Source organism: Oncorhynchus clarkii, chromosome 16 (assembly GCF_045791955.1).
Source record: "Oncorhynchus clarkii lewisi isolate Uvic-CL-2024 chromosome 16, UVic_Ocla_1.0, whole genome shotgun sequence".
In the NCBI taxonomy this organism is placed as follows: domain Eukaryota; kingdom Metazoa; phylum Chordata; class Actinopteri; order Salmoniformes; family Salmonidae; genus Oncorhynchus; species Oncorhynchus clarkii.
Window position 1 is genome coordinate 46,399,208 of NC_092162.1, and position 144,179 is coordinate 46,543,386.

Below are 144,179 nucleotides of genomic sequence, written 5' to 3' on the forward strand. Positions count from 1 at the left end.
GTTTTTAATACTATATCTCTTGACACATTGATGAAAATAGTCATGATCTCTAAACCTTCAAGCTGCATACTGGACCCTATTCCAACTAAACTACTGAAAGAGCTGCTTCCTGTGCTTGGCCCTCCTATGTTGAACAAAATAAACGGCTCCCTATCCACCGGATGTGTACCAAACTCACTAAAAGTGGCAGTAATAAAGCCTCTCTTGAAAAAGCCGAACCTTGACCCAGAAAATATAAAAAACTATCGGCCTATATCAAAACTCCCATTCCTCTCAAAAAAAAATTGAAAAGCTGTTGCACAGCAACTCACTGCCTTCCTGAAGACAAACAATGTATACAAAACGCTTCAGTCTGGTTTTAGACCCCATCATAGCACTGAGACTGCACTTGTGAAGGTGGTAAATGACCTTTTAATGGCGTCAGACCGAGGCTCTGCATCTTGCCTCGTGCTCCTAGACCTTAGTGCTGCTTTTGATACCATTGATCACCACATTCTTTTGGAGAGATTGGAAACCCAAATTGTTCTACACGGACAAGTTCTGGCCTGGTTTAGATCTTATCTGTCGGAAAGATATCAGTCTGTCTCTGTAGATGGTTTGTCCTCTGACAAATCAACTGTAAATTTTGGTGTTCCTCAAGGCTCCGTTTTAGGACCACTATTGTTTTCACTATATATTTTACCTCTTGGTGATGTCATTCGGAAACGTAATGTTAACGTTCACTGCTATCGGATGACACACAGCTGTGCATTTCGATGAAACATGGTGAAGCCCCAAAATTGCCCTCCCTGGAAGCCTGTGTTTCAGATAAAAGAAAGTGGATGGCGGCAAATGTTTTATTCTTAAACTCGGATAAAACAGAGATGCTAGTTCTATGTCCCAAGAAACAAAGAGATCTACTGTTAAATCTGACAACGAATCTTGATGGTTGTACAGTCGTCTCAAATAAAACTGTGAAGGACCTTGGCGTTACTCTGGACCCTGATCTCTCTTTTGACGAACATATCAAGACTGTTTCAAGGACAGCTTTTTTCCATCTACGTAACATTGCAAAAATCGAACTTTCTGTCCAAAAATGATGCAGAAAAATGTATCCATGCTTTTTTCACTTCTAGGTTAGACTACTCTAATGCTCTACTTTCCGGTTATCCGGATAAAGCACTAAATAAACTTCAGTTAGTGCTAAACACGGCTGCTAGAATCTTGACTAGAACCAAAAAATGTGATCATATTACTCCAGTGCTAGCCTCTCTACACTGGCTTTCTGTTAAGGCTAGGGCTGATTTCAAGGTTTTACTGCTAACCTACAGAATATTACATGGGCTTGCTCCTACCTATCTTTCCGATTTGGTCCTGCCATACATACCTACACGTACGCTACGGTCACAAGACGCAGGCCTCCTTACTGTCCCTAGAATTTCTAAGCAAACAGCTGGAGGCAGGGCTTTCTCCGGTAAAGATACATTTTTATGGAATGGTCTGCCTATCCATGTGAGAGACGCAGACTCTGTCTCGAATTCTAAGTCTTCATTGAAGACTCATCTCTTCAGTAGGTCCTATGATTGAGTGTAGTCTGGCCCAGGAGAGATACTCTGAATGATCCGCTATAAAAAGCCAACTGACGGCCTCCCGGGTGGCGCAGTGGTCTAGGGCACTGCATCACAGTGCTAGCTGTGCCACCAGAGACTCTGGGTTCGAGCCCAGGCTCTATCGCAGCCGGCCGCGACCAGGAGGTCCATGGGGAGACGCACAATTGGCCTAGTGTCGTCCAGATTAGGGAGGGTTTGGCCGGTAGGGATATCCTTGTCTTATCGCGCACTAGCGACTCCTGTGGCGGGCCGGGCGCAGTGCACGCTCACCAGGTCGCCAGGTGCACGGTGTTTCCTCCGACACACTGGCTTCTGGGTTGGATGCGCGCTGTGTTAAGAAGCAGTGCGGCTTGATTGGGTTGTGTTTCGGAGGACGATGGCTTTCGACCTTCGTCTCTCCCGAGCCCGTACGGGAGTTGTAGCGATGAGACAAGATAGTTACTACTAACAATTGGAAACCACGAAATTGGAGAGAAAAGGGGGTAAAATAAAAAAAATACAAAATAAAAAGCCAACTGACATTTACTCCTGAGGTGCTGACCTGTTTCACCCCCTACAACCACTGTGATTATTATAATTTGACCCTGCTGGTCACCTATGAACATTTGAACATCTTGGCCATGTTCTGTTATAATCTCCAACCGCACAGCCAGAAGAGGACTGGCCACCCCTCGTAGCCTGGTTCCTCTCTAGGTTTCTTTCTAGGGAGTTTTTCCTAGCCACCGTGCTTCTTCACCTGCATTCCTTGCTGTTTGGGGTTTTAGGCTTGGTTTCTGTACAGCACTGTGACATCAGCTGATGTAAGAAGGGCTTTATAAATACATTTGATTGATTGAATTCACCAATCAAGTACAAGGGAGGAGCGAAAACCTGAAGACACCCTGTGGAATGAGTTTGACGCGTGACCTATACTAACTACTTGGAAGTACTTTACAGTTGGGTTAACGGTGTAACAACAAACAAAGGTTTCAAACATTTCAAATGAAAGGAAGAGATTACAATCTCTGGGAATCGAGTCACAATAAGCAGCATCAATAACCATTACGTAAAAACATTACAACTACTTTATTTTTTGTATTATTCCATTGTAATTGGAGTGGATATTTTATCATTTAAATCTAAACTAGCCTTGGTACCATGAAACTGAGGTAAACAGTATACAGTATATCAGGTACTCAGGCTACAATGTGTACATTAACAGAAAACACCTATGCCGGGCTCGTGTTATACAAATTCCAGTCACAGCACTTGCATCTCTCGTTGAAGATAAGGTTAGCGGCGCACTTCTGGAGGTAGGTGTGTCCACTGGCGCACTGGTAGAAGGCATTAAGGTCTTCCTTGTTACAGTACAGGCCGTCAGCTTTCCCCCCACAGAAGCCACTGCCGGGCAGAGGAGTGGAGGTGGTGGCGGGCACACTGCTGGTGGTAGTTCCTGGCAGGGGTGGCGGACGTGTTGTGGAAGGTAGGGGTGGCGGACGTGTTGTGGAAGGAAGGGGTGGCAAATCTATAAAACACAGTGTGTTATTGTCAAGCGTGGAATGATACAATGTCATTGTTATACCAACCAAACCTCTTATGAGACATACACCTCAGTGCTCTAGTAATGGCTGCGTACCTGAGGCCAGAAGATAACGCAGATGGCTGATCAGGGGATAGTTGCCCTGCCCACAGAATTGTCCAGCAAAGTCATCCAGATCCAGAGCCCAGATCATGGCCCCTCCAAACTTGTTGTCTTTTAGATAGCGTGCCTATAAAATGACCAAATATTTTATTTCCCGAAACCATATAGCCTTCTACCAATCACCATGTAATCAATAACAAAGATATTAGGGTTGAAATGAGCAATAGACATTCTACTGCTAGAATTTACAGCAATCAACTGAAAGGAGATTCCTTTTGGCAGTGTATTAAGTAATACGATACCGTACCTTTATTTCAAAGCTTTCTCGGTTGTCATATCCCACCCACTCATTTCCTTTGGTGGCAAAGGGAACCATCTGATCCTCAATCAACTCAACAGTTGCTCCATTCAGGAAAGTACAGATCTGGTGGAAAAGAAAAATAAACATGAGTATTCTTTACATAAAGAATACCTTTGTTTTGAATTGGCCCTGAGTACAGTATACTGAAAGTGTGCATTGATGTATTGTGTTAATCTATTTTTTACATCCTACAAGTGTTTCACAATCTCCTGGTTCCAAAACATATCATGTTAATTAACTCCACATTGGTAGAGTTGGGAGATCGCTCCACTAGAGAAAACTGTATTTGTAGTTTTGAACTTTGACCTCTCTCCCTGACCTCATAATAGGACCAGAAGCCGGCCTCGCGGGTATAGGGTCCAGCAGAGGCTGGTCCACTCGTTCTGGCTCCGACACCATTGTCTGCAGAGACAGTGCGGAATGTGCGCCCATAGGTGGCGAAACCCATCATCAGCTTCTCAACAGGGGTGCCCTGGTCCCTCCAGTACTTCATGGCAAAGTCCTTTGGAAAAGGAGTAAACATTCAACAACTATTTGACAAATAGTTAACGGTTTCTAAAATGGTTTCTAAATTATTTATGGTTTCAAAATAGTTTAAAAAATATTGTAAAGTTCAATATTTTTTACTCACAACGTTGAAATACTTGTGCTCTCCTTCCTCTGCATCTGAAGCACCGCGGTAAAGGGGACTGTTGTGGCGTGTGAATGGGTCCCAGGCTCCACCCATGTCATAGGACATCACATTGATTAAGTCCAAGTATCTGTTACACCGTCACACAAGGCCAAAGGTCACGAAATGTAACATGGAAAACACCAACTGGTAAATGATGAACCTTCACAATAATTATTACAATACCAATCACCTATGGTGAATGAAGGCCCTCTGTTTTAACCTTTGAACTCACTTTGCAACCTCTGCAATTTCATAACCGTTATCAATGTTTCCCTTCCCAGCAGCCACTGCAGCTGTGACCAGCAGCCTTGGTCTTCTGGTGTCAGCGGCTTCCTTCTCAAATGCCTTGAGCAACTCCTGGACCCCAGAACCAAATGAGAGTGTATTTTGTTAATGGTCTGAAATAATATTATGACGACATTGTGCTGGATCAGTTAAAGTTGAACATAATTATTATGGTGCCCCATTAAAACTGTTACTCAGGATCCAAATATAATGCTTTCCAGATGTTTGATTATTACTACTGTGGCTGTGAATGTCAAACTGACCCTGCACAGCAGTGTAAACCTTTTCTTGTCCTCTGGGGGGCTCCCTCGTGCTCCAGGGTACTCCCAGTCCAGGTCCAGGCCATCAAAGCCGTACATTCTCAGGAAACTGATGGATGACTGGATGAACTTCTGGCGATTGGCAGGTGTTGACACCATGATGGTGAACCTGAAAAGTTATTCAGTGTCAGTAATCGTAATACTTGTAATTGTTATTATTCATTGGAAAAGCATAATGACCAATAGATACTTAAGAACATGTTTATTTCTTTCAGTAAAATACATTGAAACATGTACAACTTAATCATGGCTATATGACAACAATACTCACTGGCTGGACCCAAAGTTCCATCCACCAACTGCCAACAGGGTCTTCAGTGCAGGATTTCTTTCCAAGACAAGAAAGATTCATCAACACATCCAATTTCAATGCATTTAAAGAGAAATGTGAATATGTAATAATGATTGTATATGCACAAAGTGCTGATGGAGAACATAAGACATCATATAGCTCAGCAGCTAAACCTCACTGCTTCTTCAGCCCATTGAAGGACTGGTAGAGAACATCATCGTTCCACTCGTAGGTGACTAGCTCGTTGTTGTGGTTGATCATTGAGAAGGCATAGATCAGATGAGTGCAGAGGTTGGGGTCCACATTGGCCGGCAGATATTTCCCAGTGCCTGGTCTGTACTGGGACCAGTTGGTGAAGTAGCACACCAGTTTGGTTGATGACACTGTTGAGGATTTAAAATACTAGTATCAGGCTCCCATCAGAACAAAGTGATAGACAGAGACGTTGACAGTGACTTTGTCTAGGATTGTATCAATGTTGTATGCTATGTACTGAGCACTGTTATTCAATAGTAAGTTATTTATTTTCTCCCTATGAATGTTACTTAACGATATCCTATTTGTGGTAGCTACAGTACAATTAAGTTTGGATAGACATCAAGAGTAATGCTGTAAGAACTACAAAACTTACCCATTTGAAGACACATCAAAACGGACAGTCCTGAAACAGAAATGAAACATTTGTTCATTAGACTAATCAAACAAGCTTATTTGCTTGCAGTTAACAAAGTACCCTACGTGACCAAAAGTATGTGGACACATGCTTGTCGAACATCTCATTCCAAAATCATGGGCATTAATATGAAGTTATTCCCCACTTTTCTGCTATAACAGCCTACACTCTTCTGGGAAGGCTTTCCACTAAATGTTGGGACATTGCTGCGTGGACTTGCTTCCATTCAGCCAAAAGAGCATTAGTGAGGTCGGGCAATAATGTTGTGCGATTAGGCCTGGCTCGCAGTCGGCTTTACAATTCATCCCAAAGGTGTTTGATGGGGTTGAGATCAGGCTTCTGTGCAAGCCAGTCAAGGTCTTCCACACCGATCTCAACAAACCATTTCTGTATGGACCTCGCTTTGTAACAAGTACTTATTGGTGTCAGGGAAAATGTATGGAGTAGAAAGTACATTATTTTCTTCAGGAATGTTGTGGAGTAAAAGTAATATCAAAATATCAAAATCAAAAATATAAATAGTTAAGTACAGATAACCCATAAAACGACTTAAATAGTGCTTTAAAGTATTTTTACTTAAGTACATTACACCACTGAAAAAGTATACAAATATTCCATTGCCAGAATTTGACTTACCAACGAGAAGTGTTAGTTGGGCCATGATGAGTTTCTAGTTACACGGCCTCTCCTTACAAAACCGAAGATGCACCTGGAAAAAATAAGCATTTTCATTTAATAGAACAAACCATGGTGGTTAGAATGTTGTGTGTGGCTAAGGTTGTCCGAGTGCGTCTGCACTGTCCAGCTTCAAGTTGAATGTGTTGCAATTATTGTACCTAAAAGTTTGTAACTGATGGTCGGGTGATAGTAAAACTATAATGCAATAATAATGTTAATAAAAACATATAGCCCAAGTCCTACCTGGTCCTCAGTGAGACACTGGATTGGTGTCTGAAAGACAATACAGCTCACCTTTTATACCGTTCTGATACGCCTGGGCCAAAGGCTACATACCTGTATCAGGAAGTGGCAACCTGGGGGAGATTGTTTGCTCTTGATTGGTATTAATCAGTGTCATCGTTTATGCTAGTTTCATTTAAGGATATAACCTGTCTGAATTGTACAAGAGATAGACCTATCTTTATGGTCAGATAAACAACCATGGATGATTGATATTGAGGGTGAAATAAACCATCTCTATCCTCTGCATTAGCAATGTGGAATTGGAACATTCAGTCGGCAAATACATTTCAATCTTCTTTAACTAGTTAAGAGGTTTTAGTTTGAATATAAATATTCCACGAACTGGACCTATTGTAGTAGTCATCTTTCATTCACACATAATAGCTTCTGTAGGCCTTTCTCTTGGATATCTTTGATGTGAAGTTCACGCCATAAACAAAGAAAACAAAAAAGTACAGAAAAGGCTCAAAATCTTAAAACAAACATTATGCAAGCTCCAGGCCATAGCACGAGAGACACGACAAGATAAACTGTCATAAAAATGCTAGTATTGATTGGTTTTAAGATAAGATTACCTTTGCTTCTTTTGTTGAAATTGGGAAGGTTGGTCCTTGGTTTTACTATTTGAGGTCACATAACACAGAACAATACAGCCAATGCATCAGTCAGGGAGGGGGAGAATACTGTAGGTTCTGAGTAGTTTCTTAATGGGAGCAAGAGCTCACGCTGCCCGGTGATTCAGGGCTGTAACAGAAGCCTTATCTCAGCCATAAAGAATAGAGTTTTCACTGGGTTTTCATTCCCTTTAATATCCCGGCACTTGTACATTTCTCTAATCTTTATGTAACAATTTGTTTATTTAGTTCATAGAGGTCTGATTATGTTGTCATGGCATCATAAGTGTTGCTACATGAATAAAGTGCTTGTAGTCTATTTAATATAGCCCAATCACTCCGGAGATTAGAAAAGGCCAGCAACATTGCTTACGTTTACATTTTATTTATTCAAGTCTATACTGAAAAACGCAACATGTAAAGTGTTGGTCCCATGTTTTATGTGCTGAAATAAAAGATCCCAGAATGTTTCCATATGTACAAAAAAAAGCTTACTTCTCTAAAATGTTGTGGGGGCCTGGCTCCCCAGTGGGTGGGCCTGGTACCCCTGCCCAGTCATGTGAAATCCATAGATTAGGGCCTAATTTATTTATTTCAATTGACTGATTTCCTTATTTGAACACATTACTCAGTAAAACCGTTTAAATTGTTGCAAGATGATTTATATTTTTGTTCAGTATAGTAGCAAATGTGCCATACATGTTTCCATACATGAAGGAGACTGACCATCCAGGTTGATCATGTGTGAATGATTGTGAGTGATCTTGAATGTCAGTCAGCTTCCTGTCTCTACAGGTCAGCAAACAGTCACACACAATAGACTCCATACACAGAAGACTCCACAGACGGTAAGATTAGAGAAATGTACAAGTGCCGGGATATTAAAGAGAATGAAAACCCAGTGAAAACTCTATTCTTTATGGCTGAGATAAGGCTTCTGTTACAGCCCTGAATCACCAGGCAGCTTGAGCTCTTGCTCCCATTAAGAAACTACTCAGAACCTACAGTATTCTCCCCCTTCCTGGATTAAAACACTGTTCTAATGTGCTCTGTTATCAGGCTGTCAGGATTTAAACATTTCACATTAACTACACCTAGGAGCTTAATTAGAAAGGACATAAGATTTTTTTTTATTGTTGTACCATAATGATATCACACTGTCATAATCATAATAATATTCCGACCATGAAAGTTACTGTAATGACAGGTAATGCTTAAAGTCAGCAGCACATGTCCATCATAGTTAGATGTGTAAAGTACAGTATCATAATTTTCTCAATTAAATGGTGCACACAGCATACTGTAATGAACTTCCCAGTCAGGGATTATTGAGTTGCAATGTTGCCAGTAACATGAGCATGTCTGGAGACTAGAGTCAATCCATTAGAGGACCATAAGTACAAAGTACATCTCTATCGGTTAATATTGTAAAAAATCACAAGGTACATTAATGATTAGCAAAAGAGACAGAAATGACTGGATGCCATACGAATGCACATTGTAGTTCTAGTAAGCAAAACATAATTCTTATTTTGCTTGTCATGCTAGTGTACAAAGTGCAAACATTAGCCTTCTTCATAGAATTTAAAACCCATACTCTATAAACCATAGGCCAACATATAACAATTATACAATAAAGGTGCACAAGGGGAAATAAGGTAGGTACAGTATGGTCCCAGAGACATCGATTAGGGGGGTGTTTAGGTCTGTGTTTTAGACATTTTAAAGGCTAAAGATGAAATCTGCCAATCTCTGAAGAATGTTGAAGCAGCCCACAGTCCTGAAAGGTATGTATACAATGCCAATTACATCAGCTAAGATTCACAGGTCAATGTTGAGACAAAGCAACAGACAAACTAGTCAAGGGTACAGTGCCCTGAAGATGGTACTATGATTTACTGCCATCAGGTAGAGATAAAGAGCTCAAATCTACTTAGCAATCCTACCAGGCCTAAACCAGTGATTTAGCAAAGAATCATTCATTAAGGTTTTTCTACCCTTGTCATCATATAAATAGTTCCTCTACCAGGTGTCACTGCTTTTATCAACATGATAAACGTATCAGTGTGTTCCTCGATCCAGTCAATATCTCTCCCTTAGTAGAAATATTACACACCCACATCAACATGTATGCACGTACGCACACACTTCCACACCCACTTGAAAATTATATACTTTTCACCACGTCATAAATACCATAGGCTGTAACCTTAATTTTCTTGTTAAAATGCTGTACCAACCCAGTGTCAATGCAGAGCATGAGAATAGAGGAACACTATCAGGCTCCAACCACAGCATCTTGTGTGCCTGGAATTAAGAAAAGGTGGTGGATTTGCTTGGGAACACCTGTGTCCCCCAGTTAGTGGGCATTCCGGACTCAGTCAGTCTCGTGTACAACTGTTTATAGAGGCGCTAGTTGAGTATTGCACCCATTCAGTGGCAATTTTAGTATGTAAATCTTGGTGGGGCAAACTCCCCCATTTTTTTTTAGATGCATGCCAGCAAAGCCACAACACAACATTAAACAATACATTAATTGGACTATAACGGTGCCCACAAACTGTTAGGGCCTACATAAAGCTGTCCCAACAGCAGAGTCCCAACAGCAGTCCCAACAACTTACCACTGTTAAACCTGGCTATCAGGGGAGCCTTGTTTGGCAGCGAAACAGTTTATTCAGGCTCCTTTACTGCCTTTTAAAAAAGATAGCTGACATGGCTGACTTGCTTAAACAAATGTGGTTTCTTTTTTTAATTATTTTTTTATTTATTTTTTTTTAGCCCTTTTTCTCCCCAATTTCGTAGTATCCAATTGTTGTAGTAGCTACTATCTTGTCTCATCGCTACAACTCCCGTACAGGCTCGGGAGAGACGAAGGTTGAAAGTCATGCGTCCTCCGATACACAACCAACCAAGCCGCTGCTTCTTTAACACAGCGCACATCCAACCCGGAAGCCAGCCGCACCAATGCGCCCGAGGAAACACCGTGCACCTGGCCACCTTGGCTAGCGTACACTGCGCCCAGCCCGCCACAGGAGTCGCTGGTGCGCGATGAGACAAGGACACCCCTACCGACCAAGCCCTCCCTAACCCGGGCGACGCTAGGCCAATTGTGCGTCGCCCCACGGACCTCCCGGTCGCGGCCGGTTACGACAGAGCCTGGGCGCGAACCCAGGACTCTGATCAAATGTGGTTTCTATTGACAATTGAGATGTACAAAATATAGCATAAAGGGACGACGAGCGTATAAGAGGTAATCCGTAATTAAGACATTAATGAGCGAGCTAGACGGACATAATCAATTTAACTATTTGTTCAGCACTTTTGAAATGTACAGCGACATAATTCAGAACATGGACTGTCCTTACATTATTCTCCCTGTACACCAAGTCAGAACCATGGGATAAATGAAGGGGGCATATAAGCAGACAATGGAAGCTCTTACACTTCTCTAAAACAGGCTACATGTGCACCAACAAGTCAGAACAGTAGGCTAAATTATTAGGGGAAATGCGACTAAATTATTAGGGTGAGGCACACGGGCTACTAACACCTTACTACACAACATACACTCAGTATTGCTTTCGTAGCTACAGTATACAGTGCATTTGGGAAGTTTTCAGACCCCTTGACTTTTTCCACATTTTGTTACATTACAGCCTTATTATAAAGTGGATTAAATAAAATAAAATCCTCATTAATCTATACACAATACCCCATAATGACAAAGTGAAAACAGTTTTTTGAAATTGTAGCAAATTTATAAAAATAAGAAAATGACAGAAATACCTTATTTACCCAAGTATACAGACCCTTTGCTGTGAGACTCGAAATTGAGCTCAGGTGCATCCTGTTTCCATTGATCATCCTTGAGATGTTTCTACAACTTGATTTATTTCCACCTGTGGTAAATTAAATTGATTCGACATGATTTGGAAGGGCACACACCTGTCTACATAAGAGCAAAAACCAAGCATTGAGGTTGAAAGAATTTTCCATAGAGCTCCAAGACAGGATTGTATCAGGCACAGATCTGGGGGAAGGGTATGCAAAACATTTCTGCCTCATTGAAGGTCCCCAAGAACACAGATGCCTCCATCAAGTTTGGAATCACCAAGACTTTTCCTAGAGCTTGCTGCCTGGCCAAACGAAGCAATCGGGGGAGAAGGGCCTTGGTCAGTTAAGTGATCAAGAACCTGATGGTCAATCTGACAGAGCTCCAGAGTTTCTCTGTGGAGATGGGAGACCTTCCAGAAGGACAACCATTTCTGCAGCACTCCACCAATCAGGTCTTTATGGTATAGTGGCCAGACGGAAGCCACTCCTCAGTAAAAGGCACATGACAGCTCGCTTGGAGTTTGCCAAAAGGCACCGAAAGACTCTCAGACCATGAGAAACAAGATTCTCTGGTCTGATGAAACCAAGATTGAACTCTATGGCCTAAATGCCAAACATCATGTTGAGGAAAACTGGCACCATCCCTATGCTGAAGCATGGTGGTGGCAGCATCATGCTGTGGAGTTGTTTTTCAGTGGCAGGGACTGGGAGACTAGTCAGGATCAAGGGAAAGATTAATGGAGCAAAGTATAAAGAGATCCTTGATGTAAACCTGCTCCATAGTGCTTAGTACCTCAGACTGGGCCGAAGGTTCACCTTCCAACAGGACAATGACCCTAAGCACACAGCCAAGACAACTCAGGAGTGGCTTCGGGACAAGTCTCTGAATGTCCTTGAGTGGCCCAGCCAGAGCCTGGACTTGAACCTGATCGAACATCTCTGGAGAGACCTTCAAATAGCTGTGCAGCGACGCTTGGGAGAAACCCCTCAAATACAGGTACGCCAAGCTTGTAGCGTCATACCCAAGAACACTCGAGGCTGTAATCACTGCCAAGGTGCTTCAACAAAGTACTGAGTAAAGGGTTGAATACTTATGTAAATGTGATATATATATATATATATATATATATATATATATATATTTCTTTTAAATATACATTTGCAATAGTTTTTCAACTGTTTCTTGCTTTTTATTTATGGTGTATTATGTGTAGATTGATGAGGGAAAAATATATTTAATACATTTTAGAATGAGACTGGAATGTAACAAAATGTGGAAAAAGTCAAGGGGTCTGAATACTTTCTGAATGCATTGTACATATCTTTCTGGCATATTACATAATGTATGCAGCAACATACAATACATTTCTGGACTAACCTTGTGTTGTGGTCACTTGAACAGGAAGGTGGTGTGGTCCTTTGTGGGCAAATTTTGTCATCAAAATCTGGCATTCTCTGAATTTATGGTCGAATGATGGTCGAATGATGACAAGGTCGAATGATGATGTTACTGATCTTTAGGTTGGAGCTCTAGAAAGAGGCCGAGTTCCGGACTTCGAAATCCGAGTTGCATGATCGTTGAAAATGCATTTTCCCAGTCAGAGTTTCCAGTTGTCTTGAACTCACTAAAGTCTGAAATTTCCCAGTTCTGAGTTTCCAGTTGTTTTTAAAGCGGCAGAAGTCATGCTGGATTGACTGCATGACCAATGCTGAATGTTTATCCTTTTAAGCTTGAAAAAGAGACCCTTAAACCCAGACTTAGACCACACATCCACTCCACTGAATAGCAGGTTAGTGATGGATTTGCAATGCTTGCAGTTAGCCACTGATTTCTTCCAAACCATTGTTTAATTTGTGATTTCCAACTTGTGTAATGTTTATGTCCAATGGCCGATGAGCACTGATATCTTTTATCTATAATTTTGCTTCATATGACAAGGATTGAAAATTATTTGCCAGTAGATTGTAGACTTGATTGATGATGACTACTAGCTAAGATTTTGAATGTATGATTTTGACATGAGTCCAATCAAGGCTACTGTAGATATAACATGAATTGATGTCATTTTAACTGTGGCCAATGACCTTGAGTCTTCTTGGATGGCCACTTCTAATGTAACTCTATGGCAGCACCCAGGGGGCTTGAATTTTCGAGCTCTCCCTGTAGATTTTGCTGTGATTGGCTCAGAATACTGAGCCAATCATGGCGCAACTAGAGAACATTATCAACCCTAAGCTTCGTATTTTCTGCTGGATGCCCCACCACCACAGAAAGCACTGAGCTAGGCTGAAACACCTGCTTTTTGGAGCTGCCTTACTCAAGATAGCAAAAAAGAGACCATGTTTGTATGCAGCTTTATTAACTACATTTTTTTTTATTTGACTTGGTTTGCAAACTAATGTGACACGTATTAATGCCAAAATAACATGCAAAACAGGCTCTGCCCCACCTGCCCTGAATGACAGGTCACCACAGCACACATTGTAAGTCCTGTTTTCTTATGCAAATGAGTAGATGTTGCTCATGGGGGAGAGGGCCTCCTGGCTCCTACTCTCCCTAAATTCTGGGTCTCTGTCATCCCTCTCCTTGTGTCCAGTGTACTGGCCAATGAAGGAGCCGTCCTCGTTGAACTCAATCTCCCGTCCATCACCGTACTCCACCAGACTGTCGTCACTCTCTGTTCATTTCATCATGGTGTCGACTGTCGTCTGACCCCTCTTGACTTTAGTCTCCTCCTCCCTGGAAGAAAAGTGAAAATATTAGAGGCTGTGTTATGGCTCCCAGCTTTCACCATACAGTTCTAGACATTAAAAACAGATTGTCTGGTTGTAATACTTACCGTTGGGCAGAGTAGGGAATGGTGGTGACACAGCTTATCCTGAAATGTTCAAAAATATTGTTTATAATTTGTGTTGAGAGCTACATTTTTGAAGAACAATTATGAATGAATGATTTTAGGATATTTTAATCAAGTCACTTAAACCATTAACTTGTTTCAACAGCGATAGCATGTTGAAATGCAGACTACCTAAACATTTATTTTAGTTCCAATTTATTGGTTATAAATACAAAATACAGTCAATATATAAGTAAAATAATACAGTAGAAATGGTGTACATGGTGTAGACTTGTGTTAGTGTTCATATTATCATACCTTTCCAGAGACCTTGAGTAGTCCAAAGGAAAAATGTGGAAACATTAGTCAGAATAAAGAGATAAATTCTAAGGATGGGGGAGTTATCAGGAAAAATACATTGTTCTGAAATAATGACAACACTGGATGGTACAACATTGTTAGGAAATTTAATGATTTGTTTCACTGTTGAGTATTATTACCACACCATATTACAGTATGGATGGGTCTTTCTATAAACTAGGGTACCAGTGTGCAATTCCCGCAGAGTACAACTGTTTGGAGCTGTTACAGAGACATTCATCACTTTTATTTTCATGTGGATAAATGAAGATAGATGCATTCTATATAATTCATGATTTGAATCAAAGCCTATGTTTAAACCCTTTTTTTGTGTTTGGAGTCCTCACAGATTTGGCAAAAATCGTGTGACATAACAATACCTTTCTTTCCTTACATTTATGATACGGTTTGTATCATATACTACGCATTTAACAATTGAATTACACATGAACCTTGACCCTGTGAAATTCCTGGACATTGTTTATTTTTTTGTATGGAGATCTCAGAAGTGTACTGTAACCTATTCATATATGTTATGGTGTGAAAACAGTTTATCGGCACATATTCAAAATAATGTATGTGATTGCAAAATCCAATGTTTCATACAGAAAGGGGTCAATAACATACGCACTATACACAAACATGGATTTAGTACTGTAGATATGTGGTAGTGGTGGAGTAGGGGCCTGAGGGCACACAGTGTGTTGTGAAATCTGTGACTGTATTGTATAAACTGCCTTAATTCTGCTGGACCCCAGGAATAGTTGCCAAGGCAGCAGCTAATGGGGATCCATAATAAATACAAATACAAACTTTAATGTGACGAACAAACATTTATACTGTCATTAAGGTTCTTCAATAAGTACTCATCTTAGTTTGATGTCCGTTTGATGTCTAGATGTTTAGTTACATGGGGACATTATCACGCAACATCAGCTGATTTATGAATTTTCTGAATGACTGTCAAATGATAAGAGCTTGTGTGAAACTGCACGTGACTTAACAACAGCCAAAGTGCGGGAATTGTAGGATTGACAGAACATTTGATGTCTATGTTAGCCTACTTCGTGGACCACATTAAATCAAGATTCCTGAGGTAAGAATACGGTCCATGTATGTTTTGATAGTTTATTTTCCTAGGTTATACAGACGAAACTGATACAATTGCATGTAAAAACAACAAAAAAAACGTGATATTTTGATGTTCAAATGTGTGTGGTTTAAATATGAAATGCTGGGTCAAATGCAGAGCCAACACTTCATGTCCGAAGAGGTCACCCTTCTAACTCCATTCTATTCATTTATTTATTAATAGCTGCCCATATCGTGCCACAGTGCCAAGATAAAGATTTCTTGATTTCTGCATAAGATTTAGTGTGTATTGACTTATGAACTACTGCTACTGTAAATGGTTAGCTGACTGATATATCCTAGCTACCTAGCTAACCATTGGTAATCTTAAATGATGCAAAACAACCAAAACAGTACCTATTGCTAGACTAGAGATATGCCCTAGCTATAGTTAGTCAATGGTTGCACATCTAAGTTGCTGAAATGAAGCAAGCGTGTGAATAGTAGGCATGTAAATATATTCTTTCACTGTTTACAGCAGGTCTCTAGCTACCCGGACCTGTCTGATCAGCCTGATAGGGTGCCGTGGGTGTGTCCAGCCTGTGTGTATAGCAATGGAATTAAAAATCCAACCAATGCCCCAAGTGTCGTGCTGTAGATCCACCACTCACCCAAAGGGTTGTGGTGTCCTGTCCAGAAACTACTCCTAGCCTCTAGCCCTAGACACTTGTGGAGATCTGAGAGGATTGGACAGGTGTACCCAATACCGTCAAAATTCTTCCAAGCTTAGCAGAGGGTAAGGTGGCGCTCTCACCATGTCTCCATCCATCCCTCTCAGATCTCCACATGTGTCTAGACTCTGGGCAGTAGGGGCTAGGGGTTATTTCTGGACAGGCCATGGGTATTATGGTAGCTCAGTCAGTCTGGCACTATCAAAAAAATGTAATAACTGTCAAATGCTTGCTTCCTCTATCCTTGGGAGAATCTCAATTACATTTCCTTGATTTGTTGCATCCTCTCTCCTCATCTTCTTCTCAAAACCCATTGGACAAGAACGTCAGAGTTCCCTCCTCTCTCACCTTCTTATCTAATGGGTTTTAAGGAGGCGGGGAGAGAGGACATGAGGAATGAAGGAAATGCAATCGAGATTCTCCCCGTTTCCTCCAATGTACTTTCAAGGAGAGGCAAGGAGTGGAGGAAACAAGGGCAGAGGAAGCAAGAACGTGATGTCTAGTTTTCACTCACACCCACTGTCTTGTACAGCTAACCTTGTGGAGGGACACAATATTCCCTAACCCCTAACCTAACCCTATCCCAAAAACCTAACCCTAGCTCCTAACCCTTTACGTAATTCTAACCCTGACACTAATTCTAACCTTAACCTTAAACCCCATAGAAATAGCATTTGACCTCTTGGGGACTAACGAGGTCAAATTTTTGTTTGTTTAAACACACACAGCTTCAAATTTTTAATGATTTCACCAATAATTTTTATGATTATTGGTTATTATTATTATTATTGTCAATGATTTTTCTGACAAAACACATATTACATTATTGTTAAAAAAATATAGAGATGCTGTTTATCTTTTTAATTTTCTGGAATGTTTAGCATGGCTTTAAATGATAGAGAAGTTGACTAAAGCACAAACAGACCTGACTAAAGCACATACAGACCTGGCTACTAGGCATGACAAAGAAACATGCAGTGTCCATGTTTCATGTGACATTTGGAATGACATGTAGATGTTTTATTGTTGCTAGGAGTTATGGTCTCATTGTGTCCATCTAGACTCTTATTCCTGTAATTATACATGTGAAGGTGCAAGAAAATCATGTTTAAATGTATATCAAACTATTTCGAAATGTTGACCCTGATGTCACACATTGGCCCATTTATTTATAGAAAGACCCAAATATATTTTCATATGACTGTAGATTGCTGTTCATGTGGAAGGTTTTAGATACCATAGTTGGCTTGAAGGGAAACTGACACGATCAGCACTACCTCACAAAATGATTATACATGATGTACGTGATTGACTTTGACCTACACAAATATTGATACTTATCTCAACTCAAGGTTCTCAGTTGATTTTCAGCCAGTTCTTTTATATTGCCTACCGATAGTCAAATGATCCCTCCTGATCGTTATCATCCACTGGCTCCAATGTCACTTCTTTCTTGTCCCGTACTGAAAATAAAAAGCTCTGTCTTGTTACTCTGACCAAATATAATATAAGCACTGCGTACTTAGGGTAAATATATCCTATCCATTAGCTAAATTTAGCACAATCGTGGGATTAGAAGCTTTAGGCTAGTGAATGAACTATAGTATTAGGTCTGTTGGATCTGTCACTCCATCTAAGAATGTTAGTCCTCTAATGGAGAAGTCTTGTTGACTACAGTATTGCTACAGTACCTGGGTATTTCCCCCCTCGGCTCCTCTTGATAAAGCAGACGACCAGCAGGATGAGCACGAAGAGGGCCGCAGCACACATCACACCAATGACCCAGCCCTGAGTGGAGAGGTCCACCTGCTCCCTTGCATTAGCTGTATGTAAACACACACACACACACACACACGTTTAATTGTCATGATAAAATCTGTAGGTGTGTGGATGTTTAATGGCTTGTAATTGTGTGTTGTGGTTGACCTGTGGTGTTTTACCTTCAGTTGTATAATGGGGTGATTCCTCTGTGTACCACTCTCCTACCCCAATTCTAGTCTGTGCTGCTATGGTGAATCTATAGCGGGTGTAGCGATCATATCGGCGCACAGCAAAACTGGTGGTGTTTGCGGGAAATTCCTCAACATGCAGTTCCTCCTCCCGGGTTGTGTTCACTGTTGAGGGAGAGCACACCAGGGAGCCAAGAGAACTTGATTTAGAGACCCGTTTTACCTACTGTACCCACTTTGTTCACCTGACTGACGATGAGTAAAGTCTTCCTACCTGTCTGATATTTCAGTATGTATCCGGTGATGATGCCATTGGGCTCTGCAGGAGTGTCCCAGTCCACCCAGATAGTGTCCAAATGTCTCTGCTGGATTCTGAAGAATCTTGGAACAGAGGGTGCTAGAGACAAATAAAATTAATTTCATTTTATTTGTCACATGCTTTCTAAACAGGTGTAGACTAACAGTGAAATGCTTACTTAAAGGCCCTTCATAACAATGCAGAGAGAAAAAAAGATAAATAATAAAAAACATTACACAAGGAAGAAATACACAATGAGTAACAATAAGTCAATTTGCAGGGGTACAGAGTCAATTTGCAGGGGTACAGGGTAATTGAGGAAGATACTGTGTGTTCATACAGTGTATTCAGAAAGTATTCAGACACCTTGACTTTCTCCACATTTTGTTATGTTACAGCTTTATTCTAAAATTGATTAAATTGTTTTTTTTCCCCCCCGTCATCAATCTACACACAATACCCTATAATGACAGAGCAAAAACAGGTTTTTAGAATTTAGGGAAATTTAAAAATGTATAAAAATATATAAAATAATTTACTCAAGTATTCAGATCCTTTTACTCAGTACTTTGTTGAAGCACCTTTGGCAGTGTTTACAGCCTCGTCTTCTTGGGTATGACGCTACAAGCTTGGCACACCTGTATTTGGGGAGTTTCTCCCATTCTTCTCTGCAGATTCTCTCAAGCTCTGTCTGGATTGGATGGGGAGCGTCGCTGCACAGCCATTTTCAGGTCTCTCCAGAGATGTTCGATCGGGTTCAAGTCCGGGCTCTGGCTGGGCCACTCAAGGACATTCAGAGACTGGTCCTGAAGCCACTCATGCATTGTCTTGACTGTGTGCTTAGGATCATTGTCCTGTTGGAAGGTAACCTTTGCCCCAGTCTGAGGTCCTGAGCACTCTGGAGCAGGTTTTCATCATGGATCTCTCTGTACTTTGCTCCGTTCATCTTTCCCTCGATCCTGACTTGTCTCACAGTCCCTGCTGCTGAAAAACATCCCCACAGCATGATGCTGCTACCACCGTGCTTCACCGTAGGGATGGTGCAAGTTTCCTCCAGATGTGATGCTTGGCATTCAGGCCAAATAGTTCAATCTTGGTTTCATCAGACCAGAGAATCTTGTTTCTCATGGTCTGAGAGTCCTTTGGGCTGTCATTTGCCTTTTACTGAGGATTGGCTTCCGTCTGGCCACTCCACCATAAAGGCCTGATTGGTGGAGTGCTGCAGAGATGGTTGTCCTTCTGGAAGGTCCACCCATTTCCACAGAGGAACTCTGGAGCACTGTTTGAGTGGCCATTGGATTCTTGGTCACCTCCCTAACCAAGACCCTTCTCCCCCGATTGATCTGTTTGGCCGGGCGGCCATCCCTAGGAAGAATCTTGGTGGTCCAAACTTCTTCCATTTCAGAATGATGGCCACTGTCTTCTTGGGAACCTCCAATGCTGCATACAGTTTTTGGTACCCTTCCTCATATCTGTGCCTCGGAGCTTTACAATTCCTTCGACCTCAACGATTGTAAAGGATTAATTGCATGAAGAAATATATACATTAAAAAAATAAGTTATTTGTTTAGATAAGAGTTAAGGATATTTTTTGTATAATTCTACAAAGTCCTAGAAAAAATGTAGGACTATATTCTATTTTTGTTTCCCTTATGATAAAAACATTAATAAAGTACTCCATTTGATCAACTTTATTTGTAGATTTGTTTAGTAATATAGTTATAGTAATTAATAAAGTACAGTTACAGATTCTTTTGACAAAGTTGAAACGAAAAAGCTAAAATTAATGTAACCAGGTCACAGGGGAAATGATTTACCGTATTCTTAAACAAAAGCAAGAAATAAAAACAGTAATTTGTTGATTGTATCGGACACAGTATTGTGCCCTTACACCTGTGCCTTTACGCATTAATCAATCTCTTCTCTTTATGCTTCGGGTCCACAGTCAGCACACAGCTTTCGGGGCTTTGTGTGAGCAAGCACCACAAACGAAAAGTTCTCATGGGCCTTGTTTCATGTGCACCTGCCACAGGTGTTGTATAATCTTTCTGAAGCGGTTGCATGGCATGGTCTCTCGGAAAAAGTCCCCTCCCTACCTATCAGACCAAAAATGACTGCCGCCGTATGCAATAAAGTGTGCAATACATGCTTTGAGTTCATCCATAGACATGTCCCACACCACATACTGTTTATTTTTCTGTGTGCATGCGCAACAGTACAATCTCTGATGTGCTGCAACATCTGCATGTCACAAACTCATCACTCTTTTCTACTCAAACCGTGCCATCCCTCCCTTACTCCCTCCTGTCTCAGGGTGGCAGTTGGGATCACGGTCTCAGTTGGCTCTGTTCTGGTTTTTCTGCAGGGAGGCTCAGGCATCAAAGGCAGAGGCTCGAAGTCAACATTAGAATCAGATGAAGACTTCATTAGCAACGTCGCTTTCAAGCTGAATATCTGATCCCGCATCTGACTCCAACTCACTTTCAGTAAATTCTGCAGCATTTGCAATGCTGTCAGTGCATGCGTCCATTCTTTTGGTTTGGCTTGCCATTGTGAACTTCAAACATTGTATGTTGTACTTAGTGTCTGATTTGACTATCTGAGTGGAAATTAATGACATTTTCCAGTCTTTCATAATAAAATAATTAGACCACCCACAACACCCACAATTCTTCAATATCATTACACTATTGTTCTAAATTCAATCATCCTATTCACCCTTGTCATTCAGATCAATCAAATTCAATCACCCTCCTCATCATTCAGTTCATTGGTCCCATGCAGCATTATCAGTTTGTATCAGGTTTCTATTGGTCCTTCATCCATTGACAACATAATATTTAAATAAACAAGTAGCATGTTTTCATTTCCCTTAGAATAAATGAGGTTAGTAATAGAGCTACAGTAAATAAAACATTCCGTTAACAGCTTCTTTTAACAAAGTAAAATGTAAAAGAGAATGGTATCAAACCGCAAGACACGTGGCCAAATGATGTGCTGCTGATAAACAGGCATAACAAACTCATAATTACACTATTGCCTTTCTAAATTAAATCACCCTTTTCACCCTCATCATCCTTATTTAGATTAAATTGTAAAGTACGGTGCACAATTATCGTCCATTCACCCATTTGTCATTAATTCAGAGAGGCGAGAGAGACGCATTAGCACCTGGCTGGGTACCAATGTCCTACAGCACATTGTCACAAATCAGGTAAAAAGGCTCTATACTTTTCGGTTTGTGATTTCAGAACGCTGACAAATGAGTAGTGTAAAATACAAATATTTAGGAAAAGTCAGGGAAGGAGTAGGACAAAGCTTTTTTTTTTGCAGATTTTTTAAATTGACAAAATCAAACATCAGTGGCCGTTGCCCTATGATGGTTCCAGTGTTAATCAGTCTCATGGCTTGGGGGTGGAAGCTGTTTAGGGTTCTGTTGGTTCCAAACTTGGTACATCTGTACCTTTTGTCTTGCGGTAGCACAGAACAGTCTATGACTTGAGTGGCTGAAGTCTGACAATTTTAGGGCCTTCCTCTGACACCGCCTGGTATAGAGGTCCTGGGTAGTAGGGAGCTCGGCCCAAGTGATGTACTGGGCCGTACACACACTGCCCTCTGTAGCGCCTTGCGGTCGGATGCAGCCAGTCAAGATGCTCTCAATGGTGCAGCTGTAGAACTTTGAGGATCTGAGGGCCCATGCCAAATCTTTTCAGCCTCCTGAGGGGCAAGAGGCATTGTCGTTCTCTCTTCACGAATGTGTTGGTGTCTGTGGATCATGATCATTCCTTAGTGATGTGGACACAGAAACATGAAGATTTCAATCTGCTCCACTACAGCCCTGTCGATGTGTATGGGGGCGTGCTCGGGCCCTCCGTTTCCTGTAGTCCACTATCAGCTCCTTTGTCTTGCTGACATTGAGGGAGAGGTTGTTGTCCTTGCACTACACTGCCAGGTCTCTGACCTCCTCTCTGTAGGCCGTCTCATCGTCGTCCATGATCAGGCCTACTCGTTGTGTTGTCTGAAAATGTAATGATGCTGTTGGAGTCATGTGTGGCAACGCAGTCATGGGTGAACAGGGAGTACAGGAGGGGACTAAGCACTCACCCATTAAGGGCCCTCTTATTGAGGGTCACCGTGGTGAATGTGTTGTTGCCTACCCTCACCACCTAGGGGTGGCCCGTCAGGAAGTCTAGGATCCAGTTGCAGAGGGAGGTGTTTAATTGCAGGGTCCTTAGCTTAGTGATGAGCTTGGAGGGCACAATTGTGTTGGATGCTGAGCTGTAGTCAATGACCAGCATTCTCACAAATGTGTTCCTTTTGTCCATGTGGGAAAGGGCAGTGTGGAGTGCAAAAGAGATTGTGTCGTCTGTGGATCTGTTGGGGCGGTATGCGAATTGGAGTGGGTCCAGAGTGTCTGGGATGACGGTGTTGATGTAAGCCATGACCAGCCTTTCAAAGCATTTCATGGCTACAGGTTACCTTGGTGTTCTTGGGCACAGAGACTATGGTGGTCTGCTTGAAACATGTAGGTATTACAGACTGGGTCAGGAAGAGGTCGAACATTTCAGTGAAGACACTTGCCAGGTGTCAACCCATGCTCAGAGTACCTGTCCTGGCAATCCGTCTGGCCCTGCAGCCTTGTGAATGTTAACCTGTTTCAATGACCCTCACATCGGCTACTGAGAGCATGATCACACAGTCGTCCGGAACAGCTGGTGCTCTCATGCATGGTTCAGTGTTGCTAGTCTCAAAGCGAGCATAGAAGGTATTTAGCTCATCTGGTAGGCTTGTGTCACTGGACAGCTCACGACTGCGTTTCCCTTTGTAATCCATGATAGTTTGCAAGCCTTGCCACATCCGACGAGCATCAGAGCCGGTGTTGTAGGTTTCAATCTTGGTCCTGTATAGATGGTTTGCCTGTTTGATAGTTTGTCGGAAGGCATAGTAGGATTTCTTATAAGCGTCCTTCGATTGTCCGGGTTTTGGGCTTGGTCCGAGATAATCAATATGTATTTCGCCTCCGACTCATTGAAGTCCAAATTAAGGTTAGTGATAGCTGTAAGTGTCAGTCAAAATGATACTCAAAATAACACAATTGGTCAGGAGCCCGTAAAACAACCACTATTTCCTCCGGCGCCATTCTATCACTGCAGTATGGAAGGGAACAGGCGAGTGACATAGATCAAAGGTCAAGTCTGAGAATAAACAAAGGAAAATACATGTTTAGGAAAAGAGCTGACAGAAAAACTGGCACATCTAATACAGCATCACAATGTTTTTCCTTACTTCCCTCTGGAGTGGAGAACTCTATGGTGTTACTGGGGTGTCCCTCGTATCGGTTGTTGGCCACCACTATGTACATCTTGTAGTTGCTGTAAGGGATGAGTCCCGGCAGGACACCAGAGAGACGCGGCCCGCTGGCTGGAAAGGCTTTTGACTTCATGGCCCTGCTCACACTCAGCCACCGCAGCTGGCTACTGTCTCGCCAGAAGTACACCTGGGATAGGGGGACACAGCACATGCGTTAATTTGTATGTTTGTTCCCTCGTTCAGTTCCTCAGTCCCTCATTTGTTCATTCATTCAGCCGATGTGTGAAGAGCTTTCCATCCACTGCTTTCCTAATGTATACCAAATGTAGCCTGGATCTCATAAGTTTGTTACACTTGGAATTGAAAACCAGAAACTAAACAAGTCACTTATTCCCAGTAGTCTGACCTTGTACTCCTTCAGTTCACCCATGATGCTGCTGCGAGCCACAGGGTCCCAGTGAACGGTGACCTTGGTGGCCTCTATCCTGGACACACGCAGTTTGACGGGGGCAGCAGTGGGACCTGGAAGACACCAAGAGGAAGTTGCAATTCACTATGGTGTGGCTGACTGCCAGGTGTCAAGTAGGGATGGTCTATATTTACCCGTAAATGGGTCTCTGTGTATCTGCAGGAAGGGATTGTGTGGTGATACTCACGGTCTTCTCCAGAGTAGCCTATGATGACAGGGGATTCTGGGCCCAGCCCAAAGTCATTGACAGCTTGGACCTTTATCTCGTATGGTGTGAAGGTGTCTGCGTCGTAAATGTAGTATTTACACCACCAAGTGGTAGCGTTCTTCCACTCCTCCCTGGAATCCCTCCGTTTCCACCACACCAAGTACTTTAGGTGGGGCCCATTCCACTCTCTGTTGTTCAGTGCCTTTTCCCCATACCAGACAAGGAAGTTTAATTGTACAGAATAAAAGTTATTCTTCATTGAATAAATGTTAACTTCAATTTTTCTCATATATATATATATATATATATATATATATATATATATATATATATATATATATATATATATATATATATATATATATATATATACACACACACACACACACACACACACACAACCGTTCAAAAGTTTGGGGTCACTTAGAAATGTCCTTGTTTTTGAATGAAAAGCACTTTTTTTGTCCGTTAAAATAGCATAACATGTATCAGAAATACAGTGTAGACATTGTTAATGTTGTAAATGACTATTGTAGCTGGAAACGGCTGATTTTTTCATGGAATATCTACATAGACGTGCAGAGACCCATTATCAGCTACCATCACTCCTGTGTTCCAATGACACGTTGTATTAGCTAATCCAAGTTTATCATTTTAAAAGGCTAATTGATCATTAGAAAACCCTTTTGCAATCATGTTAGCACAGCTGAAAACTGTTGTGCTGATTGAAGAAGCAATTAAACTGGCCTTTAGACTAGTTGAGTATCTGGAGCATCAGCATATGTGGGTTCGATTACGGGCTCAAAATGGCCAGAAACAAAGGACTTTCTTCTGAAACTTGTCAGTCTATTCTTGTTCTGAGAAATGAAGGCTATTCCATGCGAGAAATGCCATTGAAACACTGGAGTGACGGCTGCTAATAATGAGCCTCTGTACGCCTATGTAGATGTTCAATTAAAAATCAGCCGTTTCCAGCTACAATAGTAGTTAACATTAACAATGTCCACACGGTATTTCTGATACATTTTATGCTATTTTAACGGACAAAAAAAGTGCTTTTCTTTCAAAAACAAGGACATTTAAGTGACCTCAAACTTTTGCACGGTACTGTATATTTGAACGTATCACCTCCCAGCTGATCTCCATGTTGTTTCTCCATGTGCTCACTCCTTTGATATTTTTAGGGATGGTGTCTGGGGCTGAGAAGCATAGCAAGTATACAAATGATTTTGAAAGCTCTTTGTCCAATGGTTTGAATATGAAAGATAATTGTTGTCAGCTGTATTCCTGTTCAATACAATTAATGAAGACAATAGATATCCCTTATTCATAGCACATCATCACACGCATCAAGCATGAAATTCTCACGCGCTCCACCAGTCTGGAAGTTGGCGGACGAGCGACTGGGTTTACTCATTCCAATATCATTGATAGCAATGACCCTAAACTCATAGATAATGAATGGTGACAGTTGCAGAATGACAGAGTTGAGGTTTCCAGGGTATGTGGAAAGGTTTCTCCAGTTGTAAGGTAACCAGTCGTCATCATCATACTGCACCAGGTATTCTGGAGGTAAAGCCCAGAGAAAAAAAACACTGATTACTTCAGTTGATTTTGGTTAACTCTGACCATTTCAAAGAAAGTCTGGTGCACACGTGGCATGCCATCAGGACTGTTTACTCTGGGTGTTCTGCTCCTGAGGTGGAGAGTGTAAGGCTGAGTTGTTACCTTTGATAGGGCTGTGATTGCTATCTCCAGGGGTCCAGGAAAGCCTGACACTGCGCTCAAAGGAGTCCGACAACTTCAAGTTTGTAGGAGGGTCTGGACGATCTGGGAGGAAGGGAAGGAAACTGGTGTGGCAAATACCAAATATATACAGCATCCACATGCTGTCTATCTACTCCTGTCACACAATACAATGTAATTAACATTCCATAACATGTAATATCCATAATATTGATATATTCTTAATTCCAGTCCTTTACTTAGATTTGTGTGTATATGTTGTGAAATTGTTAGATATTACTCGTTAGATATTGCTGCACTGTCGGAACTAGAAGCACAAGCATTTCGCTACACCCGCAATAACATCTGCTAAACACGTGTATGTGACCGATAAAATTGGATTTGATTTGATTTTGAGGGGAAGGAAACCTCTCAGGCGAACGGTGACTTTAAAACAGTTGCAGAGTTTAATGGCTGTGATAGGAGGAAACTGAGGATGGATCAACAACATTGTACTTACTCCACAATACTAACCTAATTGACAGAGTGAAAAGAAGGAAGCCTTTACAGAATAAAAATCTTGTTTGCAGCAAGTCACAAATGAATACCGCAAAGTGTAAGGTTTGAGTCAAATCCAATACAACAAATTACTGAGTATCACTTTCCATATTTTCAAGCATAATGGCAGCTGCATAAGGTTATTGGAATGCTTTTAATCAATAAAGACTGGGGAGTTTTTCAGGATAAAAAAAACTTTTACAGAATGGAGCTAGGCATAGTCAAAATCCTAGAGGCAAACCTAGTTCAGCCTGCTTTCCACCAGACACTGGGAGATTAATTCACCTTTCAGCAGGACAATAACCTAAAACACAAGGCCAAATCTACACTGGAGTTGCTTACCAAGATGACATTGAATGTTCCTGAGTGACAGTTACAGTTTTGACTTAAATTGTCTTGAAAATCTATGGCAAGATGGCTGTCTTGCAATGATCAACAAACTTCTTGACAGAGCTTGAAGAATTTTGCTCAATCCAGGTGTGCAAAGCTCTTAGAGACTTACCCAGACAGACTCACAGCTTTAATCGCTGCCAAAGGTGATTCTAACAAACTCAGAGGTGTGAATACTTACAGTATGTAAATGACATATTTCTCCATTTCATTTTCAATACATTTGCAAACATTTCTAAAAACATGTTTTCACTTTGCCATTATGGGGCATTGTGTGTATATGGGTGAGATTTGAATTTAATACATTTTGAAATCAGGCTGTAAAACTAAATGTGGAATAAGTCAAGGGATGTGAATACTTTCTGAAAGCACTGTGTGTATGTTTACTGAGCGTCACGTTAGAGCCCTACCCATCACCACCAGGCGGGCAGAGATAGTGGTCTTGTCTATCTCAGTCTTGATGATGCAGGTGTAGTTGCCTTCGTCTCGTCTGTTGACGTTTGTAATGACCAGCGTTGAATCCTCCAGTGACAGCCTGTAGATAATTAACAGGACATGCTGATGACATTAGGAAGTCATCTTGACAAATTCAGTTGAACAATTCGCCATTTAGCTTTTAGTTATACTCATATATAGACTACAACTCTGTTAGTTTGAAGTTAGCTATAACCATAACTAGGACATTAGGGTGGCAACAGAAACCCTATGGTTTCAATGGTTACAAGGACGAGTAGTCATAGTCAGGCCCACCTCCAGCCTATGATGAGGAACTGTTTGTTCTTCATCCAGGTTGTGGTGACGGTGACTGTGGGGTCATGTTCGGCCTTACACTCCAACCGGACATCAGTCCCTCGGAGGACTCTCATATTGTCTGGCCATTTGAGGATTTTGGTGGACTCTGGAGAAACAGAGGATACGGATCATGAGAACACCTACAATGTACAGTGTATATTGAACCACATGAAGAAGCGTTACAGTTAAGCTATTATTGGGTATTCACCTTTGACCTCTAATTTGACCCGGTTTTCGTCTTTTCCGGCGGCGTTGCTGACAATACACAGGTATGTCCCCTGGTCGTCCATACAGGTGCCTCTGATCTGCAGGGTCCCGTTGCTGTGTACTTTAAAGCGATTTCCCTCTAGATTTCCAAGTCCATACTTAGACCTGTGCAAAAAGAGGTAGGCAGTTAGACACATGCATGCACACACACACCTGAGAGAAGAGCATCATAAACATGTTCTCACCAGCGCAGATCGGGCACGGGCGAGCCAAAATAGCGGCAGTCTAGCCAGGCGCAGCTGCCCTCAATGACTTTCACCAGGGCAGTCCTGGGCCTGAGGATACGTGGTGTTGCATCTACAGAAACAGAACATATGACTATACCAATGCTTACATGATGATCTGCTGTAATTTCTGTTCACGTTTACAAGTATTTCAATAAACAGAGGATTATGGTTATTTTCTGCAAATGAATATGGTATCTTACCGAGTACACTGATGTAGGCATTGGCAAACAGGTAGCCATACTGGTTGGAAGCATTGCATTGGTAAACACCCGTGTTCGCCACAGTGACTGAATGGAAGGTAACTGTATCACCTGACACCTGCCTGTTTGGAACCATAGTGGCATCTGGAAAAAGCATATAGTACAGTAAGTAAGTCAAATACTGTGTCCTTGCAGTTATGGAACAGTTTGTTACTTTACTATAAAGTATTCAGTTAAGTGACAAAAACAGTGGATTTTATACATAAAACGGGTAATTGAGCAATTTGAGTGTCATCTCCTGCAGTCATTTGCAAAAGTGCACTTGGATTCTTAGGTTAGGTGGCTGTGCTTACCTTCGATTGAATCTCCGTTGATAAACCAGCGGATACTGGGCCGAGGGATGCCGTCAGAGCGGCACACTAAACGTGCATTCTCCTCTGGGGCCAGAACCAGGTTACTGGGTTTCTCCAACCAGAATGGAGCCGCTGTTAAATACACGGTTCAGGTCAGCATTTTAGAAGAAAAAAAAACAAATCTAAGCTGCATCAGTGAATATTTGCTATATGAGTGGTTCATAGAAAGTGTTACCGAATGAGCTATTTCCTCCCATTGTAAATCAAACAGTAGCTATGTTTCCATTAACTTGTCCAGTGATTTTTTTGTCAATATTTAGGAAGTTTGCATAGAAAATAGGTGTCAATTGCCTGCTTGGGTGCGTTTCCATTTAACTAACCTAACGTAGCAGGCACACAAGAAATGCCCGAAACTACATCCCTTACATACTTATTTATTCTTCTTGACAAGAATAATAAATAACTGTCTGCAGAGGTTCTCCTCTGCACTATTCAACCAATCCAGGAAAAGAGGAGGAGTTAAGATGGAGTGTCGCCATGTTAACGTCCAAAAGAAGAAGTCGTGTCACATGAACTCCTTCCCTTTCCCCTGAAAAGCGAAACATCTGGTTGTTGGGGACTCGGCAGAGACATCAAAATGATTCGGCAACCATTTTCTTGTCTCGAAAAACACAGTTTCCATCATCAGTTTGACAAAAGAAAAATCCATCCCTATTGAACTGAACTGTTATAGTGTAACGAATCTCCTCTTCGTCTGAGGAAGAATAGTCAAGATCGGACCAACACACAGCGTGGTAAGTGTCCATGTTAATATTTTAATATAACAGAACACGAAACAAAAATAACAACGAGAATGTAAGAAACTAAACAGTCCTGTTAGGTGAAAAAAACAGAAAACAACTACCCACAAACACAGGTGGGAACAGGCTACCTAAGTATGGTTCTCAATCAGAGACAACGATTGACAGCTGCCTCTGATTGGGAACCATACCAAGCCAAACACATAGAAGTACAACACCTAGAACAAAACATAGAATGCCACCCCAACTCACGCCCTGACCAAACAAAATAGAGACATAAAAAAGAAACTTAGGTCAGGACGTGACATATAGATCTTTATAAATTGTCTCCTATATCTGCCGTTTCCATAACACGTTGCAAATATTTTTTTTGCTACATTGCTTTGGCTGAATAAAACTGGGCCAATGGAAACCTGTCTAGTGAAATGCAAAGATTATGTGAAAGATCAATGGGAGAGTTAATATCGTAAAAATATCCCTGTATCTGTGTGTTGGTGTGATGGAGAATACAGTGCCCTCCACTAATATTGGTACCCTTGCTATATGAGTAAAACTGGCTGTGAATTGTTTTTCTTCATTGTTCATGCTCTTGGTCTTTCATTCAAAATATTCACAAAAATCGAACCTTTAATTGAAGTAAAAATTAATGAATGAAAAAATTAATTCTTGTCAAACAAATATTTTTTCTCAAATATAAGTGTACCATAATTATTGGCACCCCTTCATTCAATACTTTGTGCAACCTCCCTTTGCCAAGATAACAGCTCTGAGTCTTCTCCTATAATGCGTATTGAGGTTAGAGAACACATGGCAAGGGATCTGAGACCATTCCTCCATACAGAATCTCTCCAGATCCTTCAGATTCCGAGGTCCACGCTTGTGGACTCTCCTCTTCAGCTCAACCCACAGGTTTTCTATAGGGTTTAGGTCAGGGGACTGTGATGGCCATGGCAAAACCTTGATTCTGTGGTCAGTGAACCATTTTTGTGTTGATTTTGAGGTGTGCTTTGTCCTTCTGGAAGATCCAACCACAGCCCAGTTTCAGCTTCCTAGCAGAGACAGTAAGGTTTTGATTTAATATCTGCTGGTACTTGTTAGGATACATTGTATCATGGACTCCATCAAGTTGCCCAGGGCCTTTAGAGGAAAAACAGCCCCACAACATCAAAGATCACAGTGGGGATGAGGTACCTTTCTGCATTGCTATCTTTCTGTCTACGCCAAACCCACCTCTGGTGTTTGTTTCCAAAAGCTATATTTTGGTCAAATCTGACCATAGAACCCGGTCCCATTCAAAGTTCCACTAACGTTTGGCAAACTGTAGGCTCTTGAGTTTGTTGTTTGACGACAGCAAAGTCTTTTTTATGGCAACCCTCCCGAACAACTTGTAGGTGGTGTCTGATCGTTGGAGACTTTCTGACCAAGACCCAACTAACGTCTCCAATTCTCCAGCTGTGGTGCTTGGAGATTTTTTGGCCACTCAAACCATCCTCCTCACTGTGCGTGGGGTTAATATAGGCACACATCCTCTTCCAGGCCAATTGTTAACATCTCCAGTTGCTTCAAACTTCTTAATTATTGCCCTAATAGTAGAAATGGGCATTTTTAACCATTGAGCTATTTTCTTATAGCCATTTCCTGATTTGTGCAGGTCAACAACCTTTTGTCGCACATCATTCATGTATTTTCGGGTCTTTCCCATAGTGATGGATGACTATGGGAACTTGGCCTGTGTGTCACCTCCAGTGGTGACTCGTCATTCAGGGCAGGTGGGGCAGAGCCCCACAATTTTAGCAATAAATGATATCATCAATATCAAATCAAATCAAATTTGATTGGTCACATACACATGGTTAGCAGATGTTAATGTGAGTAAAGCGAAATGCTTGTGTTTCTAGTTCCGACAGTACAGTAATATCTAACAGGTAATCTAACAAATCCCCAACAAATACCTAATACACAAAAATCTAAAGGGATGGAATAAGAATATGTACATATACTATATATGGATGAGTGATGGCCAAACGTCATAAGCAAGATGCAATAGATGGTATAAGATGCAGTATATACATATGAGATGAGTAATGTAAGATATGAGGCAGCAGCCTCTCTGTGTTAGTGATTGCTGTTTAGCAGTCTGATGGCCTTGAGATAGAAGCTGTTATTCAGTCTCTCGGTCCCTGCTTTGATGCACCTGTACTGACCTCACCTTCTGGATAGTAGTGGGGTGAACAGGCAATTGCTCAGGTGGTTGTTGTCCTCGATGATCTTTTTGGCTTCCAAAATGCAGGTGTTTCAACCTAGCTCAGTGCTTTCTGTGGGGGTGGGGCAGCCAGCGGAAAATACGGAGAGTAGGAGTTGGTAATGTTCTCTAGTTGCACGATGATTAGCTCAGTGTTCTGTCACCCGTGGGGACAGTACGTCACCGCCAAGTCTTAGGGTAGACCTCGAAAATTCAAGCCCCTTTGGTGCTGCCATAGAGTTACATTAGAAGTGACCATCCAACAAGGCTCAAGGTCATTGGCCACAGATAAAATTACATCAAATCATGTCATATCTACAGTAGCTTTCATTGGACTGATCATGTCAACATCATACCTTCAAAATTTTGGCTAGCAGTCATCATCATGAATCAAGTCGACAATCTACTGGCAAATACTTTTTAATCCTTGTCATATGAAGATAAATAATGAAGAGAAATTATAGATAAAAGGTATCGGCCATTGGACATAAACATTACACAACAAGTTGGAAATCGCAAATTCAACAATGAGTGGTTTGGAAGGAATCAGTGACAGTGGCTAACTGCAAGCATTGCAAAGCAATCACTAGCCTGCTATTCAGTGGAGTGGTTGTGTGGTCCCAAATCTCTTTTCCAAGTTTAAAATTATAAACATTCAACATTGGCCATGGTGTCAATTAAGCATGATTTGTGCCACACTCAAAACAACTGTTAACTCTGAACTGCAAAAACTTGACTTCAGTGAGTTCAAGACAAAAAACGAGCTCCGACTGCGAAATACGTTTTGAACGGTCATCCAACTCGGAATTGTAAATCGGAAACTCGGGCCTCTTTCTAGAGCTACGACCTGAAGATCAATGACGTCATCATGATTCGACCTTGTTTTTTTCCGAGTTCCCAGTTGTCTTGAAAGCACCATAAATTCAGAGGATGCCAGACTTTGATGACTAAATTTGCCCACGAAGGACCGCCGTGCCACTTCCTGGTCAAGTGAGCACAGCACAACAAGTTCAAAAATGTATTTTATGCTGCTGCATAAATTATGTAATATGCCAGGGAGATATGTATACTGTAGCTAAGAAAATAATACTAATTGTATGTTGTGTAGTAAGCTGTTAGTAGCCAATGTGCCTCACCCTAATAATTTGGTCTATTTACCGCTCTTAATTTTGCCTACTGTTCTGACTTGGTGGTGCACATGTAGCCTATAACCTATTTTAGAGATGTTTTTATTTTTTATTTATTTATTTCACCTTTATTTAACCAGGTAGGCTAGCTGAGTTCTCATTTGCAATTGTGACCTGGCCAAGATAAAGCAAAGCAGTTCAACACATACAATAGCACATATTTACACATGGAATAAACAAACATAGAATCAATAATACAGTAGAAAAATCTATATACAGCATGTGCAAATGAGGTAGGATAAGAGAGGTAAGGCAATAAATGGGCCATGGTGGCAGAGTAATTACAATATAGCAATTAAACACTGGAATGGTAGAATGTGCAGAAGATGAATGTGCAAGTAGAGATACTGGGGTGCAAAGGAGCAAGATAAATAAATAAATACAGTATTGGGATGAGGTAGATTGGATGGGCTATTTACAGATGAGCTATGTACAGGTGCAGTGATATGTGAGCTGCTCTGACAGCTGGTAATGTAATAATTACATTTTGTAAGAGCTTTCATTGTCTACTTATATGTCCCCTTAATTTATCCTACGGTTCTGACTTGGTGAACAGGGAGAATACTATAAGAACAGTCCATGTTCTGAATTCTGTTGCTGTACATTTCAAAAGTGCTAAACAAATAGTTATATTGACTATGTCTGTCCTAGCTCGCTCATGAATGTCTTAATCGAAATTACGGATTGCCTCTTATCCGCTTGTCGTCCCCTTATGCCATAGTTTGTAAATCTCAATGGTCATTAGAAACCACATTTGTTTAAACAAGTCAGCCATATCAGCTATGTTTTTTTTAAAGGCAGTAAATGAAGCTGAATGAACTGTTTTGCTGCCTGACAAAGCTCTGCAGATAGCCAGCTGTAGCAGTGGTAAGATGTTGGGGCAGCTTTATGTAGGCCCTAACAGTTTGTGGGCACTGTTTGTCACCATTATAGTGCTATTAATGTATTGTTTAGTGTTGTGGCTTTGCTGGAGTACATCCTACTTTATTATTTATTTTGCCCCAACTAGATTTACATGCTAAAATTACCACTGGTCACCACATATTTATACCCCAGTGAAACAGGAAGTCATGGCTTACCACTTAAGTATTCCTAATCACTCAGATGAACATAAAAACATAAAATATGAATGGGAATATACTTTTGTCCAATTTTACTCATAAGAATTTCTAGGGGTGCCAATAATTCTGGAACACATGATTCGGAGAAAAATATGTATTTCATATTTATTTAAAAAAAAATGTTTTACTTCAATTAAAATTTAGATTTTTGTGAACATTATCCAAGAGGATAAACAACAAAGACATTTTTTTCACAGCCCATTTTTCTCATACCAAGAGTGCCAATAGTGGAGGGCACTGTAGGTATGAAGATGTTGTCTGACCTTTGATCTGGACAGCGATGGTGTGTTCCAGGTATCCAATCTTGTTAGTAGCTGTGCAGGTGTATTCACCAGCGTCCTCAAATGAGGCCTTGGGGATCTGCAACAACTTGTTGTAGTTCTTCACCTTAATGTTGGTTGTGTCCAGTTCATCTCCATCTTTGGTCCATGTGATGACAGGGGTTGGACTATGGTCAAATATGGTAAAAAGAAATAGGTCAATTCAGGGTGATTTTTGAGGGTTCTTATAAAAGTTAACAGCCTGAGCAAAAAAACATACATAGTGGCGAGGTTACAAATTTCATGAAGCGATTTATTACTCTGGCTTGTGAAAGCAGACACACTAAATATTGTCCAAATTATTTCAGACTTTTTATTATTCTTTGGAATGCTACTCCTCTTGAACCATTTTAGCTAGAAACACCATTCACTTTAAAATGTGTAGACACGTCTGGAATAGTTTGCTTCCATACAACTTTTTGATATATTTTATCATTTTTAAACTATAAAACTTGTCTTTTTTTTTGTCCTCCATACACTTTCATGGGATTTCCTCAACATTCTAAAGGGCTCATTGTGATCATGACTTCCAACATTCTATTCTATTCACTGTAAACAAGGTAACTTTCTGACACAAAATCAGCTACTTTGACCACTTTCCGAACCGTTTAGTCAAAAAGTTAGAGAGTAGGAAATCTTTGTCTACTTCTCTGCTATTTAAATCTGAAATCAGAACACTTTTTCCACTACCACAAAAATACTTTTAAAGAGCCAAAGCAAGAAACACAATTTTACTTCATGTAAAATGACCATCTAGTTTCATTTGAAACCTGACACTACATTCACATACAGTACACGGGGTAATAGTAATACAATGACTAACCCCAATGGTAACATTTGATAAACACTCGATGAACATTCATGTTTGTGATTGAGAGGATCACTCACACTCCAGCAGCGATGCACTCGAGGAGCAGCTCCTCCCCCTGCAGGACAGTCTGGGAGCTGGACCTTCCTGCCGGAGACAAGAAGGTGGGGGCGGCCTCAGACACCATGCGCGCTGAGGAGGGAACACATGATTTAATTATCCAGGAGTGAAGACTTTTCCCACTGTCAAACATCATGACAGCAGGGACTACGGCTGTGGATTGACTACTGGGACCACACTGGGAGCAAATGCAATGTTTTTGATATTTTCACTCCACAACAACACTGTCTGATCTCTATTTCAAGACATGTCAATGTTATAGAAGAATGCTCTAGAATGTTATATCGTGTTAAGATGAGGAGATTGTTCATTTCTGATTGTATATATATAAATACAAAAATGAACAACAAAAAGCAGAGCAGTTAGATCAGAGGAGAACGGTAAATCATTTTAGGTGATAGTCTGAAATAAACAATGTGGAATCTGTAAGTATGCGGCACAATACAACTTAAATCGTACAGCAGTGAGCCAAGCTGTGAGCCAAGCTTACCTACCTTTAATGAGGTAGGTAAGTTAGTACATGGTAGTAAATAAAATGGTGGGACTCTTGTGTCACGTACTGTTGATGCATGTTATGCAATAACCAATACTAACTTGTAAGGACTCTGACGGTAATAGGCATCTTCTGCTGGATCATGTTTTTGTAGGGGAAGCGTGCATTGCAGCAGTAGTCGGTGGCAGAGTCATTGACATAGACATGAGAGAAGTAGAGATCTCCATTCACCCCCATAGACACTCTACGGTCCTGTTTGATAGGCAGCATGACTGGGGGGTGGGGCTGGTGAGGCCAGTTGAAAGGTCTACCAGATGAACCTGAAATTGAATATTAAGTTATGTATGCATTTCCTGGTAAGGTCATCTTGAGTTAATATGTTTGGGATAAGTATCAGAATGCAAAAATAAGTTTAAAGAAAGAAGCTCATCAGTTCAGAAAGAGAGACAGGTGGTTGTCATTAGTTATAAAATATAACATTTAATTCCTGGGGTGGCAGGTAGCCTAGTGGTTAGAGTGTAGAGGCTGCAGGTAGCCTAGTGGTTAGAGTGTAGAGGCTGCAGGTAGCCTAGTGGTTGTTGGGCCAATAACCGAAAGGTTGCAAGATTGAATCCCTGAGCTGACATGGTAAAAATGTGCCTCTGAACAAGGCAGTTAACCCACTGTTCCTAGGCTGTCATTGTAAATAAGAATGTTATTAACTAACTTGCCTAGTTAAACAAACAAAAATCCTAGACACAATGTACTACTGATTTGAGAAAAGGAGGTAAGGCCTACTCACACTTGCTCATCCAGTAGATCTCAGGTTTGGGAGGCCCTGGAGGAGGGCTGCAGTCCAGGACCAGAGGGAGACCAACACTTACTGTTACTGGCTCCAACACCTCTCTGGGCCACAGAGTGGCCTCTGACATGGACACATAGGGGTAATTTTTAAATATTGGGTTAAGAGGATGATGTAACATACATTTAACACAGGAAGCAGAATCTTGCTGGGACATGGACTTATCTTAACGTTAGAACTATTTTTGAGGTCTAAAAACGGCTGACAGAATTGGACTTTGGAGTGATTTGTCCCTTTAGGCTTTGCTTGTTTCTACCACAAACGTTTAAGCATTATCACGATTTGAGGCACTGGCTTTTCTAATGTACTCTGTGACAATGGATTCAAAAGCCTGAATGGAGGGCAGCTTACTAGAGATGTGTAGGTTGATCTTGTTTGAGTATGCAGCGCCATACTCGTTGGTGGCAACACACTGGTACTCCCCCTCATAGGCCCCTGGGTCAGTCCAGGCATAGATGTCCAGCGTCCCCGAACGTCTCCTCATTGAGGCCTGAGGGTCCTTTGCCACGTTGAAGTACTTCCCATTACGCCTCCATGAGAAACTTAGGGATAAAGGCAAGTCTTTAGCATCAGGTAAATACAAGTGGTCTACTACAGCTGCTCACAAATTGTACATGGTTTTGACCTATAAAGAAAGTGTTTTGGATGGGTCAGTTCTTACATTGGGTGGGGGGTGCCTTTGGCTTCACACTCCACGACCATGTTGTTTCTAGGATCCACGACATGTTCCTTCAGCGACTGTTTTATAATGGTGGGGGGCTGTCTGACTGTAGGTCAAAATTAAATACCTGATTAGGAATGTACATTAATTGAGATACTGTATTTAAGCAATAAGACATGAGGGGGTTTGGTACAGTGCAATCGGAAAGTATTCAGACCCCCTTGACTTTTTTGATTTTGTTACATTACAGCCTTATTTTAAAATGGATTCAATTCAATTTGTTTCTTATCAATCTACACACAATACCCAATAATGACAAAGCAAAAACAGGTTTTTAGAAATATTTGCAAATTCATAAAAAAAAGTGGAAATTTCACATTTACAATAGTATTCAGACCCTTTACTCAGTACTTTGTTGAATCACCTTTGGCAATGATTACAGCCTTAAGTCTTCTTGGGTATGATGCTACAAGCTTGGCACACCTGTTTTTGTGGAGTTTCTCCCATTATTCTCTGCAGATTTTATCAAACTCTGTCAGGTTGGATGGGGAGTGTCGCTGCACAGCTATTTTCATGTCTCTCCAGAGATGTGGGGACATTCAGAGACTTGTCCCGAAGCCATTCATGCGTTGTCTTGGCTGTCTGCTTAAAGTCGTTGTCCTGTTAGAAGGTGAACCTTCGCACCAGTCTGAGTTCCTGAGCGCTCTGGAGCAGATTTTCATCAAGGATCTCTCTGTACTTTGCTCTGTTCATCTTTCCCTCGATCCTGACTATTCTCCCTGTCCCTGCTGCTGAAAAACATTCCCTCAGCATGATGTTGCCACCACCATGCTTCACCGTAGGGATGGCGCCAGGTTTCCTCCAGACACGACCCTTGGCAATCAGGCCAAAGAGGTCAATCTTGGTTTTATCCGACCAGAGAATCTTGTTTCTCATGGTCTGAGAGTCCTTTAGGTGCCTTTGGCAAATTCCAAGCGGGCTGTCATGTGCATTTTAATGAGGAGTGGCTTCCGTCTGTCCACTCTATCATAAAGGCCTGATTGGTGGAGTGCTGCAGAGATGGTTGCCCATCTGGAAGGTACTCCCATCTCCATAAAGGAACTCTGGAATTCTGTCAGAGTGACCATCGGGTTCTTGATCACCTCCCTGACCAAGGCCCTTCTTTCCTGATTGCTCAGTTTGGCCAGGCGGCCACCTCTAAGAAGGGTCTTGGTGGTTCCAAATTTCTTTCATTTAAGAATTATGGAGGCCACTGTTTTCCTTGGGGACCTCCAATGCTGCATAAATGTTTGGGACCCTTCCCCAGATCTGTGCCTTGACACAATCCTGTCTTCGAGCTCTAAGGACAATCCCTTCGACCTCATGGCTTTGTTTTTGCTCTGACATGCACTGTCAACTGTAGGACCTAATATAGACAGGTGTGTGCCTTTCCAAATCATGTCCAATCAATTGAATTTACCACAGGTGGACTCCAATCAAGTTGTAGGAACATTCTGTTTGTGCTTTTCTAATAACCAATTTCTGTGTTCATGCAAGTGACTGATTGAGCGTACCTGGGAGGAAACCTCACTATCAGTGAGCAATTTGGCAGAATGCCCAGAACCTTGTTTTGAGAATGAAAAGGATCTCTCAGTTTCAAGGTCTCAGCTTGGAGAGAAGAAGCCTCATGAGGTATTAGTCTGTCACATGCATGAACCACATGTTAATGATTAATTATTTATGAATGATGAATAAGCTAAATCATGCAAATATAACTTGTCTGTGTAAACAGTATACAGTATAAGAGAACTAACGGGACTACCCCGGTGGACCTCACTTCAGACCGGTACTTAATGCATCTAAGTTTGACTCTGACCTCTCCAGCATGCTGTTAATAAACAATGATTCATTTAAGATTGACTTTGAGTGTCCCTGTGTAGAATTTCCACGACAATCTCAACGATGGTCAATGGAAACAGGATGCATCTGAGCTCAATTTCAAGTCTGAATATTTATGCAAATAAGGTGCTTCTGTTTTTTTAAATTGTTTTTACATTTGCAAAAAAAATCTAAACCTATTTTCGCTTTGTCATTTTGGTATTGTGTGTAGATTGATGAGGAATTTGTTTTATGTAATACATTTTACAATATGGTTGTAACGTAATAAAATGTGGAAAAAGTCAAGGGGTCTGAATACTTTCTGAATGCATTGTATATGGACAACAGACCACTTCTAAGGGCTGTGCCTGGACACAGCCCTTAGCTGTGGTATTTTGGCCACATACCACAAACCCCTGAGGTGCCTTATTACTATTATAAACTAGATACCAACATAATTAAAACAGTAAAAATATAGTTTTTGTCATACCCGTGGTATACGGTCTGATATACAGTACCACGGCTTTCAGCCAATCATCATTCGGGCTCAAATCACCAAGTTTCTAATTGACATTAGCCATATACCACACCCCCTCGTGCCTTATTGCTTAAATATACAGCACTGTACACTGTTACAGTATATCACCATCTAGCAGGGCTACAATAGGTTGTGTTGACTTACTTTCCAGTGGGACATCGATGGCAGTCAGCCGTTGCCATAACAGCAGTAATAGAGTTGATCTGACCAGCGCCCTCATCTCTACAGTGAATGGCCTCCAGAGATCCTGTTGAACTGCTAGATGCCCTTATCTATAAACTGTTTTATAAGTGACCGATTAAGCAATTTAAGTTTCATCAATTCAAATGAAATTAAATATTGTGACATTTATAGGACCAATTGTTTTCTAAGACAATATTTTCCAGCACAAAACAACCAAATAAAATGAAATAATATTTAGTTTCCAAACAGCAATATTTCATTTCTGTCCCACTCAACAGTCAGCACTGGCACATTCTCTGACAGAGTCTCTTTGTCGCACAATAGATCCACCTACTAACACATGGCCAGGACTCAACTCCAGTCTCAAGCCATTCTGAAAGACCAGCCTCCACAGGACTACATTATAAAGCTCTTGTTAGTTGCTGTATAGATTTATTTGAATCCCAAAGAAATACACACGTTGTTATCATGTAATGTCACTACTATTTTACTGTTCATTTCTAAATATACACAACATAAAGCGCGGCAAAACAGATCATTGATCAGATTCATTGATCAACTCATCAACAACCATTATCAGAACTTTTCCTCCTCTCGTTAGCTCATTACATCTGTGTTACCTTTCATAAGTACAATCCTTCAAGTGATATCGCATCAGGGTTCCCTCTTCCCAATCGTCTACAAGACTTTCCAATGCATTGAGTTTCTCCACAATTCCAGTGTCCAGTTAGTGCAGGAAACGGATAAAATCCTTGGCGCACAATCAGTCAATTCTATTTTCTTGGTCAATCGAACAGCAGGATTCTGGAGAGACAGAGCATAGTGGACAGACTTCTGTCTGTGCCATGGCCATTGTGCCCACCCATCTCATGAATGAGCTCCCTACACCTCCCTCACCAACCACATCTCTGTCCCTGCCTCTCTCTCTCTCTCTCTGCTTCTCTCTCTCTGCCTCTCTCTCTGCTTCTCTCTCTCTCTCTCTCTCATGTATTAGCATAGACATGGCATCAGTCAAAACATGGCATGGTATCAAGAACAAAAATAAAACTAGCTGAAACAAGTCACTTACTTCTTGTCATTGTTGCTAGCTATCTGGCCATCTAGAATCACAGCACACACATTTCTGCCCCACTGAAGCGCGTGCAGTTTCCGTGACGTTGCCAGCTAACCCGTCTATGGTCTGTGGTCACAACCGTGTATACTGACTCAATATGATGATGCCTATGTGGAGGAAATTATGAGGGAAGCCAGACATCATATTTTGTATTCAACTCAAAGCTGTGTAAACAACAATGCTTTATCTCCATTGCAGTTCCACACGCTTCTTATGGGCTTATTAGTATTTACACCAAAATACTCTGTAACTCACCAGCCAGCCCATAGTATGCACATAGTTTGCATGCTTATAGTTTTTGATGACGTCAGTGATGTGGGCCTTACTGTTGGCTGCTGAAAACTATCTTACATGAATTTTACATGCAAGAAAAATCTCTGGCATATGACCTTATCACAAAGGCTGTTACAGGGGATTAACAATATTGATTTACAGCCAAATCAGAGGCGTATTTGTAACAAGCTGTGTCTGTTTTGTCTGATTGTGAACTGTGTTGAATGTGATTTTATGGTATCTAAACATGCAGACAAACAAACTTCCTTTTGTGCGATAAACACTTGTTTGCACTCCGGCCATCTTCCCACTATTTTCTCCTTCCAAAATGTAGCTAATCAGCATTTTCTATTCCCATTCTGGACCACTCTGATACATTACACCCAAGCGAGATAAAAAAAATTCAGACTGACATCTTCAAAAAGGGGAAAAGTCAAAGCCATTCAGCCGAGGACCCTTCAGGCAAACTAAATGCTTTCTTTTCTAGAAACAGCACAGGATCCTTGAAGAGGCCTCTGTCTTTGTGGGAAACAAAAGCCATCTCAAGCCTCTCCACATAGTTCTGATCTGTGTAGGTGCCAAGGAATCCAGACACAGCACTAAAGCATGAATATACAGCATACTGCACTCTATGCTAGAATGGACCATGACAAATGGCAAGGGTGACATGAAAACCAATCAATTATATCTGCATGTCTGTGCAAAAGACGCTAAAGGGTTTTAAATTATCTTTTGCTAAGGGGGCTTGGAGTCACAGGTCACAATCAGCTCTGACGATGACCTTGACATAAACCATTGAGGTTTTCGCAGTGACAGAGATATAACAATGTCACAGGGATGAGAACAGAACTTGAGTATGGCTCAGCCTCGTCTTTCCCACCACATCATTGTGATTGAACAGAAGTTGAGGCCCCTCAAAAAGGAAACAAAAGCGAAAAATGTTTAGCTACTTGGCTTTTGGCGTGGATTTCTTCTTCCCATGTATTTGACTTGAGCAGGGTTTCAGTCTGACCAGTGCCATGCACCAGATTGCACGGTGTGAAGGGCTCGAGAGACGCACAGCTCCGTGAGGACAACAAGGTCTCTGTGTCCCGTGGGTCCCCTTTGGCATGTGTGGCCAGGGCTTAGCTAGGAGCAGATGGCATGTGGGAGGATATCTCCATCTCTACCCAAGCTGCCAGTTCAGGAATGGAGACAGAGGCAACCCATCACTCAATACACAGCGTCATCAGCAGGAAGTAGAGGTTGGGAGGAGAGAAATTCCACTTAAGAGGGACCGCTCTATTCTTCTCATCATTCTCATTTGGACTCTGTAACAGTGCGTAGAAATCAAGAACTTATGTTATATTACAAATCACTGTATCTCTTCATTGCCATATTAAATACATAATCAATTACTGCTTTTAACTCCCAGTATCAATGACTCTCAGCACTGCACATTTACATAACTGGAGGTTTAGATCTGCCGAGTATTGGACCATTCCATGTGCCATGCAAATCGGTTTAAGTATAAATTATAAAGAGCATGTAAGGTTTCCATTTGAAGTACAAATCTTCAAATCAAAAGAAAATATCTCTGCAAATGAGGAGTACAGCTCCCTTGAGAAAAAGACCATTGGCAACATTCTGACAGCACGCCAACAGCTTAGACCTACACAGAGAATCGTGGGAACTATGCTAAATATTCACTCCGTTTGTCTGATACAAACGTGCTGATTCAGTGGAAGATGGACCCACCCTCTTCTCCAAAGTGGATGTGGTCTTTTAAAGCTTGACCCTGCCTATGGCTATAAGAGGTCTCAGTCAGATACAAACAGTTGTCATGGTGTGTTCGTCAGAGAATACGATCTTTACATAATGTCCATGTAGGACTTACGTGCACATGCCAATAGCCTTTCATGTATCTACTGGTCAAGTAAAGACATTCCACGAGAGAAACATTACTTTTTCTTCAAGCTATAAATTGTTCCTTTACAAAGTACAACAAAAACCTAAACAATAGTGTTGTACTGAGCTCGTTAAGGAATGGTCCACATTCTTCAAAATGGGGTATTACATTAGTTAGTTACCAATGAGCAGTAGAACATTTGACAGTTTTCATCAAGATTTCTCTGCATTCAAAAGAATCAGATGAAATTCAAGGAAATAAAACAAAGTTACCTGCGGTATTTCCTGTCATCTCTCTTTCCTTTTTTGACAGATTTAGTTCTTACATTGAACAGCCCTTTTCCTCCATCGGTTTCTCAGTGGACTCTGATCTTCTCTGGTCTAATGTGTGTTATCAGGAAAAACGGGCATTCTTTCCAACCACATGCAGGACACGTGTCAATATTTCATGAGGACTTCAGAGGTTAAAATCAGGTCAAACTCTGTTCTGGTCCCACGACTTGTCAAATGGGCACCATCTGTGTAAGTGTAATGTGGATGCAACAAACATAACGTCATCTCTATCCATTGTGACAGATCAGCTGTCACCATCAGCTGAAAAAGAGGCAAAATGCCTTCATAACATGTAATTTCTTCATACAGCAATCAGTCAACATGGGGAAGAGGACTATCATATGGCATAGATCGAAGATGATTTGATGTCTAAAGTAATTTCATTTATTTTGTTATCTGTGCTTTTGTTGAGTGAAAGGCTGGGGTTTACTGAACTTGTGTCTTCTCTCTGGCTGGCACATGCACACTCATTCTCTTTCTAACAAGGCATTTCTGTCCCAAACAAAGTGTGTCCTTTATAGTGACTGACCAGGGTGGGTACAGCCTCTAGACGCAGGCAGGCTGCCATTAACCCCTCAAACTCCAGCAGTACAAAGTCAATACCACAAGCTGCTTTTTAATTGCTCAATTGTTACATCACCAATCCAAATCTGGGTGGGGAATTACTGGGTCTGAAAAGATAGATATGTTACTACTTGAATGTAAAGGCCTCAGCTGAGCACATCATGAGATATTTCACAATTATGTGAGGGACAAGTTTGCTGTACACTTCAGAGCTTTTAAGAGGCTGAGGCATCTTACAAAACACAGCATATCATGTTTCAATAATAATGTGTTTTTAAAAATATATAAATAGGTTTAACATTAACAAAAATGTTATAATAATATGAGATAACACATATCACTAGCAGCTACACGAATTCCCTCAGTGCAAACATCTTCAATATACGGTCAGTGCTAGACCTGGGTTCAAATACATGTGATTTAAATACTTATTTTCTGTGTATTTGAGTATTTTCAAATAACGTGGCCAGAATCAACTACTTCTATTGGAATTATTTGTCAAATTATTCCATATAAATAGCCTTCTGCTTGAAAGTATTTTCAAATACCTCAGTTAAATGAATGGGAGTGTATTTGAGTATTTTCAAATACTTTCCAAGTGTATTTCCAAATAAATTCCAATATTCAACTACTTGTCTTAAATTAGTTTTTACAAAAAATGAAATACTTACTTCCACATGTCTTTAAAAGTAATTGAAATACCCTAAATAGTATTAGAACCCAGGTCTGGAAGTGCAAATACACTTAATAATATTCCATAAAGGAGCGCATCCTCATTCATACCAATACATATACAGTACTGAATATATATATATAAATTACTATGCAGTTTTGATTTTGCATACATAAATGCATGACAGACAGAGCCCTTTGCATGGAGTAACAGAGCTCCAACTATGTATTTCCTCATTTTGGTGTTCATATATAGAAACACGTACTTACACAGTCATTTAAACAGAAAGGTGTATGTGAGCATTTGGGAGGAAGGAAGAGTTTGCTAAAACGTTTTAAAAATAAAAACAGGGTAAAACTACAGGCACTGAGTAATAAAACCTAACCTGTGACCTGTGACCTAGGACCCTCAAACCCAGCTCTGCTGCATCTCCCAGGCTCTCTCACTGACCCAGTCCTTGGTGTGGCTCAGCGCAGTGCGCTCCTGCCCCAGCACCTTACACAGCCTGGCCATCTTGGGCTTGTTCCTGTCCAGGTAGACCTGGGTGTCAGCCTGCAGCTGCTCCATGGCCCTGACGCTGCTCTCATCCAGGGATACCTCGGCACTCAGCATGGGGTTGAACCTGAAGTAGACGTTTGGGGCCAACAAGTCGTCCAGGAGGGTGTGGACCCCCTCTGTGTCGGTGGCACTGCAGATCAGGTGGTTGATCTTGGCACGCAGGCTGGTGGAGGTGCCCGGGCTCCGCTTAGCATTGTCATAGCGACCGGTGCCGAGCGACAGGACACACTGGTAAGGCTGGTTGGGCCACAGGAGACGGCTCTCGTGGACGGCGAGGGCACAAGGGTTGTTTAGAATGAGGCCACCATCCTACAAAGGGACATGCATTTTGAGTCAGGATTTGTTGGTACGCATGGTATGCAATGAATTTCATTGTACATGGGGCATCTCACTCTGAATGAAAAAACATTACAGTTTTGCACATATCTTTCCTATCAAGGGTCCTGAATTCCACACCCCTCTCAAACAACAGAAAGTGTACGGGCATTAGCTTAATCTGTGCAATGCTTTTATAGCTGATTTCACCTCTATAGAACCACAGCCTCAGTCAGCATAGGCTATCAGAAACAGAGAGAAGAAGCCAATAAAGTCTAACCTGATGGATGTCACTGTGTAAGGGGAATTCCTGGAAGTATCCCGGGGCAGCGGACGACGCTCTCACCGCCTGCCACATCTGGTACCCAGACCCCCCTGCGTAGCGGCTGAGACGGCCTGGGCTGTGGTTGTAGTTCCTGAAGATAAAGGCCTTGGGACTGGTCCCCCAGTTCACCACGGCGCTCACCGCTGACACCTGAACAACCATTTAGAAAAACACCATGGTCAATTTTCACCATATAAATGTAAGAATAGGTAACACAAAAAAGGGCGGAGTGAGTAGTGGCATTACCTTGGGGCTCAACTCATCCCTGGCTGTTTTAATCAGAACTTGGTCGCCCATCTTCTCTCTGTAGAAGGTCCAATGAAATACAAACAGTACACAGATGTGAGCAGAACCATGGCTTGACATTTTAAGAATTCAGGAATTCTTCATTATGATTCAAGCACGGTTGACTGAACAGTAAAAACTGGCATACCTCAGTATCATCTCCCAGGTCTCGGTGCTGTAGTAGGAGTGACTCCAGCCCATCTTCACTGTGCCCACCAAGGGGTTCTGACGGAACACATCCGAGCCAAAACGACGGTACATATCTGCACACTCCTCTAGAGAGAAACGGGCCAGGCCAAGCATGAAGGCCAACACTGCCCCTGCCACACAAAAGGACAAATGAAAGGAAAGGACAGATGAGTTGCATGACAATGGTTAAATGATTCAAGCTCAGGTGTTGAGTCCTCGATGTGTAGGTGAGTCAGGGTTTGTCTTACCTGTGCTCACTCCACAGATGTAGTCAAACAGCTGGTGAACCTGCTTGCCTGTTTCCGCTTCCAGCTGCTTGAGGACCTGCAGTGGCACCACCCCTCTGAAAAGAGACAGGGGAGAAAACAGAAAAGTGATTCAAGAGAAAAATGTGCTTGTACGCCTTTATAACAGTTACAGTTCATTGTAATACTTCAGTAGGTTAACCATGGGGAGAAGGATCAGTACCTTGTGCCACCACCATCGATTGAGAGCACTCGGATTCCACGACCTTTGACTGGATCCACATAGCCAATCAGAGCCAAGGTTTCCCTAATGACACACTGAAGTTCCTGGTCTTCTCTATGGCTACGCCGCTGTCTTAAGAGCTGAACAGCAGCTTTCTCCTGGAATGAAAGGCATACTATTTGATTAGAGATGATTGAAGTAGTACATGACTGATAAAAATCACAACATAGGCATCATCATCTATAATCTTCTTGAATTATGGTTCTCTGGGTTGTGGGGGGGGGGGCGCATGGCTTGTTTCTGCAACTTCACTATTACCATTACACTATGTTATTATCAGTAGCATTTCATTATTAGTATTCAAGTTATTATTAGGTCTAGATATTAGTCTCGTATACAATGTCAGATTGGAGAGGAATTCTGAGAAAAAAAATCCAGATTCCGATTTTGACGCACTAAGCCATTCACACCAAGTCTGATGCGTTTTTCCATCCACTTCTCTGAACAATTCGTATAACGTCACCAATGCTGCTGCGGTCATTCTCTGTGGCAAAATGCAGTTCAAAGTGGCTAGAGAGGACACAGTAATGAGCGAAAAATCATATACTACTGGAAAAATAATATGCTATTGAAAATATTAAGGTATAGGCTATGCATCCGATACAGTTCGATGAATCATGAAAGGAGCTTGGCTACGTTTCATTCAGTTGCACAACATTTAATAAGAAAGGAAACGCAAAACTGCCACCTGCTGTTACTCTTCGCACAAATGTCACCACCTCAACAAGACAGGTTTTTTTCCTGATTAAAGAGATGAAGGCCTATTTTAGGAACATTTCTGAATGGACATAAAGAATTTGTGAACTCATACACGCACACCAACCCACCGACCTAAAAGAATCCATCAATCAACGGACAGCATCTCACTCAGACACATAAGCAAATAACAATTGTCCTTTCCCAAAAATGTATTTAAAAAAGTATTAAATATCTGTTCTGTAGGATTTAAAAAAAATTGTCTACATTATAGGATGATGCTTAATCAATGTAGTCTATAATATAAATTGGCGAGGAAAGTTTTAAAGGGGAGATAGAGGCAGCTGTGATACAGGATATGAAGATGAAATTGACAACCATTAGAAAATAGAAGAAAATGCAGGCAACCTCTTCATAGCCGGCCCTAATGCCTTAAGATCAGTCTGTCCATAGCCTAATGATCAGCCTGTCCATAGCCTAATGATCAGCCTGTCCATAGCCTAAAGATCAGTCTGTCCATAGCCTAATGATCAGCCTGTCCATAGCCTAATGATCAGCCTGTCCATAGCCTAAAGATCAGTCTGTCCATAGCCTAATGATCAGCCTGTCCATAGCCTAATGATCAGCCTGTCCATAGCCTAATGATCAGCCTGTCCATAGCCTAATGATCAGCCTGTCCATAGCCTAATGATCAGCCTGTCCATAGCCTAATGATCAGCCTGTCCATAGCCTAATGATCAGCCTGTCCATAGCCTAATGATCAGTCTGTCCATAGCCTAATGATCAGCCTGTCCACAGCCTAATGATCAGCCTGTCCACAGCCTAATGATCAGTCTCTCCACAGCCTAATGATCAGTCTATCCACAGCCTAATGATCAGCCTCTCCACAGCCTAATGATCAGCCTCTCCACAGCCTAATGATCAGCCTCTCCACAGCCTAATGATCAGCCTCTCCACAGCCTAATGATCAGCCTCTCCACAGCCTAATGATCAGCCTCTCCACAGCCTAATGATCAGCCTCTCCACAGCCTAATGATCAGCCTCTCCACAGCCTAATGATCAGCCTCTCCACAGCCTAATGATCAGTCTCTCCACAGCCTAATGAGCAGCCTCTCCACAGCCTAATGATCAGCCTCTCCACAGCCTAATGATCAGCCTCTCCACAGCCTAATGATCAGCCTCTCCACAGCCTAATGATCAGCCTCTCCACAGCCTAATGATCAGCCTCTCCACAGCCTAATGATCAGCCTCTCCACAGCCTAATGATCAGCCTCTCCACAGCCTAATGATCAGCCTCTCCACAGCCTAATGATCAGCCTCTCCACAGCCTAATGATCAGCCTCTCCACAGCCTAATGATCAGCCTCTCCACAGCCTAATGATCAGCCTCTCCACAGCCTAATGATCAGTCTCTCCACAGCCTAATGAGCAGCCTCTCCACAGCCTAATGATCAGCCTCTCCACAGCCTAATGATCAGCCTCTCCACAGCCTAATGATCAGCCTCTCCACAGCCTAATGATCAGCCTCTCCACAGCCTAATGATCAGCCTCTCCACAGCCTAATGATCAGCCTCTCCACAGCCTAATGATCAGCCTCTCCACAGCCTAATGATCAGCCTCTCCACAGCCTAATGATCAGCCTCTCCACAGCCTAATGATCAGCCTCTCCACAGCCTAATGATCAGCCTCTCCACAGCCTAATGATCAGCCTCTCCACACATCCAACCTGTTTTAAAAGAAGACCAATTCATTTATTTACTAGCAGGCAATGAAAACGTGAATTGTATAAAAGAGCATCAAACGACAGTTGGAAAGAGGAGGAGATGCAGACAAAGTTAGCAAAACTATTGCTTTTAATCATTACTAAACACTCCCGCTATTAGATAACTTTATTTTCATATAGAAAACTTTAATACAAATAAATCGAAAATGAATGTAGACGTATTTAAATGGTTTTACTGGTTATTTTATTTTCATGGCCGTCTTCATCCATAACTGTAAGTTACATGGTTATCAATTACCGTCACAACCCTATACAAACTCTTAAAGTACCTACTCTTGTAAAGACATTCAATGAGGTACAAACCTGCCAGACCACTGCTTTGCATCCTGGGTGTCGGATAAGGTGTGTGTTGAGCTCATCGACAACTTCGGTGATGGCCTCAGGAGAGAAGGCCTGTTGTAGACTGGACACCAAAGAACGGGTCATCTCCTCTGCCTGTCTCCTGCCCATCACCTGAGGAAGGAATGATCACATTGAGAGCTAAAGGAGGATATGCTCGCTGTTAGTTTTAAATTCAATCAGGTAAAATGTGGTAATATCAATATTTCAGTATCTGGTTCTACAATAGAAAAAAACATGTTAATGTTAACCTGGCTGATGTAAATTCATCTAAAAGCAGAAGCAAGCACACAGATCATTTGCATTTCCTGGTTGTGTTGAAGGTGACTCACCATTCTTCTAAGTGTGGCCTCACTGAGCATAGAGGCAGGATGGGCCTGGTTGCTCTGAGCCCAGGAGCCCCCCAGATACCCCCCCAGGAGGCTGGGGATGGCACTACTGGGATTGAGAAGGCACTCCATGAAGGATACAGCAGGCTGTGGTTTCGGGACCCTAACGGATCCATACTCCATCTCCCATTCTCCCCTGCGTTCCTCGATGGGACCTCTTTCTAACTCCTCCTCCTCCACGGCATCATAGCTGCCTTTGAAATAGCTGTTGACGTAATTAGCCATGTATGCATAGTTCTCACCGAAACTGGTTGTGATGTTACTGATGTGGAAAAGGGATTTGGGACGGATGGGTGGATCTTCCTGCTTTAGCCCTGTGGCTGATTGTTCATGTCTGGAGGTAGAAGATTTAGAACACTGCTGTTGATACGTCCTGCTGTTTGGCATGTGGTCCGCAACCAGATGTTCTGTTTGAGGTGGTGGTAGTTCAGTTTCGTCTGTAACGGTTTTGGCTCCAAAGTATCTGTTGACGTGCTGGGCAAAGTGTAGGTAGCCCTCTGCCTCTCCCTCCCAGCTGTTGGAGATATCTGCACGTTCAATGGCTGGTTTCTGAATGGCTGGGGTCTGAGCTACAGCTGCACTAGTCTTTAAATGAGCCGTTTCAGTTTCCTTTACACTTTCAATGTAACTGATTTTTTGTGTTTTCCTCCTCCTCATCCTCCTGGTCGACACTCTGCTTGAAGCCAGATCCTCCAGAGTCTCTTCCAGAGTCGAACCTAGGACGTCCTGTGCCGAACCTTTGGTGAACACTGACTTTAGGTGTTCATGTGATGAGTTTATGTGATGAGCAACATAACTGTAACTTTCCCCAAACCTGGAGGCAATGGAACTGATGTGAAATAACTGCAGTCCACCATATCGCTGGGGGGCGGAGCTTGTCTCTGTCTGGCTGTCTGACGTCTCAAGATCGTTTTCATTTTCCAAAGGCTGCTGTGTTGTTGTCTCACTGTCCTCCCTGGCTGCCCTGTTACTTTGACTACGCCTCTGTGGCCTTCTGCCCAGACTCTCCTGAGTTGTGACGACAAACCCCACATTCCCAGCAACAGAGGACAGCTGGGTCACATCCTTTCTCTTGAAGTAAATATTGATGTGTCTGGAGAGGCGATTAAAAGAATCACCCAGACAAAGCATGCTCAACTGAAAGGGTGTCTGGCTGTCCTCCTGAAGGCTGTCCTCATGAAGGACCCCGATGGGGGCCTCAGCCTTCAACACATCCCTACTAGAGGTTGAGTAGACACGGGCCGCCTGGGAGTATCTCACCCCTCTGGTACCACCCCCAAGGAGGTACTCAGCGGTCAAGCTCATGTGGTTGAACCTCAAGCTCTTGGGGGCTCCTTTCCTGGCAAAGCTGGGAGGCAGGGGAGAGGAAGGCAAGGAGCAGCTACGGAAGTCCAAGGCTAGGGGTGTCTTGGCCAGGTGAGGGAAGGTTCTAAGGATGGTTATGAGGTACCTGAGCTTGCAGAACAGTCTTAACGTCCTCCCTCCCAGGTGACTCACACACAGGTTTATGTTGAGGAACCGACCCATCTTTAGCTTGGATGTAGTTGGTTGGGGACAAAGACAACCAACAGTGGGCTAGGAGCTGGGCCTGTATTGGCTTAGGCTTAGAAATCAGAATCATTTGGTCCCTGTAAAATACAAGAGGGAGAGGTAAGCAGGTGCTTCCAGCAAAACTGGGATAGCTCTAGTTTTAACTATGCTTTCTGGAAAGAAACTATTTTCCCAGGGGAACAAATAATTACTTTTGAGGTAACTACAACTATTTGAATAACAGATCCCCAAAAAGTACTACTTCTGTAAACTATTTCAATACAGATCTCAGAAAGCAACTTCTTTTAAAATGATTTGAATACAGATCTCAGAGAGTAGCTACTTCTGTAAACTATTTGAATACAGATCTCAGAAAGCAACTTCTTTTAAAATGATTTGAATACAGATCTCAGAGAGTAGCTACTTCTGTAAACTATTTGAATACAGATCTCAGAGAGTAGCTACTTCTGTAAACTATTTGAATACAGATCTCAGAGAGTAGCTACTTCTGTAAACTATTTGAATACAGATCTCAGAGAGTAGCTACTTCTGTAAACTATTTGAATACAGATCTCAGGAAGTGATTGCTTTTCTGAAACTGTTGGATTGTTTGCCTTCAACTAATGGCAGGGCTGAATGTGGAACTGCATGTTGAAGGTAGAAATATAATGAATAGAGGACACAATATTCTATACTATTCCAATCTGACAGATATATTTGAAGAGTTTTGTTACACAAATCTATATTTCAGTATTTTTTTGTGTGTGTAAAATATTACTGTTCTCAGATTCTTAATTTATTGATTTTAGATGTATTAAAATTAGTTTTGTTGCAAAACGTTATATATCCACTGTTTGGCTGAAATGGAATGTTCGTATCATGTCAATTTGACTTTGATATGTGATTATCTCACCTAACTATTTTAAGATTAATGCACTGACTCTTGATAAGAGCATCTGCTAAATTACTAAAATGTCAATGTAAATATTTTACATACAGATCTCACATTACTGCAGTGATTCATTTTTGTATTTAAAAAATATTGATGTCACAAATGTATCATTTGTACAGTTCTTTATTTAAAAAAAGTTATTTGTCACATTTGACTGTGTAAAACCTCCTAGCAGTACTACTTATTTCTCTGAGAGTGAGGCAGATGGCATTTTGCAACCATCAAGTGATAGATTTCAAACAAATTCATGTCTGTCATTGAACAAATCCATTCCATCTCTTTCAAAGTTCTTTAAACAATGAAAGCAATAAAAGTTAACTCGCCAACATTTCTGAAAAAAAAATAATTTGATCTACACCATACATTTCTATCTGAACATTTTGTACATGTCCATTCTCCCGAATATATTTTGAACAGATAACTGTTCTTGTTTCAAACACCATTTTTAAAGGGATAGTTTACTCAGCATACAAACTAACATGATTCTCAACCTACCTTGTATTTGATTCAAGAAAGCAGTTTTGGGATATTGAGTTTCCTTTCGACACTTAATAGCCGTATTGTTACAGTTAGCATTCTCAGCAAGACAACATTCAAAGTTATTGTGCCTGTAATAAAACTCATTATTTTTGGAGCAAGAGTTTATTAGCATGTTGTTACATAATATTTTGGACATAGCATTTGAATTGCCTAGCAATGAGCTGAGACTTTGACGGTTCCTTATTCCATGTATGTAATAACTCCATTATTATGCAATTATAAAGACATTTTCAAAGTCCTATGGAACAGGAACGTTTCAGTTACTACACTTTTTTTTTTACATGGTCAACATCACTTGAATGATCTACCTTTAATAAAAGGGATGTCTGTCTTTATCTGATACAGTATAGTAGTAGTAGTAGTAGTAGTAGTAGTAGTAGTAGTAGTAGTAGTACATAGATTAAAACAATTCCTTGAGAAAAAATATTTTGGAACATCACTTGAATGCTATTACACCAAGTATGGCTGGTGTCAAGTGTTACTGTATTAACTTATGTCTCACTCATTGTGAAAATATATGTACCTCGTGTATTTAATTCTAGACTATACTCTATATTAAGATTAAACTCTAAGAGCCCTTAAAACCATGTTCTTATGATCATATTTTTTACACTAATTCAACTGTTGTAGTTTTTGGTTCTTCATCAAATATTTGTCAGCCTTCAAATAAATATGTGATGTTTTTAAATAACTTCCATATATTCAAATACCTTCAAATATAATTTGTTTTTCTGCAACCTGTATTTGAATATCAAAAGAAAATAGTTGCCTTTTAGTTGAAACTACTGTATATAAACTATATTTGACTACCAAAATATAACTATTTTCTGCCCAGCAGGTCTGTTTCCCATAAACAATCAAGAGTAGCTGGCTGACTATTCTAAACAGATCAAAATCCATCTCAATCTGACCTGGAAACAATGTCAAATGTCTGTGTTGAGGTGGAGCCTTTATTTGTAAACAAGCTAAAGAACACAACATTTGGACGACATCTGCCATTCAAATAATTAGGTCAACATTGTCTTCCCTTAAATGACAACATGAGGTCAAAAAACATCCTGTCCTGCAACCATGTGCCCTCATCAGTATGGCATATCAATGTCTCTACCACATCACTACAATACGACAGCTGGCAATGAGGTATATCTTTACCTGCCACAATAACAACTAGTGGGGAGGGGGGTTGTTTTGATACATTGTGTGTGTGTGTGTGGTCCTGGTCATATTTTATAAACACCTCTGACAAAATAGACATGCTGTCCCACTCATCCCTCGTAACTGTAACATGACACCAATGTCAATCTGAATACTGGGATATGTATTAATAAAACACTTTCTACTAAGTCAACTATTAGGACCCAGGAAAGAACTTAGCGGAGGTATCCCTTTAATGTGACAGAAATCTGAGAAGCAGAGAGGATAGTTTTTACCTCATTTCGCCCCAAAAACAAGATATGCCTGTGTCTCTACACGTGGACGTGTCCCTCCTAAATGCAACGCAGTTGCGGTGCATAAAAAGGGAGCACAATTTAATTGAAAATAGCAACTTGCTATTTATAGTATATTGAACATCAAGAAATACTGTCAACTTGCACCAAGGAAGGTCAAATGCACAGATTTGTCCAGTCAGGTACTGCATGGTTAGACAATGTTCACCATAACCTTGAGACAACATACAGTAGGTTCTGATAAATATGAGGCAAGAATAGATTAAACATTTACCTGGGGCAACTCTTCTCCTGTTATCCTCCGCTTTCTTCCTTTAATGTTTTGATCTCTATCCTGAAACAGTTTCTTATTAGATGTCCTGCAGGGCAACCCTTCAAAGGAACAGACACTGTTTCTGTTTTGATACTTAATCTCATCCTACCTTCCTGTAGGGTCTGTATACTATTGGCTGGTCTGAGCGGAGGGTTGGGCATAGCAGCCCTCTGACTGACCAATCCTCTTTAAGACCGCAGATCCCTCTGCTTAAGGTCATCTGCTGTTACCACAGACTCACTTCAGGCTGTGAAGTACATGGAGTAGATATCTAAATAAAGAGAAGGGGCAATAGGGATTTCAGAGTGAGTTGAGAAAGTCACAACTTCCATTCTAGCCAGTACATATTTCAGACAGATGTGGGTGTCAAGTGATGTTTTGTTATGCTTCTCAGAACTAACATAATATAGACAGTATGCAGAGCTTCTCAGAACTGAAAAATGTACAGTGCATAGTTCCTATTTCACTAGCATTGTTAAAATTTACATTCCAAATATTTGCTATGTACTGTGCATTCAGAAAGTTCAGACCCCTTCACTTTTTGCTACGTTACAGCCTTATTCTAAATTAGATTTTGTTTTATGTCTCAATCTACACACAATACTCCATAATGATAAAGTGAAAACACTTTTGCAAATTTATGAAAAATAAATAAACAGAAATACCTTATTTACATAAGTATTCGGACCCTTTGCTATGAGACTCAAAACTGAGCTCAGGTGCATCTTGATCATCCTTGAGATATTTCTACAACTTGATTTGAATCCACCTGTGGCAAATTTAATTGATTGGAAATGATTAGGAATGGCCCACACACCTGACTATATGAGGTTCCAAAGTTGACAGTGCATGTCAGAGCAAAAACCAAGCCATGAGGTCGAAGGAATTGTCCTTAGAGCCCCTAGGCAGGATTGTGTCTAGGCACAGATCAGGGGAATACTATCAAAACATTTCTGCAGCATTGAAGGTCCCCAAGAACACAGTGGCCTCCATCATTCTTAAATGGAAGAAGTTTGGAACCACCAGGACTCTTCCTCGACCTGGCCGCCCGGCCAAACTGAGCAATCGGTGGAGAAGGGCATTTGTCAGGGAGGTGACAAAGAACCCAATGGTCACTCTGAAAGAGCTCCAGAGTTCCTCTGTGGAGATGGGAGAACCTTCCAGAAGAACAACCATCTCTGCAGCACTTCACCAATCAGGCCTTTATGGTAGAGTGGTCAGACAAAAGCCACTCCTCAGTAAAAGGTACACGACAGCCCAATAGGAGTTTGCCAAAAGGCACCTAAAGGACTCTCAGGCCATGATAAATAAAATTATCTGGTCTGATGAAACCAAGATTGAACTCTTTGGCCTGAATGTCAAGCATCACATCTGGCAGAAAACCAGGCACCACTCATCACCTGGCTAATACAATCCCTACAGTGAAGCATGGTGGTGGCAGCATCATGCTGTGGGGATGTTTTTCAGCGGCAGGGACTGTGAGACCAGGAGTGGCTTTGGGACAAGTCTCTGAATGTTCTTGAGTGGCCCAGCTGGAGCCCGGACTTGAACCCGATCGAACATCTCTGGAGAGACCTGAAAATAGCTGTGCAGCGACGCTCCCCATCCAACCTGACAGAGCTTGAGAGGATCTGCAGAGAGGAATGGGACAAACTCCCCAAATACAGGTGTGCCAAGCTTGTAGCGTTACGCCCAATAAGACTTGAGGCTGTAATAGCGGCCAAAGGTGCTTCAACAAAGTACTGAATAAAGGGTCTGAATACTTGTGTAAATGTGATATTTCAGTTATTTTTTTTACTTCTATAAACCTGTTTTTGCTTTGTCATTTGGGGATATTGTGTGTAGATTGATGAGGAAAAAAACAATTTAATCAATTTTAGAATAAGGCTATAACGTAACAAAATAAGGAAAAGGTCAAGGGGTCTGAATACTTTCCGAATGCACTGTAAATTCGCATTAGCCTGATCTGTAAAGCAATATAGGTCAACAGGTGCATAGGCAAGAGCCCAACTCATATATATCACAATGTACCCTACAACCAACCTAAAATAACCTTGTCACATACTGGGTCCATGTTTAGTAAACAACATAGAACATCACTAAGTATCTCAACCTTTGTCAGGCACATGATGTACAGACTCCTTGAGCACTCTGAAAATCAGAAAGATATAGTTGAGGCATCAAAGTTATCTTGAGTTATTTTCTCAGGACGATCCTCATCATCATTTTGGGAGGATTTTCAACAATATTTACTTTTGAATGACCATTAGGTAGCTAGTGAATGACAGTGAATAGTGAATGACTAAGAAATATACAAACTACTAACATACAATATTATACCATCTCTGTAACTGTATTATTCATCCTTTGTGTCAAACAACCTAATGAAAAAACATGCCAACTTGAAAATGGTTGATGATCATAGCAAATGATTTATTCATGGGTGACTTGCAAACAACACATTTAAATGTACTGGGACCTATTCAATAGCCTCGTCTCAGATAAGGATGCCATCTAGTGGTAGCTTTATGTTGTTACGCCTGAAGATTTCAAATGGAAAGAATGTCTGTATGGCATAAAGAGATGAGGCTAGAAGGGCATTTATATAGTGTACATTTCCTTCATGTGTTCCAGCAAAAGGAGTGCAAGCTCTATTACTAAGTTTCAGTCAGTGGTGGAACTCAGTGCCCAAGTGCACCTGGTATAAAGAGGAAATATAGTTTATATTGACTGTGAAGAGGTGCCACACCTGAGGTGCTGTCGCCTCTGTTTACGGGTTTGTTTTTAAAATTGTCGTTTTTAACCTCCCTGGTCAAGGTTATTTCTTCACACAGCGTCCTGTAGTACAGTCTTCCCGTCCGGTCCATTTCAGGCGGTTTTTAGCAAAGATTGCATAGGCTTTGTCCATGACTGGTCTAACGAGAGGCCATGTCATGAAGCGGCCCAGCCAGCCTAAACCAACTGCACTGTACATGACTGTAAAGGCTGGAACTCCACGGTGAACCTGGAGGGAGGTGAGAGGAAGTGGCAGAGTTATTGAAAGAAGAGATACATACTGTGGGTGTTACTAACTAAACTGAACAAAACTATGAACGCAACATATAAAGAGTTGGTCCCATGTTTCATGAGCAGAAATAAAAGATCCCAGACATTCTCCATATGCACAAAAAGCTTGTTGCTCTAAAATTTTGTGCACAAATTTGTTTACACCCCTGTTAATAAGCATTTCTCCTTTGCCAAGATAATCCATCCACCTAACAGGTGTGGCATATCAAGAAGCTGATTAAACAGCATGATCATTACACAAGTGCTCCTTGTGCTGGGGACAATAAAAGGCCACTAATGTGCAGGTTTGTCACACAACATCACAGATGTCTCAAGTTGAGGGAGCGTGCAATTGGCATGCTGACTGCAGGATTGTCCACCAGAGCTGTTGCCACAGAATTTAATTTAATTTAATTTCTCTACCACAGGTATTTCAAAACCGTCAAGGGTACGCAAAATTAAAATGTGATTCACATAAAATATATATTTACATTTTTTTTACATTTTCAAACAGTCCATTTATATTTTCCAACGGGGCTATACATTTGGGTGAGTTTTCCCCCCTTCGCCTGAGTAGCTTCGTTTCAATGCCAAAAATAAAATGAAACCATCTAGTGTTCAGCGAAATAACAACACAATGTCAAATACAAGTAGCCTAGTCAAATAATTACTCCACAAACTCCACAAACGGTCCGTATGTAGCCAAACATAGCTGCTGCTCATGTTGGTATCTGTACTGATGGAGCAAAAGCCATGACAGGAAGACATAGTGGAGTGGTAATGCGCGTGCAAGCAGTTGCTCCCGACGCCACTTGGGTACACTGCAGCATCCACCGAGAGGCTCTTGCTGCCAAGGAATGCCTGACAGCTTGAAAGACGTTTTGGACGCTACAGTGAAAATGGTTAACTTTGTTAAAGCAAGGCCCCTGAACTCTCGTGTATTTTCTGCATTATGCAATGATATGGGCAGCGACCATGTAACGCTTTTACCACTTACATAAGTTATTAAGGGGCAAAGTATTGACACATTTTTTTTAATTGAGAGAAGAGCTTAAAGTTCTCTTTACTGACCATAATTTTAACTTGTCTGACCGCATGATGACGAGAGACTGGCCTATCTTGGTGATGTTTTTTCTCGCCTGAATGATCTGAATCTAGGATTACAGGATTTTCAGCAAATATATTCAAAGTGCGGGACAAAATTGAGGCTATGATTAAGAAGTTGGAGCTTTTCTGTCTGCTTTAACAAGGACAATACACAGGTCTTTCCATCATAGTACGATTTTTTGTGCGCAAATTAACTCAAGTTTACTGACAATGTCAAATGTGATATATAGCGAAACACCTAAGTGAGTTGGGTGTGCAATTACACAGGTACTTTCCCGAAACGGATAACACAAACAACTGGATTCGTTATCCCTTTTCATGCCCTGCCTCCAGTCCACTTCCCGATATCTGAACAAGAGAGCCTCATAGAAATTGAACACATGCGGCTATTCTGTGTTGAGCGGTTAACAAAGAAACAGGTCCTCCTATATGCTTAATTTAGAGTTACTTATGCAACTTTAGTTGTGATACAAATGTTGGGCTATATGTTTTGATTTTTAATACATTCTAAGGCTGCATGATACGACTAATGATGATTTGAAAAAAGCTGCATGAAAAGCACGAGCTCTGCTTAGTTTTTTTTTGCACAGGTTGCACACACTTAATTAGTCTCTCATTCACAATTAAACAAGCACTTTAATTTCTCGGATGCATCCCCTTAGTGTGACCGTAACGCACCCTAAAATAATCCATGCCTTTGCGGCCAGTGTCCGTTGTGCCCTTGGGATGAATATCCCCCATAGTATCCCCCATAAATACAAAAGTTGGCCTATTTCATTCTGTGCAAGAAATAAATATTCCAAGAATAGTCTGGGACAGTTGTGGGATGAGATAAAATAAAAAATTAATACAACCACTAGAATCAAAAAACGTTTTAAAAGCAATGAGCAATGATCCAGTCTGTATCACATCCGGCCGTGATTGGGAGTCCCATAGGGCGACACACAATTGGCCCAGCAGTGTGCCACAGCAGAGTGCCCCATGGTGATGGTGGGGTTCTGATATGAGCAGGTATAAGCTAAGTACAACGAGCACAATCGCATTTTATCGATGGCAATTTGAATTCAGTGAGCTTCCGTGACAAGATCCTGAGGCCCATTGTTGTGCCATTCATCCACTGTAATCACCTCATGTTTCAGCATGATAATGCACGACCCCGTGTCACAAGGATCTGTACTGTTCTTCCATGGCCTGCATACTCACCAGACATGTCACCTATTGAGCATGTTTGAGATGCTCTGGATCAACGTGTTTGACAGTGTGTTCCAGTTCCCGCCAATATCCAGCAACTTTGCACAGCTATTGAAGAGGAGTGGAACAACATTCCACAGGCCACAATCAACAGCCTGATCAACTCTATGTGAAGGAGATGTGTTGTGCTGCATGAGACAAATGGTGGTCACACCAGATACTGCCTGGTTTTCTGATCAACGCCCCTACCTTTTTTGTTGTTGTTGAGGTATCTTTCATTTAGATTTTTGTTCAGCAAACAAAAGACCGACAACATAGCCGTTCTTGTCGTTCCAACTCAAGCTTGTTTACCTTGTTATTCTCATCAATCACGTGCATCTCGTCCATGGCCATCTCATAGCTGATTCCCCCATACTTCTCTTCATTGAAGCATTGCAGGGAGATGTCCACAAAGTCTACTTTCCCTGGTCGGTTTCTCTGCAGAAACTGCAGGAATTGGATCTCTTTAACACATATGGGGCATTCTCCATCATATAGCACCTGTGATTGAGTGGAACGGAGAAAAAACAGTTTATGTATTTCATTGACAGTTGATCTCCAGCTACCTATTAGCTCAAAATGTTCCTACAGTCTTGTTGGCTGTCTTATTGTAGCATATGCATTGAATATATTGTTGACATTAATCTTGTTTTGGAGCCCAGGATATGCAACATGAGTTATCTTACCCTGACAGCAGCAGGGTCCGTTGAATAGGTCCGATGGCTGCAGAGAGGTCGTGTCAAACCAATCACAGACCTTGAACTCACACTACTGGTTATTCTAGCCAACAATGTTCTCACAGTAGACAGCATTCTGTGGCAGCCACCGCACTAACTGAAGCAACAGTCTGGACCCCAGGAATATAAAATCAGGAAATATAAAGTATTAATGATAGCTGTGATTATTGCTTGTGCTTAATTAAATTAAAACCATACTTTTCAACTTTGTTTCCAAACATAGTGAGTTTGTAGAACAAATACATTGACCAAAACCTATCCCTAAATGTACAAAAACAAATATTTTGAATTACTGGATTACTAGGTGAAGTGGCTAAGTGAAAAAAAGTGGTTTAGCTAGCTAACGTTATTTGCTTTTGCTAGATAGATACCGTAGCTAGCTACAGTATGTCACTTAACAACAAACTGTAGATAATTAATTAGACTGGCTACCAGATTAGCTAGTCATTCTAGCAAAGTCAATAGACAATAAACCTTAACTATACAAAGTATGCGATCAGGTCTTACCAAACAGCAGAGGATGGTCCAATTCAGGCAAGCTGTGATTCTCAATGACACTGGCAGACACTAAAATCCAAACGTTACACAACTGCATTGTAGCTAGTTCAAAATGCTAGCATTGTTGATAGTTTAGCTAATGGTACTTCGTTTCAGCATTGCTGTAGGGAAGCTAACGTTTTTCATGGTAGGTAAGAGTAGGCTCATGTAATTGTTTCCTAGCTAATTAAGATAAAATAACAACGATGGAAGTTTATTTGGACAGCTGCTGGCTAACGACTAGCTAACAACAACATTTTAGCATGTTTGATAACAAACGTGGTCGCAGGTCATTCTGGGATTTGAAGTCCGTTTTGGGACCTGTAGTCCCGATGTTGGCCAATGACGTGACTTGAGTGAACGCCAACAATTATTGTCTACTATAGTCATTGGCCTCACCTCAGCTAACGGAATGTCTGATACCCGAGCAATGTACACAGAAAACGGTGATACCAAAGAGTAACTATACTCTGGTGATACACCCCCTGAAACGTCTGCCGGCTAGTTGTGTTATTCAACAAACCTGCTTTTTTCGGCATCGAGCCAATCTGCTGGTAGCTACAGTCTAAATGGGATATTGAAAGGGAACATTTTTTACATTATGGGGAAATTATCTAACCAAATGTGTGACAGTTCACTTGACACAAGACTGAAATCAAACATTACACTATTGATTAAATGTGCATTTTACATTTACTGCAACTTTCACAGCATTTGTCAATAACCAAGTCTAGGTTGTACAATCAGTAACATAATAAGAATATTCATTGACATTTTGGGATAGGTGCAACATGAGAAAAACGATAACAAGGGTTTGAGTGAGAGGTCTGTTGTCTCCAAGTGGCCACACACATCTCAAAACTGTGCACAGTTCCTAAGTAATTTCCATGCACTTTTTTGACAAGGAAAAAGGCTTCAACAATCAGGTGTTTTTTTACAGTTCACCTAGCTTTGCGGTTGAGGAACTGAAGCAAGCACACTTGTAGTTTTTTGTTTGGAACACAGCCTAACTGGTGGGTCTAATCCTGAATGCTGACTGGTTAAAACCGCATTCAAGTCAGTGTCTATTCCACAAGTACCACTGGCTAAATCTATGACATTAAAATGCCTATTTACACTGTTCCATCTGACTTCGCAATCCACTGACTCATTAGCCCAGCCAGGCAATTTATAAACTTGATCTCCACTATAAAAAGCATCTAGACATTATCTCACATTTCTTTTAGACCAACATTTCGTTTTCAACAGCGGAGATTTGTATAAACCTTGATGTCTGTCTCGCCGACATTTGTAACATTGTTTCAATATTCAAATTTGATCTCCAGCTGTCCCATAGTAATGAACGTGTCGGGACGAGACAGACAGGCAGGCAGCGTTTCTCAGCCAGTCGAAAGGGATATATACAAAGAAATAACGAAACAAAGTGCAACTAGTTTGCAGTCTTTCCAGCTTCAATTTGAAGTGATTGTGTTAGCTGTGTTGTTGGCTAGTTCCTCTGAACAACAGTGTCTTGACGAGGGAGCACATTTTCTATGCCAGGCGAAGTCGCGCATTAGCTCATTAGCTCATTGTTATGGATGCATCTAAATAAATGTAACTAGAAAACAGCTTAAACAAATGCAAATGCAGCTACTTTGCTGTTATTCTGGCGTGGTTATTCTAGCAAGCAAGGGATAAGAACGTTGCCAGGCCAGTATGGCAATGGAACATTTAGAACAAAGGACTGGGCCGCGTCCATAGATACAGAACAAAAAGACTTAGCAACTGGGTCGCCTCTCTGGCAACCGAACTGATAGAACAAACAACCAGACAGCTTGGGTAGCAACCCTAGACTTGTGGAAGGATGAAATAGTATGAATAAATTCATCAACATAACATTAATGAAAATATTTCAATCATTATTTGAATATGTTGGTAACTTGTTGTATAAAAGTGATAATTCACCCGTAGCCGGTGTGTGCAGGATATATTGTATATCCTCGAAACACCGGCTTCTCTGGCATTATCACTTAATTAAGTCATCCAAAAACATTCCATTATAAATCACAATCTGGGACAGGTGGGTATCATTTGAAAGCTTATACTATTGCCAACATGGCTATCTAAATGATAAAATATGATCTTACACTTCAGAAAAACAGATTGTAATTTTGTTGTCCATATAATTTAATCATGAGTGCATTCGATTGCGTGTTTGTCAGCTACTAATGTTCCTCACTATAGGACAAACAGGCTCATTCGGTTCAGGACAACCCAAGGTATAACGCATGTCATCCTTCTAACTGTGTATCAAACATAGTGATCATGAACGTTGATACTGTAAATTACCTGAGTTTTCAAATATGGAAATGTGAAGTGCACATTTGGACTCAGGTGTGTGGTTTGCTTGTATGACATCAAAGAGGTATTTATTATAATCCTCAACATCTCATTAACGTCTCATCAGAACAATGTCTAGACTCCTCCCGATTTACAGCTTTCCCTCATTCAGACAACAAACACTCAAAAGTAGGGTCATTACTAGTTACCACAGCCAGAATAATTCTTCTTAACATCTGATTTTAAGCCTAACCACACTGCTAACCTTAAATATGAATTTTTACCAAATCGCCAATTTTGACATTGTGGCTGTGGTAACTAGTGACTATGGAGGACCAAACCTGCCATAATTAGAAATAAATGAATAAATAAATGCACACATAAATATACATACAGTACAATAATAAATAAATTCACATGTAATTAGATAAATAAATACATTGACCAAAAATATAAACGCAACATGTAAAGTGTTGGTCCCATGTTTCATGAGCTGATATAAAAGATACTCAAAATTTTCCATACACACAAAAAGCTTATTTCTCAAATTTTGTGCACAAATTTGTTTACATCCCTGTTATTGAGCATTTCTCCTTTGCCAACATAATTCATCCACCTGACAGGTGAGACATATCAAGAAGCTGATTAAACCACATGATCATTACATAGGTGCACCTTGTACCGGGGACAATAAAAGGACACACACCACAATACCACAGATTTCTCAAGTTGAGGGAGCATGCAATTGGCATGCTGACTGCAGGAATGTCCACCAGAGCTGTTGCTAGAGAATTGCATGTTCATTTCTCTACCATAAGCATACTCAAATGTTGTTTTAGAGAATTTGGCAGTATGTCCATCTGGCCACACAATTGCAGACCACACCAGCCCAGTACCTCCATATCTGGCTTCTTCGCCTGTGGGATCATCTGAGACCAGCCACCTGGACAGCTGGTGAAACTGTGGGTTTACACAACTGAAGAATTTCTGCACAAACTGTCATAAACAATCTCAGCGAAGCTCATTTGCGTGCTCGTCATTTTCACCAGGGTCTTCACCTGACTGCAGTTTGGTGTGGTAACTGAGCAAATGCTCACCTTTGATGGCCACTGGCACGTTGGAGAAGTGTACTCTTCACGGATTAATTTAGGTTTCAACTGTAGCGTGGAGATAGCAGACAATGTGTATGGCGCCGTGTGGGGGAGCGGTTTGCTGATGTCAACATTGTGAACAGTGTGCCCCATGGTGGGGGTGGGGGTGGGGTTGTGGTAAAGGCAGGCATAAGCCACGAACAATTTTATGGATTTTATGGATAGCAATTTGATTGCCCAGAGATACCGTGAAAGATCCTAAGGCCCATTACCGTGCCATTCATCCACTGGCATCACTTCATGTTTCAAGATGATAATGCACAGCCCCATGTCACAAGGATCTGTACACAATTCCTGGAAGCTGAACATGTCCCAGTTCTTCCACAGTCTGCCTACTCACCAGACACGTCACCCTTTGAGTATGTTTGGGATGCTCTGGATTGTTATCTTCTTATGGCTGGGGGGCAGTATTGAGTAGCTTACATGAATAAGGTGCCCAGAGTAAACTGTCTGCTACTCAGGCCCAGAAGCTAAGATATGAATATTATTAGTAGATTTGGATAGAAAATACTGTGACGTTTCTAAAACTGTCTGTGAGTATAACATAACTCATATGGCAAGCAAAAACCTGAGAAAAAATCCAACCAGGAAGTGGGAAATCTGAGGTTTGTAGGTTTTGTAGGCCTATCCAAGACACGGTGTAAATTTGGTCCGATTGCACTTCCTAAGGCTTCCACTAGATGTCAACAGTCTTTAGAACCTTGTTTCAGGCTTCTACTGGGAAGGGGGAGCAAATAAGAGCTCTTTGAACCAGGTGTCTGGCAGAATGCCATGAGCTAAAGAGTTTTCATTTCTAAAGACAAAGGAATTGATTCTATACATCGTTTGACATGTTCCAACGAACTGTAATATAACTTTTTTGAACTTTTGTCTTGACTAAGTGTGCCTGCGCCTCATGAATTTGTATTTGTGAACTAAACGCTCGAACAAAAAGGAGGTATTTGGACATAAATGATGGACTTTATGTCATGCAATAAAATGCAAATTAATTACTTAAAAATCATACAAATGTGATTTTCTGGATTTTTGTTTTAGATTCCGTCTCTCACAGTTGAAGTGTGCCTATGATAAAAATTACAGACCTCTACATGCTTTGTAAGTAGGAAAACCTGCAAAATCGGCAGTGTATCAAATACTTGTTCTCCCCACTGTATATGAAGAGAAATTCATGAATTCTGGTCAGCATTTTAGTATGTCCTTGCTCATTTATTTGTTTAAGTGTGGATTTATTTATCCATTTATCTATTTATGTTTGCATTTATTTATAATTATGGCAGATTTGGTCCTCCCTATAGCGCATTCGGAAATGATTCATACCCTTTCTCTTTTTACACATTTTGTTACGTTACAGCCTTACTCAAAAATGTATGAAATAAAAGAAAATCTTCATCAATCTACACACAATACCCCATAAAGAAATGTTTGCAAATGTAAAATAAAAAAACAAATAATTATTTGCATAAGTATTCAGACCCTATGCTATGAGACTCGAAATTGAGCTCAGGTGCATCCTGTTTCCATTGATCATCCTTGAGATGTTTCTATAATTTAATTGGAGTCCACCTGTGGTAAATTCATTTGATTGGACATGATTTGGAAAGGTACACACCTGTATATGTAAGGTCCCACAGTTGACAGTGCATGTCAGAGCAAAAACCAAGCCATGAGGTCGAAGGAATTGCCCAAAGATTGTCCATATACTTTTGTATTTATAGTGTATATACAGTATGAATTAGATTGTTGCATGATGATAGTGACGACTGCATAATAATATAAAAGAAGGAAGGAGTGTATCTTTTCTCTGTTTTTGTTGAATGTATAAATCCCTGTGACAGCAATCTATTATTCCAGTCACTTGTAATGTTCTTTTGAGCCAAGTCACAACAGGTCATTTTAGACAACAATATCCTGTTTCCATAGCCCAGTCACTAATTAACCATGCGGCCAGCACTAACCTGGGGTTCAGCCCACCAGATTGAGGCTGGGCTGTGGTTCCTTATACACCATCAGGTTCTCATATACCTTCCCCAAATCGCTCACCATCTAATTCAAGGAAATTCAGAAAATACTTCAACATCTTCTACAGTGAGATTGCATGGGTGTCCTCAATCATGCTGGCTGCAATGTACACAGGAGGTAAGTGTATACTGTGTATTTCATAGTTATGGCTATTCAATCAAATACATGCTTAACTGACTAGACGGAATACGATATGGAATTTTATTGAATAGCTTGGGGGTATGCCTCGTCTCTGAGGAATGCTTTTCAGAGCCATATGCTTATGACAGGTTGCCCTATGCTGGGCAGCTGGCATTGAACCCCCCCCCCCCCTCAATCAGTTACTCACCAGGGAGAAGGGACATGGTGGAGCAATGGTTGCATCTAAAGATAAATACATGTAAAGAGATGCATGTGAAGAACAGAACAAAAGTTAAATTGTGCTGTAATGGAAAGTATCATATGGAATGTTTATTAATGCAAGCTCGCTTAGTGCAAGATGAAAATTGTGTAATGTGTTTGGTAGGAACGAGACGTTTGCATGTACGTCTACCCAGCCATGCATGCCGTAAGAGATATGCATGATTAACATGAAACACTAACCGAGCGTCAGGCCCAACAGTGCACACAGAAATGCAGAAAGAAATGGGCACCTTCCCAAGTCTAAACCCAATGCTGTCCTGCTGAGTGCCTCGCATTGTCATGCTGATTTATTTAGAAGAAATGCTATGTATGACGGTACGTAGAACCCTACCACAAATGCTGTAATGCGATTTATAAAATATGAGGCGTTTGCTGCATCTAACCCAGTTGTGCATGCGGTAAACGAGCGATAGGGGGTGTCTGACCCAAAAGCCATTGGAAACTCCTCAACTAAAGTAGCTATTGAGAGCCATGGTAAGGAGCCATTGCTCAGAAAATGTCAAATAGATTGGACCTAACATGTGAGACGTAGCAGAGCATAACTATCCACCTAGCTGCTGGAGAGGGATGGTGGAATTATACCTAATGTAGCTGTTGTGGTGTCGGCTCCAGTTTTGAACAAAATACCAGTATAGCATAGAGGGGAAGATAGCACCTTTTAATATTACTTGAGAAAGGAGAGAAGTGAAACAGAGGAGGGTTGAATAGGCGGGATTAAAAGAGAATGATGTGCAGAGCAGGTTCGACAGTGAATAAATAAACACAAAGCAAGAGAAAGGATTAAGTGTAAGTGCGAGCTATCATGATAATACCGCAGGAACCCGATTTAGAATGCTTAGGTGTGAGACTAATGATTAAGATGAAAAGACCAGATCAGAAACCCTAAATCACGTAAAGGAAATAGTGATAGGAGTTGTGAACTCGCCATTGACGGAATCATGGAGAAAGAAGACGATGTCGCGGAGGCGTCAATGCAGAGGGAACCGGCTTTGAGGCTGAGAGTATATGTTGGAAAATAGGAAGTAGCAAGTTGCTTAGGGCAGAGATTAAAACTGTGATGAACAGTCGCGCTGATTGGATATAAATGGGAAAAGATGGCACGAGACGAAGCAACTAGACATAGATGCCTGACTAATTTGATTTGCCTAGTGTGTGACATGCTGATGCTAGGCCTATGAGTTGAGGCCCACTAAAGATTAACCAGTTATCCTTAACGTAAAACTGATGCTAGGCCTATGAGTTGAGGCCCACTAAAGATGAACCAGTTATCCTCAATGTAAAACTGATGCTGTGGACTACTAGCCTGAAAGTCCCCCCAAAATTACACAGATGTGAAGAGCAGTGGTGGAAAAAGTACCCAATTGGCATACTTGAGTAAAAGTAAAGACACCTTCATAGAAACTGACTCAAGTAAAAGTAATCCAGTAAAATTTTACTTTAGTAAAAGTCTAAAAGTATTTGGTTTTAAATATACAGTCGTGGCCAAAAGTTTTGAGAATGACCCAAATATTAATTTTCACAGTCTGATGCCTCAGTTTGTATGATGGCAATTTGCATAACTCCAGAATGTTATGAAGAGTGATCAGATGAATTGCAATTAATTGCAAAGTCCCTCTTTGCCATGCAAATGAACTGAATCCCAAAACTACATTTCAACTGCATTTCAGCCCTGCCACAAAAGGACCAGCTTACATCATGTCAGTGATTCTCTCGTTAACACAGGTGTGAGTGTTGACGAGGACAAGGCTGCAGATCACTCTGTCATGCTGATTGAGTTCGAATAACAGACTGGAAGCTTCAAAAGGAGGGTGGTGCTTGGAATCATTGTACTTCCTCTGTCAATCATGGTTACCTGCAAGGAAACACGTGCCGTCATCATTGCTTTGCACAAAAAGGGCTTCACAGGCAAGGATATTGCTGCCAGTAAGATTGCCCCTAAATCAACCATTTATTGGATCATCAAGAACTTCAAGGAGAGCGATTAAATTGTTGTGAAGAAGGCTTCAGGGCGCCCAAGAAAGTCCAGAAAGCGCCAGGACCATCTGGCAGGTGTGAGTGCATCTGCACGCACAGTGAGGTGAAGACTTTGGAGGATGGCCTGGTATCAAGAAGGGCAGCAAAGAAGCCACTTCTCTCCAAGAAAAACATCAGGGACAGACTGATATTCTGCAAAAGGTACAGGGATTGGACTGCTGAGGACTGGGGTAAAGCCATTTTCTCTGATGAATCCCCTTTCCGATTGTTTGGAGCATCTGGAAAAAAGCTTGTCCGGAGAAGACAAGGTGAGCGCTACCATCAGTCCTGTGTCATACCAACAGTAAAGCATCCTGAGACCATTCATGTGTGGGGTTGTTTCTCAGCCAAGGGAGTGGGCTCACTCACAATTTTGCCTAAGAACACAGCCATGAATAAAGAATGGTACCAACACATCCTCCCAACCATCCAGGAACAGTTTGGTGACGAACAATGCCTTTTCCAGCATGATGGAGCGCCTTGCCATAAGGCAAAAGTGATAACTAAGTGGCTCGGGGAACAAAACATCGATATTTTGGGTCCATGGCCTGGAAACTCCCCAGACCTTAATCCCACTGAGAACTTGTGGTCAATCCTCAAGAGGCGGGTGGACAAACAAAAACCCACCAATTCTGACAAACTCCAAGCATTAATTATGCAAGAATGGGCTGCCATCAGTCAGGATGTGGCCCAGAAGTTAATTGACAGCATGCCAGGGCGGATTACAGAGGTCTTGAAAAAGAAGGGAAATATTGACTCTTTGCATCAACTTCATGTAATTGTCAATAAAAGCCTTTGACACTTATGAAATGCTTGTAATTATACTTCAGTATTCCATAGTAACATCTGACAAAAATATCTAAAGACACTGAAGCAGCAAACTTTGTGGAAATTAATATTTGTGTCATTCTCAAAACCTTTGGCCACGACTGTACTTAAGTATCAAAAGTAGAAGTATAAATCATTTAAAATTCCTTATATTAAGCAAACCAGGTGGCACCATTTTCTTGTTTTTATTTACGGATAGCCACGGGCACACTCCAACATAATTTACAAACGAAACGTGTGTTTAGTGAGTCCACCAGATCAGAGGCAGTAGGGATGACAAGGGATGTTCTGTTGATAAGTGTGTGAATTGGACAATTTTCCTGTCCTGTTAAGCTTTCAAACCGTAACAAGTACTTTTGGGTGTCAAGGAAAATGAACGGAGCAAAAAGTACATTATTTTCTTAAGCAATATAGTGAAGTAAAAGTAGTTAAAAATATACATATTAAAGTAAAGTAAAGATACCCCCCAAAAACGACTTAAGTAGTATTTTTCCACCACTGGTGAAGAGCCTGTAGTAAACCCATTCTCAGAGGCAACAGTCTAACCCATAATGAGATCTGAAATCAGGCGGTATTTCAACATGACCATAGAAACTGTAAGACCAGCTGTAAAAAGGTACTTGAGTAAAAGTGTTATGAAAAACTGAGTGCGACCCAAACCCTGTGCAGGTGCCAAATTAACCTTGCACACTAGCGGTAAAGGAAACAGCGTGGTAAACCCATTGCTGGGTAGCCTTCATTTTCATCCAGAAGGTGGTGGCAATGGGACCAAACCGTTGTAAGTAGAGTAGGATGTTCAAATGTTACATAAAGAAGCATTTCCCTGGATCAATTCAGCAAGATGTCACCTGGTTTTTAAAAGACTAAAGCTTCACCTGTAACAATATATATATTTTTTAGAATGACAAAACCTGGAAATTAGCATTAATAAGCTACGGGCAACATAACTGAAGCTGAAAGCCACAGTTCTTGATTGATATATTACTGTCGATGGCCACCCTGCCGCAGTTTGCAGCTGGGAGGATGGAGAATATTTCCATTATTCGAGATAAAACTGATTGCAGGGACTGACACGACATGTCAATTAAATGGAAGACATTTTGTTAATGACAAAAATGGCAAGAGTTATGAGAGTTAAAGGCAGTAGTAGGTCGACTGAGCGCAAAGCATGGATACATATTCAATTTCAGTCACTGACGAATCAATTGATGAAATTACTAATGTTGCAAAGCACCACTTGTGAAAGGCTACGATTATGTAAGCAAACTAATGTCAGATATGAATGACTAACTTACAGACTTATAAAACGTGGTCTCTGATTTCTATGAGATACCAATTCACGATTACTGTGATGGATTGTCGGCGAGGCGTTTGACAGACTTTCTGGAGTTCACCCTAGTTCGACTCCACTCATATGCAACCAAGTAGCTCTGAACAGCATTCAGCCTGTGTAGATCAGGCCCGGGAGGGCACAACCATGAATGACACGCCAGTGTTATATGACATTCCATACGTTGAGCCACCACAAACAGCACAGATGAACCATTGTCCCTGTAAAGGAAAGATAAAGAAAGTTTAACAAAACATGTTGTTTAGCAAACAGCCATATTCAAATTTTAGCTGTAATGGTGTTGATATTGCCCGCCTTGACAGCAGAGGGCACACTTGTTAATTGTAATGGCCAGTACTGCTTATGAACAGGAAGTAGTTATATTGGTGAAAGTGGGGAAGCACTTAAATATGAATCATTGTTAATGTTTAGACAATTATTTTCATATATCATGAATAAGCACAGGTTATTGACACTTCCTATTATGATATTTATTTAGAAGATTCTTGAAATACCGTGACCCCATTCTTGTGGGAAGCTGCTATAGACCACCAAGTGCTAACAGTCAGTATCTGGATAATGTGTGAAATGCATGATAATGTATGTGATATCAACAGAGAGGTATATTTTCTGGGTAATGTTCAATATTGACTGGCTTTCATCAAGTGCCCACTCAAGAAAATGCTTCAAACTGTAACCAGTGCCTGCAACCTATTTCAGGTAATCAGTCAACCTACCAGGGTAGTTACAAACAGCACAGGAATGGAATCAACATGTATTGATCACATCTTTACTAACGCTGCAGAAATGTGAAAGAGTATTCAAATTCATAGGATGTGGTGATTACAAAATAGAAGCCATATCTAGGAAAACCAAAGTTCCAAAGAATGGGCTTAATATAGTGTTTAAAAACGTCTTAGGGCTAGGTGTCCCGCTAGCGGTGAAACTGGAGGGCGTGCAATTCAAATAAATAATCATAAAAATGATGGATATTAAACATTTAGGTACACATAAGTGTCTTATATCGGTTGAAAGTTGAAATTCTTGATAATCTAACTGCACTGTCCGTTTCACAGCGAAAACATGCCATGCGATTGTTTGAGGACGGAGCCGCACATCAAAATATTTTTCCACTGGCACAGGTTTCATAAATTCACAAATAGCGATTAAATATTCACTTACTTTTTGAAAATCTTCCTCTAATTTGTCATCCAAAGGGTGCCAGCTATAACATGTAGTGTCGTTTTGTCGCTTTATATCCCAAAAAGTCTGTTTAGTTGGCGCCATCGGTTTGAGTAATCCGCTCGTTCAACATGCAGAGAAAGGAATCCGAAAATCTACCCCTAAACTTCAACAAGTCAAAATAAGTTTCTAATTACTCCTCAGATACCCTAAAATGTAATCAAACTATAATATTTCTTACGGAAAGAAGTATGTTCAATAGGATTTTAGCAGGTACATCCTGCCTTCATTGCGAGCGCAAACACAAATTTCCAAGATTGTGTCCTTCTACTAAAACTGTTATTTCTTATTAATTTTTGATGTTACAAGCCTGGAACCTTGAACATAGACTGCTGACCCCGTGGAAGCCATAGGAATTACATCCAGGGAGCAAATTTTCCTTATGACCTTATACTTGCCATTGTAAGAGGATGGTCTCTCTCAAAAAAAAGGGTTTTCCCTACTACCATATCTATTGTGTTATACATTATTTTATATTTTATTATATTTTATATTGTGTTATACATTATTTTAACATTTCTACAAACTTCAACGTGTTTTCTTTCCAATGGAACCAATTATATTCATATCATGGCTTCAGGGCCTGAGCAACAGGCAGTTTATTCTGGGCACGTCATTCAGGCGGAAATTGAAAAAAAAGAGGCCTAGGTCATACAAGTTTTTGATTCTTATGTTGATGTAAATAATATTTGCTGCTCTGTGGTATGTAATGAGGAGCAACCAGATGCTGTACTTGACACATTTATGAAATTGCTTATTCCAGTTACTAATAAGCATGCACCAATTAAGAAAATGACTACAAAAACTGTTAAATCCCCTTGGATTGATGAGGTACCATTTTATGGTTGAAAGGGATGAGGTAAAAGGTATGGCAAATAGGTTTGGCAGCACAACAGATTGGTTAAAATGCAAATTGAGAAATCATGTGACTAAACTAAATAAAGAAGAAACTGTACTATGAAACAGAGATACATTATATAAAGAATGATCATAAAAAGCTTTGAAGCACCTTAAATGAAATGTTGGGGAAAAAAAGGTAAACTCAGCTCCATCCAATCCGATGGCTCATTCATCACAAAACCCACTGATCACTTTAATGATTTTTTCCATTGGCAAGATAAGCCAATTTAGGCATGACATGCCAGTAACAAACACTGGCACTACACATCCAAGTATATCTGACCAAATTATGAAAAGGCAAGCATTGTGCTTTTGAATTCCGTAAAGTGAGTGTAGAAGAGGTGAAAAAAAGTATTGTTGTCAATATGACAATATGACAAGCCACTTGGATGGAAAATTACTGAGGATAATAGTGGATGATATTGCCACTCATATTTGCCATGTCTTCAGTTTAAGCCTACTAGAAAGTGTGTGCCTGGAGGGGAGTAAAAGTAATTCCACTACCCAAGAATAGTAAAGCCCCCTTTACTGACTCAAATAGCCGACCAATCAGCCTGTTACCAACCCTTAGTAAACCTCTAAAATGTATGCGGATGACTCAACACTATACACGTCAGCTACTACAGCGACTGAAATGACTGCAACACTCAACAAAGAGCTGCAGTTAGTTTCAGAGTAGGTGGCAAGGAATAAGTTAGCCCTAAATATTTCTAAAACTAAAAGCATTGTATTTGGGACAAATACACTAAACCCTAAACCACTATACCCTAAACCTCCACTAAATATTGTAATGAATTATGTAGGAATTGAGCAAGTTGAGGTGACTAAACTGCTTGGAGTGACCCTGTCATGGTCAAAACCTATTGATACAACAGTAGCTGAGATGGGGAGAAGTCTGTCCATAATAAAGCGCTACTTTGCCTTCTTAAATGTTGCAGCTGGACTACTTTTCAGTCGCGTGGTTAGGTGCCACAAAAAGGGAGCTGTACACGGGGAGCTAACATTAATGATATCCATGTCAATCTCTCATGGCTCACTACTTGTTTTTATATAAAGTGTTGGCAAGCTGAATTCACAGAGCTATCTGTTTAAACTATAGCACACAGTTCGAACACCCATGCATACACAAGACATCCAGATCAGACTATGGGAGTCCAGATCAGACTATGGGAGGCACACAGTACTACATAGAGCCATGACTACATGGAACTCTATTCCACATTAATTAACTGATGCAAGCAGTAAAATTAGATTTAAAAAAATACTCCTTATTGGACAGTGGGGACTGTGAAGCAACACAAACATAGGCACAGACACATGCATACACATACACGATAACATGCACACTATACACACATACACATGGATTTAGTACTGTAGATATGTGGTAGTGGTGGAGTAGGGGTCTGAGGGCACACAGTGTGTTGTGAAATCTGTGAATGTATTGTTATGTTTTTAAAATTGTATGAACTGCCTTGATTTTGCAAGAGTAGCTGCTGCCTTGGCATTGGATAATGGGGATCCATAATAAATACAAATACAAATAAGTTTGTTACAACCTAGCCTAAGAGAGAGAAAACGGAGTAATCAAGGTGACAGACAGTGACACATTCAATACCGCCTTGCACACTTTTGTCTGCATCTAGCTGATCTAGGGTGTAGTCATTAGTCTAACAGTTGCAAATGAGAAATCAGGTATGTTTCTCTCCGTGCTTCCGTTTAAGAAAGGTTTTTCAACAGAAACAGCGGAATGAACACAGTTCCCTTTCATTGCAGCCACATACAAACAGCATGATCATTTGCTCGTTATGTAATTCCTTGTTGCATTTACATGCTCTCCTCCACTCACCTTTTCCCTTCGCTTGTGGACTTCAGTGCACAATACAACAGCTGTCTGTGACCAGGCGAAAAAACCTTTCCAAGCCAAACCTTCATACCATCACCACTAACCGCTACACACAGCCTACATCTTCACCATATTAGCTAATGCATCTTAATCAACATAGCTAGCTACTAGAACTAACCTGCTAATAAACCCGCTACAATCATACAGTACAGTGTACAGCAAGCAGTTTAGCAGTTACAACGTCTGGCCCTGGTGGAAATAAATTAATAAAACCAAAAGCTTACCTTGACTTGTAGTTCCAGTGTTGGATAGCCATAGACATAGCCAGCTAGCTAACATAGCACCCCTCTCTGTTTGTGCAGGGTGTTTGAGTAGGTAAGTGAAAGTGAAAAGAAAAAACTCTCTCACTTCATTTTTGAAGAACTTAATTTGTTCAAACTGTAAAACTATTGTCTTTCTCTCTCTCTATGAGTCAGCTACTCACCACATTTTATGCACTGCAGTGCTAGCTAGCTTTATTTATGCTTTCAGTACTAGATTAATTATCTGATCTTTTGATTGGGTCAGCTTTGATAGGTTGGAGGACGTCCTCCGGAAGTTGTCATAATTACCGTGTAAGTCTATGGAAGAGGGTGGTTTTAGAGTAGTTCTGTTGTGTACGCCAGAAGGCTGTGTCACTCAGAGAGAAGAATAGTCTTTGATCACTTAGGGCCAATGCTCTAGGCAGCCTCTAAGCTCTCACCCTCTTTCAATGTGTGGTTAAGGATAGTTCAACGACAGGCCTTCACTATGTGGGCCTGCCTGTGTCTGTTAGATCATTAGATCACAAAGATTGCTTTGGGATATTCTTCCCCCCCCCTCTGATTAGACAAGAATTTTACATGCACAGTCTTTGGAAAACTAGCATACCAGAAAACAAACAGCTCATGCTTTAGGCATCCCCCACTAAAAACCTAAAAGTATTTTCAGATAGGGCAGAGATTGGTGAAATTTCAATAAACTCATATGCCAGACAAACAGGAAGGAAGAGAGCTCAGTAAGCACACAACAGCACGCTGAATCCAAGCTTGGCTTGAGAACTCTTTGTACTCAGACTGACAGTTTTTGTGATGTTTGAGTGACATGTTATCAGACAGATTGGCAGGCAATATAGTTTCAGTGACACCACCAATGTCATCCAACCAGTGTGATTTAAATTTGGCGGAACTTCATTGATAATAGATTGATTTATTGATTGATGAAGTAACTTTTACAGGTTTCAGCCTCTCTTTCAACTTACAGCCTTCTCTCACAGTCATAGGAAAGTACTTCTAGCTCAAATGACCAACGGCAAATGGCCTAGCCACCACAGGAAGTCCGGTATTCTTCTCCACTCTGGATCCACTCAATAAGTTCCTGTTTGATAATGTCACGTTCGTTATAAGGATCGGACCAAGGCGCAGCGTGGTATGCGTACATTCTTATTTATTTAAAGAATGAACACTGAACAAACTAACAAAACGAAACGTGACACTATACAAACGAGTGCTGACAGGCAACTACACATAGACAAGATCCCACAAACACCAAAGGGAAATTGCTACATAAATATGATCCCCAATCAGAGACAACGATAAACAGGTGCCTCTGATTGGGAACCATATCAGGCTACCATAGACATAAAACCACCTAGACCTACAAAACCCTAGACATACAAAAACCCTAGACAATACAAAACTAGCGTACCCACCCTAGTCACGCCCTGACCTAACCAAAATATAAAGAAAACAGAGATATCTAAGGTCAGGGCGTGACAGTACCCCCCCCCCCAAAGGTGCGGACTACCGGCCGCAAACCTGAACCTATAGGGGAGGGTCCGGGTGGGCATCTACCCTCGGTGGCGGCGCCGGTTCTGGACGCAGCCCCCCCCCCCCTCTTTACGCTGATCCCTCCGCCTTTGTAGAACCGGACCGTGGATCATCGCCGGAAGCTCTGGACTGTGGCCCGTCGTTGGAGGTTCCGGACTGTGGCCCGTCGTTGGAGGTTCCGGACTGTGGCCCGTCGTTGGAGGTTCCGGACTGTGGCCCGTCGTTGGAGGTTCCGGACTGTGGCCCGTCGCCGGAAGCTCTGGACTGGGAACTGTCGCTAGAAGCTCTGGACTGTGGAAGCGCACTGGTTGCCTGATGCGTGGGACCAGTACTGGTGTTACCGGGCTGATGACATGCACCTCAGGGCGAGTGCGGGGAGGAGGCACAGGACGTACTGGACTGTGGAGGCGCACTGGAGGTCTGATGCGTGGGACCGGCACTGGTGATACCGGGCTGATGACACACACCTCAGCACGCCCGCTCTGCAGCGCTCTCAATGCTAGCGCCTCTCTCCGGAATCTTACGTCGAACTCCTCATCCGACTTCCTGACTGGCTCTGGTTCGCTCCTCGGCTCCGCCGACTGCTCCATGTGCCACCCCCAATTTTTTTTATTGGGGTTTCTGTGGCCTGCCTCGCTGGTATAACTCCTCGTAACGTCGCCGTTCTACTTCCGCTGCCTCTATTTCCTCCTTCGGACGGCGATACTCAGCCTGTGTCCAGGGTCCTGCTCCATCCAGGATCTCCTCCCAGGTTCGTTCCTCCTGAACACGCTGCTTGGTCCATTTTTGGTGGGATCTTCTGTCACGTTTGTTATAAGGATCGGACCAAGGCGCACCGTGGTATGTGTACATTCTTATTTATTTAAAGAATGAACACTGAACAAACTAACAAAATAATTAAACGAACCGTGACGCTATACAAACGAGTGCTGACAGGCAACTACACATAGACAAGATCCCACAAACACCAAAGGGAAATGGCTACCTAAATATGATTCCCAATCAGAGACAACGATAAACAGCTGCCTCTGATTGGGAACAATACAAAACTAGCGTACCCACCCTAGTCACGCCCTGACCTAACCAAAATATAAAGAAAACAGAGATATCTAAGGTCAGGGCGTGACAGATAACTTTGGATGGAGGGGAGCTTTCATGATCCTGGGAGCCATAGTGATGAACTGCTGTGTTGCTGGAGCCCTGATTAGACCCGTTAAAATAAACAGTTAAAAATAGATCCTGTCACAGCCTCTAATGGAACAACCACGAGAAAACAGGGTCCAATGAGGACAATGCCAACCTTGAGGCAGGGGGCCTTCTAAGTGAATCAGAGCAGAAGCCGAGTAAGGGTGGCTGTGCAGACAGATTCCTAGATATCTCAAACAGAGGTTTCATCATCTACCTCATAAGCGATGTGGTCATGTCTTTTTCATATGCCAAAGGAATTGGGATTGATAACTACAAGGCCGCTTTCCTGCTCTCCATCTTTTCCTTAAGTGAACATGTTTGCCAGGCCAGGGACAGGCCTCATCGCTAACACCAAGGGGATCCGGCCCAGGATCCAGTACTTCTTCAGTTTCTCCGTGGCATACGATGGTGTGTGTCACTTACTCTGCCTGTTCTTTGCAGACTACCTGGGGTATGCAGGCCTGGTTGTGTATGCTGTCTTTGGTGTGGTTTTTGGCATGGTGTGTGCCCTGCTCTTTGAGGTCCTGATGGATCTGGTTGGAGCACAGCGGTTCTCAAGCGCAGTAGGACTGGTCACCATCATCAATTGTTGACCCGTGCTTCTGGGTCCCCCAATCTCAGGTGAGTGAATTTACAATTTTAGGAAATATATTCATACATTGGTAGAAACCTTTGTAAATATACACAGTGTACAAAACAGTAGGAACACCTTCAGGAAAAGGAGAGGGGTACTCTCTGGTAAGTTGTGAGTAGCGGAGGAGGGAGGCGCAAAGGAAAATGAGGTTAAAATCAGCAAGGATGAGGAAATTATACAGGGGATGAAACCTTTTAATGGCAGAGATGGGCTTATTTATATGCTAATGTTGATGTGTATATCTTGACATTTTGTATTTTTTGTTAGATTTATAAAAATAAAATAAAAAGTGTTGTGCTTCTTGAAATCTTTGGCCCATGCTGTCTTGTTTGCCAAATTAGCAATGATGTTTTTACCCAAAGGCAAAGCATTGTAAATACAACATCATATTATGATTCTTGCAAATAAAATAGTTTACCAGATTTCACAGTACTATTTGGAGGGAGCTGTAACCCATATCTTTATGACCACTAGATGGCAATGAAGGCCTCCTACAGAAAACAAGGTTCTCAGAGCAAACCAGGAGTTCAGTACTCCTGTCCTCATGCTGCTGGTTTTCATATCTCCCTGGCACTTCATTGACCAATGAATGAATATCACTTATTGGCTAAGGAATTGACAATTCCTAGGATTCTATTTCTTGGAGGAATCTTGTATTACTTTAAAGCATGTTTTACATGAATTAGGTGTGCATAATATCCCTAAATATTCTCAACTATTGTATTCAATGTTCAATGTCTAGTTTTGATTTACATTTGGTTGAGTTGTCAACTAATGTGAATTAAATGTGGAATCAAAAAACATTCTGATTTCCTTATTTTGATGACTTTAAAAAAATCGAATCAGTTTTCCATGTTGATTCAACGTCATCGCAATTCATTTTTGGGTTGAAAGGACGTGGAAACAACGTTTATTCAACCAATTTTTGTCAAGTGTCTTCCTTCTAGTGTGGTCCTTATCTAAGATCAATACTCATCATAACAGATAGATATCCTCATCATTAAATTCCTTTTAAGGCAGAAATTACCTCTGTCTAAGGAAAATCACTTATCAGAGAAAATCAATGGGTTTATAATAACCTGTAATATCATAACCTGAAAATCTGATAAGCAACACATGTAACTGCCAGAGAAAGATCTATCTAGGCACTTGGTCTTGGTCTTGTCTAATCGTCGAACACAGTGTTGCAGGGTTCAGCTTGAGCTTCAGTTCTTTAGATGCCTGGTGGACACCATGCCACCATGCCTTAGTATGTCGTTATTACAGTATTAAGTATGCAGAAAATAGGGTAGATCATAGTTCACATGGGTAAATGATTGATTGCCAGTGTACAGAGTTAACCACAACACCCTAAGGACACTGACAGACATCCACAGTTCAAGTCATGGGCACAAACCGAGAAAGTGAAGGCCTCCAATTAGTAGCCTTTCCTATAAAACCCTGCATTATCTCCTTACGGAACAGCTTGTATGTAATTACACACACTGAACTGGTACTGATGTCAGTAAATCTGCCTTTAATTGAGACCCAGAAGATTGGATCCTGGCAGCTTCTCAGGATGGGTCAATCCTTCTTTCCTTGTGATGGAGACTGCAGAGTCCAGCCACGGTTTATCTTAACCTTGGGTGGAGGGGATAGATGGAGCGGAGATTAGAAGAAATGCACACACAAAACGATATCGCTGTAATTTAAATAGACTTTATGTAACAGTTCCTGTGATGCTTATTGCTGTGCATATAATACCAAGAAAACTACAGTATGAGTCATTGCATGAGGACTTCATTATTGCATGGATGTAGAAAGAAATAAGATACAAAATATGCACCAGCATGACACACCAAAGCCATACTCAATGAGTATAGTTCTTAAAGGTAACAGCAGTCAAATCTAAAAAAGCAAAGACCAACTGGTAGTTACTCTAATGTGGTTCCACGCTTCAGTACACATCTAAAATCTTGAGAAATGAACAGATCAAGTTAACGCCAGCACTGTTCCCCAACCACTGCTTTAATTGCTTGAGCTGGATATGTGAAAATGATGAAATGATACTGTCTGCCTAATCCAACATGCTTGTTAATAATCTCTGATAATCTGCTTTAACTGCTGCAGCAGAACTAATCTGTCTTCCCAGTGTTTACACCCCAAGAGGAGAAAGCTGGGGATATTATGGGATTGCCACCCCGAGGCTTTATATTCTGAGTTCTAGAACCCTGTACAACTGTGAGACAGACTGAAGATCGAACATTTTCCATGGCTGGATTTAGTGAGTTCTTATGTTATGCGAACAGGAGAAGTGGTCACTGTCTGGCGTCTCACTGTCTGTCTATTCAAGCAACTTTCAAGGGTTCAATCAGCACACTGTGACTCTGTTAGATTGCCTGTACAGTATTTTGATTGATCACTGACTGTGCCTTTACTAGAGCATTGTCTGATACGTAGAATGGTTACCCGCAACTGCTGCATTCTATACATAAATACATATTTATCAGACTTGCATATCAAAATACTTGTACTGTAGGCTCTAATGATTTACTGTGTTCAGTGTGAACAGGGTAAGTGACAATTATGTGTTACCTGAGGTAGTCCCTAGAGGGCAGACTAAATCAATGAACCTGTAAACCAAAATACTCAATACACATTTTTCTGTCAATAGATTTTCTGGCATTTGCGCTCCATCTGGGGAAAGTCTTTTACAAAAACAAAAATATACTACCCAAATGCATGCCCAGATGGAAATAATTTAATGAATTCAAATTTGACGTTACGCAACATGATTAACTCACAATATCCAGGTTGAAGAAACGTGGAATATTAAGCCTACAAATAAACTACTGAGTGACTCGCCTTTGTGGAAGTGTAACATGTTTGAACTCAGAATTTGGCAAGATCCTACACAGTAGTGTTTGAGTGACTCTTCTCTCCTGAAAGGACCATCCCTGTTTCCTGCATCAGTACCCTGAGTGTGGTATTGTAGAGTATCTGGGTGAATTGTTATGCAGAAGCTGGTGTGTCCTGCTATCTGAGGGAATACAAGCGAAACCCATTGCATGACTATGTAGAGAGCAAAGTCTTTTGTTTGAACCCAGACAAAAGAGGGACTAGCAACACCAAACATTCATACACTACACTACTTCAATGATCAAAGGAATTGAGAGGCCATGCAAAAAAAGACATAATGAGATTACGATGTTTCCTATAATCAACAAACTGTGAAACACACAAATCTCCAAACTAAGCCTATGCAATGTGGCTTGTTTTATGTTTTTTTGTCAGCCATTTAGTCTGAGACAGTGTAAATTATCATCCAAACCCACATTTACCATGCCTTTCATAGCTCACAATGCTGGGCCCCTGACCGACATTGCTAATCTGCCACTCAAAATACATTTAGCCTTTGTGAGAACAAATGCGTGTCTCTGAGACAGTGATTATGGAGTCTCTCTGTGGCCTATTAGTGCCATTGTTCTGTCTTTATCTGTTGAACACAGGCTACCATGAAAGCTTTTGTGCTTAGAGATGTTGGAGCCATTATGTGAATGGGATGGGAAACGGGCTGCAGAGGGAGTGCCATGGGGTAAGATCTATCCCTTCCCTGAGGAATTGCAGCATATGTTGCAAACTGCTATCAAAAGGAATATGCATTCCTTCATAATGCAGAGCACCCCTGTAAACTATTTGCATTGGTATTATATACCTTCTATCATCACTAAATACTCTCTCATTCTCCCCCCCCTCTCTCATTCTCTCTCCTTTCCCCCCTCTCTTTTTTTCCTTATCCTCCCTCTCCCTCTGTCCCTTTCCCTCCCCCCTCTCTCTCTCTGTCTCCCTCTCTCTTTCACTCTCTCACACACAAATATAGAGGGAGAGAGACAGACATACACACAGATTGAGGGAGGGAGGGGAGAGAGAGATGTAATCTACAACAAGGCATGGTCGATCCAAACTATGAGACGCACCATCAAGGTTTATCAGGGGAACACAACCGTGAGGGGCAATTCGACGTGAGAGATAACATTGTACGATTTCACGGAATTCCTTATTCTTAATTTGGAGAAATCTAATCAAATCTAAGATTGTTCCCAATCCCCATTTGCACAGTCTTAAGATTGCTATATAGCTATTCCAGTGTCATGTCCTCTGGGAGATGAGAAGCAGGCCCGGGCTACAATTGGTCATGTCCCAAATGGCGCCCTATTCCCGTTATAGTGAACTACTTTTGACCAGGGCCCATAGGACTCAAAAGTAAAAAAGTAGTGCACTATTTAGGGAGTTGGGTGTTATTTGGGATGCAGCCAGTGCATGGTTGGGATTGGGCATGGAAAAGGAAGAGGAGCAGAAATAATTACCAGACCAACTGAGGCATTACGGTTTGTCCTTGCCCCAAAGTGAAATGCAGGATGAGGCATGATGAGACAAATTTGCTGCGAGCTCCTTCATACACCCATCTCAGTCCTAACGTCTGTGTCATTACATATCAGAACCATGTAATATCTGGACTGCAGCTTATACATTCTGACATATAAATGCTTCTGAAATAGTGGACTTATAATGCGTGTATCATCCGTTGTGATGAGCCAATGTGCCAGTGGATACAACACTATATGGAAATGTACGACGGATACAAACATTGTAGATGGGTCTCCATTATCGGTAGCAATTTTGCTTGTTGCTGACGCCTCAGGTACATTCTACTTGGACATTGTGGTTTAGAGCCTTGTTTTTTGAACACTCCGTGTAAACAAAAAGTGTTTCTAGGCTGGCTAACAATGGTCTGGCGAAGTTCTTCAAAGCGGATCAATACAGTTTCAAGGGCACTGTGTCTCTCTGACAGATATGATGAGGTTGTTAACGCTGACAACTGCCTTTCGAGGTGTGTGATTAAGACTCCGATTCTCCTCCCAAGCAGAAGCAACACATTTTATAGAATACACGAGCACGAGCCATATGGCCAAGACAATAATATGTCTTCATTACCTCTTGGAGAAGTTGGCTGGTCTGTCCCTACAGACTATTCCCCTGGGCCTAGAAGATGATATTTGAAGCTACATTCCTTCACAGGAACGTGTGTTTTTGCAGTGCTGCATTTCTGCTAGCTTGACATCTTTTGGAATTTTTTTGGTTCAAGCAGTAGCAAAACAATCTTGAGAAGGTAAAGGAAAAACAGGACATTAACAACTCTGGTATTCCACCTCCCACATATACAGTAAATCATTGAAGGCTTTGTTTCCTAATCTAAAAAACAATCTCCCATCATAAAGGATTCATCAAAGCTGGAGTAGTGTCGGTCAGTGCCGTTTAAGATGAGGGAGGACAATCATTTTTTTGATGAGCATGGGCTTCTATTACAGCATATGGGATGACTGTCATTCATATTACATTCACCCAGTTCAATGACAGTGATAGGTTTAGGCTACTACATCATACTCTAATTTTCCCTATACTCATAGGTTGGCTTCAACCTAGCCTATTAATGAAAGTTTACAATGTAGGTGCACACAGGTTGAGAGAAAGATATAAGGTGACAGACAGTGACACATGGACAGACTGACACGTTCAATATCGCCTTGCACAATCTTGCCTGCATCTAGCTGATCTTGGGTGTAATCGTTAGTCCAACAGTTGCAAACAAGAGTTTGTATCAGACAAATTCAGGTATGTTTAGCCCCGTTTTGTTCCTTTTGCTTCTATTTAAGAAACGTTTTTCAACAGAATCGGCGGAATGATCATATGCAAACAGTTCACTTTCATAGCCACATATAAACAGCTCATTGTATTCCTTCTCACATCTACGCGCTCTCCTCCTCTCACCTTTTCCATTTGTTTGTGCAAGGCACAACACATCGGCTGTCTGTGACCAGGCGAAAACAACTTTCCAAGGAAAACCTTCATATCATAACCGCTACACACAGCCTACATCATTGTTGTTGTCACCATATTAGCTAAAGTAGCGTCATAGTCAACATGAGTAATAGAACTAATGTGTTAGTAAATCCGCTACAATCATGCAGTACAGTCAGTAAGCAGTTTAGCAGTTACACCGGTGGGCCCGTTGGCAATAAATGAGTAAAACCAATAGCTTACCTTGACTTGGAAGAGTTCCCCTTTTGGGTAGTCATAGCCAGCTAGCTAACATAGCATCCCTCTGTTTGAGCCGGGTGTTTAAGTAGGCTAAACTAGCTTGCTGCATTTGCTAGCTAAGGAAGTGAAAGTGAAAAAAATGACAACTCTCTCTCTCTCTCTCTCTTGCTCCTCCTTTTTTAAATAAATAACTTTTTTTTAAACTGTTCAACTATTGTCTTTCTCTCTCTTTGAATCAACTACTCACCACATTTTATGCATTGCAGTGCTAGCTCATACCGCAAGAGCTCTGAAAGGTTGGAGGATGTCCTCCGAAAGTTGTCATAATGACTGTGTAAGTCTATAGAAGGGGTAAGAACCATGAGCCTCCTAGGTTTTGTATTGAAGTCAATGTACCCAGAGGAGGACGGAAGCTAGCTGTCCTCAGGCTACACCATGGTGCTACCCTACAGAGCGCTGTTAAGGTTGCTGTAGACCTTCATTGCAAAACAATGTGTTGTAATCAATTATTTGGTGACATTTGAATATTTTAGTAAAGTTTTATCTAAAAAGGATAACTTTTTCACTTAAGAAAAAATATATGAAATTCACTGAGGAGGGTGGTCCTCCCCTTCCCCTTCTCTCCCCTGGGCTGGAGGCAGGGATTAGGCATACAGTAAATAGTATGTGGAGGTCATTATCAGGGATGTCTTGGCATGAGGCTCGGCCCTGGAGAAAGCTTCCGGATGAGTCTCAATAACGCCCTACAGTCGTTAGTGAAAGTCTACACAACCCTTGCACAGTCTTCACATTGCCTTAAAATTAAATCTACAAGGGAGTACATTTATTTTTTCCTATAGATCTACACAACCTACTCCATATTTTCAAAGTGAAAGAAAAAATATAGAAAGGCTTTCAAAAAAGAAAGAAAATAGAGGGTGTATTGAATGCATAATGTCTTCACACCACAGAGTTATTACTTGTTATACAATGGTTGGATCCTGGATGCTGATTGGTTAAAACCGCATTCTAGCCATTGTCTATTTCACAAGTTACCACTGGCTATATCAATGATGTTGAAATGCCTATTTACTCTGTTCCATCTCACTGCTCAAATCATTGTATCATCAGCCCAGCCAGACAATATATAAACTTGATCTCCATTGTTTAAAGCATCTAGACATTATGTCCCATTTCTTTTAGGCTAGCAATTGATTTTCAACAACGGAGATTTGTATAAACCTTGTTGTCTGTCACACCGACATTTGCAGCATTATTTCAATATTGAAATTTGATCTCCAGCTGTCCCATAGTATTGAAGGTGTTGGAGTCGGGAGTTGGGAGGAGACAGATAGGCAACCTTTCTCAGTCAGTCGAAACCATGAATCAGCATAATTTTTATGGCTATATACAAAGAAATGCCAACAGAAAAACACAAAATGCAGCTAGTTTGCTGTCTTTCTAACTTCAGTTTGAAGTGATTGTGTTAGCTGTGTAGTTGGCTAGCTCCAATGAACAGTGTCCTGGCGAGAGAGAACATTTTCTATGCCAGGTGAAATCATGCATCATTAGCTCAAAAATCACTAGAAAACAGCTTAAACAAATTAAATGCAGCTACATTGCAGCTACTTTGCTGTTATTCTGGCTGCACTGTTTGGCTAGTTAGTAAGCAAGGGATAAGAACTGGCAACGGAACATTTAGAATGAACGACTGGGTTGAGTCCATTGATTTAGAACAAAAAGACTTAGCGACTGGGTCGCATCTCTGGCAACCGAACCGATAGAACGAGCAACCAGCTGGCTTGGGTAGCAACACTACATTTGTGTCGGGACGATATCTCGTGGAAGGATGAAATAGAATGAATAAATTAATCAAAATAAAGTTTTTAATGAAAATATGACAATCATTATTTTAATGTTATCAACCCGTTGTATAAAAGTGATAAAGCCCTCGAAGCAGGTGTTTAGAGGATATATTGGCACGGTATGCCGAACAACACCTGTGCCAATATATCTTCCAAACACCAGCTTCACTTAAGTGGAAGCACCTTTGGCAGCCATTACAGCTGTGAATCATTTAGAATAAGATTCTACCAACCTTGCACAACTCTTACTTAACATACTGGTTGGGAATCATGATAGAGAGAAATATTCTAACCTTGTCTCTGAGTTTATTATTTAAGTCAGGACTGAGACTGGACCATTCAGGAACAACACCTCTTTGAAAGCCTTTCTGATTTGTCTTTGGAATTAAAACTTGTGCAAAACTTGTGCAATTGTCTCGTTGCAAAATAAAACTCTATCCCAGTTTTCAGAAGACTGAGGCGGGTTTTCCTCTAACTTTTTTACGTGGCCTTTTCTCCTGTCATATTTATTTTGATCCTAACAAACTCCCCAGTGGAGTGACAGGCATACCCATAACATGTACAGTGGGATCAACAATGTTGCATTCACTCCACATTACTGGTGTACCGGTCAGCCTCAGAGAACAACATCGACCTATACGCTGACTAGGTCAGTGCGTTTATAAAGAAGTGCATTGGAGATGTTGTACCCATTGTGACTATTAAAACCTACCCCGGCCTCCCGGGTGACGCAGTGGTTAAGGGCGCTGTACTGCAGCGCAAGCTGTGCCACCAGAGACTCTGGGTTTGCGCCCAGGCCCTGTCGTAACCGGCTGCGACCGGGAGGTCCGTGGGGCGACGCACAATTGGCCTAGCATCGTCTGGGTTAGGGAGGGCTTGGCCGGTAGGGATATCCTTGTCTCATCGTGCACCAGTGACTCCTGTGGCGGGCCGGGCGCAGTGTGCGCCAACCAAGGTTGCCAGGTGCACAGTGTTTCCTCCGACACATTGGTGCGGCTGGGCTGTGTTAAGAAGCAGTGCGGCTTGGCTGGGTTGTGTATCGGAGGACGCATGACCTTCAACCTTCGTCTCTCCCGAGCCCGTATGGGAGTTGTAGAGATGAGACAAGATAGTAGCTACTAAACAATTGGATACCATGAAATTGGAGAGAAAAAGGGGTAAAAAATAATAATAATTATTATTTTTTTTAACTACCCCAACCAGAAACCGTGGATGGATGGCGGCATTTGCGCAAAACTGAAAGCACGATCCATCACATTTAACCATGGAAAGAGATCTGGGAATATGTCTGAATATAAACAGTGTAGTTATTCCCTCCACAAGACAATCAAACAAGCGAAATGCCAGTACAGGGACAAGGTGGAGTCGCAATTCAATGGCTCAGACACAAGATGTATGTGGCAGGGTCTACAGGAAATCACGGACTACAAAAATAAATCCAGCCATGCGACGGACACTGATATCACGCTTCCAGACAAACTAAACATAATTTTTTGCCCACTGAGGATAATACAGTGCCATCGTCGCGGCCCGCTAACAAGGACTGCGCAACCCCCCTCTCCTTCTCCGTGGCTGATGTAAGTAAAACATTTAAATGTGTTAACCCTCACACAAGGCTGCTGGCCCAGACGGCATCCCTAGCCGCGTCCTCAAAGCATGCCAAGACCAGCTGGCTGGTGTGTTTACGAACATATTCAATCACTCCCTACTGTTGTCCCCACATGCTTTAAGATGGCTACCATTGTTCCTGTACTCGAGAAGGCAAAGATAACTGAACTAAATGACTACGCCCCATAGCACTCACTTCTGTCCTCATGAAGTGCTTTGAGAGACTAGTCAAGGATCATATCACCTCCAACTTACCGGCCACCCTAGACCCACTCAGTTTGCATACCGCCCCAACAGGTCCACATACGAAGCAATTGCCATCACACTGCACACTGTCCTATCCCATCTGGACAAAAGGAATACCTATGTAAGAATGCTGTTCAGCTCAGCATTCAACACCATAGTACCCTCCAAGCTCATCATCAAGTTGGAGGCCCTGGGTCTTAACCCCGCCTTGTGCAATTGGGTCCTGGACTTTCTGACGGGCCGCCCCCAGGTGGAGGTAGTAGGAAACAACATCTCAAATTCACTGACCCTCAACACTGGGGCCCCACAAGGGTGCGAGCTCAGCCCCCTCCTGTACTCCCTGTTCACCCACGACTGCGTTGCCATGCACGCCTCCAACTCAATCATCAAGTTTGCAGACGACACAACAGTAGTGGGCTTGATTACCAACAACGACGAGACAGCCTACAGGGAGGAGGTGAGAGCACTCTGAGTGTTGTGTCAAGAAAACAACCTCTCACTCAACGTCAACAAAACAAAGGAGATGATCGTGGACGTCAGGAAACAGCAGAGGGAGCACCCCCCTATCCACATCGAAGTGGCAGCAGTGGAGAAGGTGGAAAGTTTTAAGTTCCTCGGCGTGCACATCACAGACAAACTGAAATGGTCCACCCACAGACAGTTTGGTGAAGAAGGCGCAACAGCGCCTCTTCAACCTCAGGAGGCTGAATAAATGTGGCTTGTCACCCAAAACCCTGACAAACTTTTACAGGTGTACAATCAAGAGCATCCTGTCGGGCTGAATCACAGCCTGGTACTGCAACTGCACCGCCCTCAACCACAAGGCTCTCCAGAGGGTGGCCTGTACAACGCATCACCGGGGGCAAACTACCTGCCCTCCATGACACTTACAGCACCCGATGTGTCAGGAAGGCCAAAAAGATCATCAAGGACATCGACCACCCGAGCCACTGCATGTTCACATTGTTACCATCCAGAAGGCGAGGTCAGTACAGGTGCATCAAAGCTGGGACCGAGAGACTGAAAAACAGCTTCTATCTCAAGGTCATCAGATTGCTAAACAGCAATCACTAACTCAGAGAGGCTGCTGCCTACATTGAGACCCAATCACTGGCCACTTTAATAAATGGATCACTAGTCCCTTTATACAATGCACTCTAAATAATGCCACTTTAATAATCTTTACATATCTTACATTACTCATGTCACATTTATATACTGTATTTATACATCTATTGCACCTGGCTCTCGGCCATCGCTCATCGTGTACATATTCTCATTCACCCTTTTAGATTTGTGTGTATTAGGTAGTTGTTGGGGAATTGTTAGATTACTTGTTAGATATTACTGCACTGTCGGAACTAGAAGCACAAGCATTTCACTACACTCGAATTAACATCTGCTAACCACGTGTATGTGGCAAATAACATTTTATTTGATTTGATTTGGAAAAGAAGGACGCTTGTGTTCAAAAGTCCACTTCAAATCATCCATTCTGTTTGCAACAAGGCTGTTAAGTAATACTACAAGACAATATGGTAAAGACATTATAATTATATTTTATTTTTGGATTAAAAACTACAGGTTTGGGTCAAATCCTATACAACACAACACAGAGTAAAACCCACTGTATTTTCAAGTAACCTGTCTCCTCCCCTTCGTCTACACAAATTAAAGTGGATTTAACAAGTGACATCAATAAGGGATCATAGTTTTCACTTGGATTCACCTGGTCAGTCTATGTCATGGAAAGAGCAGGTGTTCAGAATGTTTTCTACACTCAGTGTATGTTGCCCTAAGAGTTATGCAAAGTTGGTAGAATCTTATTCAAAATTATTCACAGCTGTCATAGCTGCCAAAAGTGCCTCCGCCAAGTATTAACTCTGGGGTGTGAAGACATACACAATCAAGATGTCTTCATTTAATTTTTATTTTTTATTAGGAACATTTTCTATAACTTCTTTCACTCTAATTCAATCCTTTTTTAGATTAAATTTTTTAAGGCAGCACAATGTTAAGACTGCAAGGGGTGTGTAGACTTTCACTAGTAGTGCACTATAGGGAATAGTGTGCCATTTAGGACATACCTTCACGTTCAGCAGCCTCGGTTTCAGTCTGCTTCAAAAACCTAACTGTTATCTTTAAATCTTACTGTATCACTCATGAAGAGGGAACGCTTCCCTTGTGCAAATGGCCATTAAATGTTTCTTCAGGGTTGGTTAGGAAATATTGCTATCTGGTGTTCACGCTCACCAAATAGTCATGCCTCTACAAAGGGTATATGTTTATTATCATATACAGTACCAGTCAAAAGATTGGACACACCTACTCATTCAAGGGTTTTTCTTTATTTCTACTATTTTCTACATTGTAGAATAATAGTAAACACATCAAAACTATGAAATCACACCCATGGAATCCTGTAGTAACCAAAAAAGTGTTAAACAAATCAAAATATATTTTATATTTGAGATTCTTCAAAGTAGCCACCCTTTGCCTTGATGACAGATTTGCACACTCTTGGCATTCTCTCAACCAGCTTCACTTGGAATGCTTTTCCAACAGTCTGATCAATTAGGCTACAGAAATCAATGACTAGCGGGAAACAACGCATTCATGCATGACGCATTCTCAGTATGCGAAAGTAGAACATATAGTATGCAACATTTAGAAAATTGAGTATGGATTAAATGCCAGGATGTTAAACTAACTTTGGGTCTTCATCAAGTACAATTCGATGCCCACTTTTCCACAATGCATTGAAAGAGGTGGGTTGCGAGTGATAGGCCCTAGTTCTCTTCAAGTAGCCAACAACAAATCTAGACTACTTAATTGGGAAGAGGCCCGAAACTTCTGCCGTGGTGTGTTGGCTAAGTCGTTTTTGTTCTCCTCAAAATGATCATGAGTTTTGCATCGTAGGCTACGTCATTGAAAACGTTTTTTTAAACCCAAAGTGGATTTCAGTTTTCAGCTTCACCTGGAATGCTTTTCCAACAGGCTTGAAGGAGTTCCCACATCTGTTGAGCACTTTTTGGCTGTTTTTCCTTCACTCTGTGGTCCAACCCATCCCAAAACATCTCAATTGGGTTGAGGTCGGGTGATTGTGGAGGCCAGGTCATCTGATGCAGCACTTCATCACTCTCCTTCTTGGTCAAATATCTCTTACACTACCTGGAGGTGTGTTGGGTCATTGTCCTGTTGAAAAACAAATGATAGTCCGACTAAGCGCAAACCAGATGGGATGGCGCATCGCTGCAGAATGCTATGGTAGCCATGCTGATTAAGTGTGCCTTGAATTCTAAATAAAATGTCCTGACAGTGTCACCAGCAAAGCACCCCCACACCATCATACCTCCTCCTCCATGCTTCACGGTGGGAACCACACATGCAGAGAACATCTATTCACCTACTTTGCATCTCACAAAGACACTGTGATTAGAATCAGAAATTTCAAATTCAGACTCATCAGACGAAAGGACATGTGTGAAGCATGTATTTGGGCTGCAATGTCTGAGGCTGGTAACTCTAATGAACTTATCCACTGCAGCAGAGGTAACTCTGGGTCTTCCTTTCCTGTGGCGGTCCTCATGAGAGACAGTTCCATCATAGCGCTTGATGGTTTTTGCGACTGCACTTGAATAAACTTTCAAAGTTCTTGAAGTGTCCTGTATTGACTGACCTTCATGTCTTAAAGTAATGATGGACTGTCATTTCTCTTTGCTTATTTGATCTGTTATTGCCATAATGTGGACTTGGGCTTTTACCAAATAGGGCTATCTTCTGTATACCACCCCTACCTTGTCACAACACAACTGATTGGCCCAAATGCTTTAAGAAGGAAATAAATTCCACAAATTAACTTTTTAACAAGGCACACCTGTTAATTTAAATGCATTCCAGGTGACTGCCTCATGAAGCTGGTTGAGAGAATGCCAAGAGTGTGCAAAGCTGTCATCAAGGCAAAGGGTCAAATATATTTGGATTTGTTTAACACTTTTTTTGGTCAGTAATGACTCCATATGTGGTATTTCATAGGTTTAATGCCTTCGCTATTATTCTGCAATATAGAAAATTGTAAAAAATAAAGAAAAACCCTTGAATGAGTAGGTGTGTCCAAACTTTTGACTGATACTGTATGTGAAATGGAAATGGAACCATATTATTTGTTTCTGTTTACAGTCCTTTTTAAATAAGATAGATGGGCTATATGGTCTACTACAGTGTAGGTCTAATGTGATAGTCTGCCTATATGCCTTCTCAAGCTGGTTATATCTCCAAACCTTTTCTATTCAGAGTTTAGAGAAATTAATCAAATCGGAAATAAGCTATTATCAGGCTGATTAATACAATGGATGTCTGCTGAATTTGGAAAAATCGACCCACACTCTGCCCAGCCCCAACTACTCAGCCAATCAGGAGCCGCTACTGCGTTGCGGCTGTGACATACTGCATATACTAAACAATACATGCTAAATAGTATGCAACGATGAGTAGCCTAAATAGTATGCAGTTTAAGTGTGTGGGTATTCGGACATGACCAATGTGTAGTAGTCAACTATATTGTATAATAAGAGAAGCCTTATCTCCTGAGAATGGACCATATCCCTCAGATACATTTTATATACTAGAATTGGAAAGATTTGTGGGTAAAATATTCAAAAACAGTATGTTTATACATGTATGGTGCTATTCATTTATAATGAATACTTCACTAAGAACTAAAAATGAAAAATTGCAAACTAATTCACGTCCTTACTGTAGGCTTCAAGAATACTCTCATATAGGCAACCTGAAGCTCTCACCACTTACTTTTCCCAAATCCAAGGTGCAAAAATGTATTTTCTAATCACTCAACAATGTGAAACTTTCCTTTCCAGGTCGAGAGCTTAGTTTAGCATAATTTAAATTATTTTTGAGAAGACCCTATCTTTCCACTCCACTTAAAATCAATGAATTTCACACAAGCATTTGCAGTAGACTCAAGATGCCGTTTTGAAATGAGCAAAAGTTCCTATTACCAAAGACAGTATGCATAATCACCTCAGGGACTTCATGCCACAAACTACTTCTGAATACAAACCACACATCTCCCTTCATGACTCTACACTCAAAACAGCCGTAATGTATTGTAATGTATTCCTAACGTGGGTCAGTAGTGGGCTACAGAAATGATTTGGACTCTGAAAATGATCTTAACTAAGCCAATGAGCCATGAAAAGGGAATCCATTTAGTTTTTTTGTTTCCTCTTTGTTTTTGTCAATCTCTCTTATAAGGTTGTACAATATTGTGAAGGCATTCTTTCCAGGAAAAACACGAGTCCTTCCTGAAATATGATGGAAATGCATCACTAACTTATAGGGCTGAGACATTCAGATATACTGCATAATGACATAGGTAAAGTATACAAGTCAGTTGATGCAAACCAAACCAAAGAACAAATCAGGTAACTGAAAACATCAAAATGCACATTGTTTCAGGTAATAATTGCAGGCTTTGGCAAAACAACTCTTGCAAAGAACCCTATTACACAAAGCACTCTGTTCAGCTGTCTCAATAGGATGATTGCATCGGATTTGAAGGGTCCTCAGAGTAGAGGCCGGCGCAGAAGTGATTTATTAATCCCGCTCCCTTCCGCACCCGCAGTTTTTCATACCGCACCCGCCCACACCCGCTGGCTTTCTGTCCGACTCCCACCCGCTGCCGCAAGAACTGGTCCCGAACCCAACCGCAGGCCCGCGATGTGATTTTAGGGCTAGACATGCAGCTCACTTGCCAGCCATGTGTGCAGTAATATTGCGCCCTATAGGCAATATAAATTAGACTATTGGTATTACTGGGGTATATCAGCTAATAGGCTACAGCTAGTTTTAAGAGAGCTGAGTTGAAGAGACATGGCATTTGTCTTGAGCTACTGCTACCATTTATGAGTGTGAGGATTTTCAGATGGCTACACATATGGGTGATCAATATTTATTTCTAGGCAATGTAGTAACTATAGCCTAATCATATTTAGGAAGTACATTTCTTTGGGAATATAACAAATTTCCCCTTGGTTTTCCGCCCATACATATTCAGCCTACTCTAAAGTTGTTCATTGAGACCACACATACACACTAAAAAGAAAAGGTTCCTGGAGTATCCTTTAGGGTTTCATCGAATGTAAACGGTGGGGGAACCCCTATAAATTCTTCAAAGAACCCCTTTTAATGGATCCTCAAAGAACCTTTTGAATAACCTTTTGAATAATCTTTTGGGTTTAATTTTTGAACTACCACCTCCCATATTATTAGAACTTTGAGGGTCTTAGAAGAACCCTTGTTGAACCCCACATTTTTTTGAGTGTATAAACCTACTAGACGCACCTGATCTCCGCGCGCCTAATTAGGAGAGAAGGGGTAGGCTACTTGAAGCAGCTAATTCTGAGTGTGTGAACAATGCCACAAAAGATGTGATTTTAATACAATAGTCAGGCCTACGCTAACACATTATAAAGCAGAAAGACGACCATCTCCAAATAATCTGAGGGACAACAAATATGTTTTCATCCCAAAGTTGTCTGATCTGACCGCACACTCCCAACCGCATGCAACATGAAAAATGCAGAGGCCCAAATGCAGAGGCCCACATCCCTTTACTTCAGAGCGAGAAGCTTTGGTAGAACAGAGGGAACAGATTATCACACACACATGTGGGCGGGGCTGAGCCTCGTGTTGAGCAACCCTGAACAATGTGGGAGGAATATTAGCCATTTTATCAGAACACACTCTGCTTGAGCAAGGGTCTGTGTGTTGTATTTACCAACCACTGTCAGATATGGTCTGTCTACTTATTCATTTTACCCAGTACAGTATGTTGATTGAAAACACATTCTCATTTGCAACAATGACCTGGGTAGTGTTGCAGTAGTGCAAAATAATTATGAAGGTGAGAAGCACTTCCATTGCCCACTCATTCTCATTCTGACATAACAGAAAATAGCACACTGCCACAGGGAACAGCAGGAAACGTTGTTCATGGTCTGTCTAGTTGGGGCTATACTCATTCCAGTAAACCTGTGAGAATGTTCATGCCACAGTGAGGGGAGTCTGAAGGCTATAGGAGAGAACTTAATCAGTGCAATTGCTGTAGGCTCAGTGGTTTTGAATGGGCATCCTGGCTCTTAACAATCTGACAATCTAATTAGCCCCTCATATAATTGGCTAATTAAGAACAAATTGCCACCATGAATCCGTTTATAGCTCTACAATGTAACGGCATCCTTAGACAATCAAACAAATGCTCCATGGTCTAGTAGGGGCCTCCTCTTCATCTCTGGTTCCAGATCTGTGGTCAGAATTGGAAAGGGCTCCACCATGTAGCCAAGTGGATGCAGCTGTTGCCTTGTCAAAGCATTTTGCGCAGACTGATCACTGATGAAAGCTAGGATTATAATTTATAGTAGTCTTATAGGTGTTTGTTGTTCAAATCCTATAAGGAGGAGGTGGCATATAATGAATAAGCCTATTACTTGACTAAGCCCAGCTCAGAAGAAAATATTACTCTTGTCCCCAGTGTACGAGACAGTTATTACAATGGATACATATTCTCATTGGTCATCAGACTTATTCTGACGTTATGTCTCCAATTACAGTGCTCCTCTTTGTCAGTCATGTTAACCACCACATGAACCCAACACAGTGAATGTAGGACAGTGGTTTATGACAAAGCTGCAAAGCGTGCTGCTCCCTTTCGTCCGAGCGTAGGAGGCTGTAGTAGTAATTGTCGTGGAAAATTGGGTGTAATTATTTTATTAAATATAATGTAACATAATGATCGAGAGCTCTAACAAATAGGTTCATTACAATAATATCATGGCGGGTTACAACTGAAAAGTAACCTTTAGTATAGCTGTTGAATGTCTTTTTCAAAAATAATTTTTACTTACAGCAAAAAATGTTCCATGCAATAAATTCAATTATTAACATTTGGACAAGATAGTCTGGGAATGTCTTAAAGAGAAGAGCAGAGACTCAAACGTGTCTCTCACAAGCCCTCTGCTGTTAGCTGCTATAGCAGTGATCTATAGCAATGAAGCACAATAGATGATAGGACCATAGACCTATAAATAATGCATGGATCAGCGAGAGAAATGACAGTCCCTTCGCCTGTAGCTCCTCTCTGGGAGCCAGCCATAAATTTGCAGGGTAATAATAATGATTCTTCACAGGGAAATAAAGGCCACCCCCTGCTCTCTGAAGTAATAAACCTGACTCACTCCTCCATTGGTGGAAGGAAAAATGGTCCCCCTCTCCTCCAACCTCACAGGAGTGATTCACTGTGGGTACTTCAACCCAGGCCAACTTGGCATGCAGTCTTCTCTCTTTTTACAATGGAAAGAATACCATTTCAACTTTTATATTCACAATTTTCCGATAACACCTAGGAGGAGGATGTAAGGAAATTGAGTTCAGTAACCGACTCCCACTGCTTCAGTCTTTTGAACAAAAGCACGGTACAATAATGTTCATGGGGATGTTTTCATATACTTCATGTTCCCCCAGTCCGGTTGGACTCACAGCATGCTGTAGTAGAAAAGGTATTATCCTTTTAAGGTATTTTGAAAGTCTTTTTTGTCCTATCAGGAAAAATGTATGCTGCTCTTTCAAGCAAACAAATACCCTTATCTTTGTTTGCATACCGTATATCGTAAAACAATTAATCAAATGGCCACCCAGACTACATACATTGACCCCCCCCCCCCTTTTTTTACACTGCTGCTACTCACCGTTTACTATCTATCTATCTATCTTACACCTACCAACATGTACAAATGACCTCGACTAACCTGTACCGCCGCACATTGACTTGGTACCGGTACCCCCTGTATATAGCCTCATTATTGTTATTTTATTCTGTTACTTTTTATAATTTTTTAAAACTTTAGTTTATTTTGTCAATATTTTCTTAACTCCATTTCTTGAACTGTAAGGGCACGTCAATGAGTATTTCACAGTAAGGTCTACACACCTGTTGTATTCGGGTGTAATTAACATTTGATTTGATTTATTGTGAAATCTGTTAATTGTGTGTTTTTATGTTGTATTGGTCCATGTGTATTGTTCGGATAACAAAGCTTTATATTGAACATAACTGCACAGTACTGTACTCTACTGAACAGGCATTCAATCATTCCACAATGAGTTAGGCAATGGCTGCTCAATGCTGTGTTTAGACTTGAGAAACCATCCCTAGGATTGTTAAAGCGCAGTCCCATGAGTGGTTCTCAGTTCTCAGTCTACTGTATCACAGCATCTCAGGAGAATCACCCATCTGCTCCAAGTGCCTGGTCTCCAGTAAAACGATGTCAGCTGAACTCTTCCTTTTCTTCGCCTGTTGACCCCGCCTCCTGTCATCTCTGAACAGTATGATGTAACTACAAGTAAGATACTATCATCATCACTCAGGCAGAGTCTCCAGAGCCATCTGCTTCCTCCAGCCAGTAAACTACATCCAGCTGCTTAAAAAGTCATATTCCCAAATAGACACTTAAGTTTAGTGGGTGAGACTGCTTCTTAAAGAACACATGATCATTTCACGAGCTCAGACCAGACTGGCATAATTATCTCTGAAGAGCTGTGTTGAAAGACAGTGGAGACTATGGTGACAGGTATCAAAACAATGATGGCTGACAGGTGACAAAACAATTTAGATCTCCTTGGCCTGGTGAGCATTATCACTCAGGCAACATTCCTATAGTGGTGACCAAATCACCAATGATTTCTCAGAATTCACCCATATGACAACTAAATAACATGCCGTTTGATTTTACAGGAACATCACACTTTATTGTAATAACATTCATCAGATTGAGCTGTGTAGAGCTGCAGAACACATTTAGCAAATCATGTGTTGAAAAACAAAAAATAACTGTTGTGTTGTTCACAAAAACAAACTCAACAGATACAGTGGCTTGCAAAAGTACTCACCCCACTTGGCATTTTTCCTATTTTGTTGCCTTACAACCTGAAATTCAAACGTGTTTGTTGGAGGTTTGTATCATTTGATTTACACAACATGCCTACCACTTTGAAGTTGCAATTGTTAATAAGACTAAACATCAGAAAACTTGAGCGTGCATCACTATTCACCCCCCCCCCCCCCCCCCCCCCCCCAAAAGCCAATACTTTGTAGAGCCCCATTTTGCAGCAATTACAGCTGAAAGTCTCTTGGGGTATGTCTCTATAAGTCTGGCACATCTAGCCACTGGGATTTCTGCCCATTCTTCAAGGCAAAACTGCTCCAGCTCCTTAAAGTTGGATGGGTTTCGCTGGTGTACAGCAATCTTTAAGTCAATCCACAGATCCTCAATTGGATTGAGGTCTGGGCTTTGACGAGGCAATTACAAGACATTTAAACCACTCGATTGTTGCTTTATCAGTATGCTTAGGGTCATTGTCCTGCTGGAAGGTGAACCTCCGTCCCAGTCTCAAATCTCTGGAAGACTGAAACAGGTTTCCCTAAAGAATTTCCCTGTATTTAGCGCCATCCATCATTCCTTCAATTCTGACCAGTTTCCCAGTCCCTGCCGATGAAAAACATCCCCACAGCATGGTGTTCTCGGGGTGATGAGTGATTTGGGGTTTGCGCCAGACATAGCATTTTCCTTGATGGCCATAAAGCTACATTTTAGTCTCATCTGACCAGAGTACCTTCTTCCATATGTTTGGGGAGTCTCCCACATGCCTTTTGGCGAACACCAAACGTGTTTGCTTATTTTTTTCTTTAAACAATGGCTTTTTTATGGCCACTCTTCCGTAAAGCCCAGCTCTGTGGAGTATACGGCTTAAAGTGGTCCTATGGACAGATACTCCAATCTCCGCTGTGGAGCTTTGCAGCTCCTTCAGGGTTATCTTTGGTCTTTTTGTTGCCTCTCTGATTAATGCCCTCCTTGCCTGGTCCGTGAGTTTTGGTGGGCAGCCCTCTCTTGGCAGGTTTGTTATGGTGCCATATTCTTTCCAATTATTTTTTCATTTCATTTCACCAATTTGGACTATTTGGTGTCTGTCCATTACATGAAATCCAAATAAAAATCAATTTAAATTACAGCAACAAAATAGGAAAAACGCCAAGGGGGGTGAATACTTTTGCAAGGCACTGTACTGCCAAGACGTCTGGATTATTTTCAGTATGTGTTGTATGCATGGTGCAAAGACCACCCTGCAGCATCTAATGTAGAAATCACATTTTATTCTCATTTTATTTGTCACACGCGCCGAATACAACAGGTGTAGGTAGACCCTTAACCAACAATGCAGTTTTAAAAAAAAAATGGCTAAACATCTGAAGGGAAAATAGTAACACAATAAAATAACAATAACGAGGCTATATACAAGGTCCATGAATATTATTCAGCCTCGTCTCATGGCTGATGTAGTGACATGCATGTTGATGGTAGATTAATATGACATGATGTTGATGTCACCCTCCAGATGCTAAACAGAATCTTTGAACACATTATGGCACATTATGGTTTCATTTGTGTCTGGCAGTCTCTAGAGACAAACACATTCATCAGGAAAGAGCTGACAAGTGCAATAATGTATTCAACCACAGTTTTGGGAACGTTTGACATGATGGAGCCATAATTAATTGAATGAGCCACGCAAGGCATTTGCATTGGCTGAGCCTCACATATTTGGCATATCTTAAAAGTGAAAATTATATGTTTTCTCCAAAGTTTCCACAGGAGAAAAATATTAGACATAGTACAATACACAATGTATCCATTAGTAATCCACAGCTTGAGTTGGTTCAATGCTGTATGTCAATATGACACGATTCGATGTAATGAATCATTCAGTGGCAGCAGCGATGAATTTCTCTTTCCAAATGATTGATTTAAATCAAGTGGACAGGTTGACAGTTTTGAGAGATGAGTAAATTCAATGTCCTTGCCTAATAAAACATGTATTTAAGAGTACAAACACATTTAATAGAATAAAGACACATCCGAGTTGACATCTGTTCTTCGTTCTTTTCACCTTGATTTGACAAGTGCTCAGTGACAATGGCAATGATAAAAGCAGCAAGAAAGTAATATACTGTATAATTGAATAGAGAGTTGTTATAGCAGATCTGGGGAGAAGTAGAGGCACTTACTGAGATGGAACGGTGAGGCCCCGAGCCAGAAGAAAAAGCATCTGCTCTCTCAGGAGACTGTCATCAGCAGCCCGGGATAAAATAATGAGTAGTTATGTTAAAATGCATCTGTATGTCTTTTATTTTATGCCTCAGATTGCACTACTGTATTCACCCCTATTTGAAATTGCATGTGCATGCATTGATGTTACTACTTAGCAGTAAAACCATAAAAGTGAGAAAAAAAATGGGGGTAATTGTCCCACAATGAGCTCAAAAAGACGGCTTATACAGAGAGGCTTTGCATATTGCTCAGTCTTTTTTAGACTAGGGGCCTACTCGAAACCAAAAACCAGAGAGTACATTATGTAAACATCTTAACCTGCTGTGTCGCTGATTTGTTTCCAACTGATCTCACATCGAGAATAGTGAGTTTGTACCTAGTAAGTTAATGAATAGTGAAGTTTGTACCAAGTAAGTTCATGAATAGTGAAGTTTGTACCTAGTAAGTTAATGAATAGTGTTTGCCGGGGGAAAGATTCCAACTGTTTCTCATTCTCATCCATAACAAATATGAAACGGAAAACATCCTTAAAAATAATCTATTAAATGTATTAAATGGATCATCAGGTGTAAAACGGGGAGACACTCAATTTCCATTCAACTTGAGAAGTCAATAAATTGAAAAATACCAAGCTTCCTCAAATCAAGACATCAGTTATTCTAATAATGGTTTGATGGAATCCTACCCAACATATTAATGCACCACTATATAAGATTCAAGGCCTCGGCTTTCAGACTTTCAGACTAGGTCTCCCTTTGAAGATAATCTTATTTCTTACTTGGCTGAAGCCGCAAGGTGGCTCATGCAGATCTATCAGCCCCTAACTGTTTACCATTGACCTTTAAAGAAACAAGCCACAATTGCTGTGCTTAAAACAGAAGCACTCAATGGAAATGCTAATAGTTGGAAGTCGAAAGGAATCCCTCATCATCTCATGCTGTCTCTCCGGTGTGGTTTATTGACACTGGTGATTGATATGCCTCGTGAGAAAAGGCATTTGGACCATAAGGGGAAGGCATTTCTTCCTCTTTAAATAGTCTTGAGTGTTTCCTCAGCACGTCACTAAAATGGGTTTTAAATTATACTCTTTATTAATGTCAGTTGAAGAAATGATCATTCGATTATGAACAACAGAGCCTGGTGGGGTGGCTGGCACATTCACAGCTGCAAACATGTCGTCAGTCTCTGTCTCTGTGTCAGTCTCTGTGTCCGTCTGTCTCTGTCATCTCCACATCAGTCTCTGTATCTGTCTCAGTCTCCCTCTCACTCTCCGGAAAGAGAGAGAAATGAATACCGATTCCTGTTACAAAGACAAAACACATACACACAGGTGGCAATGAGTAAATCACACAAACAAGACTATCAAACCAAAAAAGTTCACAGAGCCCTCAGGCGAGTGATGGCTGAAGATGCTAACTGCTTGGCTTCCCTTACTTAGGCAGTGTTTTGTCTTCAATGGAAGGGTTAAAAGAAGATATCCTTCTGAGCAACCTGCAGAGAGAGAGAGACCTAAAAACACAATGGGGGTCTGCTGGCAAGCTGTGGCTATGTCCCTCCAACTGTGCCACTGGTGTAGAACCTCAGGCCACTCTTTCATGCCACCGTGTTGATTAGAGACTGCCTTGCAGGTGTGTTGATAAGTAACGCTATACAGGCGTCTTGTGTGTCAAGTGACAAGGGGCTGGCTGTCCTTGGCCAGCATGGTTCTGTAGTGATTAGGGCTGTAGCTCTCCAGGCTGCTCAAATGTGGGTTCTTCATTGTGATGCCCATGAACAGAGCTGTCCATGGTGCTGAACTAGGTCCTCTTGATGGTGTTGTAGTGAGTAGAGCTGTCTTATGTTGCTGAACTAGGGCCTCTTGATGGTGCTGTAGAACGCAGAATTGGCCATGGTGCTGAAACAGGAGCTGTTCAACTACTCCTATGCCTATGCCCCTCACTGTGCTCACATGTAGTAGAAATACATTTAATATGAAGTATGAAATCTTTGGAGTAGGTTTAACATGTTGTATTGTTCTGAATAACCAACAATATATAAAATAGAGTAACTAGGATTTTAAAAAAAATATTTAAGTCGCACATTTTCCCTGAAGAAGGCACTGCGTTCCGAAACATTTGTTATGTTTACCCATTAAATTCTTGAGAGCATATATAGTTTTCAGCTTTCTTTCTTTTTATACAGTTTACTCTCCATTAGTCAGCACCTCCAATAGAAATGTTTTGGTGTGTGACAGCTAATGCTCTTTACAAGATAATTACACATTTTGACATGCTCCATGAAGTCCCTGTCCTAAAACAATGAGCCTTCAGGAGTAAATGTCACTGTCAGCAATATCATTTCCAAATGTCATGTGTGGTTTTTGGGACATCAAAACCTTTCAGAATTTGGTCAATCACGACAGCGGTAAACATTACTGTTGCTGAGGGGAGAAAAATATGAACTACTTTGGGACACTGCATCTCACAATTGCATCACACGCACTGTTCACTTCAGACATATGTACATTAACACCACCATCTCTCTGTAACGGCATTCATAGGAAGAAGGTGAGGACCAAGGTGCAGCGTGGTACGTGTTCATATTATTTATTTGAAACTGAACACTAAATACAAAATAATAAAAGGAATAACCTAAATAGTTCTGACAGGCGATACAAACACTCAACATAAAATAACGACCCACAAAAACCCAGTGGGGAAAAAGCTACCTAAGTATGGTTCTCAATCAGAGACAACGATAGACAGCTGCCTCTGATTGAGAAGCACACCCGGCCAAACAACAAAGAAATCCAAAACATAGAAAATGAACATAGAATGCCCACCCTAGTCACACCCTGGCCTAACCAAAATAGAGAAGAGAGGTTTTGAGATACATCCTACAGTATATTATAAATAGTACAGTATTTATGATGCATTCAGCGCTGCGTATCAGACCAAAATTGCCCTGTATTTGTTAAAACATGTATTCTCCTGTTTGGTCTTGAGGATAGCAACAACATGTGTTCCCTTCCCTGGACTTCCTATAATGAGAGAGACTGTGTCAGTGGACTGCTGAGTGCTGCAACACCTGCGACAGCACAGACATGTGAGGGGTCATTTACAGGGCCGAGAGACTCACATCCTCAACAATAACAACCTTCCTGTCTGAAGGAGAGTGTTCCTTTTCTACAACAACCTACCTACTGTAATTGGTTTCTGCTTTCTAAGGATGATAGCTGTCAGAAACACTCATCCAGCGGCTGTACATAAAGCCTGTTAAAGACAGAAAGTAGTGGTCTGTAGGTCAGAGAAACAGATGGTACCACAGCAGGTTTCACAACGAATAAAGAAAGGTTCTCTAGCATATTTATCACACGGAATCAGAACTTTTCTAAAATCTCAATTCAATGTTTATTGTTTCCAAAAATCACCTATTAATTCATAAGAATAAACATGGTCAACATAATAGGGTATAGCAAGATGACTAGATGATGGGTGTGTGCAACGTAATAACAAGCAGGCTGAAACTATCATGTGATTGTACCCGCTACCTAGCTATATCATACATATGGTCATAATAAAGAAAACTAACAGAGACCAAAGAATGTTCTACCCTGGCCACTGAGCATTCAGCGCTGCATAAGCTTGACGTGTGCTTTGTTGATGCCAGGACTTATTGGTTTTCAATGAGATCCTTGCATTGTTGCACTGCTTCCAACGGAGCTTTGAAGCATATCGTTCGCTCCTAACGCTGTCAAAGAAACATCTAATCAATGTTAAAGGCTGATGCTTCATGCTGCAGATGGCTGACGGTGGGAATGAATGTCGAACTCTGAATCTGTTCGAAGAGATATAAGTTGTCTCTCAGTCTGTTTCCACTGTTATCCTCTCCTCCACATCCTGTCTCCCCCATCCCCGTCAGAGTGTTGATTATTCCATAGCCTCGCAGCAGAGACAATCATTCAAAGCGGTTGTGCCATAACACCTGAGAGGAGTGTGTCACACTTTCTCTTCTTGCTCCAAGTTTTTATTCACTCATTCCCCTCCATGGGAATTAACCTCACCTTTCCAATCAAGCAACTCCAATAAATATGGAAGTTTTCTTACCGCTGTAAGAGCAGTGTGAGTTCAGGGCCGCAGGCGTGTTCTGTATACCAGCGATAAAGCCTGAGCACAATAGAGTGGAGGAGTGGAGCTGGCTTCAAGTCATGCCATGGGTATGGAGGAGGGAGGACAGCTTCTCTCAGCCTTACCGTCTCCCACACATACTGATCAGGGCTGACTTACTCCCTGTAATGACACTTACCTCTCCCTTACTTCCTAAGGTAGCCATTAAACCTCCATCACATGACTGATGAACTCGACTTCGGTATTTGAATATCCCCCTCAGCAGTCCAGTCTATGAACAACCTTCTAGTAAATCACCCTTCAGCAGAAGGTTGGTTTCAACTCTCTTCTTCAAACTTCTTATTTCTAATAGGTGTCTATTTGGTGATGAATATGTATTATCTGCAGTTTCCATGTAATCAACAGACTCGAGTATATCAAATGTACAGTAAAAGTAGTTAGACTGCATGCAATTGCATGTCATATTACCATGAACCACAGGGTGTTATGTATATCTATAGTGAGGGGAGAAATGAAATGTTGACAAAAATCCATTAAAGATTACTGGGGAAATCTGAGTGTCTGTAGGTTCTCAAGTGGGTTTTCCTATGTGAGACCACCTGTGCTGATTTGCAACTGTGAGAAGCTGATGATCATGGTTTGTTCATACAGTACCCTACAGTAGCATGCAGTTCCAGTTTGATAGTAGGGCAGTCTTGCTTTAAGAAATGTGATACAGTCTTTACACTCAGCCGGGCTGTAGAGGAACACTCATTACTTAGTGCTCGCTGAAGGGGACAGAGCAAGAGCGTGTGCTCAGAGGCTGCCTCTCAATGGGAGGAGGATGCAGATGGAGAAAGCGAGAGAGAGAGAGAGAAAGCGAGAACGCGAGAGGGGAGATTCTACAGCAGTAAATTAAGGATAGATCCTTATGTGCCTGTAAACGCGAAAAGCCAAATCTATTCTGTGTCAGTGCCAGGGTCTCCTCAAGGGAAGCCAGTGATATTTCAAAGGTGGAAATGGCAAGGCTCTAAATCTGTTGTTTCTGACTGGCTCAGCTGTCAGCTTTCAGTCACTGTGCTCAACGCTGTTGGTTGTCCTCAGACAAAGTGAAGAAAAGGAAGGAAGAGTAGTGTGACGAGTCAAAGGAGTTTGGGAGTCTCAACCTAAATCAAGGACGGAGTTGGATGGGGATTCCACATCAGCTTCAAGATGGATGGATTTAAAACAACGTGTTAGAATACTTAGGTAAGATACTTACTGTTTAAAGAAGAGAGAGAGAGACATGTTTACTGTAAGGAGGGAAGTAGAAATACAAATTCACCTAAGTGAATTCAAATGAATAAATGGAGACAGTTTTATAAAATCAGCATCACTTGTTCATAAAGATGAAAGTGTGTTTGCACATATGTGCTGCATTAAGCAAATTCCTTAGAGGTACGGTGCTCTGTTTCTATCACACACTTTATTTGTAGTAACATTGCTTTGCGTACTCAATATTTACTGTTTGTTTTATGTTGTGGATTTAATTTTCCTCTCTTTTTCCAAGGATCGTTTATACCAAATGTCAATGGCAAATAAGTGCAGGTTACATAGAGCCTGTTCAAATACATAATGCATGAAGGATCAAATGTGCTGACATTTTCTCAACCTTTTATGTTATTTACAGTACTTACATGAACACATTTAATAGAGCATCAAAAATAACTCATAGAAACGTAATATGGCTTGCTGACTTCGCCACCTTTTTTTTTTTACAAAGGTAAGGTTCTCTAGATCACGGAGACTGTAATATCTAAGATGAGCTGCTGGAAGAAATTTCCTCACGGAAGTACCATTCTTGAAACCCAATCCTTTTAGCTAGAAGAAAAAACTCTGCTAAAATTTCACGCAGACACGGTAGGCTGCATTCAGAGAAAAGGCTGTGCAAAATCGTTTGAAACCTAATCTAAAACAAAATCTTAAAAGCTAATTTGCCTTTGACATGCTCCTTGAAAATGATTATTTTGTAATTTGTTGAACAGAAACACTGCTTGCAGACAACCCTTCTAGTTTGTTGATGTGAGGATCTTTTGACAGAGGTAATTATTTTGTTTATAACTGAGAAAAAAAAGGCACTGAAATGGAATCTAATAAAAAATCGTATTACCCGACAAAGGCACCGGACCAAAAGCTATTTCTCTTTCACAAGCGTGACTAAAATTGGATAATTCTGTACTCTGTTCAATAGAATCACAATTTAATGCTATCACCTCTACAACGTTTGTTGATGTCAAGATCTCTTGACAGAGGCAATTGTTTCAAATCTTGAATAATTCTGAAACCAACCCTAACCTTGCAGATCCCTAACCTGGGATCTGCATGTGCCTTATATAATCAGCTTTTGGGAGACATTACATGTCTTTGGATTCCCATTACAGTTCTGTCACTGTCACAGCCTTGTGATATCCAAAAGCCATCCATAGAAAAGAGTTGGCAGCTAACTGCCTGCAAGCCAGGAGAGAAATGTTGTCTTTTTCTATTTCAATTTTTGGTTTAAAGGCAGGCAAGAAGAGAGCAAGAGAGAGAGTCAGGAATTGAAGAGGGAGTCAGCCTGTCAGAGGAAAACTCAGCTGCATGGAAAACGTCCCCAGGGGCCATTCCACAATTGCTGCTGCGCTGTGGCTCAGGGACGAAATAGGGCAGGAATAAAAAAAGATTACAAAGCAGTTGATAATCACGCTCAATGATACACTGCTTGTTATGGCGATTCTGTGGAAGTTCAGCTGGGTCAGTGTACCAGGACATCTTTTTCTGTGTGTGTGTGTGTGTGCTTTCATGCGGTCATAAATGCATTTGTGCTTGTGTGTGTGTGTTCCTGTGTGTGTGACATGATGACCTATGACATTGACTGTGCTCTCCCCCTTCTATAGCAGATGTGTCCTATCATGTCCTGGCTGCTGTGCCTGGTCCTCTGGGTCAGTGGGAGGTCCATCCAGCTGTGCCAGGCCACCTTTTATGAGACCATACAGCTACAGCAGCACCATGTGACACGGCCTGGAAGGACCTCCATTCACGTGATTGGTGAGTTGGCTTCTCAACGACAACACCCTCTTCGACTTCTGCTTTGTTCCTCCTTTCAGCTGTGTGAATGCAAGTCTGACCTTGTGAGTCAAATTTCATGAGGTTTATTGTTTTTATATAGCCTTTGTATGGATATTTGCGCTACTCCACGTGTGTTTGATAAGATATTACAACAACAAAGACGTTACTTCAAACAACAAACCATTTATTTTACCTCGGACATCATAGGACATCATAGGGCTTCATAGGGCATCATAGGGCATCATATGGCATCTTATGACATCATAGGACATCATATGACATCATAGGGCATCATTGGGCATCATAGGGCATCATATGACCTCATAGGACATCATAGGGCAGCATAGTGCATCATAGGGCATCATATGGCATCTTATGACATCATAGGGCATCATAGGGCATCATATGGCATCTTATGACATCATAGGACATCATAGGACATCATAGGGCATCATTGGGCATCATAGGGCATCATAGGACATCATAGGGCAGCATAGGGCATCATAGGGCATCATAGGGCATCATATGGCATCATAGGGCATCATAGGGCATCATATGGCATCTTATGACATCATAGGACATCATAGGACATCATAGGACATCATATGGCATCATTGGGCATCATAGGGGATCATAGGGCATCATAGGGCATCATAGGGCATCATAGGACATCATAGGGCAGCATAGGGCATCATAGGGCATCATTGGGCATCATAGGACATCATAGGACATCATAGGACATCATAGAGCATCATAGGGCATCATAGGGCATCTTATGACATCATAGGGCATCATATGACATCATAGGGCATCATTGGGCATCATAGGACATCATATGACATCATAGGGCATCATAGGACATCATAGGGCATCATAGCACACGCGATAGAACAGCAGAGTATGTACTGCAATGTTTTTGACCACACTGCTGGATGCTTATTTCCTCAAAACAAAATCAATAACAAATGCGCATGGGGCTGCCAGTGGCGCTGTTTCACCTATCACAGATCTCAGCTTTAACTGGAAGGGGATAGGGAGGAGGGCTTGGGCAATATAACTATATTCTACACTGAACAAAAATAGAAACGCAACATGTAACAATTTCAAAGATTTTACTGATTTACAGAAATCATTCAATTGAAATTTGTGAACCAAATTTGAGATAAATGTGTTTTTTGTGCATATAGAACATTTCTTCAATATTTTATTTCAGCTCATGAAACATGGGACCAACACTTCACATGTTGCTTTTATATTTGTGTTCAGTATATGTAGAATGGTGTGTGTTTATATCTTCTTTGTAAATAGTCATGGAGAAAGATTGTAATATTTTTCTTACCGCTCTAGAAAAGGTTATGGTGCGTGTGGTGTCTGTGGGGCCTTAATTTGACAAAGGCCTTCATTTCTAATAAGCTCGGACTAAACACCCATTAGCTAGCTAGCATGCACATTGCACTGTGTTGCGTTTGCCTTTTGTGCACAGATGTTTTGCTGCAAAAGTCCAAGCCCACCTGGCTAGATTGAGTGTTTAGTCATTTTGAGCGACAGTTTGCAGGATCTGACAGAACTATGACCCCCAGTAAACTTCAATGCTGAGGTGTGAGTTTATTTACCAACAAACTATTCTCCTCCTTCTGGTTTGGGTGATTACAATCTCTATGAAATTGGGCTGAATGGGAAGTGGACTACCGGTCATATGATATAAAGAGAGAAGCATTCCCACGCTGTATAGTGAATCTTGTCAAGGCTTTCCACAGAGAACTGTGCCTGTGCTTTTAACTGGGGTGGCAGGTAGCCTAGTGTTAAAGAGCATTGGGGCAGTAACTGAAAGGTTGCTGGTTTGAATCCCCAAGCTGACTAAGTGAAACATATTTTGATGTGCCTTGAGCAAGGCACTTAACCCTAATTGCTCTGGATAAGACCGTCGTCTGCTAAATGACATAAATGTAATTGAGCGTGCAGCTCCTCAGTGGCTGTTAAATGTGTAATGTCATAGTAGTGCTAAAGCATGTTAGCTGCTGCTGGAATTCAACATGCTGTCAATGTCAGGACAATTATTCACACTACAATATAAAATTCCATGTTCATGTCCTGATGCCTAGTGAAGCAGCAATCAAGACTGGTTCCGAAGAAACTGTGCACCATTTCAATTGTTTTATACATCCTCCTACAGCATTCAGTTCAGTGTTCAATTAAAAAATGTATTGGGTCAATGTAATAAAGCAAACATGCTGTAGGATACATGCTCATTAGGTTCTGTTCTTTTCCATGTCAAATATCCACTTTAGTGAGATTTATTTGGAGAAAGCTGTACGCCTGATTGGAGTTACTGCTCTCTCGTGAGTCTTTGTTGTTTAGATGTCTCTGCTCATAAGCTTTCCTGAAAAGATTGATTGTGCCGGCACTGAAAGCAGCTAATTAGTCTAGCTGCTTGAATCATAAAGCAATGACGGAGGAATAACACAACATGGATGTCATATTAGTAGCTCTAGTCCTTGAGAGTAAAAACTACACCGAGAGCCATTTAAAACGACCCAAAAAGCCATTTAAGAGATGGCCTTGTACATAGATAAACAGATACACAGATGAGATGGGACTGGGATAGGACTGTAAATGCTGAGTGTTTCAGTTGCATGTCTGTCCCCCAAAAAGGTCTAAACAATAATGAAGGAGACTATGTTTGCTGAGCTTGAGAGCCCTAGCTACCAAATAATGACCTTATGAAATCTCCTCTGAGACGTCAGTGTTGCTGTTCTATGAGCTTTGTGATGGTACAGACCATAATTACATTCTTCCACTGAAGAATCAATCACTTGGGATGTTGGCACAATACCCTCTAACAAACACACGTTTCAGACAAGCATTTAAGAGAGATTACAAATTCAACCAAACGTGAATCCTTGTTAGTTGATATTGTACAAAGCATACAATCCTTATTTTTCTGGATCAGGGGAAAGTGTAAAAGCCTTGTCAATCCTGAATACCATAGTTTTCCTTATCCTCATTCCAGGATAAACAGGATGCCGGTGTTATGAGAACAGAATGGGATGTCTGGATTGACTGTGACACCAGGGCATTTGTTCTGTGTTATGTGTTGTGTGGCTGTTGGATTGGTAGCAGTATTGGGGTTGACGGGTCATGAATTGGTGGCAGGAAGGCCATTGGCTGTAGACCGTTGGGCCAATCATTGAAGCCAGTGACATGCCATAAGTTCAAAGTGACTGGTGTTACCACAGGTAATTGAGATCACAAGTGGCTGTAGATCAGTTGTTTCCTTGCCAAAGGAAAGTGTTGGGCTGTAGGGGTAAACAGGGCCTCTAATCAGAATAAATGGTAGACATAGTCAAATGGAAGGTTGTGACTCTTTACATGCTGATCACGGAGAAATGCAACTCACATGATGTCCTATATAAACAACACCTAATCCCAAACAATAGACATTCACTTTGAAAGCCTTGAACACAGGTAGGTCTATATGTATAATTGCCTTGAGCCAATTTTGAAATGTGTTGCAAAAACAGCACAAATCATCCCAAGTCTCCCTGTACTTGAGATGATCACACTCGTGATTACTTCTGCTTTGCAAGGATACTGGTTACCCAACAACAGTTCATTGGGTAGTACTTGACAGTCCTCCCGGTAGCATTAAGGGCTCTATTCAATCCACATCGTGGACGTTCAGCTTTACAGTGTGATTGGATTTTAAAGGTAATGTTCCTGCTTCAGTGGAGGCTGAATTCACGGTAAACGCTGCACATGTCAGCTGAATGGGAAATGACCTGTACATTTCTATTGCGGAATCTGTAACACTTCAGCTTTACATATTGAATAGAGCCCGAAGTCTATCCAGGCCCAGGCCCAGCACACTCTAACTCCAGTTGGAAGTAGGATTCCTGAATAGATGATTATGTATGTCCAGTGAATCAGGAGGAGGTAGTGTCCTCCTCTCCACCCTGCAGCTGTACTTATAGGATGTAGCATCAGCCAGAGCTCCAATCTCAGACGTGCCGTGGGCTTTTTTACCTTTGGTGCAGACGTGGCTTGCTGAGCTAAGGGTCACATGAATCACAAGGTGCCGTATTTATCCGGTGCAAGGAGCGTGAACAACAGCGCACAAAAGAGGAACAGATTGTCAGTAGTGGTGCATGGATAAAATCATTGGGGAAGCCAGGCTGGGTAGAAAAGCCATATTACAGCATGTGTTGTGATAATTGCAAAGTTTTTTAAAACTTTTACTTCACTCCATTCCTAAAGAAAATGATTTACTTTTTACTCCATACATTTTCTCACACACACAAAAGTCCTCGTTACATTTTTTAATGCTTAGCAGGACAGGAACATTGTCTAATTCACACATTTATCAAGAGAACATTCCTACTGCCTCTGATCTGGCGGACTCACTAAACACAATCTTCATTAGTAAATTATGTCTGAGTGTTGGAGCATGCCCCAAGCTATCTGTAAATAAGTACAAAAAACAAGAAAATTGTGCCATCTGGTTTGCTTTATGTAAGGAATTTGAAATAAATGTTTACCTTTGATACTTGAGTATATTTTAAACCAAATACTTTTAGACTTTTACTCAAGTAATATTTTACTGGGTGACTATCACTTTTACTTGAGTCATTTTCTATTACGGTATCTTTACTTTTACTCAAGTTGGGATATTTTTCCACCATTGAACTAAGAGGTCTAGCCCGAACCATGAAAAACAGCCCCAGACAGATTATTCCTCCTCCATTAAACTTTACAGTTGTCACTATGCATTGGGCCAGGTAGCCCCAATCCAGATTCGTCCGTCGGACTAACAGATGGTGAAGCGTGATTCATCACTCCAGAGAACTAATTTCCACTCCTCCAGAGTCCAATGGCTGCGAGCTTTACACCACTCCAGCCAACGCTTGGCATTGTGCATGGTGATCTTAGGCTTGTGTGCGACTGCTCAGCCATGGAAACCCATTTCATGAAGCTCTCAACAACGTTTCTTCCAGAGGCGGTTTGGAACTCGGTAGTGAGTATTGCAACCGAGGACAGATTATTTTTACGTGCTACACGCTTCGGCACTTCGCGGCTGAGCCGTTGTTGCTCCTAGACGTTTCCACTTCACAATAACAGCACTTACAGTTGACCGGGGCAGCTCTAGCAGGGCAGAAATTGGATGAACTGACTTGTTGGAAAGGTGGCATCCTATGACGGTGCCACGTTGAATGTTACTTAGCTCTTCAGAAAGGCCATTCTACTGACAATGTTTTTCTATGAAGATTGCATGGCTGTGTGCTCAATTTTATACACCTGTCAGCAACAGTTGTAGCTGAAATAGCTGTAACCACTAATTTGAAGGGGTGTTCACATACTTTTGTATATATAGTGTATATAGACCTACAGTGGGGCAAAAAAGTATTTAGTCAGCCACCAATTGTGCAAGTTCTCCCACTTAAAAAGATGAGAAAGGCCTGTAATTTTCATCACAGGTACACTTCAACTATGACAGACAAAATGAGAGAAAAAAAATCCAGAAAATCACATTGTAGGATTTTTAATGAATTAATTTGCAAATTATGGTGGAAAATAAGTATTTGGTCACCTACAAACAAGCAAGATTTCTGGCTCTCACAGACCTGTAACTTCTTCTTTAAGAGGCTCCTCTGTCCTCCACTCGTTACCTGTATTAATGGCACCTGTTTGAACTTGTTATCAGTATAAAAGACACCTGTCCACAACCTCAAACAGTCACACTCCAAACTCCACTATGGCCAAGACAAAAGAGCTGTCAAAGGACACCAGAAACAAAATTGTAGACCTGCACCAGGCTGGGAAGACTGAATCTGCAATAGGTAAACAGCTTGATTTGAAGAAATCAACTGTGGGAGCAATTATTAGGAAATGGAAGACATACAAGACCACTGATAATCTCCCTCGATCTGGGGCTCCACGCAATATCTCACCCCGTGGGGTCAAAATGATCACAAGAACGGTGAGCAAAAATCCCAGAACCACACGGGGGGACCTAGTGAATGACCTGCAGAGAGCTGGGACCAAAGTAACAAAGCCTACCATCAGTAACACACTACGACGCCAGGGACTCAAATCCTGCAGTGCCAGACGTGTCCCCCTGCTTAAGCCAGTACATGTCCAGGCCCGTCTGAAGTTTGCTAGAGAGCATTTGGATGATCCAGAAGAAGATTGGGAGAATGTCATATGGTCAGATGAAACCAAAATATAACTTTTTGGTAAAAACTCAACTCATCATGTTTGGAGGACAAAGAATGTTGAGTTGCATCCAAAGATCACCATACCTACTGTGAAGCATGGGGGTGGAAACATCATGCTTTGGGGCTGTTTTTCTGCAAAGGGACCAGGACGACTGATCCGTGTAAAGGAAAGAATGAATGGGGCCATGTATTGTGAGATTTTGAGTGAAAACCTCCTTCCATCAGCAAGGGCATTGAAGATGAAACGTGACTGGGTCTTTCACCATTACAAGATCCCAAACACACCGCCCGGGCAACGAAGGAGTGGCTTCGTAAGAAGCATTTCAAGGTCCTGGAGTGGCCTAGCCAGTCTCCAGATCTCAACCCCATAGAACATCTTTGGAGGAAGTTGAAAGTCCGTGTTGCCCAGCAACAGCCCCAAAACATCACTGCTCTAGAGGAGATCTGCATGGAGGAATGGGCCAAAATACCAGCAACAGTGTGTGAAAACCTTGTGAAGACTTACAGAAAACGTTTGACCTCTGTCATTGCCAACAAAGGGTATATAACAAATATTGAGATAAACTTTTGTTATTGACCAAATACTTATTTTCCACCATAATTTGCAAATAAATTCATTAAAAATCCTACAATGTGATTTTCTGGATTTTTTTTTCTCATTTTGTCTGTCATAGGCCTCTCTCATCTTTTTAAGTGGGAGAACTTGCACAATTGGTGGCTGACTAAATACTTTTTTGCCCCACTGTATCAGCTGATGTAAGAAGGGCTATATAAATGAATTTGATTTAATTTGATTAGTACTGAAAAGTAAACACTCTTGCCACTGTTGCTAAGTTTTATTTAGTTTTTCAATCACACTTTATCTCTACAAACTCATAGTTAACTCATGCATAAGCTTTTGTCCCATGTTTTGAACTTTCTTTACAAACTGAACCATATGCTCAAAACAAACATATGCAATTACTCTATAGTGATATGGTTATATATAAATTATAAATATATATACAGTATATAAGTGTATGAAAAGGGTGTGCCCCCAGGTACAAAGTTATATTTATTTTAAATGCAAAATGCTGTCTGTCAGACAGTCCATTTTCCCATGTGGTGTGTGTGCACTTAACAGTGATCTATATCCAGTAGAGGGAAACACATGCCATCTTAAATTAATCTGGAGTGATTGTATTGTAATTATGTACATTCTTCAAAGAGGAGGAAAGATTGGTGCTTTAGATAGGAAGAATCCTGTTGAGTGGTTGGCCTAAAGCTTAGTTCCATGTGGAGGTGTCAAGAGAGACAACAGAGAGGAGGTGGAAGGAGACAGAAGCCTGAGGTGGTCTCATCAACTCGCTCTCACCTACACTTTGGCTGGCAGGGCTTGAACTCAGACAGTGTTGAACTCTACTTGGCTGAATGGTTCTTTCCTAAAAGCCCTGAAGATACAACATCAACATCATGTTTGTGTACGAAGACTCCCAGTATCATTTTAATTCTCTGTGCAAATAAATGCTTTAACTGACAGACACAAAAACGTTACATATATATATTTTTTTGCGATAAAGAAATCAGAACTGAATCCACACACGTCAAAGTATAATATTTAGGTTAGAGGCCGAGGTTATAGGTAGGTTACACTATTTTAACGTTGCTTGCAAGCTACATGTTTTTCATTGTGTATCGCTCTGTAAAACAGAGTGAGAGAGAAAGAGAAGGAGCACAGATATTTCCCCCATGCTGTGTAATAAAGAACAGCCAGTGTACTAGTACAGTACTACTCATTTGCCAAAGACAGGAGAGGAAAGGAGTGGAATGTAATAGCTGAACAGAGACGGAAACCAGGGTACAGTGCTAAGTCCTCGCCAGAAACAAACATGGAAAATGGATTTTCAGCTGTCGCAAACATTGTTTGAATCCATCTCTGCTGAGTTCTAGAGAGTGACAGTTTAATAGCCTTATATAATGCATCCTCCTGGCGCGTTATTTAACTTACATTTCCCTCATCCTGCCCTCAGACCTCTCCTCCGAGAAGGCTTGGGTTAAAATACTATTTGAAATCTTTCATATACTTTGAGCATTTGCTTTGGTCTGCCTGGAGTGCCAGGTGGGAGGGGTTTGCACTTTTGAGACGTTTGTATTAATTCCATTGCAACAGGCAAGCGTAATCAAGCACAGATACAATATTTGAAATGATTTCAAATAGTATTTGAACCCAGGTCTTCCTCAGAGCCAGGAAGCCATGCTCTCACCAGTCTCATCCCAGCCTCCCTGCAGTGTTTATGGGAAGTGGCATGCAGCCTGAGCTCCAGGCCCTGCTACATCTGGAGCCTGCCAAGGCCACTTTGGCACAATATTCTCCATACATGCCACAGTGTGACCCCAGAGGACCAACACTCCATACAGCTCCATTATGCTATGTAGGGAACCTTTCTAGACTAATGTCCAGTCTATAAACTATTCTCATAGCGTTTGCCACATGCCACATCAGACTTTGGGGTCTCCTTCAGGGGAGGATAAAAAAAACTAGTGATGTGCCAATTTTGGATTTTGGATTTGGGCCACATATTCTCAGTTATTTTGTGTCTTTGGTTCAACTAGGTGAAAAATAATCATGTATGGATACAGGACACTTTGGACATGCAATACCCTTGTTATGTTCAGTATAGGAGCGATATTGGATTTTACAATTCGATTTCCTCACAATTTTCTCTCTTGGAAACCATGAATAATTCAATACACAAGACACATGTGGGCTTAGTGCTTGTAGATAGTTGTTTATACAACATGTTAATTGAAAATGTACATGCAGCAGCATTGCGCAAAGGGCTATGGTTTGAGGTCAATGTGTGTGTGCAAAATGAATTTTGGTGGCCTACAGCTTAATTAATTACCCAGCACTCTTTCTGCTCTGCCTCTGCCAGCTGTTAGCAGCTTCAGACTCTCTGTATGAGGATCTCCGTGCATTAATAACCATGCTACTTCACTCCCACTAGGCTCAGTGGCCGCTGGCGTAGGGGGATCTCCAAGAACGCACACATGCACGCACACACACACACAAACAAAGTGTAGAGTGGAGGGGAATTGTTTTGTTTTGCATGTTGGAGTCACACGAAAACAGCAATCCATCAACACAGTGTCAAACAGCCTCCACATTCAATGCGATCATCCTCTATTCACGTTTCGCCATTCTCCACAACAACAGCATGAGGATGAAGGAGGCTAGAAGAATACTATTTATCCTAATCCTAATGAGATCTGATTTTGAAATAGAGTAAAGTGATAATCCTTTCAGTGAACATATCATGCCTATGTCAGTGGTTCCCAACCTTTTCAGATCCGGGGACCACCAAATCACTGTCAAAAGATCTTGAAGACCACCAAATCACTGTCAAAAGATCTTGAGGACCACCATTCGCGATGCCACTGCATTTTTTTGAAAGAAAATATATTGGTGGTCACATTTAGTTAATTTTTACAGCGTTTCTCAATACAATCTCAAAGCGCTTTAAGCGAGCCAAATACAATTTTAGTTAAAAATTTAAAAAGACATGCAACAAATAGTTCAATAGATGGATGATCATGCCATAGTGTTTGCATAGTCAACTTCCACACAGCTCTGACACACACACACACACACACACACACACACACACACACACACACACACACACACACACACACACTTACCACATCTAGAACAAATTCAAGAAAACTTACAATAGTATACTGTATAGAGCCATGATTGCATGGAACTCTCTTCCATCTCATATTGCTAAAATGAACAGCAAACCTGGTTTCAATAAACAGATAAGGCAATAGCTCACAATACAATGGCTCTCTCCTATTTGACCTAGATATTTAGTGTGTACGTACTGAAATGTAGGCTGTGTGACATTTTAAATATGAGTAGCTCTGTCCTTGAGCTGTTCTTGTCTATTAATGTTCTGTATTATATCATGTTTCATGTTTTATGTGGAACCCAGGAAGAGTAGATGGTGCTAATGGGGATCCTAATAAAAAAACAAAATACCATTCATGGCTTGAACAGTCAGCACCAGGTAGAAGGCCAGAGTAGAGCAGTGAAGGTAACAAATTAAAGGCCTATTATTATTTGAAACAATTTGAATTGTGAAAAGTAAAAAATGGTAAAATTGCTTAATACCATTCATACTCCCAACTGTTATTATCCACCTGCGGTACGTCCGCAGACCACCATTAGCCACAACATCCACATCCACCATTTTCTTAGAATATATGATAAGCTACAAAGCAGTATTAATGGTAATACCTTTCATACCACCCTACCAGTTGATGGGATTTTGATGTCTGACATTTCTTTCTGAGTAACATTAATTTATCATGATGCCAGCGTCAACTCTAATCAGTATTAAACTATTAGTGTTGTGAGTCTGCTGTACATCTCAGTGAGACAAGATCAGGACCCTTAGGTATCATCAAGGAAGACTCCCCCCCTGGATCTGATGCTGTGTCTGGGCTGAACTGTAACCACCAGAAAATAACTCAATCATTACAGTCATTTCATTTCAGCTGTTTTTTTCTTGTCCTAATCTCTTGCAAATAAATGTGTTTGTGACCATTTAGCCTTAACCCTAATCCTAGCTTTCAGTCCACATCTTGGTTCAAACCTAACCCTATTCTCAACTATATCCCTAGCCATAACCCTAACCCTAACCCCGGTTTATCATGTCCACACCCCGGTTCATCATGTCCACACCTCGTTTCATCATGTCCACACCTCGGTTCATCATGTCCACACCCCGGTTCATCATGTCCACACCCCGGATCATCATGTCCACACCCCGGGTTCATCATGTCCACACCCCTGGGTTCATCATGTCCACACCCCGGTTCATCATGTCCACACCCCGGTTCATCATGTCCACACCCCGGTTCATCATGTCCACACCCCGGTTCATCATGTCCACACCTCGGTTCATCATGTCCACACCTCGGTTCATCATGTCCACACCCCGGTTCATCATGTCCACACCCCGGTTCATCATGTCCACACCCCGGGTTCATCATGTCCACACCCCGGGTTCATCATGTCCACACCCCGGTTCATCATGTCCACACCCCGGTTCATCATGTCCACACACCGGTTCATCATGTCCACACCCCGGTTCATCATGTCCACACCTCGGTTCATCATGTCCACACCCCAGTTCATCATGTCCACACCCCGGTTCATCATGTCCACACCCCGGTTCATCATGTCCACACCCCGGTTCATCATGTCCACACCTCGGTTTATCATGTCCACACCCCAGTTCATCATGTCCACACCCCGGTTCATCATGTCCACACCCCGGGTTCATCATGTCCACACCCCGGTTCATCATGTCCACACTCTGGTTCAACTCTGACCCTTGTCAATAAAGGAAACTCTATGTCCAGTACACCGACATTATATCTGCAGGATAAGTCTTTTCCCTCCATTCTTAGTTATTTCAAATGCTCGACAGGGATATGCAATTCATTATCATGACTTAAACCTCATTAACTAGAAAAATAGCATCTTGAATTCCTAATTAGGTCCAAGGATGAGGCTTGGTATGATAAATAAGGAAGGTAATTAATACTGTGAGTATCAGGCTCTATTGCAGATTTCAGCTTCTTATGCCTCTTATACCTCCTTGGTGTGCCACAAATCACTTTACATATTTCAACCACCCATCCAATTACAGCAGGTTCAGAGCTGATGTTAAGCATGCCGATGCCGTAGTAGAGGGGTGATAGATAGAAATGACTGCTCTGTTGCAATAACGAGAACCCTATCATAGGATGAGGGATGGAGTTAGGCTAGAGAGCATCAATTGGAGCAGCATCCTATTGTCTCACATTGGTACACTTGTGATAAGAAAGTACCTAATGGTACTTCATTGTATAGAAATGATGATTGGTATACTGCCCCTTCATTAATATGAACCAAACAGTCCACTGGTGGAAACAGGACTGGAGAGTAGGCTAGAAGTTAGATAAAACATGAAACGGTAGGCTGTACACGGCACCAACACCCACGTGGTCTAATTCCTAACGCACAATTAAGATAACTGAAAATGCTTGTTACCTAAGACATCTCTGCACAACACCAGCATATTGAATTAATCATTCACCATTTCCTTCATCTCCTTTTACCAGCACTGTCACCCTGCGAAACTTACGTAATCATTACTACCCAACCCAGGAGAGTACATGTCTTATTGTATGACAGGTTATTTAAGCATTCTATTATACAGTGCATTATCACACAGAGCACATGTTGCAGCAGAGTGCAGTAGCAGGGCAGCCAGACACATTAGTACCCAGCACCAGACCGCAGTGTCCGTCCATCCAGCCCTAAGAGGAAACGACGTCGCTACAGATCCAAGCTAAGCAGCTGTCCACTGAAGACTCTTTGAATAGCGCTCGCCAATCACTTACCTCCTTTCTTTCTTAACTTTCATTCTTTCTTTTTTTCATTCTTTCTTTCTCCATACAGACTCAAAGTCTGTCATCAGGGAAGGCTATCTATAGATATTAAATACCTGGAAACGTAGCAGGCAGAGAGAGCCAGGGCCAGATACATAGACAGGCAGACAAAGCTTTGACATTTAACAATGGAGTAAGGAAACTAGGGGCTCATGTTCCATGTTTCTTGTCCTACTTTACCAATGTCACCATTCACCAGATAATGCAAGTCCAAAGTGGCATGTATGTCTTTCATTGAATGTTTGCTACTGTAGTTTGTTGTCACGACCGACAGCACACAAATACAGTATATCCACAGCAAACATAATCACCATGGGCAGTTTTTCACATAAGGGAAGACTGGGAATACGATTTCATACCCTTGATCAATACCAGTTTTACAACAGCCTCTGCCACCCTGTATGACAGCTGTGGAGACAGGCTTTGAGGCTCAGATGCAAATGGGAGGAAAAAAACATTCCCTTTCTCTCTCTGGTCCCTCACTCTCTGGTCCCTCTCTTCCATGCTGTTTTCATGCATCTCAAAACAGCAGCAGCAGCTCCCTCCTCTCAGTTTGCATTTCAATAAAGTATTGCCCATTCTAGGTGGCCTGTTGCATAGGACATATCTTTCACCCTCCTGTGTTAAAGTGACAGTGCTGCCAGCCATTTATTTCATACATTTCCTTGCTTATATTTGTCATGGGCCCTACTTTTTCAGAGTAGCAATTTATATTTTTCTTCAGCCATGTGTAAATTGTGCATGCTGTGAAAAAGGACTTTGCTAAATCCAATCCAGAGGGGGAGAGGGGAGGATCATTCTTTCTGCTCTGGGAGGGTAGGTAAACAGGGGTACGCACGCATGCACGCATGCACACACGCACACACTTACTGGGACTTCTCAGTGCTTTTCAAAGCCATGTTATTTGCTCTAAGGAAACATTGATCTAACATTGAGCTGTTCATAACATTCAGTTACTCAGGTTTTTTTTTTGTGCCATGACTCACACGATTCATCTAGATTTCATTTTGTCTGTTGAATTTCAAAAGACAAAGTTATAATTGGCAAACATATCATGTTATCTTACGCTGTTCTTTTTCTGCAGAAACAAATTTCTCACGAGCGGCATATTTATCATAGAATTTATCATGCAATATTGTCTCCATGTCTCTCTGTTTTCCCCAAGCATTTGAGACCAGAATAACAACAGCACTGTAGGGACTTTACTGGAGGGAGAAACATAGTCCTTAAATTTGACACCATGCAGGCTTGTGTTTTGTGGCTCTTGCTGTCTTCCATCTGCATTAATTTGACATTCTCTAATCTGGTTGTCTCATTACCTCAGTAACAGGGCTGTGGTAGCCTGCTGGCATGGACCTCTACAGAGAATGAACCATAAGAGCTGCCTATTACGGGTCACCTTGAGCAAATCTTCTATTTAATGGTGACAGGCATGCTGCTTCCTTCCAAGCATGGGCTGTGGTTTTCCAGGACTCTTGGAGATCTGTCCTGCTGTTTCATTTAAGTTAGTTGTTATTTTTATAACATTTGAGCACACAAAAGAGGGACCTAGGTTGCAAATGTAATATTTGCTACAATTTAAGTGTAATATTTACTGAGAGCAGTTACTTTACTTTGTTATGACATCATCAATACCAATCATTCTTATTTCCTCCTCAAATTATGTAATAAAGGCAATAATTACATGATGTAACTTTTAAAAACATATCTGAAGGCAGCCAAACATGGCATTGTTCTGAAGGAGTTGTCCTAGATTAGCAGATCACACACCAATGTCTATGCCTGAATGTGTGTGTGTGCGTAGATGCGTGAGAGCGTGGGAGAGAGCCATGTCACCTGAGCGCGTCCATGCGCGCATGCGTCTGTGTGTTGGTGTGTGTATGCTCATGCATGTGTGTCTCATGCATCTGTGTTTTTTTTTAAATCGATTTGAAAGTATAAGAGGGTATATCGAGGAACAAATGCTGTTGTCACGACTACGACGGTGCCAGTGCAATGAGTGGAGATGACTCAGGTGTTCAAAAGTTTGTATCAGACCGAGAGCCTACTGCTTTTAATGTAGTTCTGTAGGAGTTTTAGTTTAGAGGACGATATCTCTGTAGAAACAGCAGTTGCAGTGATGGTAAAAACAGCTTGATTGCCATAGCAACATCAGGGAAACTGGGCAGTAGGGAGTAGTGCTTCAAATACAGCAGTTCTGCAACAACTTTAATTGAGCCTCTCCTTCTCCTTAGTTGCAGGCCTCAACACGTTTAATACGGAAAGAGATGAACTGTATAGAAAGCTCTGGGTACAGGTCGTCTGGATACTGGACAGCCAATAAATTGTCAGATGCAAACAGATGATCATCTTTAGCGGACAACAGTTCTTGAGGGTTTGAACAAAAAAAATTGGTTTGCTGGTGAACCGGTATTTGAGTTGTGTGGTTGCAATATAAGCAGTCCCTTATCTCTGGTATATCTTGGCATTCATCATTCAAGACTAAGTTTAAATTGTGTGCAGTGCAATGGACACAATGCACAATGTCTCAGGAAAGACTATCAGTGTTGGCAATACTCAGTATAGAAAACAGTCGGGCCTGGACTCACATACCATGGTAAAACAAAACACACAAAAGGACTTCAGAAGCCTTGGGGAGTCCCTCAAGTTAGATTTTATTTGATTTTATTTACCTTGAATATTGCAGCCCATTTGTTTAGGCCATTAGCCTGACAAAACCCGCTGAGTTCAACAATAAATAGTTGCTGAATTTATCCTCAAGCCAAAGTGTATTTGATGTGTAATTTTCATTTTAAAAAGTTAATAAATAGCAGATAAATACGTTTCTTCAGAAAGTATTCCCAAGCCTTGACTTTCTCCACACTGTGTTGTTGTAACGGTTTTCCGTATGAGAAGGAGAGTCGGACCAAAATGCAGCATGTCGATTGCGATCCATGTTTTATTAATAATACGAAACACGAATCTCCAATACAATACTACAAAATAAAGAACATAATGAACGTAACGAAAACCTAAACAGCCTATCTGGTGAAAACACATAGACAGGAACAATCACCCACAAACACACAGTGAAACCCAGGCTACCTAAATATGGTTCCCAATCAGAGACAATGACGAACACCTGCCTCTGACTGAGAACCATATCAGGCTGAACATAGAAATAGACAAACAAGACATGAAACATAGAATACCCACTCAGATCACACCCTGACCAATCAAAACATAGAAAATACAAAGTAAACTATGGTCAGGGCGTGACAGTACCCCCCCCCCCAAGGTGCGGACTCCGGCCGCAAAACCTGAACCTATAGGGGAGGGTCTGGGTGGGCATCTGTCCGCGGTGGCGGCTCTGGCGCTGGACGTGGACCCCACTCCATGACAGTTTTAATCCCCCTCCTAAACGTCCCTAAATAGGTTACCCACCACAATGATAACATGGGACAGAGGGACAGCTCGGGACAGAGGTAACTCGGGACAGATGGGTAGCTCAGCACTGAGAGGAAGCTCAGCACTGAGAAGAAGCTCAGCACTGAGAGGAAGCCCAGGCAGGTAGTAGAAACTACCAGAACCTGGCTGGCTGGCGGTTTCAGCAGATCCTGGTCGACTAGCAGATCTGGGAGAATCTGGTCGACTGGCGGATCTGAGAGAATCTGGTCGACTAGCGGATCTGGGAGAATCTGGTCGACTGGCGGATCTGGGAGAATCTGGTCGACTGGCGGATCTGGGAGAATCTGGTCGACTGGCGGATCTGGGAGAATCTGGTCGACTGGCGGATCTGGGAGAGTCTGGTCGACTGGCAGATCTGGAAGAGTCTGGTCGACTGGCAGATCTGGAAGAGTCTGGTCGACTGGCAGATCTGGAAGAGTCTGGTCGACTGGCAGATCTGGAAGAGTCTGGTCGACTGGCAGATCTGGAAGAGTCTGGACGACTGGCAGATCTGGAAGAGTCTGGACGACTGGCAGATCTGGAAGAGTCTGGACGACTGGCAGATCTGGAAGAGTCTGGACGACTGGCAGATCTGGAAGAGTCTGGACGACTGGCAGATCTGGAAGAGTCTGGTCGACTGGCAGATCTGGAAGAGTCTGGTCGACTGACAGCTCTGTCTGCTCCATGCTGACTGGCTGCTCCATGCTGACTGGCAGCTCTGGCTGCTCCATGCTGACTGGCTGCTCTGGCTGCTCCATGCTGACTGGCTGCTCTGGCTGCTCCATGCTGACTGGCTGCTCCATGCTGACTGGCGGCCCTGGCTGCTCCATGCTGACTGGCGGCCCTGGCTGCTCCATGCTGACTGGCGGCCCTGGCTGCTCCATGCTGACTGGCGGCCCTGGCTGCTCCATGCTGACTGGCGGCCCTGGCTGCTCCATGCTGACTGGCGGCCCTGGCGGCTCCTTGCAGACTGGCAGCTCTGGCGGCTCCTTGCAGACTGGCAGCTCTGGCGGCTCCTTGCAGACTGGCAGCTTTGGCGGCATCCTGCAGACAGGCAGCTCTGGCGGCTCCTTGCAGACTGGCAGCTCCATGCAGACTGGCAGCTCTATGCAGACTGGCAGCTCCTTGCAGACTGACAGCTCCTTGCAGACTGGCAGCTCCTTGCTAACTGGCAGCTCTATGCTAACTGGCAGCTCTATGCTAACTGGCAGTTCTGAACAGGCGGGAGACTCCGGCAGCGCTGTAGAGGCGGAAAGCTCTGACAGCGCTAAACAGGCGGGAGACTCCGACAGCGCTGGAGAGGAGGAAGGCTCCGACAGCGCTGGACAGGCGAGGCGCACTGTAGGCCTGATGCGTGGTGCTGGCACTGGTGGTACTGGGCCGAGGACACGCACAGGAAGCCTGGTGCGGGGAGCTGCTACCGGAGGGCTGGGGTGTGGAGGTGGTACTGGAAAAACCGGACCGTGCAGGCGCACTGGAGCTCTTGAGCACCGAGCCTGCCCAACCTTACCTGGTTGAATGCTCACGGTCGCCCTGCCAGTGCGGCGAGGTGGAATAGCCCGCACTGGACTATGCAGGCGAACCGGAGACACCGAGCGCAAGGCTGGTGCCATGTAAGCCGGCCCAAGGAGACGCACTGGGGACCAGCTGCGTAGAGCCGGCTTCATGGCATTAGGCTCGACGCTCAATCTAGCCCGGCCGACACGCGGAGCTGGAATATACCGCACCGGGCTATGCACCCGCACTGGAGACACCGTGCGCACCACTGCATAACACGGTGCCTGTCCGGTCTCTCTAGCCCCCCGGTAAGCACAGGGAGTTTGCGCAGGTCTCCTACCTGGCGTAGCCATACTCCCTGTTAGCCCCCCCCCAAGAAATTTTTGGGGCTGCCTCTCGGGCTTCCTTGCCAGCCGTGTTCCCTCATATCGCCGGCTCCTCTCTCCGGCTGCCTCAGCTCTCCTAAGTGCCTCCACCTGTTCCCATGGGAGGCGATCTCTTCCAGCCAGTATCTCCTCCCAAGTGTAACAGCCCTTGCCATCCAAAACGTCCTCCCATGTCCATTCCTCTTTACGCTGCTGTTGCTGCCTGTTAACACGCTGCTTGGTCCGTTGGTGGTGGGTGATTCTGTAACGGTTTTCCGTATGAGAAGGAGAGTCGGACCAAAATGCAGCGTGTCGATTGCGATCCATGTTTTATTAATAATACGAAACACGAATCTCCAATACAATACTACAAAATAAAGAACATAATGAACGTAACGAAAACCTAAACAGCCTATCTGGTGAAAACACATAGACAGGAACAATCACCCACAAACACACAGTGAAACCCAGGCTACCTAAATATGGTTCCCAATCAGAGACAATGACGAACACCTGCCTCTGACTGAGAACCATATCAGGCTGAACATAGAAATAGACAAACAAGACATGAAACATAGAATACCCACTCAGATCACACCCTGACCAATCAAAACATAGAAAATACAAAGTAAACTATGGTCAGGGCGTGACAGTTGTGTTACAGTCTGAATTTAAAAAGGATTCATTGAGATTGTTTGTGTCACTGGCCTACACACAATAACCCATAATGTTAAAGTGGAATTATGTTTTATTTTTATTTTACAAATTAATAAAAAAATGTAAGCTGAAATGTCTTGAGTCAGTAAATATTCAACCCATTTGTTATGACAAGCCTAAATAAATTCAGAAGTAAATATTTGCTTTACAAGTCACAATAGTTGCATGGGATCACTCAGCAAATACATAGTGTATGCAAATAAAAGTGTTTAACATGATTTTTGAATGCCTCATCTCTGTACTATACACATATGTAAGGTCCCTCAGTTGAGCAGTGAATTTCAAACACAGATTCAACCACTAAGACTAGGGAGGTTTTCCAATGCTTGACAAAAAGGGCACCTATTAGTAGATGGGTAAAAAAGGTGACCGAAGTTATTAATTACACTTTGGATGGTGTATCAACACACCCAGTCACTACAAAGATACAGGCATCCTTCCAAACTAAGTTGCCGAAGAGGAAGCAAACCGCTCAGGGATTTCACCCATGAGGCCAATGGTGACTGTAAAACAGTTATAGAGTTTAATGGCTGTGATAGGAGAAAACTGAGGATGGATCAACAGCATTGTAGTTACTCCACAATACTAATTTAATTGACACAGAGAAAAGAAGGAAGCCTTTACAGAATAAAATATTCCAAAACATGCATCCTGTTTGCAAGACACTAAAGTAATACTACACAAAATGTGACAAAGTAATTCACTTTTTGTCCTGAATACAAAGTGTTATGTTTGGGGCAAATACAACACATGACATACTTTCAAGCATAGTGGTGGCTGCATCATGTTATGGGTATGCTTGTAATCGTTAAGGACTGTGGAGTTTTTCAGGATAAAAAGAAATAGAGCAAAGCACAGGCAGACTTTTTGAGGAAAACTTGGTTCAGTCTGCATTCCACCAGACACTGGGAGATGAATTCACCTTTCAGCAGGACAATAACCTAAAATTCCAAATATACACTGGAATTGCTTACCAAGAAGACAATGAATGTTCCTGAGTGGACAAGTTAGTTTTGACTTAAATAGGCGTGGAAATCTACGGGAAGACCTGCAAATGTTTGTCTAGCAATGATCAACAACCAATTTGACAGAGCTTGAAGAATTATGAAAATAATAATAAGCCTACCTGGTTAAATAAAGGTGAAATAAATAAAAAATGAAAATAATAATGGGCAAATGTTGCACAATCCTGGTGTGGAAAGCTCTTAGAGACTTACAAAGACACACAGCTGTAATTGATGCCAAAGGTGTTTCTTCAAAGTATTGACTCAGAGGTGTGAATACTTGTGTAAATTAGATAATTCTGTACTTAATTTCTAAAAACTGTTTCATCCATTTTGAATTCAAGCTGGAACACAACAAAATGTGGGATAAGTCAAGGGGTGTGAATACTTTCTGAAAGCACTGTAGATAGTAGACTACAATGCATAATGAAACAATCCCTAGTAAGCTACTGTTTTGAGGGTGGACATACTGTGTTATTTGGAATTAATAGACTGGTTTTATGCACAACAACTTTCTATCCAAGCTGGGAGAGAGAGTGAGGACAGCTCATGTCATGCAGGTTCAGGTAGCCTATATAGGACAGTAGTATATCCAAAACAATCTATTGGTAACTCATTGCTGTTGCATCAAAAATGTATTTTACTATCCGCAATGTTTTAATTTCCAACTTTAATTACCGAACAAGTAATTACATTATTGCCACCAGCCAGCAATCTTAAAATGACAGCATTGCAACACCGTGTATAGCTTTGTGAAATCTTAGGCTTAACATGACAAAATGAGGACCAAATAGGCTTAACAATACAAAATACAAAATAAAATAGATTTTTTAAAATTTAACTAGGCAAGTCAGTTAAGAACAAATTCTTATTTACAATGACAGCCTACCCCAAACAAAAGCTGGCCCAATTGTGCGCCGCCCTATGGGATTCCCAATCACGGCCGGATGTGACACAGCCTGCATTTGAACCAGGGACTGCATCTTGCATTGAGATGCAGTGCCTTAGAGCACTGCGCCACACAGGAGCCCCTTAGTTAAAGCAAAGCTGGATATGCCCTAGCACCACAGAAAGCCTATCATCGATTCGATAAGAAATCAACCACAGAAACATATCACAATTTCAGCACTATGGACAGCTATCGGTATTCTATACTTTGTGAGTGGCTGTCTGGCTGACACATTAGATTATACATTTTTTTATAGGGGGGGGGGGGGTATCGCCGACCTTGTAGGGGTCCACTGAAACTGCATTACGCCAGTGACACACACACATACTCTCTATGTTAATTATAGTAGACAGCAAGTCATGGCATGCTTATGGCATATAGTATTAGTGACATTTCTAGTGAGATGTAGCGACCATTTGCCTTTGAAAAATAGCAGCTTCATTACTGGCGAATAGTCAATTATTGGTCCCATATTGCCCCTGTTCACCTCCATTAGACACAGAGAATCTCAGAGCCACGCAATTGTGGAATATCAATGTTGTGAGTCATTGTCATGCATGTGTTGGCACTACAGTATGAACCTCTATATTAGGGGTAATAAATCATCATTCTTCATTTCCGCTGGGTTTCACTGGGTTTCAGCATGTGTTTGATTGTTTTGTGGACTCCCCAGAAACTGATATACTCCTCTGTTAGTCCTCAGAAAGTGATTTACCATAGACACCAGGTGTTGTGTGACCTGTCCAAATCATGGGTTCTTAAATTATTTAGTGTTCACACAAAGGTTTGTCTCTGCAGCCCCCATGAACCGGGGCTCCCAAACCCCTTTTACACTGGTTTGAAATGTTACAACCATCTCCCCTGAGTACCACAGAAAGTACATTGTCAAATGTCAGGACTGTACCTTATCTTTCCTCGAAATGCAGTGAAAAGGGTCAATGCCTCTAAAGAAAATAAAAAAAAGCGTCCCAGATCTATCGGGTGGCAGGTTGTGTGTTGGCACCTGTGTTGCTGACAAATCCAATGTTCAAAGTCCTGCAGCCAGGAGGAGGGCACTAGCAGAAACATGTCATGGCAACTAAAACAGTGCCATACTAGAAAAGCTCCTCCTGTTCCTGCCTGCCTTTACCACCAACCCCCTGGAATGACTGTCAGTCAACACAACGGCAGTAGAATCAATAAGCTAAGAGATCAGGAACTGGCTCGTGACATGCTTCACATAATGTGCTTCTCCAGGAGAGATGGGAGATATTAAACTGATATTTTTCTGCTTTTTGGAAAATACACAAACTCAACCTTCCATAGAATATCACAGCTTCTATTAGACCTATAGCTACATAAACACATGCATGCACACACTAGTTCTGACACCATTTGTCATATTGACTTTCTTCTCAGTCATTGATAATGGAGGAGGGGAATGGAAATACAGAAAATGATTATTTCCTGGCATGGCTCCAGCAGCCGTCACCTGATGAGGCAGTATTCATCTCCAGCCATTATTATTATCCATAGGCAGCTTTTCTCCATCTCCCCTGATATATTCATGATGCAGAGATGTGGTCTTGGGGCATGCAGTGTGTGGCAGTCACAAACTGACTCCACGCCGACTGAGCTTAAAGAACGCTCATCAGTTTTACATTATTTTGTTTGAAGCCACCGAATACACCTGCCCAGCTGGAAATAACCAAGTCTATTTGCATTTTTATTTGATTTTAATATATTCTTCAGCGGTAATGATTTCCAATTATAGAGTATATCCAGACTCAAACGTGTGTTCTCTCTGCTGCTCTCCTCTCAACAAGCAACGAACAAAGTGGATTCTGTTGAGTAGTGTGGTTTTAAATAGATCAAAGGATGAATCTGGGTCTTGTCTTATGCAATTAAGAAGATGCATTAAAGAGAACAAACCCCTGTGGGCTGTTGTTGTTTTAACTGATGCCCTATTGCTTCCACTGCTATATCAGGATCAACATTGTGCAAATATGCCCTGTTGTTATACAGTACACCGACCAGGCTCAGAGATATACTTTATGGTCTCTCCTCAACTTCTGCCAAAGGTTGTTGACTTTTTCTCAACCACTAGCCTTGAGTCACAAAAACCCCTCTGAGAATTGGGAAGCCAAAGTTTGTAATTTCTTTCCTCCCCTCAATTAAACATCAATTACCATTGTTTAATTACTGTATTACAATTATTTCCACCAATTAAACCTCTAGGCTGTCTCTAACGTCACTTCCCGGCTTTGCTGCTATTATTTGCAGTCACTTCTCAGTCGATCCTAGACATTTCAGATATCTGATACAATGCACACTCTGAAAAACACAACGCTATGATGCATAAAGACAGTGGGTGGGTGAAGAATATCACAAATCCTAATACCCTTACTTATAATGGTAACATTTGGAAGCCTCTTAAACAGTCTTTGCATGTCTTATTGAAAATGTGAACGGAATTATTTTGCTAATGAGATAAGGTGTTGGAATGACTGAGCAAGTGAATCGGTAGGAGAGTAGTGTGTGGTCTCCTTTCATCCAAGGGTCAGGCGAGGTGGTGTTAGATAATCTTATCAGGCTCTACCATGATGTCTGAATTATAGCATGAAACTGACACCGACTCATCTCCAACCTGAATTTAAGCTCTTTTAAATGTTAATCTGGGTTTTGACTCTGAATATGGGTTTTATTTGAAATCTCATATCTTTGAAGACAAATCAAAATTTCTATCTAGTTGGTGAAAAGTCCGTTGGCTATATTTGACTAATCTTTGGATATTGCACAAGGTAAGATTATAGCACGAGTGTTATTCAACCCAGTCTCATGGGCTATATGTTCCATGGTATGACTTTCATCAGCAGGTGATATCCACTGCTGCTCTGCAATTACATTCTCTAGTCATAAAACATTTTTAAAACTTAATGACATATACATTTCTCAACAAACTTCTCCAAGTGGGAAAATGTTCATACTTGCCTCATTTTGAAAATACAAAGGAATATACTTTCTCTCTACAAACTCCTCCAAATGGGAAGCTTTACATTTCTCCTACCTGATTCACAATAAACCTTCCTTGTTTCTGGTCAACAGACAGGCCTAATTGTTGGATGGGTCCTACTTGTTGTGTTGACAGTGTTAGGTGTAGGGGTAGACCGCTGAGGACAGCAGGTGGGGCCTCCTGATAGGGAGATGTCTGTCCTGTAGGCAGAGTAAGCCAGCCAGGCTGATAAAGAGGGACGGCGGGCAGGTGTCCTGTAGGCAAAGATAACCAACCTCCTGATAATTACATGAAGGGCCATTATTCAGACTGAGGGGGAGGGATGGCCCCTGAAGACATTCTCATCCTGCTTATAGATATGTCTTTATCTACTGGCTCTCCATTATCATCATCATTCTGTCACACACACACCAGGGGCCTCACTCAGTCAAAGCACAACAGCCATTACTCTTGTTTATGAGATAAATCTGCTTGACATATTAATAGCTGTCACATGTAATAAACTTGTAATGTCTTGCATAAAGATATTCCATCTACTGTATGTTGATATTGTGATAAAAACCTAAAACATACACAGGTGGTGAAGCTATTTAACAGACCACCAACAATCCTACATATACAGCTACATAAATCATTGTTAATTGTGCTGACTTTGCTATCAAGTAAGCCAGGGGATCTTTCAGCTTCAGACCCAAATGAGAAATTGACCGCTCTTCCGTGACCCAAATCCTCCTACAATGACCCCAATTGAAAATAAATAGTATGTGATTATAGATGTATCCTCCTAACTCGTGACCTATCTCTCACATGCCCAGGGCCCACTTTGGGATACAGGGATAGTTTAAGAAACCCTGGACTAAGCTCAGGAGTTATTCTGAATTGTTTTTTTTCTTAGAGGGAGGAACATGTGAGGTGATTGCTGCTCACAGATGCTGTAATAAGAACAAGATTGAAGAGCGGTCCCAGACAGTCAAGTGTTCCTGTCTACCAGGGAAGGTGGCAGGGACTACCAGGAACAGACCCTCCTGTGTTGACGGTGAGTACCACCACTACCATCACAATCCCCATTGGTATTGCAGGCGCAAGAGAAGTGTTGGCACTATCACTGATTGGACTCACACAGGTGCTGCTAATAGAACCCATATTCAACAGTTCTTTAAAATATGTTTCTCCAGGGTTGCATAAAAGTAGTACAATATATCATTTGGAGTGTGTATGATGCTTCCGCCTTTCCCAATAGATCTGGAATAGCAAATATCACAGCAGGTGGCCAGTAGAAATAGAGAGCCCCATGCTCTATCCCTTTCATCTGATTAGATGACTGTAGAAGTATGAACCTGAGAGAACGTATCAAAGAACATATACAATTCATCAATGGCAATAATTTTCTAGACCTAGAGAAGCTGCCATGGTTCTTTATTTATTGTGCATTTTGTTTTAAATAGTGTAAAGTCTAAGACAGGATGCCCAAGGAGTTGTTGTTATTGATTAATAGATGCACTATAACCTTGGTTCGACCAGCCTCCTGGCAACAAACCTTGGTAACCCTGTTTACCATAAGGAACAGGTCCAAGTGAGGTCCTCATGGGTGATGAATATGTATGACTGGAAAACCACTTAGACTGCGACAGTAAAGAACACTGTTAGACCAGCTGGCTGCAGTGTTCATGGACATTTCAACCTCTCCCTGTCCCAGTCTGTGATCCCCACATGCTCCAAGATGTCCACCATTGTCTCTGTACCAAAGCAAACTAAAGTAACCTGCCTAATGACTAATGGCCTGTAGCGCTCACTTCTGTCATCATGAAATGCTTCGAGAGGCTGATCAAGGACCACACCAGCTCCACCTTACCTGACACCCTGGACCTACTCCAATTAGCATACTTCCCCAACAGATCCAAAGATGATGCAATCACCATCGCTCTACACACTGCCCTGTCCCACCTGGACAAGAGGAACACCTATGTGAGAATTCTGTTCCTCGACTACAGCTCAGTGTTCAACACCATAGTCCCCTCCAAGCTCAACACTAAGCTCAGGACCCTGGGTCTGAACACCTCCCTCTGCAACTGGATCCTGGACTTCCTGACAGGCAGACCCCAGGTGGTGAGGGTAGGCAAAAACAGCTGCACAATCGAGAGCATCTTGACCGGCGGCGTCACCGCCTGGTACGGCAACTGCACCGCCCTCAACCAGAAGGCTCTACAGAGGGTGGTGCGGACAGCCCAATATATCCCTGGGGGCAGAACATTTACACCAGGCGGTGACTGAGGAAGGCCCGAAAGATCGTCAAGGACTCCAGTCACCCAAGCCACGGACTGTTCCCTCAGTTACCATCTGGCAAGCTGTATCAGAGCATGAGGTCTCGGACCTACAGGCTCCAAGACAGCTAGTACCACCAGGCCATCAGACTGCTGAACAGTTAACTCTAGCTGTCTCCCTGCACAGACCTGGACCTTAGAGACTATATACACCTTAGAGGTTATTTGCACTGACTACTCAAACATCCAACCCTCACACACAAACTTGCAAACACACAAACACCTATAAAACACACACACACAATTACCCGCACACATTTAGAACACACACACACACACACACACACACACACACACACACACACACACACACACACACACACACACACACACACACACACACACACACACACACACACACACACACAACACCGTTGTTCAATTATATACTATTGATTCCACTGTGTGACCAAGTCACCACCCACTCTATATTTGTAAATACAGTGTTATACAGTCCATAACATTTGATTTGAATTGAAACACTCAAACCAAATATTTTCTGAACTTACTGGCCACATACAACACAACTACCTCATTTTGTACTGCGGAATTGCAGTGATGCTTTATGAATTGTATGTATTGGGTTTTTGACTGATGAGGCACAATTTTACCATCTCTAGTAAAGATCCAACAGAAGCCAATATTAGCCTATATCCCTCCCTATATATTCTTCCTGTGCTGTACAGCGAGCATTACTTCTCACCTGCTTGTATGCTTCTTTAGATTCTAACCATTAGATGATGTTGCCATAATTACTGAGCAGAGTAGACAGAGTGAGGGAATTTCAGGTTTATTCTGTCTGTCAGGACTGACAGGGTATTTTCTTCTGTCAAACATCTGAGATGTGCTGGACATTTAACCTGTATTTAAGGCAATTTTCTTTTCCCAGAGCAAGAATATGGCCTGCATTAGAGTCACAGCTATGCCTCCTCCTACACATGTCTAGACGTCTGTCTGTCTCTTTGATTTATGACGCATGTAAGAAATGCAATGATTACAATTCTTTCAATAATTCACATAGGGTTGTTTCAGTGCATACTTTGTTTTGTAAGTACTGGTACAAGGATTCCGATTTGGATTTTGATCGATTATTACACCATACAGGTAGGGATGTTACAGATCTAAGACAAGGGAGAGTTGACAGTTACTTTGATATTTGTCAGACAGATTCCCACAATTTAGATGTGTGTGTCTGTCATTTGATGAACAAAGCAACAGACCCTCTAGTCACCAATCCATCTCCAAGTCATGCACTGCTATCACATATAGCCGTTCCACTGGGTAAGACATACTCAGGTCACCTTATCCATTTGTTGCCTGCAGCATCCATAGTGATTGGGAAGTGGTGGTGCGAGATGGAGCCCTGTCTGGAGGGAGAGGAGTGCAAGACGCTGCCTGACAACTCAGGCTGGATGTGTTACGCTGGGAACAAGATCAAAACCACCCGGGTAAGATAGCCTCTCGTTACCATTTGAAACAGAGACATACTGGAGGAGGGAGAGTTACAGTCATGAGGAATTTGCACCAATAGAACAATACAGACTTTACATTTAAAGACAAAGGCACAAGGTATTGACTGAAGTATATATCTATACTACCTAATACCTATTTTTGACTGGTTAGGGCCAGTAAGTAAGCATTTCACTGTACACTTTGATTTGTTTTACTAATGTCTCCTTTCTTTTTTAGAACACCCAACAGCCTGCAAGCGAAGAATACCTCGAACTTTAGACGGACCAACTGCAGAGGTCAGCTTTGACATGTTCCATGGAGCTGTTACTGTATACCATCTTATCATAAAGCCTCTAATAAACAAGATGAACATTATAGCTGCACTGCAATATATCACAATATCTTAGTGCTCTCCCTTTTGTTTGTTTCAGATCAATCCAAGGACCCAACAAAGACACTCAGTTTGCTTTCCTGGATGTGTGAATTCTCAAAAGAAACTGCTGCTCAAGGGTATTGGGAATGATGCAGTTCAAGGATACCAATGGGGGACCTTATTGAATTCTGAATTTTGTTCTTTGAGGAAACACTGCTTTTGGATGTACAGCACATCTGTCGTCAGAAAACTCAGACAGACTCTGCGAGATGGGCAGACATTTCTGGGTTACCTTTAGCAAGTACTTGCAGTGGGGAGTCAGGATTCTGTATATACCATGTTTCAGTGTCTTCATGTTAACAAGAACATTGTCTACAGTATGATGGTGGTGAGATGTAAATGATTCCAAACCCTGATCTGTTCTGTTCTTGTCCATGTGTTCTAGGTTTCAGACCACAGCCAAAAGTCTAATATTTCTCAGACATTCAATAACCTATAGGTTTTACATCACGTGAGGATGCAACTGTACATTGGTTGTTAAAAGGAATAATTTGACCAATATAACAACACATATTTTTGTTATGGAAAAAAACGTTTTTGTATTTGAATGCATTCAGTCAACTCAGTTGCTTCGTCATCCCTCTTAGAAATAACAACACAATAGTCCAGTTATCCTTCAAAAGGTTGATTGCTCACCAAAAATACAGTATGCTTGTTTTGTTTTTTTACTCCTTTAGATGCCTTATGTGTGTCTTCTTCAACAACATATTAAAAGTCTACCATTGCTCTGTGCATAAATATTGAATTAAAGTATGTTGTGTTATGTAATTAAATATATATTTTGTACTGGCTGCACAGAGCCATTTACCTCTACAATTGAAGTATCGACGAATCAGCCTATCCTACTAAGTGATGAAATCTGGATAATAATTGCCTCTATAGCGCACAGATGTCAGAAAGCACAACGATCACAATCAACTAGCTTGCTAACTGGGTTAAGTAAGTAGAGGAAAACACATGAACAGAATATCAATGTTAAATTTGTACATGTATCTTTGTAATGGGTACTGGACCAGTTGTTCCACTAAAACAACACAACACAACTCCAGCTCTCTTCCCTGACATCATTCTAACCTAACAAATAGTTTTTTTTGGTATCCTGCTCTCCTTGTAAATAAGAAATGAGCTTGTTTAGGACTAATAAGGACAGTCAATGAAAAACACATTTTCTCTGAAGTCTTCCACTTAACAAAGAATGCTCAACGGAGCATGAAGCAGATTATACAAAGACTGTGCTATTACAATGCGTCAGGGAACCAAGCAGCTAGTGGGCAAATTTGATTTAAATCCACCAGACACCCTGAGTGTTGCTCTCTGGCACATGTTTTCTGAAATCTTCATATGTGTGGATCAAACACATCGTACAAACACACACTGAAATCACATCACACCAACGACAGGAAGGCTAGAGACAACACAATGCAATATGCAAGTAAAGGCATTGTATCCTAACTGTATTCTAGAAAGTCTTATATGGGCTCGTATCCACAAAGCATTTCAAAGTAGGAGTGCTGATCTAAGATCAGTTTAGCCTTTTAGATCATAATGAATAAGATTATATGGACGCTTTGTGGATACCGTTTCTTAAAGAGGATTCCAAACTGAACAATAGGTTGTTATCAGTATCACAATAAGCTGCAGAGCGTTCGATTTTCCTGCTGAGGGACAAGGAGTCCCTTCTTTTCATCATAGGCCTACCTAGCAAAGTTTGCTAACATGATCACCTTTTCAACATTGTTTTTAGGAGTGTTTAATAACGATTGCTGCTGACTGGCATGATGGGCTACATTGATTGGTTGATCACGTCAATTAGATAGCAAGCTAATAACTAGCCCAAAGGCCAGCAGATGTTGATATTGATATCGTATTGATGGTTTCATCTTACTGTCCAAACACATTGTATGTAGCTGGCAATGCATTCATATCTCTCGTGGAACAGTTCGTACCCAAAACATTGTCCATTCAGGCTGCAAAGGCATTTTCCACCACCATGCTAGTGGCTTAGAATGCATTTGGACTGTAAGATGGAAAGACTCAATATCGCCATCTGCCAGCCTTTGGGCTAGCTAATAACAGATTACGTCAATATGGCTAGTTAACTAGCTAACTTTCAGGGGATAATCTAGATGGCTATATCCAAATATTGTTTGATTTGCTTGCCATCTATAGTGGCGATGACAGTAGTCTGACTGACAACTTTACCAGGATGAGGACTTGCCATTATCAAGCTCTTTCCAAAAGCCTAATCTCTGATGGAGCAAGCTAAATGACACATGTTGTTTGCTTAGCTAGCTAGCTATTTGCCAAATGAAAAGGCTACCCTCATGTGTCTGAAAATGCATGATCACTTGATGTTTAGTGATCATGAAAAGCATGCTGTTACTTGCTGTATAACTCTGATGATAGAGCTAAATGTGGAATAATCGGAAATGTGTAGTTCTTACTATACTCTTCCAGAGGTGATGATATCAAAAGCAAATAATTCTAACATTTAATTAACGATCCCTTGAAAACGGTACATAGCTGTACAAATCGAATGATGTGCACTGTATTGTGACATTTTATTTATAACGACCGATTGATAAACTGGCAGTGTGCACACTACATGTGTAAGGACACAGCCTAAGAGAGCAAAATAATTACTTAACCACTGTTTAATGGACTATGTGCTTCCTTTACAATCATGCTGCAGATGAAATGATTAAGCACAGAGGACACCAGCTGGTGAGACTGGGCTACTGGGATTCTGGGAAAAAAGATAAATGAGAGAGGTGAACGGTAGTTGAAGGTGAAACCACGGTATGCAGCATTTTGCCTCATGGAGGGAATCAAGTTTAATTGTCACATGCACAAGTACAGTGAAATGCCTTTCTTGCAAGCTCTAAACCCAACAATGCAGTGATCAATATCAATGTAGTACAAAAAAATAGCATAAGGTAGAACAAAAACACGAAAAGAAGAAATAATAATAATAAAATGAGAAAGTAAGAATATACAGGGTCAGTTCCAATACAACATTTACAATGTGCAGGGATACTGGAGTGAGGAGAGTAGGAAGGGGAGGACCATCTTCCTCAGAGAATTTCCCAAAAATGTAAATAGTGAAACATTTAAAAAGTTATCCTTTTTAGATACAACAATACTGAATATTTTCACGTCACCAAATAATTGATTAAAACACACTGTTTGCAATGAAGGTCTCCAGTAGCCTCAACAGCCCGGCTAGCAATGAGGAATCGGCCCAGAAGCAGCCCGGGGGGCCGGAACTGATTGAATCGGCCCGGAATCGGGTGTCTGACTCGGCCCAGAATCAAAATGAATGACTGCCCAGAATCGGCCCAAGTTCATCGGGCCGTTTCCGTCTACAAGAATTCAGCCGACTTTGCCGGCATCTTACCAGAATCACCCCAGAAGCGGCCCGATGCAAATTTAAATGAATGTATACAAAATTTCCCGATTTAGTAATTTTAAATATTATTATTATACATACAAATTATACCCATCCACAAAAAAAAATTTGTCTCAGAGGAAACACCATACACCTGGTGACCGTGTCAGCGCGCATGCACCTAGCCCACCACAGGAGTCGCTACAGCGCAATGGGACAAGGATATCCCGGCCAGCCAAACCCACCCCTAACTCAGACAACGCTGGGTGTCGCATCATTTGTCTCCCGGTCACGGCCGGAACGGGTCTCGAACCAGCATCTGTAGAAACGCAGTTTGCACTGCGATGCAGTGTCTTAGACCTCTGCGCCACTCGGGAAGTTCCAGCCACAAAGTTTTTAATGCTTATCAATTTCCTTGCACAAAGTAGCAAAATACAAAAATACTACACAGGACTCTTAAAGAATTTCATTTAAATGTTGATCACAGAAACAAACAATGAGGAAAATATGGAAAAATAAAGAAATAATGAAATGTGTAATAATCTGCCAGAGAGTTGCCCCAATCGGCCCGAGCTCCAAGTAATATATACATTTGGGCCTGATAACTTTCACAGGAATCGGCCCGAGCCCCAAGTAATACATTTGGGTCAGATAACTCACACCGGAATCAGCCCGAGCTCAATCCCTGCATCCTAGCAATAAGTAATACTGCCGAAGGCGGCCCAGACTGACGTCAGCCGAGTCTGACTCTCAGCCGAGAACCCCGACTCTCAGCTGGAATATGCCCAGATCCACTGTGCTAGCTGGAATCACTCTGTGGGGTAGCACCATGGTGAGAGCTAGCTTCTGTCCTCCTCTGGGTACATGGACTTCAATACAAAACCTAGCAGACTTATGGTTCTCGACCCCTTCCATAGACTTACACAGTAATTATGACAACTTCAGGAGGACATCCTCCAACCTATCAGAGCTCTTGCAGCATGAACTGACATATTGTTCACCCAATCGAAGAATCAGAGAATGAATCTAGCATAAGCTATAGTAGAGCTAGCTAGCACTGTAGTGCATAAAATGTGTTGAGTAGTTGACTCAAACAGAGAGAAAGACAATAGTTGAATGGTTTTGAACAAATTCATTTCTTCCAAAATGAAGACGAAGCAAGAAAGAGAGAGCGAAAGTTAGCCATATTTGGTTGTATTTTTTAAACTTTCACTTTCGCTTAGCAAGAAAATTTGGCTAGCTAGTTTAACCTACTCAATCACCTGGCTCAAACAGAGAGAGATGCTATGTTACCTAGCTGGCTATCCAACACTGGAACTCTTCCAAATCAAGGTAAGCTTTTGGTTTTATTAATTTATTGCCACCTTGGCCCGCCGGGGACTGCATTCTGTCTGTACACTGTAACTGCTAAACTGCATTCTGTCTGTACTGTACTGCATAAATGTAGCGGATTTACTAACGCTTTAGTTCTAGTACTGTAGTTCTCGTTAACTATGACTTGACAACGATGTAGGCTGTGTGTAGTAGTTAGCGGTCATGATACGAAGGTTTGGCTTGGAAAGGTTTTTTCGCCTTTTTCACTGATGTCCACAAGCAAAGGGAAAAGGTGAGAGGAGGAGAATATTTGTGAGAAGTAATTACATATACAACGAGCAAAGTGATCATGCTGTTTATGTGGCTGCTATGAAAGTGAACTGTGTCTGTGTGTGATATGGGTGGATTCCTTCCACCGATTAGGTTGAAAAAAAATTCTCAAACGGAACGAAATGGGGATAAACATACCTGAATTTGCCCAATAGAAACTGTAATTTGCAAATGTTGGACTAATGATTACACCCTAGATCAGTTAGATGCAGGCAAGTGTGTGCAAGGCAATATTGAATGTGTAACTGTCTGTCACCTTCATTACTCAAAATTCTTCCGACCTGTGCACCTACGCAAACTTTAATTTGCAGGCTAGGTTGTAGCAACCTCGTGATGGAAACAGGGAAACTTAGAGTATCATGTAGTATCCTTAACCTATCAATGTTACATTGAGCTGGGTGAATGGAATATGAATGACAGTCATCCAATATGCTGAAATAGAAATAAGGCCATGCTGATAAAAATAAAATAATTATCTTCCCTCATCTTAAACGGCACCAACCACCACTGAGAGGTAGATATGTTTAGGGGTTAGGTGAATAAGCATCAGGATGTATGATAAACAGAGTAGCAGCAGCATAAATTAAGATTGTATGTGAGTGTGTGAGCGTGTGTGCAGAGTCAGTATAAATGTGTGCATGTCATTTGTGTTTTAGAATGTCAGTGTCAGTGAGTGTGTAAAGTCCTGTGAGTGTGCATAGAGACAATGCACAAATAAAATAATTACGAGGGTCAACTCATATATTCCGTGTAGCCATTTTGTTAGCTATTTAGCAGTCTTATGGCTTGGGGATAGAAGCTATTTCAGGCGCCTGTTGGTGTCAGACTTGATGCACTGGTACCGCTTGCCATAGAGAAGCAGAAAGAACAGTCTATGGCTTGGGTGGCTGGACTCTTTAACAATTTTCTGGGCCTTTCTTTCACACGCCTAATATAGAGTTTCTGGATGGCAGGGAGCTTGGCCCCATTGATGTACAGGGCTGTCCTCACTACCCTCTGCGATCGAGAGCGGTGCTGTTGCCATACCAAGCAGTGATGCAGCCAGTCAAGATGCTCTCAGTGTTGCAGCTGTAAGACTTTAGGATTTGAGGGCCCATGCCAAACTTTATAACCTCTTGAGGGGGAAGAGGCGCTGTTGTGCATTCTTCATGACTGTGTATGTGTGGCCCATTTTAAGTCCTAATGATTTGGACCCCGAGGGACTTGAATCTCTCGACCTGCTCCACTGAAGTCCTGTCAATATGGATGGGGGCGTGCTCACCCCGTTTCCTGCAGTCCACAATCAGCTCCTTGGTCTTGCTGACTTTGAGGGAGAAGTTGTGGTCCCGGCACTACACTACCAGGTCACTAACCTCCTCCATGTAGGTTGTCTCATCGTCTCCTGTAATCAGGCCTACCACCGTCGTGTCGTCAACAAACTTGAGGATGGTGGTGGAGTCATGTGTGGCCACGCAGTCGTGGGTGAACAGGGAGTACAGGAGGGGACTAGCGTGGAGTGCAGTTGAGATTGCGTCATCTATGGATCTATGTTGGGGCGGTATGCAAATTGGAGCGGATCTATGTTGTCTGGGATGATGGAGTTGATGTGTGCCATAACCAGCCTTTCAAAGCACTTCATGATTATAGCTGTGAGTGCTACAGGGTGGTAATCATTGTGGCATAAAGCCTTAGAATTCTTGGGAACAGGAAGGATGTTAGTCATCTTAAAACATGTGGGGATTACAGACTGGGACAAGGAGAGAATGATAATTACTGTGAACAAGACTGCCAGCTGATCTGCGCATGCTCAGCTCAATTGAAGTACTCTGAAAAGTCCTCATCTTCAATTATCTGTGGATGAGTTGTTGAAACTGAGGTCCTGACACTCAGTGGTCATTCAAAATTGTGTGACCAGAATATGGGTGTTAATCCTGGTGCTCTGGCCGAGCGACATTCTCAATACGGCTGCTTATCCTACCAATAGCTACTCAATCTCAGCTTCCAATTGTCTCATTCAGTCACTCTCCTCTCCCACTTCCCCGGAACCTGACATTCAGCCATATTCTGTTTCTAACTAAAGTTGATTTGTTTGGTCCTCCTTTACACTACCAAACACTGTGGCACTATTGATAATTTAATGTCAGCTAAGTGCAGGAGTTTCTGAAGTAGCACCAGCACCATAAAATCAGACATTCTTAAGTCACGCTCTGGGCCTCTCCCAAGGGGCCTGATTTCTCACATTTGGGTGCAGAACCGTGACAAATACGTGACAACTGACGTTGATCCGCCTTGACTTTCTGTCAGGACGTGATTGAGGCATCATGGGACAAGAGTGCAATCTGGACTCAGGGGGAGACGTAACATAGTAACTGTAAATCTGTCTCCTCCATTTAGTATGATATGTTATGTTTTGTATGGTATGTATGAATTAGTGCATATCCATCAACCATTTCGTATAATATGTTACGAATTACAATTTGTATGATATGTTACGAATTGTAATTCGTTCAATATGCTACGAATTTGCAGTGCGTATGATATGTTATGAATTCCAATTTGTTGTGGCTAACGTTCGCTAGGCTAGGTGGTTAAACGATTAAGGTTAGGGTTAAGGGAAGGGTTAGCAAACATGCAAA

General features: G+C 41.7%; 5 protein-coding genes and 1 pseudogene across 8 annotated transcripts; 2 read left to right on the forward strand and 4 right to left on the reverse strand.

Moving 5' to 3' along the window:
• Positions 1-2,630: 2,630 nt before the first annotated feature.
• On the reverse strand, positions 2,631-6,763 carry LOC139367660 (acidic mammalian chitinase-like). 2 transcript variants are annotated; one of them, XM_071105935.1, is made up of 12 exons: positions 6,736-6,763; positions 6,451-6,523; positions 5,773-5,802; positions 5,320-5,524; positions 5,121-5,177; positions 4,793-4,958; positions 4,477-4,601; positions 4,203-4,332; positions 3,891-4,073; positions 3,518-3,634; positions 3,205-3,337; positions 2,631-3,093 (listed from the first exon to the last, which is right to left on the reverse strand). In XM_071105935.1, the coding sequence occupies exons 2-12, from the start codon at positions 6,473-6,475 to the stop codon at positions 2,798-2,800; spliced, it is 1,467 nt and encodes a 488-aa protein (XP_070962036.1). In that variant the 5' UTR covers positions 6,476-6,523; positions 6,736-6,763; the 3' UTR covers positions 2,631-2,797. The 2 variants fall into 2 exon arrangements, with proteins under 2 accessions (XP_070962036.1, XP_070962035.1); XM_071105934.1 differs by lacking the exons at positions 6,451-6,523; positions 6,736-6,763 and having other exon boundaries at positions 5,773-5,830.
• A 6,803-nt stretch (positions 6,764-13,566) lies between these two features.
• LOC139368593 (neurofascin-like) lies at positions 13,567-41,128 on the reverse strand. Of its 3 annotated transcripts, XM_071107645.1 has the most exons (27): positions 40,764-41,128; positions 40,105-40,239; positions 37,566-37,671; positions 37,256-37,446; positions 36,845-36,967; positions 36,165-36,383; positions 35,531-35,642; positions 34,586-34,770; positions 28,973-29,104; positions 28,620-28,763; positions 28,378-28,489; positions 28,134-28,297; positions 27,884-28,031; positions 27,544-27,668; positions 26,189-26,290; positions 25,829-26,026; positions 25,589-25,659; positions 24,440-24,662; positions 24,190-24,305; positions 23,760-23,970; positions 18,450-18,572; positions 18,167-18,340; positions 17,918-18,049; positions 17,620-17,689; positions 14,383-14,394; positions 14,068-14,106; positions 13,792-13,967 (listed from the first exon to the last, which is right to left on the reverse strand). In XM_071107645.1, exons 2-27 carry the CDS (start codon positions 40,178-40,180, stop codon positions 13,910-13,912), a joined length of 3,366 nt encoding a protein of 1,121 aa, XP_070963746.1. In that variant the 5' UTR covers positions 40,181-40,239; positions 40,764-41,128; the 3' UTR covers positions 13,792-13,909. The 3 variants fall into 3 exon arrangements, with proteins under 3 accessions (XP_070963748.1, XP_070963746.1, XP_070963747.1); XM_071107647.1 differs by lacking the exon at positions 14,383-14,394 and having other exon boundaries at positions 13,567-13,967; positions 17,616-17,689; XM_071107646.1 differs by lacking the exon at positions 14,383-14,394.
• A 3,222-nt stretch (positions 41,129-44,350) lies between these two features.
• LOC139368594 (calcium-independent phospholipase A2-gamma-like) lies at positions 44,351-55,315 on the reverse strand. Its single transcript, XM_071107648.1, has 9 exons — positions 55,138-55,315; positions 50,337-52,021; positions 49,969-50,118; positions 47,128-47,285; positions 46,908-47,002; positions 46,619-46,790; positions 46,432-46,489; positions 46,141-46,335; positions 44,351-45,854 (listed from the first exon to the last, which is right to left on the reverse strand). The coding sequence occupies exons 2-9, from the start codon at positions 51,918-51,920 to the stop codon at positions 45,396-45,398; spliced, it is 2,871 nt and encodes a 956-aa protein (XP_070963749.1). The 5' UTR covers positions 51,921-52,021; positions 55,138-55,315; the 3' UTR covers positions 44,351-45,395.
• Positions 55,316-57,588: 2,273 nt separating this feature from the next.
• On the reverse strand, positions 57,589-62,129 carry LOC139367661 (uncharacterized). The gene is made up of 4 exons (XM_071105936.1): positions 61,803-62,129; positions 61,245-61,405; positions 60,871-61,059; positions 57,589-58,180 (listed from the first exon to the last, which is right to left on the reverse strand). The coding sequence occupies exons 2-4, from the start codon at positions 61,368-61,370 to the stop codon at positions 57,995-57,997; spliced, it is 501 nt and encodes a 166-aa protein (XP_070962037.1). The 5' UTR covers positions 61,371-61,405; positions 61,803-62,129; the 3' UTR covers positions 57,589-57,994.
• Positions 62,130-67,413: 5,284 nt separating this feature from the next.
• LOC139367329 (monocarboxylate transporter 2-like) lies at positions 67,414-79,546 on the forward strand (annotated as a pseudogene).
• A 26,902-nt stretch (positions 79,547-106,448) lies between these two features.
• Positions 106,449-136,888, forward strand: LOC139367662 (chemokine-like protein TAFA-1). Its single transcript, XM_071105937.1, has 6 exons — positions 106,449-106,842; positions 108,507-108,657; positions 133,222-133,362; positions 135,971-136,095; positions 136,337-136,395; positions 136,531-136,888. The coding sequence occupies exons 2-5, from the start codon at positions 108,510-108,512 to the stop codon at positions 136,376-136,378; spliced, it is 456 nt and encodes a 151-aa protein (XP_070962038.1). The 5' UTR covers positions 106,449-106,842; positions 108,507-108,509; the 3' UTR covers positions 136,379-136,395; positions 136,531-136,888.
• The last annotated feature ends 7,291 nt before the right edge of the window (positions 136,889-144,179 follow it).

What these genes read in the sequence shown, in the direction of transcription:
- LOC139367660 (XM_071105934.1), bottom strand. Translation starts at nt 5,830, where the DNA reads ATGAACAAATGTTTCATTTCTGTTTCAGGACTGTCCGTTTTGATGTGT. An exon ending in TTTGATGTGTCTTCAAATGG is followed by an intron (nt 5,525 to 5,772) that starts GTAAGTTTTGTA and finishes AATCCTCAACAG; the next exon opens with TGTCATCAACCAAACTGGTG. An exon ending in GCTTCTGGTCCTATTATGAG is followed by an intron (nt 3,635 to 3,890) that starts GTCAGGGAGAGA and finishes CTTTTCCACCAG; the next exon opens with ATCTGTACTTTCCTGAATGG.
- LOC139368593 (XM_071107645.1), bottom strand. Translation starts at nt 40,180, where the DNA reads ATGAGGGCGCTGGTCAGATCAACTCTATTACTGCTGTTATGGCAACGG. An exon ending in ACATGGAGATCAGCTGGGAG is followed by an intron (nt 24,663 to 25,588) that starts GTGATACGTTCA and finishes TATGGGGAAAAG; the next exon opens with GCACTGAACAACAGAGAGTG. An exon ending in AGGCTACTCTGGAGAAGACC is followed by an intron (nt 24,306 to 24,439) that starts GTGAGTATCACC and finishes GGTGTCTTCCAG; the next exon opens with GTCCCACTGCTGCCCCCGTC.
- LOC139368594 (XM_071107648.1), bottom strand. Translation starts at nt 51,920, where the DNA reads ATGGGTCGGTTCCTCAACATAAACCTGTGTGTGAGTCACCTGGGAGGG. An exon ending in AGGCCACACTTAGAAGAATG is followed by an intron (nt 50,119 to 50,336) that starts GTGAGTCACCTT and finishes TTCCTTCCTCAG; the next exon opens with GTGATGGGCAGGAGACAGGC. An exon ending in ACCTGGGAGATGATACTGAG is followed by an intron (nt 46,490 to 46,618) that starts GTATGCCAGTTT and finishes GACCTTCTACAG; the next exon opens with AGAGAAGATGGGCGACCAAG.
- LOC139367661 (XM_071105936.1), bottom strand. Translation starts at nt 61,370, where the DNA reads ATGCTGTCTACTGTGAGAACATTGTTGGCTAGAATAACCAGTAGTGTG. An exon ending in CGGACCCTGCTGCTGTCAGG is followed by an intron (nt 61,060 to 61,244) that starts GTAAGATAACTC and finishes ACTCAATCACAG; the next exon opens with GTGCTATATGATGGAGAATG. An exon ending in TGATTGATGAGAATAACAAG is followed by an intron (nt 58,181 to 60,870) that starts GTAAACAAGCTT and finishes ACCTCCCTCCAG; the next exon opens with GTTCACCGTGGAGTTCCAGC.
- LOC139367662 (XM_071105937.1), top strand. Translation starts at nt 108,510, where the DNA reads ATGTGTCCTATCATGTCCTGGCTGCTGTGCCTGGTCCTCTGGGTCAGT. An exon ending in GACCTCCATTCACGTGATTG is followed by an intron (nt 108,658 to 133,221) that starts GTGAGTTGGCTT and finishes TTTTTTTCTTAG; the next exon opens with AGGGAGGAACATGTGAGGTG. An exon ending in ACAAGATCAAAACCACCCGG is followed by an intron (nt 136,096 to 136,336) that starts GTAAGATAGCCT and finishes TTTCTTTTTTAG; the next exon opens with AACACCCAACAGCCTGCAAG.